The sequence below is a fragment of the Salmo salar genome, chromosome 03, assembly GCF_965601325.2.
Source record: "Salmo salar chromosome 03, fSalSal1, whole genome shotgun sequence".
Taxonomy (NCBI): Eukaryota; Metazoa; Chordata; class Actinopteri; order Salmoniformes; family Salmonidae; genus Salmo; species Salmo salar.
In genome coordinates this window covers 15,760,577-15,882,472 of record NC_138293.1, presented here as the reverse complement: position 1 = coordinate 15,882,472, position 121,896 = coordinate 15,760,577, and the positions used below count along the sequence as shown (strand labels likewise).

The 121,896-nt window shown below is 42.6% G+C and overlaps 7 protein-coding genes, 1 long non-coding RNA gene and 1 other non-coding gene across 11 annotated transcripts; 6 read left to right on the top strand and 3 right to left on the bottom strand.

Moving 5' to 3' along the window:
- The first annotated feature begins 515 nt into the window (after positions 1-515).
- LOC106598989 (calponin-2) lies at positions 516-7,386 on the top strand. Its single transcript, XM_014190023.3, has 7 exons — positions 516-778; positions 3,633-3,754; positions 4,053-4,119; positions 4,492-4,629; positions 4,931-5,047; positions 5,503-5,649; positions 5,833-7,386. Exons 1-7 carry the CDS (start codon positions 716-718, stop codon positions 6,133-6,135), a joined length of 957 nt encoding a protein of 318 aa, XP_014045498.1. The 5' UTR covers positions 516-715; the 3' UTR covers positions 6,136-7,386.
- A 1,310-nt stretch (positions 7,387-8,696) lies between these two features.
- Positions 8,697-21,123, top strand: rig (ribosomal protein S15). The gene is made up of 4 exons (NM_001123531.1): positions 8,697-8,705; positions 16,095-16,180; positions 16,622-16,856; positions 20,981-21,123. The coding sequence occupies exons 1-4, from the start codon at positions 8,703-8,705 to the stop codon at positions 21,092-21,094; spliced, it is 438 nt and encodes a 145-aa protein (NP_001117003.1). The 5' UTR covers positions 8,697-8,702; the 3' UTR covers positions 21,095-21,123.
- On the top strand, positions 16,236-16,368 carry LOC123741963 (small nucleolar RNA SNORA35). The gene has a single exon (XR_006769486.1). It is a non-coding gene; the product is annotated as a small nucleolar RNA SNORA35 (small nucleolar RNA).
- Positions 21,124-21,789: 666 nt separating the features above from the next.
- On the top strand, positions 21,790-42,579 carry LOC106598984 (dipeptidyl peptidase 9). Of its 3 annotated transcripts, none has more exons than XM_014190019.3 (21): positions 21,790-21,991; positions 24,419-24,509; positions 24,712-24,950; positions 25,109-25,221; positions 27,146-27,319; positions 27,711-27,879; positions 28,008-28,118; positions 28,368-28,496; positions 28,736-28,797; positions 28,900-29,000; positions 29,335-29,512; positions 29,945-30,104; positions 31,797-31,876; positions 32,033-32,185; positions 33,077-33,212; positions 36,921-37,066; positions 37,861-38,007; positions 39,624-39,776; positions 41,402-41,544; positions 41,945-42,056; positions 42,380-42,579. In XM_014190019.3, the coding sequence occupies exons 2-21, from the start codon at positions 24,454-24,456 to the stop codon at positions 42,470-42,472; spliced, it is 2,655 nt and encodes an 884-aa protein (XP_014045494.3). In that variant the 5' UTR covers positions 21,790-21,991; positions 24,419-24,453; the 3' UTR covers positions 42,473-42,579. The 3 variants fall into 3 exon arrangements, with proteins under 3 accessions (XP_014045494.3, XP_014045492.3, XP_082829419.1); XM_014190017.3 differs by having other exon boundaries at positions 27,708-27,879; XM_082973293.1 differs by lacking the exons at positions 39,624-39,776; positions 41,402-41,544; positions 41,945-42,056; positions 42,380-42,579 and adding an exon at positions 38,702-38,779 and having other exon boundaries at positions 27,708-27,879.
- A 3,651-nt stretch (positions 42,580-46,230) lies between these two features.
- Positions 46,231-48,341, bottom strand: LOC106598978 (angiopoietin-related protein 4). The gene is made up of 2 exons (XM_014190012.3): positions 48,043-48,341; positions 46,231-47,872 (listed from the first exon to the last, which is right to left on the bottom strand). The coding sequence occupies exons 1-2, from the start codon at positions 48,293-48,295 to the stop codon at positions 47,688-47,690; spliced, it is 438 nt and encodes a 145-aa protein (XP_014045487.2). The 5' UTR covers positions 48,296-48,341; the 3' UTR covers positions 46,231-47,687.
- A 12,523-nt stretch (positions 48,342-60,864) lies between these two features.
- On the bottom strand, positions 60,865-68,255 carry angl4 (Angiopoietin-related protein 4). The gene is given in 7 exon segments (NM_001139941.1): positions 60,865-62,239; positions 62,372-62,650; positions 63,137-63,232; positions 63,380-63,493; positions 66,337-66,427; positions 66,538-66,648; positions 67,709-68,255. Coding segments are annotated over 7 exon segments (1,398 nt in total). The 5' UTR covers positions 68,231-68,255; the 3' UTR covers positions 60,865-62,054.
- Positions 68,256-88,286: 20,031 nt separating this feature from the next.
- Positions 88,287-95,734, bottom strand: LOC106598980 (ribosomal protein S28). The gene is made up of 4 exons (XM_014190015.3): positions 95,625-95,734; positions 95,295-95,342; positions 89,411-89,533; positions 88,287-88,411 (listed from the first exon to the last, which is right to left on the bottom strand). The coding sequence occupies exons 1-3, from the start codon at positions 95,661-95,663 to the stop codon at positions 89,411-89,413; spliced, it is 210 nt and encodes a 69-aa protein (XP_014045490.1). The 5' UTR covers positions 95,664-95,734; the 3' UTR covers positions 88,287-88,411.
- Positions 95,735-105,187: 9,453 nt separating this feature from the next.
- Positions 105,188-110,752, top strand: si:rp71-39b20.4 (potassium voltage-gated channel subfamily V member 2). The gene is made up of 2 exons (XM_014190008.3): positions 105,188-106,768; positions 109,569-110,752. Exons 1-2 carry the CDS (start codon positions 105,437-105,439, stop codon positions 109,896-109,898), a joined length of 1,662 nt encoding a protein of 553 aa, XP_014045483.1. The 5' UTR covers positions 105,188-105,436; the 3' UTR covers positions 109,899-110,752.
- Positions 110,753-119,284: 8,532 nt separating this feature from the next.
- Positions 119,285-120,899, top strand: LOC106599188 (uncharacterized). Its single transcript, XR_001327372.3, has 2 exons — positions 119,285-119,558; positions 120,560-120,899. It is a non-coding gene; the product is annotated as an uncharacterized LOC106599188 (long non-coding RNA).
- The last annotated feature ends 997 nt before the right edge of the window (positions 120,900-121,896 follow it).

The window sequence follows — 121,896 nt, the reverse complement described above, 5'->3', positions numbered from 1 at the left end:
AAAACATCAGAATTGATCTGCCTTTCTGTCACTGAAGTGATATAAATGGACACTGAAATGACTTTACTTTTTTTATCAGTGTTTTTATGTTATTGTAGACAAAACTAACTGTGCTTTATAACAATGTAATAACACATGAATCATGATAATTGGTCTTATGTAGGCTAAACTAAAATATTCGGATAATTGCTTAATGCCGAAATGAATATTTTTTAACTATGTTCTCGTTTGGATGTAGCCTACTAGTGATATTAACATTCTCAGAATTCCAAAATGGATCAAATCCCTTGAACGAGCAAAGGGGGTAATTTACAAAAAATGTGTCTCAAGAGTAGTATCATTACGTCATTCAGTAGCTCGTTTTGGCATTCTTCTACTCAAACTTTTCCCGACCGTGATTCAAGACTCCCCGACTGCTGGTTGGACCATAGGATACTCCCATCATTCAGGAATGTGGGACTTTCCTTCCATATAAGGACTTTTTGATATCAATCACGAGTCACGACCTAGACTCAGAAAGGGAAAGGTGGAGCCTAAAATCGATTAACGAAGCGTACCCGTTCGTGTAAGCATTTTTATTGGTTGCAAGAAAAAAGAAAGGAAGTGTTTAGTTCACTCCGGAGTTTAACTGGAAGAGAAACGAAAATAAAAGTATTTGCACAAAGAAACTGATACAAAGTATCTATACGAAAAACAAAGTAACTCGTTTATAATAATGTCTGGCTCATCATTTAACCGAGGTCCTGCTTATGGGTTTTCTGCAGAAGTCAAAAGCAAGGTAAGTGTTCACGGAAGGGAGTAAAGTGGGAATGAATCATTTGCCTTATGGTAGTAGCCTATAGCGTTAGTGAGGTTTATTACGGAAAACTTGATTTATTTATTGAAACATGTGTTTGCCTACGTCTTTTAGGCTATGATGTTCTGCTGAGTGTAAAGATAATTACGTGGAACGGGCGAAGCTACTATATTTTGGAATGACCTAAATAAAGCGGAAAACTTTTATCAAATTACAAGTTTTACCGGCTGTGCACCAAGGCATATATGTTTGATAACACTGTTCATTAAATGACAAAATGATAAACCAGACGAAAGTTTTTTTAATTAAGTTGTTGGTTTACTTTTGGGAAGCGCTTAAAAGGGCATGGGCGTTGCCCGTGTTGGCAATGTATATTTTCTTGTGGTAAGTTAAAATCCCCATACGGTGCCATTACATAGACAAACTAGTCAGTACAACACTAGGTCTTTCATGCATCCATCCATGTCCCTGAGTTTGTCACCCATCCATAGGTCACACGGTCCTATCACGAGAACAACTGCTGCATCCTTCGCTGGGGTGGATTCGGTGAATGGCTGTTGTTGTGAGCAGTGCGCCAACGTGCGTACATTGACAATTGGCACCACAAAACAATCCAAATAGAAATATGTGCACTTTCAAAAGTAAACGTTGACAGGAGACCGTGCCAGTGTTTTCTGGTGGCAGGTAGCATAGCTGTTAGAGAGGCGAGCCAGCAAACAGATGGTTGCCAGTTCGAATCCCGGTCCGACTGGAAAAATGTCGGGAAGTGAAAAGGCAACCGGAGGTTTGCTTCTATCAAATAGGTTGGACCTTGTGTGTAATTGACCAATTAAGTGATATTAAACTTAATCTATCTGCAAGTGTCCTTCATCAATGACAGTGTGGATGGCACAACCAGGAGTTAACCTACTACTGTACCCCTTGGGCCAAATATAACTGTTTTATCACAAATTTACAGTGAAGATTTAGAGCGTTTGTTCCTGTACTTATTATTTTTTGTAATCGTGTGTTACGCTTTTACAGTGTAATAGGAGAAATGAAATTGAAACGCTTTGCAAAGTTCCCCAACCAGGCTCTTCACTTATGTAAATAGAGAATAATGACTAATATTATATTAGTTTAGTTTTTATCTTTCATATACAACAAACTTTACCCATCATGTTCCAAGTTATGTTATACAAAGCAATACTCAGGTCCCCACGTTACTACCCTGATCAGTTTAACTGCAGATTAGACATGGCAGGTACATGTGCATTATGTTCTTCTGTGTCTGAGACATAGCAATGTGTCTTTTTATACCACTGGCTGATTTATTGTTTGCATTCCTTGGCTGAGGCCTTATATTGGCGAGGGTTTTCCATTGGTCCTCAGAACACAGTGTATGGGTAGCCAAGTGGATGTAAAGCTGGTGGTTTCCTCTCATACCAATGAATGATGAACATTGTCTCTGGTATTTCCTGCCGTTAATGATGTAGCAATGTGAAGTATTGAAGTTTTGTTATTCAAGGAGTTTTTCCTCCTTGACAATATTAGATGATAGGTGAAATGATGGTTAACCCAGACGTCTAGTGGATCAGTTCCAACAAGACTACCAAATATGTTTTTTTGAGAACGTAATAGTGCTCCATGTTCAATCCATTTGATTTAAAGTCCTTCAACTCGGTGTCCTAACAGTCTCATTCCCCATGATCTAAATTGCGCCGCGGAATGAATTCCTTGAGTTCACCATGCCTCTCTAAATTACATCTTTCAAATGTCCTGTGGGCAATTAAGGCAGTCAATGTTGTTTTAATTTGGGGATAATCAAATGAAGCAAATATATAATGAGAGGACCGGTTTGCCCAGGAAGTCCTTTATTCAGTTGTACTTAAAGTTCCGCTTCACATTTTAAGTCTTGGAGGGAAATTTGTAGAGAATATTTTGACCCTATTCCTCAGTCTTTGGTATGTATTTGTAACTTCAACCTCAAAATGCATTATTTAGAGATGCTATAGAGGCCGTAAAAAAAAAATAACTTTCTGCACGAACATTGCAGTGTTTTTGCATTTCTATTTGTAGTAGCATTTTCATAGTAAGATCGACACTACAGATATGACGTTTTCTAAACGTTGCTTTTAGAGCCAGTTTCCATCTTCACACTTATTTCTTTTGAATATTTACTCAACCAAAGTATTTACAAATCAGGATAACACCCTCAACAAGGAATGCAGTGTCAAATTGCATAAAGTTTAACTCGCCCCTATACCATGCAGCTGCCTTCCTGTGCTTCAAGGAGATTTAAGTGGTTTACCAAACAGGATGTGTGCGCGTTTTGTGTTTGAGCTAATGTCAGTGTCGGCTCTGTAAGGGCTGTTAAACAGCAAGAATAACACACAAAGTTATCCCAATTGTTTGACACCGTGAATCATGGTTTTGGGGCCGCCCATAATAAACTCTTGAGAGAGAATTTCAACACGCACAAACGCATATTGTTTATTTTTTGCTGTGGTTCTGGAAATGAAAACCGCCCACTACCAAGTCATCAATTGATGATAAGTATTTCCAAAAAAACGTTAGTAGCACTTTGTTTATACGGGAAGTACCTGGTAAAATAGTAATTACACTGTAATAATCTATGAATTACTTGTTTCTTTGGGATTCATTCAAACAAGCAGCAATGGCCACCATTAGGTACCAGATAATTCTACACAATTGGTAACTATTTGAAGTACCCATTGGAAAGTTTTCTTCTAAGTACCAGTGGAAACATTACTGTAAAATAAAGTGTAACCGACATGTTGTGCAACTTTTTTCAAGATGTAAAGGTCTCCTATAATGAACTTTTGATCTTCCCCAGATTGCCGGAAAGTACGACCCTCAGAGAGAGGAGGAGCTAAAGGTCTGGATCGAGGATACGACAGGATGTGACATCGGGGAAGACTTCCAGAAAGGCCTGAAAAATGGTGTCATCTTGTGCAAGTATGTTTCTGAATGGGGCCAGGATCCGTCGTCATGTCCCAATGTGTACAATGTGGCTTTATTGACCCATTAAGCTACACATTTTATGGCACCAGCCAATGCATTCAACCAAAGACATCACTCATAAACGTTCTGCTAGCTACAACATTATACATCAAATCATACAATCCATTGCATATATCCTGTCTGTCCTCCTTGCTGTGGGTTTTACTGTAATATAGACCCTTTTCTCCTCTGATTCCTTCTGTTGCCTATGAGGTGCTGCAGTCTAAGTAAGAAAACTCTCTTCCTCCCCTAGACTGATCAACAAACTTCAACCTGGCTCTGTGAAAAAGATCAACTCATCCACCATGAACTGGCATCAGGTGAGCTGCTTGGATTGTTCTCTACGTGAACAGACTTGAACTGTACTTTACCAGCTGGTTTTACAGTTAGAGAATATATCTGAGCTGTTGTGCTGACCAAGCCTGTTTTTTTTTACTAGCTTAAAAGCAGAGTTAGATTATTATTATTAGAGGTGCAACTCTCTCGACCAGTGAGTTTACTGAAATATAATTTGGGTTAGAATATGAAATATAGTGAGACCTCTGTGTGCCAGAGATATCCTTTTAACTCAATGGCTTAATTCTTTGTGGTGATAGCCTCGTTATAGGTGTGACTTCCTAAAATCTACCTTCATGCAATTATTGAGAAGCTCTTTACTCATCTTATTTTCATATGCACTTGTCTGGTTCTAGCTGGAGAACATCACCAACTTCATCAAATCTATACAAATGTACGGCCTGAAGCCCCATGATATCTTTGAGGCCAACGACCTGTTTGAGAGTGGGAACATGACCCAGGTCCAGAGCACACTGCTGTCTCTCGCTGGCACGGTAAAAGTTTTTAAACAAATTTTTATGGTTGCATCCCTCATGAGAATCTTCTGTATTTGAACGGTGTAATTTCCACTTGCATGAATCGCTTGACCTTGCAGTAATGCTTTGTTCAACATGTCAGGTTTTGTCTTCGTAAAGATGTTCCAGAAGCTAAAATAATGGTGTCTCGTCTTCATCAACATATGGTGTCAGAAGCGGGATGTAAATACAGCCCCCTCCTGAATAAGCTCCTAGAATTGTCCAGTAAAATCTTGAGGCATCCAACAGTGACTGGATTTCTGTACACTTTCCCCTGCAGGCCAAGACCAAGGGCTGCCAGTCCCGAGTGGACATTGGGGTGAAGTACGCAGACAAACAGGAGAGGCTATTCGACGAGGAGAAGATGAAGGCCGGACAGTGTGTCATCGGACTGCAGGCAAGAGGGAATGTGTTGACAGTGATACCACTGAGGAGCATGTTGTTCTTTTTGCTGTTGCCAGCTCTGTTGCCGTCTTGCCAAACAAAACATCAGTAGCAAAGCTGACCAAGACATATTGCTAACAGCCTTTATAACAGGCTAAGGCAGAGACAGACTGGCATCCATGCTATTGTTCTTATAAAACTCATATTTCATTGAATTTTTTCATAACTTCTATTTGTTTTGGATATTTCTTATTGAAGGGTTGCATGTAGGGTTACATCAATGATTCCTAACTTTTACAAGCCCTTTGGCATGACTTCTATTTCAACCAAGAACAATATTGTTGATTTGATGATATCTACTCAGGCATTCTCGGTCTGTCTGAAGGTCTCCATCTAACTGGGGGTTGTAATTTTCCACTCATCCTTTGCTGTTTTCCTTTTATAACTGATATCTGTCTCTCTCCGCAGATGGGGACGAATAAGTGTGCCAGCCAGGCGGGCATGAATGCATACGGCACCAGGAGGCACCTCTACGATCCCAAGGCTCACATCCTGCCCCCCATGGACAACTCCACCATCAGTCTGCAAATGGGCACCAACAAGGGGGCCAGTCAGGTAAAAGTCCATGTGTAGAAAGCAAATGCAAGTTCTCTTTAATTTCACCATGTGTTAAAACTAAATCGAGTTATCAATATTGTCAATGGGGGACATAACTGCACTAGTAGACTTTGGCTTTTACTAATGGATTCTTATTTTAATTCACTGCTACATATGAATTAGTTATCTTCCTCTACTCAGGCTGGCATGACAGCTCCAGGAACCCGCCGTGCCATCTACGACCAGAAGCTGGGCACAGACAAATGTGACAACAGCACCATGTCACTGCAGATGGGCTCCAACGCAGGCGCCAATCAGAGCGGGCAGAACTTTGGCCTGGGTCGTCAGATCTACAACGCTAAGTACTGCCCCAAGAACGAGGAGGGCGAGGAGGAGCAGAATGGGGCCGGAGCCGAATATGTCCCTGACTACCAAGACGAGGGTTACCAAGAATACAAAGATGAAGCGGTGCCGGTGTACCAACAAGAGGGGACGGGTTATTAAGAGGGGACGGGTTATTAAGAGGGGACGGGTTATTAAGAGGGGACGGGTTATTAAGAGGGGACGGGTTATTAAGAGGGGACGGGTTATTAAGAGGGGACGGGTTATTAAGAGGGGACGGGTTATTAAGAGGGGAGTTGTGCTGGTTGAAAACAGAAGAAACATCAAGGAAGGCTTTTTCAAAGTTATTTGTTACATAGGATTTTCCGCCTTTTGGTTGATCTCCTTTTGGTATTGGACAATAGTGCCCTCTTGCCCTCATTTAAGCGCTGGTTAGGACCAATGTTAGACATATCTCACATGTACTATGCATTAGTAGGTTTTTATATTCCTGTTGAAATGGCTATGCTTATGTGTTTTTAAAGTGTAACCACTAAAGCCAGTACTGGTGTCTGGGCTGTGATTAGCTTTTTATATCCCAGTGATTAGCTTTTAGTAAAGTACCAAAGCCCTCTTGCCAGTTTCCCCCTCGACAACTGTTTGCCAACTAATGTAAATTGCTACATTTAAACGTTTATGCCAATAATTTTTTATCTTCAGGCAAATATTGCCTGTAATCCATCTTCGACAGGATCCAATAGAATTCAATTATTAAAAATCCTCATTTCAAAAATGGACTGTTCCATAGTTGTAATTTACCTATCCTTGTACCAAAGGTCATATTGTTAATGTAACCTATATACATTTATATTACCTTAATTGATGTGAATGTGAATTTGTGGTAATTGTTTGTGCCCATTCAGTATTTTTACTTGGTAGTATAAAAGACAACAAGATGTATCTGTTTGGACCATGGAAACGAACCACCATCCACTTTTTTATGTATGCCAACTTTCTTTGGAGGAAATATTTCCTTTGTTTGCCTAACCAGAACAACTGGAGCCAAGGTTGTTTTCTTTGGCTTAGAGTATCTTGAAAAAAAAACATTCAGGCTTTCAACATTCTGAGCTGGATACTGGATTCATTTTGTCAATTTTCTTCATTGTATAATGTTTTAATGGATTCACTGATGACTGATAAGAGGACCAAACATATTTTTTAACTCTGTCATTCAAAGTGATTATTTATATATAGTTTTGTTAAGTGTTTTGTACCGACTCTGAAGGGAAATTTGCTCTTACTACCTTTTTGGTTTTATATATATATTCCTTGGGCTTTCCTTTCGATCCATATTTTCATTATGAATAGAAACATTTATGAAAGTTGGGAAATATGTGTGAATAAAGTGTAATAAAGACGTACATTGTATACAAACCAGTCTGTGTCAATTAGTTACAATAATAGGGTGTCTCATTAGTTACATGGTTATCATACCTTCGGTTACGATCATTAGTACGTGTGGCTTTAATTAGAACATAAACAATGTCTGCATTCCATAGCCTAACATACTAATTGCATGGTATGTTAAATGCAGTGTTGAAGGCATGCAGTTTTGTAGGTGGGGGTTTTGAGTCATTTGGGTCACTGATGGAATAGAGAAGTACACTAAATTACCAAAAGTATGTGGACACCTGTTCGAACATCTCATTCCAAAATCATGGGCATTAATATGGTGTTTGTCCCACCTTTGCTGCTATAACAGCCTCCACTCTTCTGGGAAGGCTTTCCACTAGATGTTGGAACATTGCTGCGGGGACTTGCTTCCATTCAGCCACGAGCATGCTTCCAATTCATCCCAATGGGGTTGAGGTCAGGGCTCTGTGCTGGTCAGTCAAGTTCTTCCACACCAATCTCAACAAACCATTTCTGTATGGACCTCGCTTTGTGCCCTAGTGGCATTGTCATCTTGAAACAGGAAAGGGCCTTCCCCAAACTGTTGCCACAAAGTTGGAAGCACAGAATCGTCTTGATTCCAGCCATTACAATGAGCCCATCCTACTATAGCTCCTCCACCCAGCCTCCTCTGGTACCAGGTAAGGTGAGTTGATATAGAATTTCTTAGCATTTTTCATACAGACATACGGGTATTACATGTCTTGTTCTTGCACATGTTTGTTTCTAGGTTGTCCACCCACAGCAGAAGCTCTGTTGTACGGCACTTTGCAGTTTCAGAAGGCGATCACGCGGAGAAGAAAATTAAGATCTGGTACCGAAATCAGGACCTCTTTCTACATGATGTATTTATAGCTGGTGATTGACTTTATACGGCACATAATCAGGATAACATTGTACTGGGTATGAACATTATCAGGTGTGGTGGGCTGGGTGTCTTTAATAAAATGTGTTTTCTCTTACCACCTGCCTTTGTGTTATTCCATGCTAGATATATTTTTGTGTGACAGCTGTAATAAAAGATTACACAAATTGTTTAGCTGTTTGTTTTCATTTGGATATCTATAGAAGTATCCCGACTATGGTGAGTGACTTCAACTTGAATGGAAGTTGCACTGTTTGACGTTTGAGACTGATAAGATAAAAGTTAATTTTCTTGTACAATACCTCCACCTAATGGTCCAGTGAAATATACAAATATTTTGTCTGGCCGGAAATAGCCGGATGTCCCTGCGAGTCGCGCGATATTAGCACAAACGAGACTTCGGAACATTCTTTTCAACGGAACATCAGGCAAAATGGTAGGTGCCCAATTTTACAAGAATCCGAATTTGACCATCTATGTCCATCTCTGCTAAGTTATAATACCTTTTAATTATTAAACCATACAGTGCAATGTATCACTACGTATCAATCGATACATTGGTGAATTTTAGGATGAAACATTATTGACGCTACCACAAAGCTTGTGATGCATGTTAAGCTCATACGGTTGCCTGCAGTGCTAATGCTAGCTTGCTGTTTATTTACCGAGTCAGGTCTTGTCTTTTAGAGACATTTTTGTATTTTTTATTTATTTATTTAACCAGGTAGGCTAGTTGAGAACAAGTTCTCATTTACAACTGCGATCTGGCCAAGATGAAGCACAGCAGTTCGACACACAACAACACAGAGTTACACATGGAATAAATAAACATACAGTCAATAATACAGAAAAAGTCTATATACAGTGTGTGCAAGGGAGGTACGGCAATAAATAGGCCATGGTGGCGAAGTAATTACAATATACCAATTAAACACTGGAGTGATAGATGTGCAGAAGATGAATGTGGAAGTAGAGATACTGGGGTGAAAAGGAGCAAGATGCATAAATAAATACAGTATGGGATGAGGTAGTTGGATGGGCTATGTGCAGTGATCTGTGAGCTGCTCTGACAGCTGGTGCTTAAATCTAGTGAGGGAGATGGGAGGCTCCAGCTTCAGAGATTTTTGCAGTTCGTTCCAGTTATTGGCAGCAGAGAACTGTAAGGAAAGGCGGCCAAAGGAGGAATTGGCTTTGGGGGTGACCAGTGAGATATACTTGCTGGAGCGGGTGCAGCTATGGTGACCAGTGAGCTGAGATAAGGCGGAGCTTTACCTAGCAAAGACTTGTAGATGACCTGCAGCCAAAGGGTTAGGCGATGAGTATGAAGCGAGGGCCAGACAACAAGAGCATACAGGTCGCAGTGGTGGGTAGTATATGGGGTTTTGGTGACAAATCGGATGGCACTGTGATAGACTGCATCCAATTTGTTGAGTAGAGTGTTGGAGGCTATTTTGTAAATGACATCGCCGAAGTCAAGGATCGGTAGGGTGGTCAGTTTTACGAGGGTATGTTATAGAGGTCGACCGATTAATCGGAATGGCCGATTAATTAGGGCCGATTTCAAGTTTTCATAACAATCGGCCATCGGTATATTTGGACAGCGATTTGGCCGATTTATTATTTTTAATTTTTACACCTTTATTTAACTAGGCAGTTTATTTATTTAACTGTTATTTAACTAGGCAAGTCAGTTAAGAACACATTCTTATTTTCAATGACGGCCTAGGAACGGTGGGTTAACTGCCTTGTTCAGGGGCAGAACGACAGATTTTTACCTTGTCAGCTCAGGGATTCAATCTTGCAACCTTAAGTTAACTAGTCCAACGCTCTAACCACCTGCCTTACATTGCACTCCACGAGGAGCCTGCCTATTATGCGAATGCAGTAAGAAGCCAAGGTAAGTTGCTAGCTAGCATTAAACTTATCTTATAAAAATCAATCAATCATAATCACTAGTTAACTCACATGGTTGATGATATTACTAGTTTATCTAGCGTGTCCTTCGTTGCATATAATCGATGCGGTGCGCTTTTGCGAAAAAGGACTGTCGTTGCTCCAACGTATACCTAACCATAAACATCGATGCTTTTCTTAAAATCTATACACAAGTATATATTTTAAACCTGCATATTTAGTTAATATTGCCTGCTAACATGAATTTCTTTTAACTAGGAAAATTGTGTCACTTCTCTTGCAACAGAGTCAGGGTATATGCAGGGGTTTGGGCCGCCTGGCTTGTTGCGAACTGTGTGAAGACTATTTCTTCCTAACAAAGACAGCCAACTTCGCCAAATGGGGGATGATTTAACAAAAGCGCATTTGCGAAAAAAGCACAATCGTTGCACGACTGTACCTGACCATAAACATCAATGCCTTAAAATCAATACACAGAACTATATATTTTTAAACCTGCATATTTAGCAAAAATAAATCCAGGTTAGTAGGCAATATTAACCAGGTGAAATTGTGTTACTTCTCTTGCGTTCATTGCACGCAGAGTCAGGGTATATGCAACAGTTTGGGCCGCCTGGCTCGTTGCGAACTAATTTGCCAGAATTCTACATAATTATGACATAACATTGAAGGTTGTGCAATGTAACAGGAATATTTAGACTTATGGATGCCACCCATTAGATAAAATACGGAACGGTTCCGTATTTCACTGAAAGAATAAACGTTTTGTTTTCAAGATGATAGTTTCCGGATTCGACCATATTAATGACCTAAGGCTCGTATTTCTGTGTGTTATTATGTTATAATTGTCTATGATTTGATAGAGCAGTCTGACTGAGCGATGGTAGGCACCAGCAGGCTCGTAAGCATTCATTCAAACAGCACTTTTGTGGGTTTTGCTCTTCGCAATGCTTCAAACATTGCGCTGTTTATGACTTCAAACCTATCAACCCCCGAGATTAGGCTTATGTAACCGATGTGAAATGGCTAGCTAGTTAGCGGGGTGCACGCTAATAGCATTTCAAACGTCACTTGCTCTGAGACTTGGAGTAGTTGTTCCCCTTGCTCTGCATGGGTAACGCTGCTTCGAGGGTGGCTGTTGTCGATGTGTTCCTGGTTTGAGCCCAGGTAGGAGTGAGGAGAGGGACGGAAGCTATAACGTTAGCTTTCTTACAAGAAACATATTGCACTTTTACTTTCTTCTCCAACACTTTGTTTTTGCATTATTTAAACCAAATTGAAAATGTTTCATTATTTGAGGCTAAATTGATTTTATTGATTATTATATTAACCTCTATGGGCTAGGCGGGTCGAATTCGTCCCACCTACGTAACAGCCACTTGAAGCCTGTGGCGCGATTTTCAAAACCTTAAAAATCCTATTACTTCAATTTCTCAAACATATGACTATTTTACAGCTATTTAAAGACAAGACTCTCGTTAATCTAACCACACTGTCCGATTTCAAAAAGGCTTTACAACGAAAGCAAAACATTAGATTATGTCAGCAGAGTACCAAGCCAGAAATAATCAGACACCCATTTTTCAAGCTAGCATATAATGTCACAAAAACCCAGAAGACAGCTAAATGCAACACTAACCTTTGATGATCTTCGTCAGATGACAACCCTAGGACAATATGTTATACAATACATGCATGTTTTGTTCAATCAAGTTCATATTTATATCAAAAACCAGCTTTTTACATTAGCATGTGACGTTCAGAACTAGCATACCCCCCCCGCAAACTTCCGGGGAATTCGCTAACATTTTACTAAATTACTCACGATAAACGTTCACAAAAAGCATAACAATTATTTTAAGAATTATAGATACAGACCTCCTCTATGCACTCGATATGTCCGATTTTAAAATAGCTTTTTGGTGAAAGCACATTTTGCAATATTCTAAGTACATAGCCCAGGCATCACGGGCTAGCTATTTAGACACCCGGCAAGTTTAGCACTCACCATAATCATATTTACTATTATACAAGTTTGATTACCTTTTGTTGTCTTCGTCAGAATGCACTCCCAGGACTGCTACTTCAATAACAAATGTTGGTTTGGTCCAAAATAATCCATCGTTATATCCGAATAGCGGCGTTTTGTTCGTGCGTTCTAGACACTATCCGAAATGGTAAAGAAGGGTCGAGCGCATGGCGCAATTCGTGACAAAAAAATTCTAAATATTCCATTACCGTACTTCGAAGCATGTCAACCGCTGTTTAAAATCAATTTTTATGCCATTTTTCTCGTAGAAAAGCGATAATATTCCGACCGGGAATCTCCTTTTCGGCAAACAGAGGAAAAAAATCACAAAGACGGGGGCGGTCAGGTCACGCGCCTAAGCCCAGAGTCCCTTGATCGGCCACTTGAGAAAGGCGATAATGTGTTTCAGCCTGGGGCTGGGATGACGACATTCAGGTTTTTCCCAGGCTCTGAGCGCCTATGGACGACGTAGGAAGTGTCACGTTAGAGCAGAGATCCTTAGTAAAAGATAGAGATGGCAAAGAAGTTCCAGAAATGGTCAGACAGGCCACTTCCTGTAAAGGAATCTCTCAGGTTTTGACCTGCCATTTGAGTTCTGTTATACTCACAGACACCATTCAAACAGTTTTAGAAACTTTAGGGTGTTTTCTATCCATATGTAATAAGTATATGCATATTCTAGTTACTGGGTAGGAGTGGTAACCAGATTAAATCGGGTACGTTTTTTATCCAGCCGTGTCAATACTGCCCCCTAGCCCTAACAGGTTAAGTTAAAATAAGTGTTCATTCAGTATTGTTGTAATTGTCATTACAAATACATATATATATATTTTTTTAAATCAACCGATTAATCGGTATCGGCTTTTTTTGGTCCTGCAATAATCGGCGTTGAAAAGTCATAATCGGTCGACCTCTATTATTTTTGGCAGCATGAGTGAAGGATGCTTTGTTGCGAAATAGGAAGCCGATTCTAGATGTAATTTTGGATTGGAGATGCTTAACCTCTTGGGGCTAGGTGGGACGCTAGCGTGCCACCCGTGGTGCACTCCATCAACAGCAGGTGCATTTCAAGAGCGGCAAATTTGAATCCAAATAAATGTCAAAATTCAAATTTTTCAAAAATACAACTATTTTACACCATTTGAAAGATAAACATCTCCTTAATCTAACCACGTTTTACGATTTCAAAAAGGTTTTACGGCGAAAGCATAAATTTAGAGTATGTTAGGACAGTACATTTACAAGAGTTGTGTGTAATGTTTTGTCAAGTCAAAGACAGGGTCACCAAAACCATAAAACCAGCTAAAATGATGCACTAACCTTTTACAATCTCCATCAGATGACACTCCTAGGACATTATGTTAGACAATGCATGCATTTTTAGTTCTATCAAGTTCATATTTATATACAAAAACAGCGTTTTACTATGGCATTGATGTTGAGGAAATCGTTTCCCTCCAATAACCGGCAGTCAAGTCAGCGTCACAAATTAAATAATTAAAATTAGAAAACATTGGTAAAATATTATATTGTCATTTAAAGAATTATAGATTTACATCTCTTGAACTCAATCAACTTGCCAGATTTAAAAATAACCTTACTGGGAAATCACACTTTGCAATAATCTGAGCACTGCGCCCAGAAAAATACGCGTTGCGATACAGACTAGACGTCATGTTGGGGAGATCTAAAATCTAAAATACTATGTAAATAATCCATTACCTTTGATTCTCTTCATCAGATGTCACTTCCAGGTATCACAGGTCCATAACGAATGTAGTTTTGTTCAAAAAAGCTCATCATTTATGTCCAAAAATCTCCGTCTCGTTAGCACATGATGTAAGCCAGCCGGACTTCTCGTCACGAACGAGGGGAAAAAATATATTTCCGTTCGTTCAAACATGTCAAACGTTGTATAGCATAAATCATTAGGGCCTTTTTTAACCAGAACATGAATAATATTCAAGGTGGACGAATGCATACTCTTTTATAACGTATTGGAACGAGGGTACCCAACATGAACTCGCGCGCCAGGTGTCTAATGGGACATCATCGTTCCATGGCTCTTGTTCGGTCAGATCTCCCTCCAGAAGACTCAAAACACTTTGTAAAGGCTGGTGACATCTAGTGGAAGCAATAGGAAGTGCCAAAATATTCCTAAGCCCCTGTGTTTTTCAATGGGATAGGTTTAAAGTCAATACAACACATCAGGTATCCACTTCCTGTCAGAAAATGTCTCAGGGTTTTGCCTGCCAAATGAGTTCTGTTATACTCACAGACACCATTCAAACTGTTTTAGAAACTTTAGAGTGTTTTCTATCCATATATAATAAGTATATGCATATTCTAGTTACTGGGTAGGATTAGTAACCAGATTAAATCGGGTACATTTTTTTTATCCAGACGTGCAAATGCTGCCCCCTAGCCCTAACAGGTTAATATGAGTCTGGAAGGAGAGTTTACAGTCTAGCCAGACACCTAGGTATTTGTAGTTGTGCACATATTCTAAGTCAGAACCATCCAGAGTAGTGATGCTGGACGGTCGGGCAGGTGCGGGCAGCGATCGGTTGAAGAGCATGCATTTAGTTTAACTTGCATTTTAAGAGTAGTTGGAGGCCACGGAAGGAGAGTTGTATGGCATTGAAGCTCGTCTGGAGGTTAGTTAACACAGTGTCCAAAGAAGGGCCAGAGGTATACAGAATGGTGTTGTCTGCGTAGAGGTGGATCAGAGAATCACCAGCAGCAAGAGTGACGTCATTGATGTATACAGAGAAGAGAGTCGGCCCGAGAATTGAACCCTGTGGTACCCCATTAGAGACTGCCAGAGGCCCTCTGATTTGACACACTGAACTCCATCTGAGAAGTAGTTGATGAACCAGGTGAGGCAGTTATTTGCGAAACCAAGGTTGTTGAGTCTGCCGATAAGAATGTGGTGATTGACAGAGTCGAAAGCCTTGGCCAGGTCGATGAATACGGCTGCACAGTAATGTCTCTTATCGATGGCGGTTATGATATTGTTTAGGACCATGAGCTTGGCTGAGGTGTACCCATGACCAGCTCTGAAACCAGATTGCATAGCGGAGAAGGTACGGTGGGATTCGAAATGTTCGGTAATCTGTTTAACTAGGCTTTCGAAGACCTTAGAAAGTCGGGTAGGATAGATATAGGTCTGTAGCAGTTTGGGTCTAGAGTGTCTCCCCCTTTTGAAGAGGGGGATGATCGCGGCAGCTTTCCATTCTTTGGGAATTTCAGACGATACGAAGAGGTTGAACAGGCTAGTAATGGGGGTTGCAACAATTTCGGCAGATAATTTTAGAGAGGGTCCAGATTGTCTAGCCCGGCTGATTTGTAGGGGTCCAGATTTTGCAGCTTTTTCAGAACATCAGCTATCTGGATTTGGGTGAAGGAGAAATGGGGGAGGTTTGGGCGAGTTGCTGTGGGGAGTGCAGGGCAGTTGACCGGGGTAGGGGTAGCCAAGTGGAAAGCATGGCCAGCCGTAGAAAAATGCTTATTGAAATTCTCAATTGTAGTGGAATTATCAGTGGTGACAGTGTTTCCTAGCCTCAGTGCAGTGGGCAGCTGGGGGGAGGTGCTCTTATTCTCCATGGACTTTAGTGTCCCAGAAGTTTTTGGAGTTTATGCTACAGGATGCAAATTTCTGTTTGAAAAAGCTAGCCTTAGCTTTCCTAACTGCCTGTGTATATTGGTTCCTAACTTCCCTGAAAAGTTGCATATCACAGGGATTCCGAAGTAAGCACGACAGCACTCTAACACATAGTGGCTATAACTGTTATTATGTTACTAATGAACGTGTCATTTTAACACTCGCTTTCGTTGGCCCTCAATATCCACTGTGTTAAAGTAGTTTGCGTGATTTCCTAGGCGGATGTCGAGATCAAGAAGAAGCGTACCTTCAGGAAGTTCACCTACAGAGGTGTGGACCTGGACCAGCTTCTGGACATGTCCTAGTGAGTAAATCAATTCATCCAGTAAATGCGCCACTACATTTGTCAATATTGCTGTTTGCATTGTGGTATGTCGGTGAAAGCTCAGCACTTTCTGAGTGTAACCATTATACCAATGCTAGATGAACCCCATCTTGCAGAAGGGTGAGGTCTGACAGTGGCGTTCTCTCTTTCGAAAGTTGGGTACATTATTATGGCAACTGGTATGCTGTGTTCCATTTTCATTCGTTTTCTCAATTTTGCTTGTAATACAATACATATTGTTACATAATTAGTTGGACTATGACTAAATATGTAAAACTCTAAAGGCCATTTTGGTACATTCTGGATTCATTTAAATGTTTAATTAACTTCCCTGTAGAAGTCTCCAGTCTGCTATTTGGACCTGATGCTTAATGTTAATCTGAAAGTATGCCTGACTGCATCATGCCTCCTCTCCTCCAGTGAACAGCTGATGCAGCTGTACTGCGCCCGCCAGAGGAGGAGACTTAACCGTGGCCTTCGCCGCAAGCAGCAGTCCCTCCTGAAGCGCCTGCGTAAGGCCAAGAAGGAGGCTCCCCCGATGGAGAAGCCCGAGGTGGTGAAGACTCACCTTAGGGACATGGTCATCCTGCCTGAGATGGTTGGCTCCATGGTCGGAGTGTACAACGGCAAGACCTTCAACCAGGTTGAAATCAAGGTGAGGTTTTGGGAAAGATCTGTGGGTAGGCTTGGGCGGTTTCCAGATTGTCATACCTTCATAACAACCTTGTGGTGTCCTGGGATATTTGGTAATACCGACACTGAACACAAGGGGAGCTATTTTGGGGCCCCGGGTGGAGCAGCGGTCTGGCGGCGCACAATTTGGCCCAGCGTTGTCCGGATTTGGTCTGGCATTGTAATTAAGGATTTGTTCTTAACTGACTTGCCTAGTAAAAAAATTAAAATAACTTTTTTTCTAACCTCACTGAGCCTCTAATCCAAAGGTTAGCAATGCTAATAGGATCATGTAAAATTCCATATTGAATGCTAGCTAAATGCTAAAGAGCGCATTGTGAACATTTTATAGTCTCTGACATTAACTATTTACAGTACAGACATCCCAGCTCATAGTTATACAAGGAAGGCTTTTGATCCAAAAGGAGATTCTCTGCTGTTACCAAGAGAAGTTTGGTTTTGCGAGAAGCTAACCAGGTAGCACGATACCAAATGCACAACTGCATAGCAGTTAGTACATTTCAGACAGTTAATGTAATAATAATAAGACACTACATGGCCAAAAGTATGTGGACACCCCTTCAAGTTGTTGTATTCAACTATTTCAGCCACACCCGTTGCTGACAGGTGTTTAACCTCTGTGGGGTATGTGGGACGCTATTCAACAGCCAGTGAAATAGCAGGGCGGAAAATTCAAAACAACAAAAATCTCATAATTCAAATTTCTCAAACATACAACTATTATATCCCATTTTAAAGATACACTTCTCATTAATCCAACCACATTGTCCGATTTCAAAAAGGCTTTATGGCGAAAGCATAACATTAGATTATGTTAGGACAGCGCTGAGACAAGAAAAACCACACAGCCATTCTCCAAGCAAGGAGAGGCGTCACAAAAACCAGAAATACAGCTAAAATTAATCACTAACCTTTGACGATCTTCATCAGATGACACTCCCAGGACTCAATGTTACACAATACATGTATGTTTTGTTCGATAAAGTTTATATTTATATCCAAAAACCCCATTTTACATTGGCGCGTGATGTTCAGAAAATGTTTTGCCTCCAAAACATCCGGTGAATGAGCACATCAATTTACAAAAATACTCATCATAAACGTTGATAAAATTTACAACAGTTATTGAAAGAATTATACACTTCTCCTTAATGCAACCGCTATGTCAGATTTCAAAATAGCTTTACAGCGAAAGCACATTGTTCAATATTCTGAGTACAGAGCTCAGCCATCAAAGCAAGCTATACAGTTACCCGCCAGGTTCTGGAGTCAACAAAACTCAGAAATAGTATTATAAATCTTCACTTACCTTTGCTGATCTTCGTCGGAATGCACTCCCAGGACTCCCACTTCCACAAGAAATGTTAGTTTTGTTCGTTAAACTCCATATTTATGTCCAAATACCTCTGTTTTGTTCGCGTTCAGATCACTATTCCAAAGGCACTATGTGCGAGCGCAAAACCCTAGATGAAAAGTCAAAAAGTTCCATTACCGTTCGTAGAAACATGTCAAACGATGTTTACAATCAATCCTTAGGGTCTTTTTATCATAAATATTCAATAATATTCCAACCGGACAATAGCGTATTCATTACAGAGGAAAAATTAGGAACGGTGCGCCTGTGTGACAGCGCAATAAACAACTCATTCGCCTCAGGCAGTCCACTTGTTGAGTCGGCTCTTATTCTCTCCCCAGTAACAGTAGAAGCATGAAACAAGGTTCTAAAGACTGTTGACATCTAGTGGAAGCCTTAGGAAGTGCCAAATGAACCCTAAGTCACTGTGTACTGTATAGGCAATCACTTGAAAAACTACAAACCTCAGATTTCCACACTTCCTGGTTGGATTTTTCTCAGGTTTTTGCCTGCCATAGGAGTTCTGTTATACTCACAGACATCATTCAAACAGTTTTAGAAACTTCTGAGTGTTTTCTATCCAAATCTACTAATAATATGCATATCCTACCTTCTGAGCCTGAGTAGCAGGCAGTTTACTACGGGCACGCCTTACATCCGGACGTCAAAATACTTCCCCCTACCCTAGAGAAGTTCAAATCAAGCACACAGCCATGCAATCTCCATAGACAAACATTGGCAGTAGATTAGCCCGAACTGAAGAGCTCAGTGACTCAACGTGGCACCGTCAGGATGCCACCTTTCCAACAAGTCAGTTTGTCTATTTTCTCCCCTGCTAGAGCTGCCCCAGTCAACTGTAAGTGCTGTTATTATGAAGTGGAAACGTCTAGGAGCAATAACGGCTCAGCCGCGAAGTGGTAGGCCACACAAGTTTATTTATTTAACTGTTATTTAACTAGGCAAGTCAGTTAAGAACAAATTCTTATTTTCAATGACGGCCTAGGAACAGTGGGTTAACTGCCTTGTTCAGGGGCAGAAGGACAGATTTTTACCATGTCAACTCAGGGATTTGATCTTGCAACCTTTCGGTTAATAGTCCAACACTCTAACCACTAGGCTACCTGCCCCCACAAGCTCACAGAACAGGACCGCCGAGTGCTGAAACATGTAGCGCATAAATCTTGTCTGTCCTCGGTTGCAACACTCACTACCAAGTTCCAAACTGCCCCTGGAAGCAACTTCAGTACAATAACCGTTTCTTGGGAGCTTCATGAAATGGGTTTCCATGGCCGAGCAGCCGCACACAAGCCTAAGATCACCATGCGCAATGTCAAGACTCTGCTGGAGTAGTGTAAAGCTCGCTGCCATTGGACTCTAGAGCAGTGGAACCGTGTTCTCTGTGGTGATGAATCACGCTTCGCCATCTGGCAGTCCGATAGACGAATCTGGGTGGTTTGGCAGGTGCCAGGAGAACACTACCTGCCCAAATGCATAGTACCGACTGTGAAGTTTGGTGGAGAATGAATAATGATCTGTGGCTGTTTTTCATGGTTTGGGCTAAGCCCCTTAGTTCCAATGAAGGGAAGTGACCTTTTAGATTCTGTGCTTCTAACTTTGTGGCAATGGTTTGGGGAAGGCCCTTTCCTGTTTCAGCATGACAATACCCCTGTGCACAAAGCGAGGTCCATACAGAAATGGTTTGTTGAGATTGGTGTGGAAGAACTTGACTGGCCTGCACAGAGCCCTGACCTCAACCCCATCGAACAATTTTGGGGTGAATTGGAACACAGACTGCAAGCCAGGCCTAATCGCCCAACATCAGTGCCCGGCCTCACTAATGCTCTTGTGGCTCAATGGAAGCAAGTCCCTGCAGCAATGTTCTTCCTAGTGGAAAGCCTTTCCAGAAGAGTGAAGGCTGTTATATCAGCAAAGGGGGGACCATTTACAGCAAAGGAACTCCATTTTATTACCTTTATTTATACAGGTTTTTCTCATTGAGATAACATCTCTTTTCCAGGAGAGACCTAGTCCATATCAATGCCCATGATTTTGGAATGAGATTTTTGACACGTGTCCACATACTTTTGGCATTGTAGTGTATCTAGCTGGCAAACATTTAGTTGTGAATTCCATACTATAACTAGATCACCTGGTGCGTGCTGCACAACAGTGAGTGACTGAAGGCTCCGGTCTCGTCACTGTGCTTGTAAACAAACACCGTGTTACTGGGGACTACCAGTATGCTTCTTAATGAATATGTGACGGGTGAAATGACGAACTCAATCTGCTTTATCGCCTAGTTAAAAAGTAACGACGAATATGCACATTCATTAAACTTCAAATCTAGTTTTAATTGGTATGGAAAAACCTTCCCGTGGCTGTTTCCAAATTCCCCGGTATACCGCCCAAGCCTACTAGACACCACAATGGCCCCTCCCAAGATTACGATTGTAAATAACTTTTTGCTAGGGATTTCGCATCCATTGACCTGCATGTCACTTGGCTATTACTTTATTTGCCTCACTGTATTTTTGAAGCCTTCGGTAACAATCAGATTTTTGTGTGGTCCCTAAATGTTTTGGTCCTGCATCAGTTTTGGCCTTAAAAGTTTTATGTCTAAATCTGCATGCAGAGGCTGTCGGTGCACAATGTACTGTGGTAGTTGTGGAACAGGTGTATTCTAGTGACAGGATTGTCCTGCTCTGTACTAACAATTTTACTTCTCTCTCCAGCCTGAGATGTGCGGCCACTACCTGGGGGAGTTCTCTATCACCTACAAGCCAGTCAAGCACGGTCGCCCCGGTATCGGAGCTACACATTCTTCCCGTTTCATCCCACTGAAATAGAAGGGCTGCTCTCTTTGTATAAATAAAAATGAGGTCCCCACACTTTTCTGTTGGCTTTTAATTTAAACATGATTTGTTCTGTTTGCCTGAATTTGTATCCATTGAAAAGAGGTCTAATGACACTGAATTAATTTCGTTTTCAAGGTGTGGGTGCATATGTGCCAACTTTTTTGAGGGGGGTATTTAAAAGAAATAATAATCCGTTTACTGGCAGTATGCTATGTTGCATGTGTCTCAACACGTTGGCTAAATTTGCATATACATGGCTACTACAAGGGTAAGATTATGTGAGGTCATCTATCACGTTTATTCAGAGAAAATGACTGCCAAACAGTCACGTGTAATAAACGAACAAACACCCTATATTGCTTCGCCACCTGGTGAATCGTGAATGTCTACTAAACTGGGACATTATATTAAAGCAATTAAGACTCGACAGTCATTGATATTGTTAATTGAACATCGCATCTACTGTTTAAAAAAAAAAAAAGCTAATGGACGGACTGCATATTTTCCAATGCAATAATCTTGAATCATTTACAGTTTTGGCAACCTTTCCTGTCAGTACATGTTTACAGTAGAATGTGTACAGTTCTTTTATATTGATAAATTATTCCCTCGTATCAAACACTAATTTCTAGTTGGGATTAATGACTGCGCAGCCGCTAGCGCAGCATCATCCTTGCGAACACAGCCGAAGAGGAGCGGTGCGGCCCTGTAAAAGCGCCGAAGCATTATCCCCGGGTTAGAAGGTTCCTGGGTGTTCTCCTTCGTGATCTACGTTAACGTCTGCCTACATTCTGGGCCATGGACACAACCTTTAGCAGTAATATTCGTTTTTTAATACCTACCTAGTAAAGCCAAGGATCGTTTGGGAAATAAGAAGTGGCTGGATTGGTAAGTATACGTTTCTGAACTCGATTGTGATAGTCGACTCCAGTGACAGGCTTGCTAAGGAACCCGCTAGTTCATAGTTGCCAAGCTGGTATACCCGACAACTGTCACGAGAGAGCTGTCATGTTACAATGTATCCTAGCTGGCAAACGTTGCGGTAATATGCAGTTAGATTGCGGCAATGTAACACTTACGCTATATTAGATATACAATGTAGCTAATCACGACACTGTTGCCAACTTGTACTGTTAGCTAGCTAAACCATATCCAGCTACAGTTCTGACCCCTTGATGAGAACAAAGATAGCTATGTCGTACGTACCGGTCATTCAATTATTTCCCCTATCCTTGGTTTCCTTTCCCAATTCTAGCTACCAACCTATCTGATATTTATAATGGTAGAATATCAGTTCATCTTAACTTCAAAGGTTATGAATGGAAGAGAAAATGTCTGTGACTTAGATTAGTCTATAGTCAATGCAGGCAATGTGTGGATGACAAAAACGAGTTTGTCAGCTATCACTTCCTGCTTTCCAGATGCAGAAGTGATAGTTCTTCATACCTTTTTTGTATGGTGCAGCTTAGGCCTTCCCCCCCCCTCCCCCCCCCCCCCCCCCCCCAGCCAGCCAGCCAGCCAGCCAGCCCATATTTCCTCTTGTACACTGGACAAAAATAGAAATGAAACATGTAATGTGTTGGTTTCATGAGCTGAAATAAAAGATGTGAAGTGTTCCATACACACAAAAAGCTTATTTCTCTCAAATTTGGTCTACAAATTTGCTTACATCCTCTGTTTTTAGTGAATATTCCCCTGACAGGTGTGGCATATCAAGAAGCTGATTAAACAGTGTGATCATTACACAGATGGGTCTTGTGCTGGGGACAATAAAAGGCCACTCTAAAATCAGCTGTTTTATAACACAACACAATGCCACAGATGTCTCAAGTTTTGAGGGAGGGTGCAATTGGCATGCTGACTGCAGGAATGTCCACCAGAGCTGTGGCCAGAGAATTTAATGTTAATTTCTCTACCAAAGTTGTTTTAGAGAATTTGGCAGTACGTCCAACCGGCCTCACAACCGCCAACCACATGTATGGCATCGTTTGGGTGAGCGGTTTGCTAATGTCAACATTGGGAACAGAGTGCCCATGGTGGAGGTGGAGTTATGGTATAGGCAGGCATAAGCTACAGACAACAAACACAATTGCATTTTATCGTTGGCAATTTCAATGCACAGAGATACCGTGACGAGATCCTGAGGCCCATTTCTTTTAAAGTATCTGTGACCAACAGATGCATATCTGTATTCCCAGTCATGGGAAATCCATAGATGAGGGCCTAATTAATATTTTTAAATTGACAGATTTTCTCATATAAACTGTAACTCAGTAAAATATTTGAAATTGTTGCTTTTATATTTTTGTTAAGTATAGAGCTATGACCAGTTTGCATCATCACCCTAGTCTCCCAGAGGGCTGTTTTGGAGCTATTGTCATGTTTACACACACATCCACTCCTTCTGGAGCTTCAGTGTGACATTGTAAAGGCCAGGTTGAGGGGTCACGGCCCATAGGTTTGTTTGGACAATGGGCACCGAGCAGGCTATTGGTGATCAGATTCCTTTTAAATCCAATGCTTGAATGTTTTCTTCACATCATCTGAAAGCAAATGAGTTCTCTGAAATTCCATCAACACAAAGAACATCAATGGGGTCCTTAGCAACCGCCTTTACGCCTGCCCACTCCATACAGAGGGCAAACTTTGTTTTTACTATCACTATGTTGGCTAAGGTTTCATGCATTCCTGTAACATCAAACTATACAAGCACTTTGTTTTTACTATCACTATGTTGGCTAAGGTTTCATGCATTCCTGTAACATCAAACTATACAAGCACTTTGTTTTTACTATCACTATGTTGGCTAAGGTTTCATGCATTCCTGTAACATCAAACTATACAAGCACTTTGTTTTTACTATCACTATGTTGGCTAAGGTTTCATGCATTCCTGTAACATCAAACTATACAAGCACTTTGTTTTTACTATCACTATGTTGGCTAAGGTTTCATACATTCCTGTAACATCAAAGTATACAAGCAATGGTATATGGACCATTCCTTATGCCTTTGCTATCTTCTATCACACCTTAGATACATTTGAGTCATTTAGCAGACGCTCTTATCCAGAGTGACTAAGGTTAAGTGCCTTGCTCAAAGGTACATCAACAGATTTTTCTCCTAGTTGGCTCAGGGATTCAAACCAGCGAACCTTCGGTTACTGGACCAACACCCTTAACCACTAGGCTACCTGCCGACCTAAATACCAAACCTTTACTGCATGCAGGTTTGAATGAGAGAGATTTTATATGTAGGCGTTTTATTCAATGTCTATAAGATTGATTAACCCTTTTATTTGAATGTTTAACTTTAGATTGCAGACTCTGGTTGAGGTTTGTTGGCCAGTGAATGCATAGAGTGAAGAAGGTCAAACTTGGAGACAAAACAGAAGGTTACTGGAAAAGGTATGGTGTCCATGTGTGTTCAAATGACCTGTGCGTACCTTCTCTGTGGATAAGAGTGCTAGATAACCCATTGTATAGGCCAATACATGTGTCTGTCTATCTGTCTGTGTGCGTTTCCATACTAGATGCAAGTGCCATTGTTCATGAGCATGTAGATGACCAGCGGGTTGTCGCTGTGTTTTGTTTCTGTTCTCCCTCTCAGTTGTTTAGAAGGGAATATGACGGCGGTGGACGGGCTAACAGACAGCACAGAGGTGGTGGAGATGGAGGACGTTCCGTCTCAGTTCTATGTGGAGAAGCACTCGTGGGGCGGCCTGCGTGACATCATCCACAGCAGCAGGAAGTACTCAGGAATGATCGCCAACAAAGCGCCCCATGACTTCCAGTTTGTGCAGAAAAACGATGAGTCAGGCCCCCACTCCCATCGACTGTACTACCTCGGTGAGCCAAGGCCATCTGCCACTGATGATCGTCACACTTTGGCTCACTCAGTGCTTCATTGAGTTACTCACGTTTCTCAAGTTGCAACACTGTTTTGCAAGTTGTACCTTGGCCACTTAACTAATTCTTACTTCCGACCGTCTCTCTTTTTCGATCAGGAATGCCTTACGGAAGTAGAGAGAACTCACTGCTCTACTCGGAAATCCCCAAGAAGATCCGTAAAGAGGCCCTCTTGGTGTTGTCGTGGAAACAGATGCTGGATCACTTCCAGGTGAATACCCCTTGAATCCTCTGTGCGTCACTGAAACCTAATGACATCCAAACCTGGTGCCAAGGAAATCCTAATAAAATATATTATAGTTATTATCCTCATAAGATATAAAGATCTCAAGCTCTCTAAGATTTTTTTTTTACCGTGGTTTGTCAAAAAAATGCATTTGCTAATTCACTGGAAACGTTCATAACCTGAAGCCAGGAGATGCGTAATAGGAAAGTGGAACCATAATTTCTCACATATTCACAGACATTCATTCAGAGATACCCACAAAGTCTCCAGACAGCGACAATTAAATAACAGTTGAATAATCATTAAAGGTAGACTCAGCGAAAAGACGCTGCCGCGATCATCACCGCAGATATTGCGATGAGGTAGATGCAAGACTTCGCTCGCACACAGTCACACACAGTATCTTTGCATGGGTTTGCTTCACGCTCTCAGATAACAGGCACACACATGCATACTGACGCCACACATTTTAAATAATTTATTTGAATCCACCAATGAAATGTACAAAAAAATGATCCTAACATTTCAAAGGGCTTTTTGCATGGCCCTCAAGGGTACAGAAAGCACCTCCTTCTCCAAACAGAGCAGTATGTAGTCAATTGCTTCGCCCTAGTTTTTGTCAGGCCCGCAATCTGGAGGCCACGCACTGCAAGTCTGTGTATGGAGCCGTGACTGCCAAATATCAGCGCTACCAGCTTGCACCTCCACCCAAGGCTGTCCCAGCATGCCACAAGGGGCTGGTATTTAAAACGCTTCTCAGCAAAGGTTTGCTCCATGTAGCCGTCCACTGAGCAGCCTACTTCCAAAATGAGAGCCTCCCCCACAACAACAATATCTGGTGTATTTGGCCCACAGGAAATCACATCATCATCAACATCAAACCAGCTTCCTGTTACACAACAATGTTTGTGCATGTGTGCTGTTGGTGAGACCACTTGTCTCACCTCTCTGGCTATCAGATCAACAAGGCAGTCATGACTAGCAATGTACAAATCCTTGTATGAACAGCACCCATTCACAACGTGGGCAATGGACTCCATTACATTTCACTCATGTAGAATACAAAATGGGTCATGGTTTGTTGGGTACTCGAGTGCTATATTATATTTTGTTGGTACAACTTGCAGCCCCGCCTTAACAGTAAAGGTGGGAATGTCCTCGCCAATGGCAGCATGGAATGGGAGACAGAGTGGTCAGCACAGTCCAGAGCAGCGAGTTTCTCCTGCAGCCTCAGGCCAGTGCAGCGTTGCAATAGCTACATCCGTCTGATACCAAGGAGTGTCGTCATGGATGTAGGATGAGATGTTTCATCATGGGTGACAAAAGCCTCCACAACAACACTGCGATCTGCCACAACTGCATCAGAGGCAGTCACTGGCTCAGTTTGCATATTAGTCCCTGTCCACCTGAGCTCCAGTCTGGTTGCTCAGGTCGTTGAGGTCCGGCCAGTCTTACCAGTCTCCAAAGCCTGCAGCACGAGTGTCCAATTTTCCATAGGCCTTCCTCCTGAAGCCCAAGAAGTTGTCCTCGGTGTCCCTGGCCAGTGGAACCTTCCTCCTCCATAGGTCCAGAAGGCTGGAGGCTCTAGCTAACTGCCTAACTGTCACATCGTCACTGTTGAACATGTTCAACAGGTGAGTCAGTCTGGTAGCAATGTAAATGGACCAGTAAGTAAGCGTTTCACTGTTGGTCTACACCTGTTGTCTACGAAGCATGTGACAAATACAATTTCATTTGATTTCAGGTACGGGACCAAAACAGCTGTGAAGTTTAGCCTCGCGCTTCAACGTTCTTAGTTGTTGCTGAAATTGACCCACTATGCTGTTTACTTTGTGCACCTACGTCATATCGCTGAGTCTACCTTTAAATAATTATGATGACAGCAAAATGACTTCCCCCTCACTACCAGGCCACGCCGCACCAAGGGGCCTATTCCCGGGAAGAGGAGCTCCTTAGGGAGCGGAAGCGCCTGGGAGCGTTTGGGATCACTTCCTATGACTACCACGCCCAGACCGGCCTGTTCCTCTTCCAGGCCAGCAACAGCCTCTTCTATTGCCAGGACGGGGGCAACAATGGCTTCATCGTGAGTCTTACCCCCCTTTATTCATTAAATGATCTTAGAAAGCCTTTCCTACATCTGCAATTGCCACTAAGTGATTTACAGTAACTTTGATTAGTAGCTGTGTCATTGAATGTCATTTTAACATCCTGTAGTTGATATGAGCATTGGCGCATGAACTGCACAGCACCCCAACGCCACAGCAATGAATGGCTGTTGCTGTGTGTATGGTTGTGTCTTCAGGGTTGTATTCATTAAGGCACACTGGCAAAAAACCCTTTTTCAATGGAAAACAAAAACAAGCCGTTTTATTGGACAAGTTGAGTTCGTCCCTGTTTCAGTCTGTTTTGTTCAGTTTGGTGCCTAATGAATACGACCCTGTACACTAAGAGTGTGTTTCCTGGTTTAAAAGCAGTCTGCGCCAATTAAGCCGGTGGAGATTAAGACGCAGTGCTCAGGGACCCGCATGGACCCCAAGATCTCCCCAGGACAGCCCAACTTCATTGCTTTCATCAACAACAACGACCTGTGGCTGGCTAACCTCAAGTCTGGGGAGGAGAGGAGACTCACCTTCTGTCACAAAGGTCAGAAGGGTCAGGGACTTTTGGAAGTTTGTGTACTGTAGTTGTATGGAATTGTTTACACTCTCTATGGCCTGTTGCTGACACCGCATGGATTTAATGAATGAATGAATCCCCTCTCCCTGGGTCAGGTCTGGATAATGTGAAGGAGGACCCCAAGTCTGCGGGCGTGGCCACGTTTGTGATCCAGGAGGAGTTTGACCGCTTCACTGGCTACTGGTGGAGTCCCTCTGCCGTAGAGGGTGAGTAGGCACCTTCTGTCACTCCTTCCTTATGACTAGAGAAGGAACCATTTTCATGTGAGTAATTGGGCTCTTCCTTAATCAAACAGTCAGTCAGTCATGCTTTGATGAACGTCGTACAGGCTTTAACTTGCCCCAGACACTGTCATCATGAAGCTGTGTCTGTCATGAATGCTAGCTGTTTCTGTATGCATTTTCAAGAGCATGTTATCAGTTCCGTCTGTCTAACCTGCTCTTCTCCTCTGTTAGACTCAGATGGGGGCAAAACTCTGTACCTGCTGTATGAAGAGGTGGATGAGACAGAGGTAGAGATCATTCATGTTCCCTCTCCAGCCCTGGAGGAGCGGAAGGCCGACGCCTACAGATACCCCCGCACAGGTGAGCCCCCCTGACCAATCAGAACGTCAGGAATGTGTTTGCGTTCTAGAAATCGTTGGGGAGGTACTCAGGTCCAGACTCATTGTGGAGAAGAAACTAACATCCGTGGTGGTGGCGTAGCGTTTGGCCGTAGCAAAGAGTCTGGGTAGCCTGGCAAACATACAGTATTAGCAGTGACCTAATAAATTCATTTCAGGAGTAGACCACTAGAATTAACAAAAATAATTATGTTTTTGTAGGCAGTAAAAATCCTCAAACCACCCTGAAACTGGCTCAGATAAAGACTGACAAACAAGGAAAAGTAAGTGGCAGCTGCTTTTGACTGGTCTTAATTTATTCCCTTATTTTGCTCTCGCTGCTCACTGTAGTGTTTACAAGGAGACTAATGTGTGTGTGTCTCCAGATCGTGAGCGTACAAGACAAGGAGCTAGTTCTCCCCTTCACCTCCCTGTTCCCTGGGACGGAGTACATCTCCCGCGCAGGATGGACGACTGATGGCAAATAGTGAGTGTTACGACATAATGTTTCCCCAGGAAGCACTGCTTTTGACCTCTCTCTGATGCTATTTGGCTTACATTGGTGATGGTTAGGGCTGGGGGACGGGAAAAGTCATCCTACAATTCCGCAGAAATCTTGGTTTATTAGTAGTTAGTTGATTAATTGATCAGTTGTGCCAGTGTTGAGCTCCAACACAGGCCTGCATACTCTGTAGCGCTCCAGGGTTGGTGTCCTCTGAGCTTGTGGAAAGGACAAGGCATTAGTGATGTTGGACCAGTCATTATTGTACTGTACGTATGATCCAGTCAGTGAGGGAATGTGTGTTTCTGTCTCCCCCAAGTGGTTGGGCAGTGCTGCTGGACCGCAGTCAGAGGAGGCTCCAGCTGGTGCTGCTGCCCCCAGCCCTCTTCATCCCCGTCACAGGCGACCCGGCCCAGAGGCAGAAGAACCTGGAGGCCGTGCCCCATGACGTCCAGCCCTACATCTTCTACGAGGAGACCACCGACATCTGGATCAATGTGAGATGGGGGGGGCAGGGTGGGGATAATATGGAAAATGACTAGGGCTTAGGGAAAGGAGGGGCACTGACTTGTCATTCCTCATTTGAAGCTCTGAAACCTCGGTCTTTCATCCATCTGTACTATATGAGAGAATTGTAGTTACCAGATATGTGCTTAGTATTATGTAGAATGAATCATCAGACTGTAGATTTGGCTATCAGTGCCCTCTCAAAAATAGAAGATTTAATGCTTCTTGGGAATTACTCTTGGAATATTTAACTGCATGTACAGTTTGGTTGTTGAATTCACACTCATCTGACAGTCACTGTAGTGTAATAGTGACTTGAAGGGCTATATGTGTGAGGATGTATGTATGTTGACATATGTATTTGCATGGAAGAATCAGGCCACAACAAACTAACAACCACCATGTTTTTCTGTTGTCCACAGGTTCATGATATTTTCTATCCTTTCGTTCAAACGTCAGAGGATGAGTTCTCTTTCATATGGGTGAATGAATCCAAAACGGGCTTCAGCCATCTGTACAAAATCACGTCAACATTGCAACCAGGCTGCTACCAGTGGTCAGGAAGCTACGAATACACAGAGGGTAATTCCGTTGCTGTCATTAACCAGGTTGTGCATAATAAAACCCACGTCAGGCCTGATGGAAAAAGCAAGTTTGCTAAATCTTGGTCCCTCAAATAATACGCTTCACAAGGCGGGATAAGTTTATTGGTTAAATAGATTGTGACAATTGCGGTTGAGACACAGTTATGAGCAACTTTTGATCTAATAACCAGTAAGAGTCACGTGATGATATGCCTACTACCACCACCATAGACACATGAAAGCAGTTATGATGAACTTTATGCAAATGTACAATAAATATAGAGCAGAGGTACAAAAGAAAAATGCATGAAATGAAATGTATGCATTCACTACTGTAAGTCGCTCTGGATAAGAGCGTCTGCTAAATGACTAAAATGTAAATGTAACTCTTAACCTATGAGGTCCGGAGCCTGATGGTTTTCTGTTCTACCTGATAATTCATTGCACATATCTGGTGTCCCAGGTCTAAATCAGTCCCTGATTAGAGGGGAACAATGAAACACAGCAGTGGATCTGGCTTCCAGGTCCAGAGTTGCGTTTGAGGGATATAGAGGGTATTATTTGAATTCTGGTGACATGCCATTATCAAATAAAAATGATCTTGCTGTTGTCTATAATCTCATATAACCTACCCTGTCCACTGCATCAGTGAACTGTTGTCTGGAGCACGTGCGCCAAAACCAGATGGAGAAAGTTTGCTATTTATCGCAACAGTTTTAGTGAAAAAAACATCGTTAGACTTGAAAATGCGATGGAAACCCATTGAACTTTATTTATGCTTTTTTGTGTGTAATTTCTACCCCCTTTTCTCCCCAATTTCTTGACTACGATCTTGTCTCATCGCTGCAACTCCCGTACGGACTCGGGAAAGGCGAAGGTCGAGAGCTGCGCGTCCTCCGAAACACGACCCAGCCAAGTCGCACTGATTCTTGACACAATGCCAACTCAACCCAGAAGCCAGCCGCACCAATGTGTAGGAGAAAACACCATACACCTGGTGACCGTGTCAGTGTGCACTGCACTCGACCCACCACAGGAGTCGCTAGTGCACGATGGGACAAGGACATCCCTGCCGGCCAAACCCTCCCCTAACCCGGATGACGCTGGGCCAATTGTGCACCGCCCCATGGGTCTCCCGTTCGCGTCCGGCTGCGACAGAGCCTGGACTCGAACCTAGAATCTCGAGTGACATAGCTAGCACTGCGATGCAATGCCTTAGACCACTGCGCCACCCGGGAGGCCCAAGCCGCGCTTCTTAACACTCTCTCGATTAACCCGGAAGCCAGCTGCACCAATGTGTCGGAGGAAACACCGTTCAACTGACGACCGAAGTCAGCCTTCAGGCGCCCGGCCCGTCGAAAGGAGTCGCCCTATGGGACTCCTGGTCACGAACGGTTATGGGGATCTTTAGAATATTCACATGAAATTCTGTCGCAAATTGGATGGAAACCTGGCTATCGTCATGTTTTGTGTGACGGCACAAACAGATCTGGGACTCAGGCTTTGTCCTTCCTTCCTTGAGCTAATCACTGATCTGTATGTGTCGTGAGATATTGATTGCATTATTGATTTAACTTTGAACAATCTGTGGTCGCCATCCGGGCGTCACATTACTGCACTGTAAGTCTGGCCAATGTAATAAAAGTTGTCAAAATATCATCTCTAATCTCTATGGTGTTTTCCTCTGCAGGAGACTTTAAATGTGCAGTCAAGGAGGAGGTGACTCTGACCAGTGGGGAGTGGGAGGTTTTGGCCAGGCATGGCTCCAAGGTAAGGACCTTCAGTCAGTCAGATTAAAACCCTTATTGTCACAGTGCATTATAAAATATCTTTATAATAGACTTTTGTGTGTGTGCCCACGCTATTGTACGTTTATAAAGTACGTTCTGCCATCAATATAAATATCATCTGTGATTCTCTCTGTAGATCTGGGTGAATGAGGCCTCTAAGCTGGTGTACTTCCAGGGCACGAGAGACACTCCCCTGGAGCACCACCTCTATGTGGTCAGCTATCAGTCCCCAGGAGAAGTGGTCAGACTCAGCAAGCCTGGCTTCTCCCACAGCTGCTCTGTAAGCAAGGTATGGACTCACTCAACCAATAGGATTGAACTAACCTTAAACAGGGTAGGAAGTATATTGACTCTTTGGGATGTCCTAACAGTAGTTGGCTAGATCAGCATTTTGATTTTGTAACACTTATGGGGGGGTGCCTGGCTGCCAAGCCCCCCCTCTGGCACCCCTGTAATACCAACTCTTACCCCAAAAATGTATTCTTGTAATCGGGCTACAGGGATTGATTGAATATAGCCCTCTGTCACCTGTCATTGCATTCACAAGCTCTTCTGTGGCCATCTTGCCAAACAACATGACTGCAGTAGGTAGTACCAACGAACACTGTAACATCCTGGCACTCTGATCTCAGTTAGACACACCGCCCTCAATCATCCTCTCCCCATGAGACCACACCACATAAGTACCTTAGTACAGCTGATCTCTTCCCTATGAGAAGCCTGGTTACATCAGGCAGCGTTGTGGAACTCTGCCCATGTCATGCTGTGTAACCATCTGGTCATTCAGCGTCACTGTGTGCCTGTGTGAGAGGATATTGATGGATGTTACTACAATGTTACAGGGATTTGCCTTAGCTGTTAACAGATTGGGCAGCGTAGACATGGCCTGTTGTGTGGGCATCTGGGCCCTCTGTGATGTGGAGTTATCCAGGGAGGTGGTTCTAAACCTGATGGTCTCAGATCTGTTGTGATCTTTCAGGTATACCTCTAACATTGTAAGGTGAGACAAAGCTGGCTTGAAATCAGGGCCCAGTGACATTCTGTCTCCCATGTGAAGATTAATTAACAGCTGTTCATCTCTCTTTGTCTTCTTCTCTCACTCCTTATCATTGTATCTCCCCTTTCTATCCCTCTTTCTCTCTCTCTATTCTTTACTCTCCCTCTTTTTCTCTCTCCACAGAACTTTGATATGTTTGTCAGCCACTACAGTAATGTGAGCACTCCCCCCTGTCTCCACATCTACAAGCTGACTGGCCCAGAGGGAGACCCTCTCCACATGGTGCCTGAGTTCTGGGCCAGCATGATGGAAGCCCCAGGTAAGGAAGAGAGGAGGCTTTATATATTACTTTAAATGTCCCAAAAATGTATGTGGCAATCACAGATTACCCTTTTAAAGACGTATCCTTTCTTCCTTGAGGCAATCGCTGTATAGGTGTAAACTGTACCATGGGACTCTCAATTACTCATTCCAGGGCCGGGTTTCCTGATGGCAATGGGATTTAGGCTTCCGAGTGTTTTAACCGTGCGTCTTTCCTACAACGGCTGAAGATGTAACATGTTTTTCCAGTGGTGTAAAGTACTTAAGTAAAATACTTTAAAGTACTACTAAAGTAGTTTTGTTTATTAATTATTTAACCTTTATTTAACTAGGCAAGTCAGTTAAGAACAAATTCTTATTTGCAATGACAGCCTACCAAAAGGCAAAAGGTATCCTGCGGGGACTGGGGCTGGGATTACAAATAAGGACAAAACACACATCACGACAAGAGAGACACTACATGAAGAGAGACATAAGACAACAACATAGCATGACAGCAACACATGAAAACACAGCATGATGGCAACACAAGATGGCAGCAGCACAACATGGTAGAAGCACAAAACATGGTACAAACATTATTGGGCACAGACCAGTGTCTTTAACAGAATGTGACTGGCAGAACGGGTGTTGTACTGTATGTGGAGGATGAGGGCTGCAGTAGATATCTCAGATGGGGGGGAGTGAGGCCTAAGAGGGTTTTCTAAATAAGCATCAACCGGTGGGACTTGCGATGGGTATACAGAGATGACCAGTTTACAGGGAGTATAGAGTGCAGTGATGTGTCCTATAAGGAGCATTGGTGGAAAATCTGATGTCTGAATGGTAAAGAACATCTAGCCGCTCTAGAGTACCCTTACCTGCCGATCTATAAATGACGTCTCCGTAGTCTAGCATGGGTAGGATGGTCATCTGAATCAGGATTAGTTTGGCAGCTGGGTATCTGTACTGGGTTTCCACTTTACTATTTATATTTTTGACATCTTTTACTTCACTACGTTCCTAAAAGAAATAATGTACTTTTGACTCCATACTTTTTCCATGACACCCAAAAGTACTTGTAACATTTTGAATGCTTAGCAGGACAAGGAAATTGTCCAATTCACACACTTATCAAGAGAACAACCCTGGTCATTCCTACTGGCTCAGGCAGACTCACTAAACACAAATGCTTCGTTTGTAAATTATGTCTGAGTGTTGGAGGGGCACAACTTTCACTGGGGATGGGGGACTTGCAACATTTTGAAATTGCATTTTTGCACTACAGACCCTGGTTCGATTTCAGGCTGTATCTCAACCGGCCGTGGGAGTCCCATAGGGCGGCGCACCATTGGCCCAGCGTCGTTAGGGTTTGGCCGGGGTATAAGAATTTCTTCTTAACTGACTTGCCTGGTTAAATAAAATGTCAAAGCAGACGTTACACATCAGGAAATATATTGAGGCAAAAATGACAGACAGTAGCGTACAAATAGCTAATTAAAACCCACTTGAATTAAGTAACGTGAAATGTATTTCAATATCATTCAGATATATAGGTCTATGTAGCCTATACTGTATTGTATCTTTTTAATACATTTTTCATTGGAAGCGTCTTTATATCCTTCGCTTGTTATGCAAAGAAAAGAGCAAGTTTGTAGTCACTGTTAATATCGACGCCACAGAAAAGACAGATAATTCATCTTGATTTTGTGTTTAGCAGAGATCTTCTGTGTATAAATTGATGCTGGAGGGCAAAAAAGCAGCTAACGACGTACTTAGCTGTTCTGCGAGTGGTCTGAGACAGTCGTTAGATAACAAACTACGCTCTTATGAAGATTCTAATGATGAACGTAGCTTTTGAGATGCTTTTGAGAATCGGGTCCCTGTTGTGTAAGATCCGGGATTACTTCCGAGGAGGAATGGAGTGAATCAATGCTGCCGTAAAAACACACAGTAGGACAATATAACGCTTTGATTTTAGACTGCCCTTTACTTAGTCACTTCTCTGAGTTACCCATCCCAAATGACTCTATTGAATTGCTTTATAAGCCAGATATCTAACAACATCAGGTCATTGGCCAGTGTGTTTCATAGTGATTGTTGCACCATAGGTAAACCAAGCTAAATCCAGAACTTATTAAATAATCACATTGATCTCTTTTGGAGTACGAGTTTGTACATGTTGCATAGTTAATTAAGAGATTTGTATTGGCTAAGTGAAAAGTCACGGCAAATGTGAAGGCCGGCTATCTTTAGTATTTTATGAACAAAACGATCAATCTAGAGAGCTACCCTCCTGTAGGTTTTCACTCCAACCCTGTTCCTGGAGAGCTTCCCTCCTGTAGGTTTTCACTCCAACCCTGTTCCTGGAGAGCTACCCTCCTGTAGGTTTTCACTCCAACCCTGTTCCTGGAGAGCTACCCTCCTGTAGGTTTTCACTCCAACCCTGTTCCTGGAGAGCTACCACCCTGTAGGTTTTCACTCCAACCCTGTTCCTGGAGAGCTACCCTCCTGTAGGTTTTCACTCCAACCCTGTTCCTGGAGAGCTACCCTCCTGTAGGTTTTCACTCCAACCCTGTTCCTGGAGAGCTACCCTCCTGTAGGTTTTCACTCCAACCCTGTTCCTGGAGAGCTACCCTCCTGTAGGTTTTCACTCCAACCCTGTTCCTGGAGAGCTACCCTCCTGTAGGTTTTCACTCCAACCCTGTTCCTGGAGCGCTACCCTCCTGTAGGTTTTCACTCCAACCCTGTTCCTGGAGAGCTACCCTCCTGTAGGTTTTCACTCCAACCCTGTTCCTGGAGAGCTACCCTCCTGTAGGTTTTCACTCCAACCCTGTTCCTGGAGAGCTACCCTCCTGTAGGTTTTCACTCCAACCCTGTTCCTGGAGAGCTACCCTCCTGTAGGTTTTCACTCCAACCCTGTTCCTGGAGAGCTACCCTCCTGTAGGTTTTCACTCCAACCCTGTTCCTGGAGCGCTACCCTCCTGTAGGTTTTCACTCCAACCCTGTTCCTGGAGAGCTACCCTCCTGTAGGTTTTCACTCCAACCCTGTTCCTGGAGAGCTACCCTCCTGTAGGTTTTCACTCCAACCCTGTTCCTGGAGAGCTACCCTCCTGTAGGTTTTCACTCCAACCCTGTTCCTGGAGAGCTACCCTCCTGTAGGTTTTCACTCCAACCCTGTTCCTGGAGAGCTACCCTCCTGTAGGTTTTCACTCCAACCCTGTTCCTGGAGAGCTACCCTCCTGTAGGTTTTCACTCCAACCCTGTTCCTGGAGAGCTACCCTCCTGTAGGTTTTCACTCCAACCCTGTTCCTGGAGCGCTACCCTCCTGTAGGTTTTCACTCCAACCCTGTTCCTGGAGAGCTACCCTCCTGTAGGTTTTCACTCCAACCCTGTTCCTGGAGAGCTACGCTCCTGTAGGTTTTCACTCCAACCCTGTTCCTGGAGAGCTACCCTCCTGTAGGTTTTCACTCCAACCCTGTTCCTGGAGAGCTACCCTCCTGTAGGTTTTCACTCCAACCCTGTTCCTGGAGAGCTACCCTCCTGTAGGTTTTCACTCCAACCCTCATGTAGTGCACTGGACTGTAATAATTAGCTGGTTGTTAAGCTGAATAAGGTCAGTTACATCTGGGGTTAGAGGGAAAAGATACAGGGCGATAGCTCAACAGGAACACGGTTGGAGAGCCCTGATCTTGTTTTTCTGTGTGTATCTTTGTGTGTACTCCAGGTTGCCCAGGAGACTACAAATCTCCGGAGATCTTTGACTTCCCGGGAAAGTCAGGCTTCCAGCTCTATGGAATGGTGTACAAGCCTCACAACCTCCAGCCTGGCAGGAAGCATCCCACAGTCCTCTTTGTCTACGGTGGCCCGCAGGTTTGTGGCTTCTCTCAGACATTACAATTTTGTTATTCGATCGGGAATTCTTTATAGAAATCAGATCTGTGAGCACCAAAGGGGTAGGAACTAAGGGGAAGGAGTCTGGGTTTTGTCTTGAAGGGATACAGCATTTGTCAAAATTGACTTTTCATAGCAGGTTAGGAGAACTTATGCTGCAGGTTATGATAACCTAATGCTCTTAACTTGCTACTTTAATTAAGGTAGGAAAAGGGTTAGGGTTAGCTAAAATGTAGACGGGGCTGAAATGGAATTGGTCCTGTATGACCTGTTTGTAACTAGCAATCATAGCCAATACTTTCCCTAGAAATAGCCATACCAAGTTCTGTCACCTTGTTGTTTTTCACGTACAGTAGCAAGATGTGTACAATGCTGAAGTCCTGTAGTCTCTATAGGGCTGACCCAAACCGTACTGTGATATCTAAAATGTATATATAGTTTTTTTTAAATGATCCTTTCCAGGATTGTTCCAACAACTGTGGTGTATGCGTAATCAGGCTAGCCCAGTACGGCTCGGCTCGGCCCTGCCCTGCTCGGCCCTGCCCTGCCCTGCTCGGCTCGGCCCTGCCCGGCTCGGCCCTGCCCGGCTCGGCCCTGCCCTGCCCTGCCCGGCTCGGCCCTGCCCTGCCCGGCTCGGCCCTGCCCTGCCCTGCCCGGCTCGGCTCGGCCCTGCCCTGCCCGGCTCGGCCCTGCCCTGCCCTGCCCTGCTCGGCCCTGCTCGGCTCGGCCCTGCTAGGCTCAGTGGTGTGAAAAGGGTATGTGTCTCCCCACAGGTCCAGTTGGTGAATAACACCTTCAAGGGGATGAAGTACCTGCGTCTCAACACCCTGGCCTCTCTGGGATACGCTGTGGTGGTCATCGACGGGAGGGGCTCCTGTCAGAGGGGCCTGAAGTTTGAAGGGGCTCTAAAAAACAAAATGGTAGGATTGGTCAAAAGCCACTATTTCCCTTCCAACCCATATCTTGCTTTTTTTTAAAGAAATGGTTCCGATATAAATTGTTCCATCTTTTTGTGTATAAGCATTAAAGCTGTAATCGTTAATGGTGAAACTGCAATGTACGTTTATGATATTACAGCAACAAAAAAGTTAGTGTCAACAACCATCGGATGTCATTGCACGCATGATAGAGAGCACAATATGTACTGCCGTTTTTTTTTTACCCTGCTGCACGACGCTCCTCAGCTCGGCAACAAAAACAATAAGGATGGTAGGGTGGCCAGTGGCGCTGTTTCCCCATGCTGCGGATTCAATCTCTAAGGTACCCGTGTTCTACTGTACACACAGCCATGGCAAATTGTACTTTGCAGGTTCATTAAAACACATTGGATCACCATATACCGTGTGCAGGCACCCCTTTACCCGTTAATAATACTTTCTGGTATTTATTCATGGAACAGCACCTGTGTGACTCTCACGCATCTTTCATCTAGACCAGGTGTTCTTGAACTTTTTCAGCTTGAGACCCAAATGAGAAATTGATCGTCCTCCCGTGCCCCAAATTAAGAAGAAAATGTGTGATTAAAGATGTATTCTCATAAAAATGTTGTGAATTTGACCCAACTGGGTGTGTCACTGTGACTAATGTCCTCTCTCTCTCTCTGTGTGTTACCAGGGCCAGGTGGAGACTAATGCCCTCCTCTCTCTCTGTGTGTTACCAGGGCCAGGTAGAGACTAATGCCCTCCTCTCTCTCTCTCTGTGTGTTACCAGGGCCAGGTGGAGACTAATGCCCTCCTCTCTCTCTCTCTCTCTCTCTCTCTCTCTCTCTCTCTCTCTCTCTCTCTCTTTCTCTCTCTGTGTTACCAAGGCCAGGTGGAGACTAATGTCCTCCTCTCTCTCTGTGTTACCAGGGCCACGTGGAGACTAATGTCCTCCTCTCTCTCTGTGTGTGTGTTGCCAGGGCCAGGTGGAGACTAATGTTCTCCTCTCTCTGTGTGTGTTACCAGGGCCAGGTGGAGACTAATGTCCTCCTCTCTCTCTCTCTGTGTGTGTTACCAGGGCCAGGTGGAGACTAATGTCCTCCTCTCTCTCTCTCTGTGTGTGTTACCAGGGCCACGTGGAGACTAATGCCCTCCTCTCTCTCTGTGTGTTACCAGGGCCACGTGGAGACTAATGCCCTCCTCTCTCTCTGTGTGTTACCAGGGCCATGTGGAGACTAATGCCCTCCTCTCTCTCTGTGTGTTACCAGGGCCACGTGGAGACTAATGCCCTCCTCTCTCTCTGTGTGTTACCAGGGCCACGTGGAGACTAATGTCCTCCTCTCTCTCTGTGTGTTACCAGGGCCAGGTGGAGAGTAATGTCCTCCTCTCTCTCTGTGTGTTACCAGGGCCAGGTGGAGACTAATGCCCTTCTGTCTGTGTGTGTGTGTGTGTGTTACCAGGGCCAGGTGGAGACTAATGCCCTTCTGTCTGTGTGTGTGTGCTACCAGGGCCAGGTGGAGACTAATGCCCTTCTGTCTGTGTGTGTGTGTTACCAGGGCCAGGTGGAGACTAATGCCCTCCTCTCTCTCTCTCTGTGTGTGTGTGTGTGTTACCAGGGCCAGGTGGAGATCGAGGACCAGGTGGAGGGGCTTCAGTACGTGTCAGAGAGGTTCAACTTTGTGGACCTGAGTCGCGTGGCCATCCACGGCTGGTCCTACGGAGGCTTCCTCTCCCTCATGGGCATCATCCAGAGACCCAACGTCTTCAAGGTGAGAGGCACTACACTAAAATACACAATTCCAATCCCAAATCACTTGATGATCTGGGTAGATTAGATACCACATTGCCCTCTGATTGGCTAGGGGAGATTTTCCCATATTGCTTAGACCTATTTAAACACTTTAGATCTCCAGGAGTGGGTAGGGATCTGAAGAGACTTCATTGGACTAGAACTATCTTGGATTGTGTTTTATTCTAGAAACTTGTAATCACATCTCATTTACAATGCAGATTAGACTGCATTTAGTTGATTCTAGGTTGGCCTATTGGTGAGGATAGGTTTTATGACATTCTGTATGGATGTAGTTTTCCCATTAGGCCTCATGGTGTTGATGTTGGGTCACACGTCATTCCACACTGCAGTTCTCAAAGTGCCTGTCCTTAGTTGTATCTCTCACCATCATATATACCGTCGTATCTCTCACCATCATATATACCGTCGTATCTCTCACCATCATATATACCGTCGTATCTCTCACCATCATATATACCGTCGTATCTCTCACCATCATATATACCGTCGTATCTCTCACCATCATATATACCGTCGTATCTCTCACCATCATATATACCGTCGTATCTCTCACCATCATATATACCGTCGTATCTCTCACCATCATATATACCGTCGTATCTCTCACCATCATATATACCGTCGTATCTCTCACCATCATATATACCGTCGTATCTCTCACCATCATATATACCGTCGTATCTCTCACCATCATATATACCGTCGTATCTCTCACCATCATATATACCGTCGTATCTCTCACCATCATATATACCGTCGTATCTCTCACCATCATATATACCGTCGTATCTCTCACCATCATATATACCGTCGTATCTCTCACCATCATATATACCGTCGTATCTCTCACCATCATATATACCGTCGTATCTCTCACCATCATATATACCGTCGTATCTCTCACCATCATATATACCGTCGTATCTCTCACCATCGTATCTCTCACCATCGTATCTCTCACCATCATATATACCAGTATATCTCTCACCATCATATCTCTCACCATCGTATCTCTCACCATCGTATCTCTCACCATCGTATCTCTCACCATCGTATCTCTCACCATCGTATCTCTCACCATCATATATACCAGTATATCTCTCACCATCATATCTCTCACCATCATATATACCAGTGTATCTCTCACCATCATATATACCAGTGTATCTCTCACCATCATATATACCAGTGTGTCTCTCACCATCATATATACCAGTGTATCTCTCACCAGCAGCAGAGGTACCGGGGGCGTATTCAGACTCTTGTCAATATGTACAGTACTGCTCGACAGATAGGGCTTCATTGAACCATTAAATAGCAGAAGTTTAGACATGTCACACAATCACTGTGTGCCACCACCCTGCTATACTGAACTAATTCCCACAGGCATCCATCTTCTGAAAAGCAGTTTGACCTGTCATGTTGAGCTAAAATGTAGAAAATGAACCCCAGCTGAAGTGTGATGGTACAATGCATCTGAAATGTCTTAGTTGTCCGTCCCAGTGGAGGCTGGTGGAGGGACAAATGGCAGGACAGGCTGATTTTAATGCTATCCTTACTGAAAATGTTGTTCCTTTTCAGGTGGCCATAGCAGGCGCTCCCGTGACGGTGTGGATGGCGTACGACACGGGTTACACAGAGCGCTACATGGATACGCCTGATAACAACCAACAGGGCTACGAGGAGGGCTCCGTAGCACTGCATGTGGACAAGCTGCCCAGCGAGTCAGTCCCATACTGTTTACTGTACTCTATACACTTGAACCAATCTAACAAATAAGAATGGCCAACTTCTATATTTCTATATTGTACTGTAGATGAAGGTAACAATGTTGTGGTCAGTTCTATTCCATTTTATTGATCATTGTTGAATAAAAACAGGCATTGGTTTTGAGCAACAAAAATACTACTTATTTGTATTTTGGATGTTTCTCAGCTCAAATTTCAAGGACAGATGGAATGTTATTGAGTTTCACCATAAACATTTCTGTGTATAATAAATAAACAGGATATACTTACTGTAGTGTAGTATAATAAAAAAAGGAAGAACATGAAAATTGAACCTGTTTTATTTTCATGTGGTTTCTATGTCTGTTTCCATCCCTTTGAAACCCTCTCCTCCCAGGCCAAACCGTTTGCTGATTTTACATGGATTCCTTGATGAGAATGTTCACTTTTTCCACACCAACTTCCTGGTGTCACAAATAATCCGCGCTGGGAAGCCATATCAGCTACAGGCTAGTATTATTAATGTGTTGTTGACATTTCTAAATCTGTGTTAAAGGCATGTTATGGGTAACATCCCACCTATTGATATACGTTTCCCCAACATGGACATTGTTGCACAGAGAGAAGTACTGCTACAGTCTGTCCCATGTGCTGTCTGTGGGACCCAGAAGGGGGCTGCTATCTTAGCCAAGACTTTAATAGACAACTCTTTCATTTCAATGGGTTTCAGGGAATATTGCGTTTACAGAAAATTGCAAATTGTAGTCACATGTACCATATAGTGTATACTGAAGCAGGAATTAGTGTTTGATTTTCCTCTGTTGTTTTGCAGGTCTACCCCAACGAGCGACACAGTATTCGCTGCCCAGAGTCAGGAGAACACTATGAGATCATGCTGCTGCACTTTCTACAACAATACCTCTGAAAGTCTCCCCCTTCCCCCTCTACCCCATACTGAAACCAACTGCACACCTCCCCCGAAACCTCCTCAACCCAGGCTTAAAGACCTCTCTGCAGCCACACCCAACTACTCCACATTTTACCATCAACTGGTGATCTCACTCAATTATACCTCCACCTGTCTCGGTCGCTTGCTATCTCTCTCTCTCTCTGTGTTCTATTCTTCCGTTCTCTCGTCCCTGCACCTAAGGAGATCCCAGGCAGGGTTGTCAAGTTTCACCTCGGACTGTGGAATGAAAGGGGGATATACATTATCTGGAGGCTGTCACAATCCCTCTTTGTCTTCCCTTTCTCTGGATTGTTTTGCCAAATGGTTTTCTTTTTCCTCCATTTTATTCACTCAAGTCAGTGGTAGGATTGGGGTTCCTCGAATACGAAATGGAAGCTATACACACACACACACACACACACACACACACACACACACACACACACACGGAGCATATTGGAATTGGTGTAATGGCTAGAGGAAGAAACCCTGCCTTTACTTGCATTCATTAACTATTTTAAGTGTGTATTGTTAAAAAAAAAAGAAAATATTTTTATGGATTCTTATTCTTTTATAATGAGTGTCAAATGAAGTCGCTCATTGACATAATACAGTCACTTTCTCTCCTCACATTGCAGTGCTCAAGGTGTCGGCTTGCCTTCTGAAGACATACCATGTATGCCAAAGTACTTCTTGACTTGATCGTGCTGGTATTTCCTTTTTTACGGCAATTACGATACGAGTATGAGCAGCCAAGTCTTAAACAGCTTTGTACCACCTGAATAAAATGTATACATGATGATGAAGAATAAATACATGTATGATAATCTCTTTAATTTTATAATTTATCACAGAATACCATGAACAAGGATGGATGGATCTATGCATATATGGATAGACCATAATGATGAACCAAGATGTTGAGACGGTTTCTATGTCTCAAATTGTACATGATGTACAAGATCAGTGTCATGGTTAACTACAATGTGATTCATATGTTAACACAGGGAATATCCTATGTGTGTAATCTCAGGGCTAGTAATCTTTCCATGTGAATTGATATTCCTCTATGACCCTCCGGGTTCTTTGGAGATGGGGAGACATCTCCTGTCCCTTTTGACCAATCACATCAGATCTTTTCACATCAGATCTTTTTCAAAGCTGATCTGACCAATTTGTGAGAAGAAAAAAAAGATCAGAATTGTCTACCTGTCTAAACGAGGCCTCTGTGCCTCTAATCATTGAGTCCTTCAGCAGGTGCAGAGGGTTGATATGCTATCCACCATAGAATTGAATAGGGTCTTTGCCAGAGCCATATGTTAAGATATGACGTCAATACATTACTCTGCTCTATGCTATCCACCTTCCCTTTGGGGGAACGGTTGCCATGGATACTAACGATGTGATGCTGCCATTTCATAGACGAGCTCGCTGGAGGCAAGGGTGCTTGGAAGTGATTGATGTTACAGATGCCTTGATGTTACTGAGCGGCCTCTGTTGGCTCTGCTGCATGAAGCTTTAGTGGCCATTTTGAGCACATGTTGGTGATGCAGCTGGAAATGGGAACTCAACCTTTATTAGTGAAGTTGAATTGTATTATTATTTTAATATCAAATGGATAATCAAAGTAACCGTTTACCCTTTGGCTACCTTTTATTGATAAAAACCACATATTTCATTTGATATCCTCTATGAAAAATGCACCTCACTGTCTTTCCGTGTGTGTGTGTGTGTGTGTGTGTGTGTGTAGACCCTACAGAAAGTGAGTTATGACCCTTCAAAGTCAACATAATAGCCTGAGTCACAGGAAGATAATGACCAATTGGCTCAAATCACACAGGCACCCAGGCAGTATGTCCTTCGCTCTGCCCCTGAGGCAGAGCTGCCCTCAGAACAAGATTGAATAAGGAAAACTGAGCATTTGATATACGCCGATCACGAACAGTAAGACATTGGGCATTGGATGTTCCTTCCTGTCCCTCACTCTCTCTGAAGGTGTTATAAAGCACATTAGCAGTAAGCCTGACACCTGACCAGATGTCTTGGTGTGAGTAATTTAAGGTGATGGAAGTAAGCCACTGGACCTAGCTCGCTGTAAGGTGACTTACCTTCTCATTTTGTGGAATATGAGAGGTCCACGTGCATGGTGCCTCCAAGAAACTACTGCTATACTTTTAAAAGTTGGCTCAGTCTCAACCCTGGCCTGCCTAGGGAGAGTTTGCGTCCCTCAGGTATTCCATCCAGGTTTTATGAGGGCCAGAATGTAAAGTGAATTGGTGAAATATTATGTTTCCTCGCTGTGGTGGAAAAATGGGGAATGCAAATTAAGAGCCAGGGCGTCACTACTTTTCACGATGATGGATTGGCTTCAGTAGTGAAGGCTTGATAACATGAAAAATTATCAAACTTGGTAATATGCAAATAATTGAAATGGGGGCAAATAGCACACATTGATTTGATAATCATGTTTGAACTCCGTTGTATCAGCAAATGTTCAGTCAATACAACTAAATGGAAGAACCCTTACTCAGCCTTACTATGCAACGTCAAACAGAAACAGTGGCTTCAGAAAGTATTCATACCCCTTGACTTATATCAACAAAATTATGTTACAGCCTGAATTCAAAATGGATTAAAAATATATATATAATTCTCAGACATCTACACATTAAAAATATGTTCTGTGTTCTAGAAAGACCTAGAAAAGCTGCAGCTGGCTCGAAACAAAGCAGAACGCCTTGCCCTTAACTGCACACACATAACTAACATCAACAACATGCATGATAGTCTTTCATCAAATCTAATTTTATAGGTCGCATACACATATTTAGCAGATGTTATTGTGGGTGTAGCGAAATGCTTGTGTTCCTAGCTCCAACAGTGCAGTAATATCTAACAATACACAACAATACACACATCTAAAAAGTAAAAGAAGGGAATTAAGAAATATAGAAATATTAGGATGAGCAATGCTGTAGTCCGGAGTGTTAAATCAGATTGTATTTGTTACATGCGCCGAATACAACAGGTATAACCTTACAGTGAAATGTTTACTTACAAGCCCTTAACCAACAATGCAGGTCAAGAAATAGATTTAAGAAAATATTTTCTAAATAAAATAAAAGTAACACAATAAAATTACATAACAATAACGAGGCTATATACAGGGGTACCGGTACAGAGTCAATGTGCGGGGGTACAGGTTAGTCGAGGTCATTTATACATGAAGGTAGAGGTAAAGGGACTATGCATAGATCATAAACAGAGAGCAGCAGCAGTGTAAAAACAAAGGGTGCGGGGGGGGTCAACGCAAATAGTCTGGGTGGCCATTTGATTAATTGATCAGCAGTCTTATGGCTTAGGGGTAGAAGCTGTTAAGGAGCCTTTTGGTCCTAGAGTTGGTGCTCCGGTACCGCTTGCCGTGCGCTAGCAGAGGGAACAGTCCATGACTTGGGTGACTGGAGTCTTTGACTATTTTTTGGGCTTTCCTCTGACCCCGCCTAGTATATAGGTCCTGGATGGCAGGAAGCTTGGCCCCAGTGTGTGTATATACAGTGCCTTGCGAAAGTATTCGGCCCCCTTGAACTTTTCGACCTTTTGCCACATTTCAGGCTTCAAACATAAAGATATAAAACTGTAATTTTTTGTGAAGAATCAACAACAAGTGGGACACAATCATGAAGTGGAACGAAATTTATTGGATATTTCAAACTTTTTTAACAAATAAAAAACTGAAAAATTGGGCGTGCAAAATTATTCAGCCCCTTTACTTTCAGTGCAGCAAACTCTCTCCAGAAGTTCAGTGAGGATCTCTGAATGATCCAATGTTGACCTAAATGACTAATGATGATAAATAGAATCCACCTGTGTGTAATCAAGTCTCCGTATAAATGCACCTGCATGGAACTATCCAAGCAGAAGATACATATACTTCAAATGTTGATATTTGGTTGCGTTCACAAACAAACTCAACTCAGCATTGATGAATTTGCAAATCCTAAATATATATGAGTGATAAAGTATGGTCACATTTCATTTGCTCGGTTAAACCTACCCTTTGGAATGACTTCGATAGCAACAGTGACTCTATTTCATTTTTAAGTGGAGATTTTAACAGTTATTCTCACAATAGCACATTGGTAATAGTCAGTGATATCATAGTTAGGCAGGGCTTGGATAAAACCCTGGATGGGAGACCAAAGGGTAGCTATAGATCAATCACCCAGTAGGAGGTGCTGCCCAGCCTATAGTTTTTCTTTTTGATTAGTGGATATAACATTAAAGTTCTGAGGATCTGTTTTAAAGGTACAAATTCAACATATTTTCTACAAGGTTTGGCTTGGTTTAAATTTGGTTACCGTGAAGAGATAATACTGTCGTTGAAATTTCATCCTCAAAACAACAGTTGATGACTTTTTCAAATCCAATGTATTTTCCACGTAGATTCCATGTCACAATACGTTGAGAATTAAGTTGAAACAACGTTGATTCAACCAGTTTGTGTCCACTGGGTTGTTAATTGTACTGTTTTTGAGTTGAATACTATGTTCATTTTACAGGTTTTGTTTCTTCGAGTTGGCTGCTATGTTCATTTGAACGTTACTCCATTTTGGCCTTTGGCTGACTTCTGAATTGTTTCTCTCGCTGCATCAGTGTGTTACATCAGACAGCGAAAGGATTTTTCTTTAAATAATTCTTATTGGCTGGTTCGAGCCAAAGAGTGCAGTATTCAACCTCTGGTAGAGCTCTTGCATTCAGAAACCTCCGTCAGATGGGTCTTAACATGTGGAATATGCTTGGTTTCTTGCAACACAAAACATGTTGGAACTCACCTCATTCTGTTCCATTCATTAGTCCCAAGGCTGAGCGTTGCTTTTAAACAGTGATTAAGAGTGAGCTCATACCACAGCTTTGGTGAAACACTCTTGCTAACTTTCCACTACTAGACTTACATGTTCATGTACTTCTTAACTTTTTAAACATTGTTCGGTTTTGTCTCTAGCTGAGAGACTTGAAGACTTTTGAAAAGTACGAGTTATTTTGGCTTTTATGATGGCCTTGGCTCTGTTGGAAGTCTCACTGGGTGAAGCCAGGACTGACTGTGTAGCTTACCCAATTCATCAGCTAACCACCTCTAACAGTGTTTCAGTTCAAGAGGAGAACATTTGCCAGAATGCTGAGTGTCTCTCCTCTATGACTTGTTCTCGATCACAGCGGGGGCGATCATCATGATGGTGGTCTTCAGGGGATAGTAGTGGCCACGCCAGGTCTTCCAGAAGACCCCCTGCTTCCTCTGATGCCTCTGCTTGGGAGGAGGGCTCATGAAGTAGCGGCCGTTCAGGTTGGAACGTCCACAGTTGCTGAACCACCAGCCACCTGGAGAAAGAGAGCAAACATCTGGTTAGATTGGCATTGGTGCTACATTCCCAATTTGAGTTATTGAGAGATAAACCTTAGACTAAAAAATCTTAAATCTTAGAATAAATACATCTTAGATAGAATTCAACCAAATAGTAACTTTGAACTTTGAAAAAGAGGAGACGTACCAGAGAGGTGTTTGGCGCAGTTGGTGTCGCTCTTCTGGTCATTGTCTTGGTCGCGGGTGGAGAAGGGCAGGCCGGAGGCCTCGGTAGCCAGGGCGCTCTCCAGGTTGCCGTTGGAGGTCTCTTGGATGTGGAGGGCGTAGTGGCTCTCCTCCCCGCCCAGACGGATGGGGTACTGGATGGTCTCAGAATCACCCCTCCAGTCGGTGAACTTAACCTTGAGGATGTAGTCTGTGTCTTTAGCCACGGCGCTCATCTTCTCAAGACCAAGCCAGAACTCACCTAGAGAGAGAGAGTGCTCAAAACAAAAACACAACAAGGTTCACAAACTCTTTTGTCAAGACTTCGTACCTCAGACAGTCAGTATCAGTACATGTCATCAAGGTCTGTGTTCTAACAGTGCTTTGGCCTTTCCCCTTCGCTGGCACAAATATCCTATTTATAAATGACTCATTCAACTAGAATAAGAGCCTCTAGTTTCATATCTCCAAAGCCTTGAACTTCAAACTGTTATGTCGGCCAGCAGCCAACATGGAACTTGTTTGTGAGCTATTTACATTTACATTTTTAGTCATTTAGCAGACGCTCTTATCCAGAGCGACTTACAGTAGTGAATGCATACATTTCATACAATTTCATAAATTTTTTTGTTTTTTGTTTTTTCTGTGCTGGCCCCCCGTGGGAATCGAACCCACAACCCTGGTGTTGCAAACACCATGCTCTACCAACTGAGCTACAGGGAAGGCTGTGGTGCAAAACTCCACTTGTTTTCTACTGAGGGAATTCACACTTGTGTGTATGGAAGTGGGAGTTGGGTGGGTCCAAGCAGAAGTAGTCAAATATTACTGTTTTTAAAATATTATTTTGTAGGGACATTATTACATAACATGTTTACCTTTCACTTAATAACTAGGTCAGATGTTCAGGAATCAGAATACATCTGGTATCCCTATCATTGGCTTCTTCATTGTAGCTGGGTAATTATGCAACTATGGGAACTTCTATGTCCTCAGGGTAAATTTTGGGGATTTTCAAAAAATATATATATGTTTTTATTTTTTATATGTTAAGTTCACACTACATTCACCCCATATTTTTTTCAACACCTCTCTATCAAGTATTTTAGCTACCTTTCAGATGCATTTTATAACTCAATTTCACTGTTTTGCCCTTGTCCCTGATTCAGACTTTTGAGCTTCTACTATGTTTTTCTATGAGAAAACATGAATGATCACACATTATGTAATGTTATCTCCTAGAGAAAGAGTCAATCTATATCAATATTTATTGTGAGTATGCCCTTTATATTGTTATTTACACAAAATATACCTGTCCTTTGGTAGTGGTGTCATTTCCACCACTAAGGGCAAATGTTATTGTCAGTCATTTCCAAACAGGCCACAATTTCTTTAATTTGTGGTAGAATTTTGATTTTTTAAATATATTTGATGTATTTAGTGTAAACCATATGCTAGCTGTAATACTGGCCAAAGCATTCTAAGCAGTCTGTCATTTGTCTCCAAAAACAGCAGAAGCGTCATTTCAACCATAGTCATTTCCATCACAAACTTAACTGTGATGGAAATGACAGAACGTGGTGGAAATGACAAGAATCCATTGTTATTACTTTTTACTTTGTTTTTTAAATGTAGGCTTATTTAATCATGTTTTAAATTACTTTAATCTAGGAAATGCTCCAAGGTGTGCACAATTGGAAAACTTAAGTAGTATTTTTCTTTGTTTTTAGAAGATGCCACATAAAACAGCACAGAGGTCACAGACAGAAACAAAATAAAAAATGATCCTATGCGATACCAGGAACTAAAAGACAGGGAGAGATACTGGAAGAAAAAAGAGAAGGGAGAAGTGAAATCTATGAACTTACAAAGTGAGAACAAAGAAACAAGAGATGGCAGTGGAAATGTAACCAACGGAATAAAAGACAGACTTTAAAGACAACAGTGGAGACCTACCTATCAGGCAACACAACACCTCAGTCACCAGATGACCTGCAGCCTGAACATGAGGATATCATACCTGCCACTAACTTACCTGCCCTTATGCACACCCTGATACCCCTTCCTCATCGTCTGCAACAGGAATGAGAAGTCGAATACTTGCTGGAAGGAAAAAGGTTCGAAGTGGTCGCTCAAAAACATAGAGATCTTTGCATGACAAATGTCAAACTTGATAACTTGACGGAAAACTGAGAAATACAAAAAAAGATATGATCAACTGATGAAGAAAATGGAGAGACAAGATTTCCCAAAGACAAAACAGAAAATGAAGGGAACGCCAAAGAACCTAAGAAGGATTTTATTGTTTCAAAATGTCATCATTGCAGAGTTAAAGCAAAAGTATAAAACAATGCGCAGTGCCAAGGACAAACAAGTGGCTTCAAAAATGCTCAGAGGCAACATCCTGAGAAAGTATGGCCTGGTCAAAGCTGCAAACAGAGAATTTGGATTTTCAGCAAAAGCATTGAGGGCAAATGAAAACAGGCCAACTAGTCTTCAATACTCCAGGAAAAAGCAGTGTAACATAATTAGCACAGCCACAGAAGAGAAAATCACTAGATTCTATGAACGTGATGATCGCTGCCTGCACCTGCCCACCCGTCCAGCATCACTACTCTGGACGGTTCTGACTTAGAATATGTGGACAACTACAAATACCTAGGTGTCTGGTTAGACTGTAAACTCTCCTTCCAGACTCACATTAAGCATCTCCAATCCAAAATTAAATCTAGAATTGGCTTCCTATTTCGCAACAAAGCATCCTTCACTCATGCTGCCAAACATACCCTCGTAAAACTGACCATCCTACCGATCCTCGACTTCGGCGATGTCATTTACAAAATAGCCTCCAATACCCTACTCAATAAACTGAATGCAGTCTATCACAGTGCCATCCGTTTTGACACCAAAACCCCATATACTACCCACCACTGCGACCTGTACGCTCTCGTTGGCTGGCCCTCGCTTCATACTCGTCGCCAAACCCACTGGCTCCAGGTCATCTACAAGACCCTGCTAGGTAAAGTCCCCCCTTATCTCCGCTCACTGGTCACCATAGCAGCACCCACCTGTAGCACGCGCTCCAGCAGGTATATCTCTCTGGTCACCCCCAAAGCCAATTCCTCCTTTGGCCGTCTCTCCTTCCAGTTCTCTGCTGCCAATGACTGGAACGAACTACAAAAATCTCTGAAACTGGAAACACTTATCTCCCTCACTAGCTAGCACCAGCTGTCAGAGCAGCTCACAGATCACTGCACCTGTACATAGCCCATCTATAATTTAGCCCATACAACTACCTCTTCCCCTACTGTATTTATTTATTTTGCTCCTTTACACCCCATTATTTCTATTTCTACTTTGCACTTTCTTCCACTGCAAATCTACCATTCCAGTGTTTTACTTGCTATATTGTATTTACTTTGCCACCATGGCCTTTTTTGCCTTTACCTCCCTTATCTCACCTCATTTGCTCACATTGTATATAGACTTATTTTTCTACTGTATTATTGACTGTATGTTTGTTTTACTCCATGTGTAACTCTGTGTTGTTGTATGTGTCGAACTGCTTTGCTTTATCTTGGCCAGGTCGCAATTGTAAATGAGAACTTGTTCTCAACTTGCCTACCTGGTTAAATAAAGGTGAAATATATATATATATATATATATTTAAACAGTAGAGCAACAACAGGGAAAAAGGACACGCTAATGAGGAACAAGAAGAAAAAAAAAGCAGAATCGCTTCTTGAATGGCACAATTAAGAACCTTTATCAGGATTTTAAGAGGGAATATTCAGAAATGAAAATGTCCTACTATGAATTCTTTAAAATACGCATTTTTGGGTTGTCAAGCCAACAGTCCAGGATAGGGACACATGCCTCGGCAAAACCCACGCCAACCTCCAGTACATGGTGGATAAACTACAGTATCACAAAGTGATCCGCTGCAGCAACAATGACAACCTTATTGAGTGTTTGTGCTGTGAGAACCTGAAGAAAGAGTGCATGTATAAAGAGTTCTCCCTTTGCCAAGCCAAAGAGCTTAAACATCTGACTTTGATGCTGGTGAGCAGACATGGTGGTTTGAGTGGAAAAACTAAGCTGAAGAGAGAGAGAGAGAAGGAAAAACAAAGAGGGAAACATGGAGAAGTTCACTATACATTTGACAGTAAAAGAAAAGCTATGTGGCACACTGCATATTCAACTGGAGGACTTCTCCAAAGGATTGAAAGAGAAGTTGTGGAAACACATGTACAATATTCGACACCAATACTCCAAACTGAGAGAATTAAAAGAGAATCTGCGGAAAGAGGAGATCATCGTGCATATTGACGTTGCAGAGAACTCAGGGGCGCAACTTTCACTGGGGACTGGGGGGACATGTCCCCCTCACATTCTGAAATTGCATTTTTGTCCCCTCCAGTTTTATAATTTGAATGTGATACAAAATGAGGCAACGGTGTGCTTTAGGACCATGCAGACACCTCCGAGCGGTCGGGTAGGCTGTTTAGAGTGTTTATCCGACTGGATAAAACAAATTATAATAATTATTTCCCCCCCACTTCTAAAACCAAAGTTGTGCCACTGAGAAAAGTACCTGTGTAAATACACCAGTGAAATCCAGGCAGTTCACTATGGTGATTCTCACATGCAGGTGACCCTCCACACCTGTGTTGGACATACCACAAATGATACCGATTCACTTTGCTCACCGAGCTCTTCTATGCGGATGACCCCTCTGCAATCTGGGCTCATCTCTCAAAAACACTGGCCTACTTCCTTGAACTCTGGCCAATTTTGGAATCTTACTTTTTCTTAAATGAATTAAATGTTCTTCAATGGTTGTTGTTGAAAATGTTTGCAATAAAATATTGTTTTCATACGTTTTTTTTTTACATAGATGTCATTTCCACCACACCTTGTCATTTCCACCACACCCATATTTTTAGGTAAATTAGTATAGTATGTATAATTTACATTGATTGATTTGTTTTAGATAGGGAAATCATATGGTTGTTATCATAATCTCACAAAAAGGTTGGATGGAAATATCTTATTTTTTATGATAAATCCATTTTTTCAGCTGTCACAAAGGCAAGTTGATACATTCAGGCATTGTGTTAATTATTTATTTTAGGAAAACCTTAAAAAGCACTTCAAATAATATTCAATGCAAGTCAATGTACAAATATATAAGAAATGTGTTATAAAATAATTGTATGATAATTTCATTTTCAACAAAAATGTATGTTTAATGATGTGATGGAAATGTCTATGGCTGTCTCAGAAAAATGCCGAAAATATATCAATTCCTGAATAGTATGATCGCAGCCATTATCAGATATTATTTCTAGACAAATCAAAGACGATTATAATACTGGTAAAATGGTGTTTCAATAGATTTTAATTTCTGAAAGCTTGCCGGGCCAAAGTGCCCGAAGTTGCAGAATCACCCAGCTCTCCAGGTCTGTGAATGCTGAATGTTTGCAAATAAAGGGGCCTTATTGTGAAATAGGTTTATCAGTAATTGTAAACCTAAGAAAGATAAAGAGTTCATGTTGTGCCCTAGTCTGACCTGCCCGGAACAAAAGAGAGCTCCTTGCTTAGTAGTAAACATGACCTTTCTCCCAGTTCCCAAGCAGACTTCCCCCTCAGCTGCCTGGTCTACTGATTACATGTGCCTCTCCTCACATTCCACTACCCCCTCCACTCCTGCCTTCAATTTTCTCTCTCCTCCTTCTCCCCTCCTGTTTGACATACCTCCCACACGTGCATAGCAGCCAGTCAGTGACGTAGGAATGCATGGCCACTGCATGCACAGGGAATGCTCAGAGAGTACTATAGGGACAGCAGGCTCATTAAAAAAAATAACATATGTAAAATAGCTGTTTACACATGTGGAGCTTCAATTTCACACATGAAACCATATTTTCACATGTATTAAAGAATAATATGTTTTCACCTCACGTGAATTGCAGTTTCACATGTAAAATTTGAGGTTTCACAAGTTAAAAACGTTCACGTGAACATCGGATATGCAATTCCCCATGTGAAAGTGAGATTTTCACATGTGAAACTGCAAATTAGATGTTTGTACATGTATTTCACATGTGAAAATCTAATTTGCAATTTCCCATGTAGCAAAACTCCACATGTGAAAATCTCACTTTCACATTTAGAATTGCAGATTAACATGTGGGGTTGAAATAATGTTATTTTCCTCACGTGAAAAGATGTTAACATGTTGCAGTAGAAATGTTTCCAAATGTGGAATTAGGGTGACCACAACACTTGAGGGTGCTGTTTCTGACCAACTCTCTCGCTATCTCTCTCAGAACGATCTTATTGACCCTAACCAGACAGACTTGAAGACATCCCAACCCAAGCACTCTGTTCCACTACCTCTGGTCTCTTGGCCCTCCCAACCCTGCGGGAGGGCAGCTACCGCTCAGCCCAGTCAAAGCTCTTCTCTGTCCTTGCACCCAAATGGTGGAACAAATTTCCCCTAACCTCTTTGAAGAGTACACTGCATGGTATGTACACTATGTACACATGGTAAGTATGTGGACACCCCTTCAAATTAGTGGATTTGGCTATTCCTGCCACACCGTTACTGACAGGTGTATAAAATCAAGCACACAGCCATGCAATCTCAATAGACAAACATTGGCAGCAGAATGGCCCGAACTGAAGAGCTCAGTGACTTTCAATGTGGCACCGTCATAGGATCCCACCTTTTCAACAAGCCAGTTCATCAAATTTCTGCCCTGCTAGAGCTGCCCCGGTAAACTATAAGTGCTGTTGTGAAGTGGAAATGTCTAGGAGCAGCAACGGCTTTACCGCAAAGTGGTAGGCAACACAAGGTCACAGAACGGGACTGGCGATTGCTGAAGCGCGAAGTGCATACAAATTCTGTCCGTCCTCGGTTGCAACACTCACTACCAGGTTCCAAACTGCCTCTGGAAGCAACGTCAGCACAAGAAGTGTTTGTTGTGAGCTTCATGAAATGGGTTTCAATGGTCAAGCAGCTGCACACAATTGTAAGATCAACATGCGCAATGCCAAGCGTCGTCTGGAATGGTGTAAAGCTCGCCACCATTGTACTCTGGAGAAGTGGTGAATCACTATGGTGTGATGAATCACACTTCATCATCTGGCAGTCCGACAGATTAATCTGGGTTTGGCAGATGCCAGGATAACGCTATCTGCCCGAATGCATAGTGCCAACTGTAAAGTTTGGTGGAGGAGGAATAATGGTCTCAGGCTGTTTTTCATGGTTCGGGCTAGGCCCCTTAGTTCCAGTAAAGGAAAATCTTAATGCTACAGCATACAATTATATTCTAGATGATTCTGTGCTTCCAACTTTTTGGCAACAGTTTGGGGAAGGCCCTTACCTGTTTCAGCATAACAATGCCCCCGTGCACAAAGCGAGGTCCATACATAAATGGTTTGTCGAGATCGGTGTGGAAGAACTTGACTGGCCTGCAGAGCCCTGACCTCAACCCCATCGAACACCTTTGGGATGAGTTGGAACGCCGACTGCGAGCCAGGCCTAATCACCCAATATCAATGCCTGACTTCACTAGTGCTCTTGTGGCTGAATGGAAGTAAGTCCCCGCAGCAATGTTCCAACATCTAGTGGAAAAACTTCAGAGAAGAGTGGAGGCTGTTATAGCAGCAAAGGGAGGACCAACTCCATATTAATGCCCATGATTTTGGAATGAGATGTTTGACTTTTGGCCATGTAGTGTATCTTAAATAACTCTCATCCTTCTCTGCACCCTCTCAGGGCTGGGTGTCTCAGGCTCTGCACACTCTTGGATTGTATCCTGCCTGGCAGACCGCACCTACTAGGTGACGAGGAGAGGATCTGTGTCTGCACCACCTACTCTCACTAATTGTGTCCCCTAGGGCTCGGTTTTAGGCCCTCTCCTCTTCTCTCTATACACGAAGTCACTCGGCGTGGTCATATCCTCACATGGTCTCTCCTATCACTGCTATGCGGATGACACTCAGCTCCTTTTCTCCTTCCTCCCTTCTGACACCCAGTTGGTGACACACATCTCTGCGTGCCTGGCAGATATCTCAGCTTGGATGTCGGCCCATCACCTCAAGCTCAACCTCGTCAAGACGGAGCTGCTCTTCCTCCCACTCCAAGACCTCTCCATCACGGTTGACAACTCCACAGTGTCCCCCTCCCAGAGTGAAAATAACCTTGGCGTAACCCTGGACAACACCCTTCTCTGCAAACTTTCTCTGCAAACATCAAAGCAGTGACTTGCTCCTGCAGGGTCATCCTCTACAACATCCATCCCTACCTCACACAGGAAGCGGAGCAGGTCCTAATCCAGGCACTTGTCTTCTCCCGTCTGGAATTGGCTGGGCTCCCTACTTGTGCCATCAAACCCCTGCAACTTATCCAGAACGCCGCAGCCTGCCTGGTGTTCAACTTTCCGAAGTTTCCCATATCACTCCGTTCCGCCGCACACTCCACTGGCTTCGAGTTGAAGCTCGCATCCACTACAAGACCATGGTACTTGCCTATGGATCAGCAAGAAGAACTGCCCCTCCCTACCTTCAGGCTATGGTCAAACTCTACAGCCCAAACCGAACTCCAGCTCTGCCCAGTCATATCTCTTCTCTGTCCTGACACCCCAATGGAAAATTCCCCCCACTTTCAAAATACAGAAATACAGCCGGTATGATGCATTTTACGCCATATGATGCAAAGTGCATCATACCGGCTGTGTTTCTGTTTTTTGAAAGTTATATATCTTGAAACGTGATTGCTGACATGCAAAACATTTTGGGACTATATCAACAATGGACTAATGAAGCAAATACCAAAGGATAGTTTTAGGGTGGAGTTTTCCTTTAAATGATTTCACATATTTAAGGTGTTAAATATGTGTAAAAAAAATGACTACTGTCTTTTTGACTGTCTTTTTTGCCATTTATGAATGTGTTATTCAATGCGTTTCTCTAGGCTTTAGTAGTAAAGGCCAAATTCAATATCTATCAAATCATATTTTTTTTATCAATGTTTTTTTACCTAAAGGGGTCCTAAAATGTAAAATCAGATAGCTAAATGATCCGAAGTATGACAGGGGATAAAGAGGCAAACTTAAGGTGCTACATCCATTCTTGGACTTCTAAATGAATGATACGTACTGTCAGGCTCTGACCTAGGAGAGCTGTGTTTTCTCTGTTTAGCTAGGCCAGGGTGTGATAGGTGGGTGGGCATTCTATGTTTTGTTTTCTATGATTTGGCCGGGTATGGTTTACAAACAGAGGCAGGTGTCTATCGTTGTCTCTGATTGGAAGCCATACTTAGGCAGCCTGTTTTTCCTTTGTTTTTTGTGGGTAGTTGTTTTTCGTTTTGTTGTAAGTACCTGACGGAACTGTCTGCTGTCATTTTTTGGTTTAATTTGTAAGTGTTCATTTCTTTCATTAAAACTCAAGATGAACATATTCCATGCTGCACCTTGGTCTACGCATTCTGACACTTGTGACAGAACTACCCACCACAAGAAGTCCAAGCCACGTGCACTCTCCAGGAGGAGGAGCGGGACCAAGCAGTATGGCTCAGAGGAGTGGACCTGGGAGGAGATCCTAGATGGGGCAGGACCCTGGACAAGGCCTGGGGAGTATCGCCGTCCGCAATGGGAGATAGAGGCAGTGAAGGCGGAACGGCAATACTGGGAGGAACGGCTAGGCAAGCAACAGGAGGCCGAGAGGCAGCGGCAAAAACAAATTGGGGGGGGGCACACGGGTAGATTGGCGAAGGCGAGGTTAAGACCTGAGCCAACTCCCCGTGCTTACCGCAGGGAGCGAGTGACCGAGCAAGCATCGTGTTATGCGGTGATACGCACTGTGTCGCCAGTGCGTACTCACAGCCCGGTGCGCTCGGTGCAAGCTCCTCACGTTGCCGTGCTAGAGTTGGCCGGCAGCCAGGGAGAAGTGCACCGGCTCAACGTATCTGGTCTCCAGTGCGTCTCTTCGGCCCAGGTTATCCTGCACCTGCTCTACGCACGGTACCCCTCATTCACCAGCACAGCCCAGTTCGTCCTGTACCAGCGCTCCGCCCTTGCCGGGCTATAGTCAACATCGAGCCAGGACGGGTTGTGCCAGCCCTCAGCGCCAGACCTCCAGTAAGCCTCCAAGGCCCAGTATACCCTGTGCCTGCTCCGCTCACTCTCCCTCCAGTGCGCCACCATAGCCCAGTACGGCCGGTGCCTGCTTTGAGCACGCGGTCCTCTGCGTCTCCCCAGTCTGGTGAGACCGGTTCCAGCTCCCCGTAGGAAGCCTCCAGTGATAATCAATGGTCCGAAGCCTCCAGTGATAATCCATGGCACGAAGCCTCCAGTGATGATCCATGGCCCGGAGCCTGTAGTGATAATCCATGGCACGAAGCCTCCAGGGATAATCCATGGCACGAAGCCTGTAGGGATGATCCATGGCACAAAGCATCCAGTGGTAATCCATGGCACAAAGCCTCCAGTGATGATCCATGGCGCGGAACCAGTAGTGATGATCCATGGCACGGAGCCTGCAGCGAAGGTCCCCAGTCCGGAACCTACAGAGACGCTCCCCAGCCCGGAGCCTCCAGCGACGCTCCCCAGTCCGGAGCCTCCAGCGACGCTCCCCAGTCCGGAGCCTCCAGCGACGCCCCTCAGCCCGGAGCCTCCAGCGACGCCCCTCAGCCCGGAGCCTCCAGCGACGCTCCCCAGCCCGGAGCCTCCAGCGACGCCCCTCAGCCCGGAGCCTCCAGCGACGCTCCCCTGTCCAGAGCCTCCAGCGACGCTCCGCAGCCCGGAGTCTTCAGCGACGGTCCGCAGCCCGGAGTCTTCAGCGGCGGTCCGCAGCCCCGAGTCTTCAGCGGCGGTCTGCAGCCCAGAGTCTTCAGCGGCAGTCGGCAGTTCAGAGCCTCCGGCGCTGATCCACGGTCTGGTTCCTCCGGCGACACAGAAGCGGGGGGATCAGCGGGCGGTGTGGGGGCTACACCCCGAACCAGAGCCGCCGCCAATTATAGATGCCCACCCGGACCGTCCCCAATAGGTTCAGGTTTGCGGCCGGGAGTCCGCACCTTTGGGGGGGTGTACTGTCAGGCTCTGACCTAGGAGAGCTGTGTTTTCTCTGTTTAGCTAGGCCAGGGTGTGATAGGTGGGTGGGCATTCTATGTTTTGTTTTCTATGATTTGGCCGGATATGGTTTCCAATCAAAGGCAGGTGTCTATCGTTGTCTCTGATTGGAAGCCATACTTAGGCAGCCTGTTTTTCCTTTGTTTTTTGTGGGTAGTTGTTTTCCGTTTTGTTGTAAGTACCTGACGGAACTGTCTGCTGTCATTTTTCTTTAATTTGTATGTGTTCATTTCTTTCATTAAAACTCAAGATGAACATATTCCACGCTGCACCTTGGTCTAGTCATTCTGATGCTTGTGACACGTACCCATTAATCAAATCAAATGTATTTATATAGCCCTTCTTACATCAGCTGATATCTCAAAGTGCTGTACAGAAACCCTGTCTAAAACCCCAAACAGCAAGCAATGCAGGTGTAGAAGCACGGTGGCTAGGAAAAACCAAAACCTAGGAAGAAACCTAGAGAGGAACCAGGCTATGAGGGGTGGCCAGTCCTCTTCTGGCTGTGCCGGGTGGAGAATATAACAGAACATGGCCAAGATGTTCAAATGTTCATAAATGACCAGCATGGTCAAATAATAATAATCACAGTAGTTGTCGAGGGTGCAACAAGTCAGCACCTCAAGACTAAATGTCAGTTGGCTTTTCATAGCCGATCATTGAGAGTATCTCTACCACTCCTGCTGCCTCGTGCTTAGTTCAACTGTCGTATTCCATCAGAAGCGACAATATAAGCTTGTTTTACTCCAATGTTTGTAAACAAAGTAAATTTAAACAACCACTGTATTGCCTAAAAACATGATTAAAAGTATAATTTCTATATCATGCATGGTCAGTGTTAGCATCCATAGTTCTGTCGATGAATGAGAAATGTAACCTCTCTCAGATGAATAGACAGAGCTATGGATGTAACGACTGACCATCCATTATATCACAGTTATAGTTGTAACCATGTTTTGAGGCATGATAGTGTTTGTTTACATTTACTTTGTTTACAAACGTTGGAATAAAACAAGCTTATATTCTGGGTTCTGATGGGATACGAGCTCATGAGGCATTTGTTTTATAAGTTATATTCTTCAAGAATCAATGGGTACAAATCATTAGTTTATGAGTCCAAAAATTGATGTAGCAACTCCTTATTGCCCCATGAATAGAGTAATAGTGTTATTATATCGTGCAATCCTTTAGTGAGTGAGCTACTTTTGTTGCATTAATATCAAGCAAAACTTCTGCAGTCAAGAACAAAATTCTTATAGCAAACAAAAATAATGATATTAAAAGCAAAACACAAACTCAAAAGTAACATATTGCAAGGTCGGTCCCAGGATGGGGGACTAGATGTAGCTGGAAGTGGTGATAGATAAACATGTGAAAAGGGGAGGGGAAAAAAAATTCACGAGGGAAAAACACTACATGTGAATCTTCACACATGTCCGTTAAAAAAAATATATATTTATATATTTCACGTGTCCGACAACCACGTGATTTCTTCATGTGGTCTTTTTGTAAGGGATTTGATACTCAATTCTGGTCATTGGCTCACTTCTGGATTGTATTTCCAGTTGCATCAGTGTGTTTGATCAGAGATCAGACAGAGAATTGTCTGTTTCATGCCAAAGATAATTTTCATTGGCTGGTTCACGCCAAAGATCATTTTCATTGGCTGGTTCATGCCAAAGATCAGTTTATTTTCTCTTAAAAAAACAGCAATTTTACACAACTGGAAAACATGAAACAGACAATATAAATTACAAACAGGCGATAGCAGAAATATATAACGATTCTTTACAACTTATAAATAAAAAAACTCAAGTCATCAACAAGAACACTATAGAATTTTACAACAAGTTACAGTCAAGGTTCTGAAGAGACAGTCGACATTCATTCATCATACACTAGACAGAAATAGATGACTCTGGTCATTTTAAGGACAGTCAATGTGACTGAAGGGTAAAAGATCTCCACGAGAACACAACAGTGGAGCGTGAGCTTACTTTGATTCAAAATAAAACTGCAGGAAATGTAGTGTTACATTGTACAGAAGCTGGATTGATGTTTGCTACATAGAATAACTTTAAATTTAGACAATGAAACCACCATTGTTGAAAAATACTTCACACACGTTCTATCTCATTACATCCTGTAATTCTGTAATTATAGTTTACAGTGATTATTTCTTTACATAATGCCTTTGGATAGCTAATGGCATTACTTTCATGTGGAAAAACAACAAATTGTTTCAGTCACCATTTGGTCCATACAATCGGATTAAGAAACTCTCTAGAGCAGCCCCACTGGTACAACTACAGTGTTCATTCTGACAAAACTTTGCTCTAGCTAGAAATCCTGTTAAAACTCTGGGAGAGCTCTTGCATTCAGAAACCACTGTCAGATAGGTCTTAACGTGGAAAATGCTTGGTTTCTTGCAACACAAAACACGTTGGAACTCGCCTCATTCTGTTCCATTCATTGATGCCGTCTGAGAGGCCCAGCGTTGCTTTAAACAGTGATTAAGAGTGAGCTCATACCACAGCTGTGGTGAAACACCCTTGCTAACTTTCCACTGCTAGATTCACATGTACATGTACTTCTTAACATCTTAAAGATACATTTATTCATTGTTCGGTTGTGTATCTAGCTGAGAGACTGTAAGACTTTTGAAAAACAGAGAATTGGAAACATGGAGCCCATTCAAGTACGAGTTATTTTGGTTTTGATAATGGCCTTGGCTCTGTTGAAGTCTCACTGGGTGAAGCCAGGACTGACTGTGTAGCTTACCCAATTCATCAGCTAACCACCTCTAACAGTGTTTCAGTTCAAGAGGAGAAAATTTGCCAGAATGCTGAGTGTCTCTCCTCTATGACTTGTTCTCGATCACAGCGGGGGCGATCATCATGATGGTGGTCTTCAGGGGATAGTAGTGGCCACGCCAGGTCTTCCAGAAGACCCCCTGCTTCCTCTGATGCCTCTGCTTGGGAGGAGGGCTCATGAAGTAGCGGCCGTTCAGGTTGGAACGTCCACAGTTGCTGAACCACCAGCCACCTGGAGAAAGAGAGCAAACATCTGGTTAGATTGGCATTGGTGCTACATTCCCAATTTGAGTTATTGAGAGATAAATCTTAGATAGAATTCAACCAAATAGTAACTTTGAACTTTGAAAAAGAGGAGACGTACCAGAGAGGTGTTTGGCGCAGTTGGTGTCGCTCTTCTGGTCATTGTCTTGGTCGCGGGTGGAGAAGGGCAGGCCGGAGGCCTCGGTAGCCAGGGCGCTCTCCAGGTTGCCGTTGGAGGTCTCTTGGATGTGGAGGGCGTAGTGGCTCTCCTCCCCGCCCAGACGGATGGGGTACTGGATGGTCTCAGAATCACCTCTCCAGTCGGAGAACTTAACCTTGAGGATGTAGTCTGTGTCTTTAGCCACGGCGCTCATCTTCTCAAGACCAAGCCAGAACTCACCTAGAGAGAGAGAGAGAGAGATCAAAGGAGTTAAAACCTGATCAGTGACTGTGGTAGCATGTGCAAAGTCTGCATACATGTGTCCAGATATCTCAGTGTCTTCGTTAATTTAAAGGATCTGATCGTAACAGGGCTGGTAATCACTTAATCTAATTTAACAGGAATAGACCATGCGATTTGGTCACTTCTGGCACCTAAAGCCACCAGGGACATTAAAGCTGGAGATTAGATGGTTGTTTATGCCAAACCTGCCATATCAAGATCCATCTGATCCCTCGATCTTGATATCTACAATCCTGTTTTAGTGTTAGTATCACTGCTTGTTAATCAAACTGAACTGGGAGGTTTCGGGTCAAGAGCTCTGCGCTGTACTGTTCTATGCTGTGGATGTGGGTGGTACTGTCCGAACCTCGGTGTGACCACGCTAGCTAGCTCCAGAGGAATTTATTGAGGGAGATGATAAAAGACAACAGAGGATATATTTACCATTCAGACTGCCAAAGCCGCTCTGGTAGGCCTGCCATAGCTGGTCAAAGTCAACTGAGCCATCCTGGCGCCTCTGGATCACAGTCCAGCCACCTTCTGTAGAGAGGAAAGAGAAAGAGCAGTGGGATTAGTCTTTTTTTTACTACCGCCAACTGTCATACATGTATGGATACAATATGTTCATAAACTAAGCTATAGGGTAACCTTATACAGTGAGCCAAAATCCTGGCTAACTCCACTTACCGGTTGTCATTTCGCAGAAGACTTCAAAGGATTGGGAGTTTAATGGCTGAATGGTGTACACTCCGCTGGCCGTCTCGCCTCTCAGGAACAGCTCATGGCATTCTGAGGCCATCTCTGAAAAAAACAAAGACAAAAACACAACACGGTTCACAAACTGTTCTCCCACACGTCGTATCTCAAGACAGTATCAGTATACGTCGTCAAGGTCTGTGTTCTAACAGTGCCTTGGCCTTTCCCCTTCGCTGGCACAAATATTCTATTTATAAATGACTCATTCAACTAGAAAACAAAAACTCTGGTTTCTTATCTCAAGCGCCTTGAACAGCAGCCAACATAGAGCTTGTTTGTGAGCTATGGGGCAAAAGTCCACCCTGCCTCTGACAACTCTACTTGTTTTCTACTGAGGGAATTCACACTTGTGTGTATGGAAGTGGGGGTTGGGTGGGTCCAAGCAGAAGTAGTCAAATATGACTGTTTTTAAAATATTATTTTGTAGGGACATTATTGCATAACATGTTTACCTTTCACTTAATAACTAGGTCAGATGTTCAGGAATCAGGATACATCTGGTTTCCCTATCTGGGATCCCTATCATTGGCTTCTTCATTGTAGCTCTCCAGGTCTGTGAATGCTGAATGTTTGCACATAAAGAGGCCTTATCTTGAAGTGGGTTTATTAGTAATTGTAAACCTAGCAAAGCTTAAGAGTTAGTGTTGTCTAGTCTGACCTGCCCGGAACAAAAGAGAGCTTAGTAGCGATTGGTTGCTGTGCTCATGAGGTAGAATGAGATAGAAACAGCATTAACAAAAGGTATGGGGGGCCCAGTGGCTGTCATGTGCCTGATGAGGCATGAGATGGTGCACACCCTTAATGTTTTCCAGAAAAGGGTTCAAGTTTATATGATGCCGACTTGATAGATACTGCATACGTTCATCGGCTATGATGCTCTTTATCAGCACCAATCGCCTAAATAAATATTTTAATTGAATTGGAGCCAATCAATCGATATTGGTTTTGGTTTGATTGATATTGATTTGACTTGGTTGATATTGAACAAACATAAGAGCAGACCACGGGACCCCAATGCATCACTCTTCTGAAATAACCCTTTCGGGGCGAAGCATGAACTCTATTGATTAGCGGTGCGTGGTTGTGGTCGCAGTTTGCCTTGGGGTCAGGGGTTCCTCTCAACTTTGGCACACTTCTCATTTATCTACGGCCGGAGAAGCAGGGGTCTACAGGGATGGGGAGCGGGGAAGGAGGGATGGAGGAGGGGAGAAGAGAGACTTTTGACTACTCTGATAGATCTGGGGGAAAGGTTGCACATTCTTGAGGGATGTACCACTGTTTTATGACGAGAGGGAAAAATGGGAGGGCTGGAAGGAGCAAGGAGGTATGCAGTCAGTGCCTTCAAAACAACAAAGGATGTGTGTACAAAGTTCACCAGACTAAATTAAACCGCCTCCTTTTCCTTGAATTCTTTCATGACTTTTTCTGGCTCTGGGCCAAATGACCTAATCTGAGGAACATACACTCTTAATAAAAAGGGTTCCAAAAGGGTTCTTCGGCTGTCCCTATAGAAAAACCTTTAATGTTCCAGGTAGAACTCTTTTGGGTTCTATGTAGAACCCTCTGTGTAAAGGGTTCTACATGGAACTCAAAAGGGTTCTACCTGGAATCAAAAGGGTTCTCCCTGGAACCAAAAAGGTTCTCCTGGAACCAAAAAGGGTTCTTCAGAGGGTTCTCCTATGGGGACAGCCGAACAACCCTTTTAGGTTCTAAATTTGCCAAAATTCCCCCTCCTCCGCCCCAAGCTCCATCAGATTTGTGAGTTATCCCCCTGTGCTGGGCTGTGACCCTGAGTTAACACAGTCCGAGACAGCTGAACTATTACCCAATTGGAGTTCAGCCAGATAACTTGTTTCTTTTACAGAATTTCTGAAATCCTGCTGACGTCAGAATTTGCTGTGAGACGACTCATTGTGTTCTGCTGGGTGACTGCATCTCACAATTCTGGGCCTGTAGGTTCACCTTTCACCTACTCCCTCAGTGGCTATCAGACAGTGGGAAATAGTGTAAAACCCAGTATTTAGATAGAACCACAAGTCATGTTGCTTTTGATTGAGAGAGCGATAATTTACTTGTTTAACAGGAAATATACTGAAATGGTATGTATAACAATGTTACTTTCTTTTTCAATCAACTCTGAGTAGGTCAATCACATATCTGACCAACTTCCATAAAGTGACATGGTTCGCATAGGTCACATTCAGAGTTAAAACATGACTCACATATCCTGTAAAGGCCAATTGATTCATTCATATCCCTCAATGTTGACTTTTTAGTGAGACCATACCCTAGCTAAAGCACTAAACAGGAACTTGCCATGAGTTAATCATTGTTCCATTGCCAGAAATCCTTTTCCCTACTTGGCCATGATCAAGCTCCATACAGCACTGATGAAAACCCACATTATGAGCTGGCCACAGTAGTACAGTTCAGATGTTAACAGCTGTCTGGTTTGGGTGTAGGTTGAGGACATCATGATCACTTTTACAATTACTGTACTACTGCATTACGTAAGACAGTGTGTAACCTAACTTCATTGCCACTTCCCACTGTGATCTTTTTCTTTATACTGTGAATATATTATATTTTCTGTGAACCCAATGAAACCGTTCCTTCAGACAAGTAATGTACATGTTCAGTCATTGGTAAGTGCATTAATTGGCATGGCCAATCACATGTGCGTCATGTTTCGCGGGCCTTGGCGGATAGATGCGCGCGGGCAATTAACTGATAATTACAGTCAATTCTTCACGTCATTTAGAGGGAAGTCCAGTTAAACTTGATGTTTTAAGCCTCTTACTGTCTCAAAGGAGATGGCATGGGAGATCAGTATTTGTCTGGGCGTCAATTTAAACAGCGGATTTGACATGAAGCTTGGCTTTACTTACCGATGGGTGAGTCGCGCTGCTCAATGCTGCCATTTTGAACGGCCTCTTCTGGTTTCCGCCTGAATGCTGGTCTCTCTTTTTTCAGCTGAATCTGAGTGAGCAAGGAAAACGACGTTTTAAATAATTCATAATACATAATAGCCTCATGAATTGTTTACATAATTATACATGGGTCAGTGATATTCACAGAATGTTTCATACCTGGTGTTGCAGGGTCCTGATGCGCACGTTCTGCTTTTCAAGTTTATCTTGCTGGAGTTGGATTCTGTTGACCAGGTCATCAATACGTTTATTCTGAGCTTCCAGCATCCACTGAAAGAAAACAGACAGGTACCCTGTTAGTCTTTCTCCTGTGACATCATTTTAAGTAGCCTAGGTTTCTTATAACTTAGGAATAGCCCACCACCAAAGCCGATATTGTGATCTGTGTTTTTAGACTATAACATATAACGTAACGTTAGACCACTATGTGCTTGTACTTTGAATGGGGCCGCATTTCACATAGCCTATCCGAGCACATTCAACAGCTTTTGTCATGTCCAACCCGGTAGTTTGGTTACATAATAACGCGGGGGTTTCCATCCCACAAAAAAGTCAATGTCAGAACAAGAAATTATATGTTTTACTTTTCAGGTGCTATAGCAGCTCCACGTGATCTTTAAATCAAGAGTGACATTTTCCTCAACTGGGCTATGTTCAAAATATCATGGTTTAAAAATCATTCACACATTCTGAAACGAATGCGTGCAGTTCCTTTGTCTGGCCAACGTTTAGCACGTAGTCCACGCACTCCAGCACAATAAACACACCTACTGGCATGCCTTCAGACAGTGCTTTAGGCTGAATATCTTTAAATCCCTTTGAGTCAATGTAAATAATCCCAGACCAACTGTTCTTGTCCATCAAAGTGCATCTATTGTCCCCCTCCAGTTGTTCCTCTGAACATCAGCTAATGGGCCATTTGCTAAACTATTATGCATGACTAATGTAGGAGAAAGTATAATACTAGTAGCCTACTGTATTACACATTACTTAATGTTAATCAATTAATCTATTTGCTGTGGTGTTTTGTCATGTTATCGCAGTAAATTAATAGTAAATGAGTATGCCAGGCTGCTCACTAAAAAAGCATTATTTGGTAATGCCTTCATACAACTGAAGCAATCAGAATTGTAGTGATCAGAAATTAATGGATACAATGGCAACTGCAGAGAAGTAAACTCACAAAGGGGGAGACATGCATCAGTTAGCTTAATCACTTTCTAGCTCAAGTCATTTGCTTCCCTTCCTTCACACCAAATGCACAATTGTATCATAGCTTATTTTCCAAACACAATGAATGACCAAATAGAGTCATGGATTCCCTCCTTACCTGAATGATGCGTGCATCGCTGTAGTTGCCTGCGTTGCCCATGTTCATGTCGGGCAGCCCCTCTCCCTGCAGCATGCCATCCATCTTCTCCTCCAGCTTGTTCATCCTCTCATCCACCCTCTTCCTCTCCTGCTGCATCTCCTCTGTCTTCTCCCTCAGCTCGGCCGTCTCGTTGAGCACCTGGACCTCCATGTCCTCCAGCCCCCGGGCCTTGGCCTTCAACACCTCGCCCTCCGCCTGCAGCCTCTGGCTCTCCTTGCCCAGGTCCGCTGCAGTGCCGTTGAAGACCTTCAGCTTGGCAGTGATGTCCCTCATCTGGCCCTTGGTTTTGTCCACATGCTCCTTGAGGCCTTGGCCTAGCTGGAGCAGGCCATGGGCGATCACATTCACGTCGTCCCACGCTGCATACTGCATCCTCTTCTCCTTCCTGCTGGTGGCCGAGCCTCCTCTCCTCTCGAAGGGGTTGCCGGTGGCCATCAGAATGACCAGGCACAGAGTCAGGGTTGCTAGTGTTGTCTTCATTGTTGCCTGCTTTCCTTTGTTTGTTCGTTGGCTCGGGTTCTTTGGTCGTTTTTTTGTCAGGTGGTTTGCAGAAGCACCCTTCTCTTCCCAGTTCGTTGCTTGAGCTCAAGATCCTACCTCTCTGTGCTGAGCACTTTGGTTTTATACTTTCAGAGCCCTTCAACTGGCTGATCTGATTGGCTGGCCGAGCAGAGGGGGGAGAGCTGCTCTCAGGTTTCTCCCCCGCTCAGTTAACTCTTTATGTCAAGCAAAGGCAAGAGAGGGGAGCATGTGATGTAACAATGAAGCCAATTTCATCACTACCTGTAAAATACAGTAAACAAAGAGATTTCAGTCAAATTATTGCACATTGACATGCACAGCTGTACAATAAAAGACAGCTTTATGTGCAAACAGATCTTTCTACTGTCACCATAATGTTTCTACTATCACTATACTGTTTCTATCATTCAGTACCCATTGAGAATCACACAGCTGTATGGTAAAGGATGGATTAACACACTTTGTGTGATAAACATGATGACGTAACAAAGAAATGGTTGATATCACTTCAAACAAGAGAGGAAAGCCTATGCTGATTGATACCTGTTACTTTGCTGTTGATAATATTATTGTTATGGTGTGATAATGCTATGATAACATTACGGTGTGACAATGCTGTGATAACGGCATGGCGCGATAATGCTGCGGCAACGCCACAGCGCGATAATGTTGTGATAATGTTATGACAACGCTATGACGCGACAACGTTGCGATAATGATAGGATAACGGCGCAGAGGGATAATATTACGATAACGTTAGTGTGAAAATGCTGCGATAATGTTATGGTGTGATAATATTATGACAATGTTATGGTGTGACTTGAACATAATATACAAATGACACAAGTTACCATTACTTTCTATAAAGAGGTTAGGTAGTTATTACAGGTAAAGCTAAGTGTATGTTATTTTCCGAAACGCTTAAAAATCAGATTATTTATGTGTATGTACATTGGATGGTGCCCACATTGATCGTGCCCCTGCTTATAAATATTTTGGCATCTGGATTGACGAAAAGCTATGTTTCAAAAAGAATATTGATGAGTTAGTTAAGAATTAAAATGGGCTTCCTTTAAGGATTGGCCCCTTTTAATCAAATTTCGCCTAAAATGACATACCCAAATCTAACTGCCTGTAGCTCAGGCCCTGTAGCAAGGATATGCATATTCTAGGTACCGTTTGTGGAAATGTGAAAGGAATGTAGGAGAATATAGCACATTAGATCTGGTAAAAGATAATACAAAGAAAAAAACTAATGTTTTTTTGTATTTTTTGTACCATCATCTTTGAAATGCAAGAGAAAGACCATAATGTATTATTCCAGCCCATGTGCAATTTAGATTTTGGCTACTAGATGGCAGCAGTGTATGTGCCACGTTTCAGACTTATCCAATGAACCATTGCATTTCTGTTCAAAATGTTGTATCAAGACCGCCCAAATGTGCCTAATTTGTTTATTAATAACTTTTCATGTTCAAAACTGTGCACTTTTCTCAAACAATAGAATGGTATTCTTTCACTGTAACAGCTACTGTAAACTGGACAGTGCAGTTAGATTAGCAAGAATTTAAGCTTTCTGCCAATATCAGATATGTCTATGTCCTGGGAAATGTTCTTGTTACTTACAACCTCATGCTAATCGCATTAGCCTACGTTAGCTCAACTGTCCCACAGGGGACCCACCAATCCCGAAGAAGATAACTCTATAGAGATCCCTTCGATCTCCACTGAGTCAGGGAAGGATAACTCTGGAGATCCCTTCGATCTCCACTGAGTCAGGGAAGGACTACTCTGGAGATCCTTTCGATCTCCACTGAGTCAGGGAAAGAGAACTCTGGAGATACCTTCGATCTCCACTGAGTCAGGGAAGGATAACTCTGGAGATCCCTTCGATCTCCACTGAGTCAGGGATGTTTAACTCTGGAGATCCCTTCAATCTCCACTGAGTCAGGGAAGGATAACTCTGGAGATCCCTTCGATCTCCACTGAGTCAGGGAAGGATAACTCTGGAGATCCCTTCGATCTCCACTGAGTCAGGGAAGGACTACTCTGGAGATCCTTTCGATCTCCACTGAGTCAGGGATAGATAACTTTGGAGATCCCTTCAATCTCCACTGAGTCAGGGAAGGACAACTCTGGAGATCCCTTCGATCTCCACTGAGTCAGGGTTGGCTGACTCTGGAGATCCCTTCGATCTCCACTGAGTCAGGGAAGGATAACTCTGGAGATCCCTTCGATCTCCACTGAGTCAGGGATGCTTAACTCTGGAGATCCCTTCGATCTCCACTGAGTCAGGGATGCTTAACTCTGGAGATCCCTTCAATCTCCACTGAGTCAGGGATAGATAACTCTGGAGATCCCTTCGATCTCCACTGAGTCAGGGAAGGACAACTCTGGAGATCCCTTCGATCTCCACTGAGTCAGGGATGGCTGACTCTGGAGATCCCTTCGATCTCCACTGAGTCAGGGAAGGATAACTCTGGAGATCCCTTTGATCTCCACTGAGTCAGGGATGGATGACTCTGGAGATCCCTTCGATCTCCACTGAGTCAGGGATGGATGACTCTGGAGATCCCTTCGATCTCCACTGAGTCAGGGATGGATGACTCTGGAGATCCCTTCGATCTCCACTGAGTCAGGGATGGCTGACTCTGGAGATCCCTTCGATCTCCACTGAGTCAGGGAAGGATGACTCTGGAGATCCCTTCGATCTCCACTGAGTCAGGGAAGGATAACTCCGGAGATCCCTTCGATCTCCACTGAGTCAGGGATGTTTAACTCTGGAGATCCCTTCAATCTCCACTGAGTCAGGGAAGGATAACTCTGGAGATCCCTTCAATCTCCACTGAGTCAGGGAAGGATAACTCTGGAGATCCCTTCGATCTCCACTGAGTCAGGGAAAGAGAACTCTGGAGATACCTTCGATCTCCACTGAGTCAGGGAAGGATAACTCTGGAGATCCCTTCGATCTCCACTGAGTCAGGGATGCTTAACTCTGGAGTTCCCTTCGATCTCCACTGAGTCAGGGATGGATGACTCTGGAGATCCCTTCGATCTCCACTGAGTCAGGGATGCTTAACTCTGGAGATCCCTTCAATCTCCACTGAGTCAGGGATAGATAACTTTGGAGATCCCTTCAATCTCCACTGAGTCAGGGAAGGACAACTCTGGAGATCCCTTCGATCTCCACTGAGTCAGGGTTGGCTGACTCTGGAGATCCCTTCGATCTCCACTGAGTCAGGGAAGGATAACTCTGGAGATCCCTTCGATCTCCACTGAGTCAGGGATGCTTAACTCTGGAGATCCCTTCGATCTCCACTGAGTCAGGGATGCTTATCTCTGGAGATCCCTTCAATCTCCACTGAGTCAGGGAAGGATAACTCTGGAGATCCCTTCGATCTCCACTGAGTCAGGGAAAGAGAACTCTGGAGATACCTTCGATCTCCACTGAGTCAGGGAAGGATAACTCTGGAGATCCCTTCGATCTCCACTGAGTCAGGGATGCTTAACTCTGGAGATCCCTTCGATCTCCACTGAGTCAGGGATGGATGACTCTGGAGATCCCTTCGATCTCCACTGAGTCAGGGATGCTTAACTCTGGAGATCCCTTCAATCTCCACTGAGTCAGGGATAGATAACTTTGGAGATCCCTTCAATCTCCACTGAGTCAGGGAAGGACAACTCTGGAGATCCCTTCGATCTCCACTGAGTCAGGGTTGGCTGACTCTGGAGATCCCTTCGATCTCCACTGAGTCAGGGAAGGATAACTCTGGAGATCCCTTCGATCTCCACTGAGTCAGGGATGCTTAACTCTGGAGATCCCTTCGATCTCCACTGAGTCAGGGATGCTTAACTCTGGAGATCCCTTCGATCTCCACTGAGTCAGGGATGCTTATCTCTGGAGATCCCTTCAATCTCCACTGAGTCAGGGATAGATAACTCTGGAGATCCCTTCGATCTCCACTGAGTCAGGGAAGGACAACTCTGGAGATCCCTTCGATCTCCACTGAGTCAGGGATGGCTGACTCTGGAGATCCCTTCGATCTCCACTGAGTCAGGGAAGGATAACTCTGGAGATCCCTTTGATCTCCACTGAGTCAGGGATGGATGACTCTGGAGATCCCTTCGATTTCCACTGAGTCAGGGATGGATGACTCTGGAGATCCCTTCGATCTCCACTGAGTCAGGGATGGATGACTCTGGAGATCCCTTCGATCTCCACTGAGTCAGGGATGGATGACTCTGGAGATCCCTTTAATCTCCACTGAGTCAGGGATGTTTAACTCTGGAGATCCCTTCAATCTCCACTGAGTCAGGGAAGGATAACTCTGGAGATCCCTTCGATCTCCACTGAGTCAGGGAAGGATAACTCTGGAGATCCCTTCGAACTCCACTGAGTCAGGGAAGGACTACTCTGGAGATCCTTTCGATCTCCACTGAGTCAGGGAAAGAGAAGTCTGGAGATACCTTCGATCTCCACTGAGTCAGGGAAGGATAACTCTGGAGATCCCTTCGATCTCCACTGAGTCAGGGATGCTTAACTCTGGAGATCCCTTCAATCTCCACTGAGTCAGGGATAGATAACTCTGGAGATCCCTTCGATCTCCACTGAGTCAGGGAAGGACAACTCTGGAGATCCCTTCGATCTCCACTGAGTCAGGGATGGCTGACTCTGGAGATCCCTTCGATCTCCACTGAGTCAGGGAAGGATAACTCTGGAGATCCCTTTGATCTCCACTGAGTCAGGGATGGATGACTCTGGAGATCCCTTCGATCTCCACTGAGTCAGGGATGGATGACTCTGGAGATCCCTTCGATCTCCACTGAGTCAGGGATGGATGACTCTGGAGATCCCTTCGATCTCCACTGAGTCAGGGATGGATGACTCTGGAGATCCCTTCAATCTCCACTGAGTCAGGGATAGATAACTCTGGAGATCCCTTCGATCTCCACTGAGTCAGGGAAGGACAACTCTGGAGATCCCTTCGATCTCCACTGAGTCAGGGATGGCTGACTCTGGAGATCCCTTCGATCTCCACTGAGTCAGGGATGGACGACTCTGGAGATCCCTTCAATCTCCACTGAGTCAGGGATGGCTGACTCTGGAGATCCCTTCGATCTCCACTGAGTCAGGGAAGGATGACTCTGGAGATCCCTTCGATCTCCACTGAGTCAGGGAAGGATAACTCCGGAGATCCCTTCGATCTCCACTGAGTCAGGGAAGGATAACTCCGGAGATCCCTTTGATCTCCACTGAGTCAGGGAAGGATAACTCTGGAGATCCCTTCGATCTCCACTGAGTCAGGGATGCTTAACTCTGGAGATCCCTTCGATCTCCACTGAGTTAGTTAATTCTGCTTTTAGTTTTTTAGCACCTTAGTTTTTTAGCACCTAGTTTTTTAGCACAATTCATAACATGAAAATTAACTTTTTGTCAATCCAGATGCCCAAATATTTATTATGACTTATTGAGGACCTTTTTACTGAAGAATGTGTTTGTTTTCTATGATTGTGTTTTGTAGCTCTGTTTTGCTTTTTGTAGCGCATTGATGTGTATATTTTGGTGAATATTTATTTAATTACAGCGCTCTTCTGTAAAAGAGACCTTGGTCTCAGCATGATAAAGGGTTTTTGATAAATCAGTGGGCCGCATTCATTTACACAAGGCTTTAATAGCTCAAAATGTTACATTGCATATAAATGTGCATAGCTAATAATTTGACAAAATATGTCCAGTGTGTGAATAAACATTCTGTATTGCGTCCTCCATAAAGAAAAATAACTGATTGTACTTAGTTAAATGAAGTCCAGTCAGGTCTATAATTATTGGCACCCTTGATAAAGATGAGAAAAACATGTATAATACAAATACTGAGCTATATTGTATGCTAAAAAATATATATTTTCATGTAATCTGACCATAGTACCGGTTCCAATCCAAGTGCCAATGCCGCTTATCAAACTCCAGGCAGTGCTGTGGTCAAATGACATGAAAATAGATATCTTTGGCCACAGACACCAGTGGAGGGTTTGGCGTTGAAAAACAGAAGCATATGCAGCATACCTCATATGGTAAAATATGGTGGTGGATCTTTGATGTTATGGGGCTACTTTGCTTCCACTGGTACTGGGGCCTTTGTAAAGGTTTTGCCAATAATTATGTACCTGACTGAACTTCTTAATAAACTGAATATCATTTCAAGTCTAGATTTGTATTGAAGCCAGTACAGAGAAAACACAATCGGAGAAAAAGCTATTTGAGCCAGCCTAATTGTATGGCTGGGATAAATGAAAGCCGGTTGCGGTTGTGTGAAGTCACTGGCACTGTGTTGGACGTCAGGAGGAACGTGCTGTATGATTTGGCCTGAGGTGCTCCTCTGTTAGACTTGCTGTGAGGTAGGAGCAGTGTGAGAATTAGGGGAAAGTTCATGCATAGAAAATGCCCAAGTTAAGGCAATTCCCAACATTCAGATGTAACACCCGTGCTGGGAAGCACGGAGAGCACGGGGAGCACGTAGGCGATTCATGACCTGGGGCAAGACCACAAAGAAAAGGAGTTAACCCTCTCTGGTCTGCACCGGAGGCTAAGTAGGTGAAAGGTAACCAGCAGACTTCTTACTGTGCTTGGCTGGGAAAATCACTGCAGTTGAACTATAAATCATTACTAACGCTGCTGAAATGTAACAAACACCCATTAGTTTGATTAAGGATCAGGGAGTTTATGAAGTCAGCCAAAGAACAATCATTTTTATACAAAAACAGTATTTTGTTGCCCAGTCTTAGGAAGGATATAGATTTACTCTAAATTAGAACCTTTGTAAAACAGTTTGCTTTTGTACGACTTGCCTAAGCCAAATTACTTATCAAATAACATGTATAAGGTCAGAGTAACTGACAGAGACTAGTTGAATGGAAACAGATGTGTTGCTGAAGGCTTTTGAAGAGCTGGAAAAGCTGACAATTATTTGTCTGTGGCAGGAACATGTAAGAAAGAACATTGAAGCCTATCCACAAATGTGCAGTCATACTGTATCTCAGGACCAGTAATATTGAATAATGTTAACACAAATTGAACTAAAATACTCACTGGTTACTGATTTTAAATGGAAGGAATGTGCATGTGCTTCTGGGACATTACCGATGGAGTGAGGAGGGGCCCTTGGAATTTGGGGGTGTAAAAGACAGCGTTGCTTTAGGGGACTGGAAGGGTCCCCAAGCCTTCCACTCTCTTCCTGCTGGAGCATGCAAACCAAGCCATGACTGGGCCTGCTGATGTCTGAGAAACGGCAGGTTTTCTGGAAGCCAGATGGGAGAGGAAGGTGCCCACTACTTACTGTTTGAACATGTAGTTATGCTAGTGTTTCACTGAAAGTGTGACTGACGGACTGTGTCATGAACCACAGAATGTTCTAATCACATAAGGGTTATTCAGTCAATGTTAAATGTTGGCTTTAAATATGTTTTACAGATGTTACTATATTGCCTATATTTAGAGTTTCTTATTTGGGGATGTTTAATCCCCATGGGTACAATATATTTTTGGCAGTGATTGAGAGAGGAATGACACAAAAGACAGCTGCAATAAGTCAACCTTTCTTGTCTTGGAAATGTCAGTATGTTACTACAGTGTAATTACCATTCCACAATGAAACATGTACTTTGAATTAATACCTCAAGCCCTGTTTTTATCATAAGTGACTCAGAGTGTAATGATTAAGTTGTTTCCATGAAGAATCACCATACTCTTTAACATTGTTGTCCCTAACCAAACAAGATTATTTTTATTTCAGTGTTATTTACATTATGGAAGAGAACCAGCATACAAAATATAAACCAAGGAAGGAAGGACTCAGTATTCTCTGTCAATAGTTATATGCAGGACATTCCTAGGAGACTGGCTAAACAGGGGTTTTAACTAAGAAAAGTCAATGATGCTGGAGGCTATGGGAATCTGGCGCCTTCCAGCCGTCTGTGACTGATCATCACCGGAACCACACCTACAGCTGCTTATTCAATTCCAAAATGGCCGCTCTCTCAGCATGCCGACCTTTTACCTAGATTCTAAATGCAGAACATCTGTATGGCCCACTGAAGTCCAACAGTCATTCACATATAGGGAAGGATGGAAACCACATGCTCACAATGAATGTTGAAATGGTGGAACCCGGTTTCCATGGATATGAGATTGTCTTTATTTGTTTCTACATTTTTACACATATGTCTTTTTTTCCCTTATAATGTACACTGGACAAACTGTTCAAAAATAACATCTTATATTAGAATTGAGTAACTAAAGAAATGAATTGATATTCAATGGATGGAATCACTCCATTGGATTCATCCTCCTAATTTCTGTCAGATGACTAATGCTGTATTGTCAGGAAGTGTCCTACCTAGGTATGTAGCTAAATATACAGAAAGCTCCAAAAAATAAAGGAAACACCAACATAAAGTGTCTTAATAGGGCATTGGGCCACCACAAGCCGCCAGAACAGCTTCCATTTTTTATTTAACCAGTATTTAACTAGGGAAGTCAGTTAAGAACAAATACTTATTTACAATGACGGCCTACCCCGGCCAAACCCTATGGGACTCCCAATCACGGCCGGTTGTGATACAGCCTGGAATCGAACCAGGGTCTGTAGTGACACCTCAAGCACTGAGATGCAGTGCCTTAGACCGCTGCACCACTTCAATGCGCCTTGGCATAGATTCTACTAGTGTCTCTATCGAAGAGATGCGACAACATTCTTCCATAAGAAATTCCATCATTTGTTGTTTTGTTGATGGTGTTGGAAAACACTGTCTCAGGTGCCACTCCAGAATCTCAAATAAGTGTTCAATTGGTTTGAGATCTGGTGACTGAGACATACATACCCTTTAAACCCCTATGCTCCTTTGAGACCCCTGTTTCAGAGTCAGTCTCTTCTAGCCATGGTAGCCAAAATAATGGGCCACTGGGCATTTATATACATTATCCAAAGCATGATGGGATGTTAATTGCTTAATTAACTCAGGAACCATACCTATGTGGAAGTACCTGCTTTCAATATACTTTGTATCCCTCATTTACTCATATGTTTACTTTAATTTGGCAGTAACCCGTATGTTTGTCTCGTGACTGTGACGCTCGTTGTCGAAAGGAGTAGAACAAGGTGCAGTATGGTAAGTGCTCATATTAATCTTTATTGTAACTCAGAACACTAAATCAAAATAATAAACAACGAAAAACAAACTTCACACTCTGCAGGCTTACTGAGCTGTACAAAAACAAGATCCCACACAGAAGGAGGGGGAAAAGGGCTGCCTAAGTATGATTCCTAATCAGAGACAACGATAGACAGCTGCTTCTGATTAGGAACCATACTCGGCTCAACACAAATAAATAAAAAACATAGAAATATAACACATAGAATGCCCACCCCATGTCACACCCTGACCTAACCAAACAGAGAAAAACGTCTCTCTCAGGTCAGGACGTGACAGTGACGACAAGACGTAACATCTTCCTCAGTACTTGCAGTGGCTCTGCATTCAATGATGTTAGAGGCAGTTTATGGTAGATAAATTAACATAAAATTATCTGGCAACTGCTCTGGTGGACATTCCTGCAGTCAGCGTGCCAATTGCACACTCCTTCAAAACCTGAGACATCTGTGGCATTGTGTTGTGTGACAGAACTGCACAATTTAAAGTGGCCTTTTATTGGCCTTGTGCACCTGTGTAATGATCATGCTGTTTAACCAGCTTCTTGATATGTCACACCTGTCAGGTGGATGGATTATCTTGGCAAAGGAGAAATGCTCACTAACAGGGATATAAACAAATTTGTGAACCAAATTTTAGAGAAATAAGCTTTTTGTGCGAACGGAAAATGTCTACACATAATTGTTGATGGGATAACTACCCAATCATTTTATTATTTTGTTGTCTAGTATAGGATCGATGGATGATCTCATTTGTTCATTTTGTAAATGAAAAACATCCTAAGATTACAAAACTGTTGTTCAGGTTCAAATGGCACATGACGTTCTGGTGAGTCAGTGCTCATTTTGTGGTGCTGGGAATACAAAAACATTTACACAGGCAGCCCAATTCTGATCATTTCCCCCCTAATTGGTCTTTTGACCAAGCACATCAGATATTTTCACATAAGTTATTTTTCAGAGCTGATCTGATTGGTCAAAATACCAATTAGTGAAAGAAAAGATCAGAATTGGGCTGCCTGTGTAAACGCAGCCTTAGTCATTGGCGTATATCACTCCTCTCCTCTCCACCTTGATAGCTGATGTGTGGTGAGTGTTATGGCACAAAATGGTTGCCGTGCATCACCCAAATGGGTGCTAGACATTGGTGGTGGAAGAGGTGAGTTTCCTACCTTACTTTGCAAACCGCTTTGAGAACCTACTGTAGGTGGAAAGGAGCTATATAAATGCAATCAATTATTATTACTGATACAAACGTGCAGAGCTAATTGGGGATATTTTAGTACCGGCAGAAATCCAGACAGAAAATATTTACACAAGAAGCAACCTATTATCACACAGTCAAACTCTCATTTCATTTAGTAAGTTCACCATTCTGCCGTTCTCACTGTTAAACATCGCAGTGTTCAATACACAGGACACAACCCCCCCATCCTGGGAAAAATATGATTTGTCCCCCCCAATATATCACTGAAACATAACTATGTAATTTAAATAATATTAATAATACGCAATGAAAGCAATTGTGCTGATTATAGACACTTAATAGCGCGTTTTTAAGTTTCAAACGATTGCGACCCCCCCACCCTTTGCCTCACAATGGTTTGATCCACTGCCAGGTCCTTAGTTGGCAAGGTAACAGAGGGGTCGTGTCTACTGTCTGAAAGGCACTCAATGAACGTAACTGACGTGAGGTTAATCCAGTCAATCGCGCACACACACTAGCTGAATATGCAGAGCTAGCACGCAATATTAACTATTAAGCTAGCTAGTACCTATTCCATTTATGTGGCCTGGTCAAAGATGGAATCTTTGCTATTGTCAATTTATTCCAAGATCAGCATGCAGATGATGTAAATTAGTGCTTCAAAGTCCCTGTGATAAGGTTAGCGATAAACTGAAGTCCAAACTGAACAGAACTACACTCTCTTCTACCATTGTTTTAAATATATTTAATGGTCTCGTTGCAAAAGCTAAATTGTCGCAAGTGAACTTTTATTTATTTATTTTATTTCACCTTTATTTAACCCGGGTAGCAAAGATTATAGTAAACACCACTGAAACGGAATTGGTGCTCGCTAGCTTTGCAAATTCAGCTATTGTTGGAAGCCAGCCAATATGAAACAAACTATTAAAATTACAAAAGGTTGCAGCATATGTTGTGTAAATGGTGAACTCATACAGCTGTCAACTCTTGTCATTTTAATCCGTTTCACATTTGCTAGCTACCTTTTAGACCGAAGCCCAAATAGAATGATAAAAGATAAGATGATAGAAGCCCATCTCCTACTGTAAATAACCTACACACTGTGTGTGTGTGTAGCCAGCCAGGTAGAAAAATTGCAGAAAAATAAAAGACGGACATCAGAGTATTTTTCAGTACACCAAAACGCAAAGTAAGAACCCTAGTAGCCTAATATCTCAAAGACTAGTTGATAAAATGTTCATAAGAAAGAAATGAAATTCTAATGGAAATGTTTCACAATGATGTCATTAGGCAGAGCAGGCAACAGATGGCACACAGACAGCAGAGTTGGGGACAGATATGCAGGGACAGACTGGCAGAGACAGGGAGTCTCAGGTAAGTTTGTTGAGTCTTTGTTTGGCAACATTATGAAAGGTTCTCAATTTTTTTTACTTGTAAAATAGGAACATAATTGGAAAATGCCATGGATACCCCCACTCTCAACTTAAACTGGTGACTGAACTAAGATTTGTTAAAGGCAATGGTATTGCTGTTGTGATTAGTTGTGTAGTTTTGGTACCGGTAGTTAGGAGTATGGCAAACACCTTATTTCTTTGGTTCCTCAATATACATTTACCATATTACAATGTAGGCTGTGTTACAGCACTACTTTTGGTGTCCCCCTCAGGAATTGCTCTTGAGAAAATTTAATGTAATTGTCCCCTCCAAAGTTGATATCAGATTTTCGCCCCTGAGTACCGGTAAATTGATTATTTGCATAGTGTAAATTGGAGGGTCATGCATGGAAAAACACACTTCTGCCCTCTTGTAGCAGTAATCCATGCCAATGTTTACAAAAATTCGGAAGAGGCCGAGGGGCTGCATCCGTGGTTGTCCCACTGCTCTATCCTCAGTCTAAATACCACATCACATTCAAGCCAGGACTGGTTTTCCCTTCATCCCGAGAGACGAGAAATATTTAATACGACTGCTGCGTATTCGGCACCTCCCAAGCAGCAGTGGATAGAGAAAGGATTTCCTGTGAGGGCTCAGCAGATGCTGTCTATCTTGGACGGGAACGGTCCCCGGTGTATAGGAACCCACCTCAGAGGCACGCTCTTCAACGTTTGACCGCTGCTTCTTTATGAGTTCATTGTGCCAAACTTCCTCTCAGATTTGCTTTTGTAACCTCTTATGCACCTCCTACTAAAGTCCATATGTGAGGCATGTAACATGCTCCGTTCTTTAAAGATGTAACCTAGGTCACAGAATATGTACAGTACATACAGAGTGTACAAAACATTAAGAACACCTGCTCTTTCCATGACATAGACTGACCAGGTGGATTCAGGTGAAAGCTATGATTCCTTATTGATGTCACTTGTTATATCTACTTCAATAATTGTAGATGAAGGGGAGGAGACACGTTAAAGAAGGATTTTTAAGCTTTGAGACATGGATTGTGTATGTGTGCCATTCAGAGGGTGAATGGGTAAGACAAAATATCTAAGTGCCTTTGAACGGGGCATGGTAGTAGGTGACAGGCGTACCGGTTTGTGTTAAGAATTGCAACGCTGCTGAGTGTTTCACGCTCAACAGTTTCCTGTGTGTATCAAGAATGGTCCACCACCCAAAGGACGTCCATACAACTTGACACAACTGTGGGAAGCATTGGAGTCAACATGGGCCAGCATCCTTGTCGAACACTTTCGACACCTTGTAGAGGTGAAAAGAATAATCCAAATTTAACCGTATAGGATATCTTTTCAGTTTTTAACATAGGAAATGTGAGGATTAGAGTGAATTCATATTCGCAATACTTGTCAAAACTCTGGGAGTACTGACATGACGTTGCATACAATTATGTAAAAAGAAACACAACGATACTTATAACGTTGCAAAATACCAAAACGGTGCAACATCTTAATATGAATAATATAGTACCATACCACCCTTCTTTCACACAGCTTACTATGCCATGTGCCTCAGCAGAACGTGCATGTCAGCCTGCCCTTCTCTGTCCTTACATGCCATCACCTCATACACCTTAGCTAAGAATAATTATGATTCATAATAGTGATTACAACTTTTTGTATAAAAGCCATACAAAGTCTGAAATCATTACAGAAAGTGCATGTGCATTTTGAGTGACCTCTTGTCTTTTTGATGCTCAACGGTTAAAGAAATGTTGACCCAATGCATCTATGGAGGGTTTTGAAAAAAGACATAACGCGTTTCCTGGTAAGATGGCACAAAGTAATTTTTTCTCTCCCCAATTTCGTGGTATCCAATTGGTAGTTACAGTCTTGTCCCATCGCTGCAACTCCTGTACGGACCCTGGAGAGGCAAAGGTCAAAAGCAGTGCTTCCTCTAAAACAGAACCCAACCGCACTGCTTCTTGACACAATGCCCGCTTAACCCGGAAGTTAGACGCACCAATGTGTCAGAGGAAACACTGTACACCTGGCAACCGTGTCAGCATGCACTGCACCCGGCCCTCCACAGGAATTCGCGAGAGCGCGATGGGACAAGGACATCCCCACCGGCCAAACCCTGCCCTAACCCGGACAACACTGGGTCAATTTTGCGCCAGTCTCCCGGTAACAGCAACAGAGCCTGGACTCAAACCAGGATCTCTAGTAGCATAACTAGCACTGCGAGGCAATGCCTTAGACCACTGCGCCACTCAGGAGGCCACAAAGTAATTATTAGGAAATATGCATTTGACCAATTCATTTCTAAGTATAGACCAGCTAAATAGCAAAATATAAAAAAAAGGCATTTCTGAAACTAATCTGGCGCCCCTTTTGGATCCCACACCACCTCTGATCAAACATACCACGTAGCTGGATGTCGACCCTGTGACCCTCTTGGTGGTATTTGCACAGGTCATGTTTGACTGCCAAATGGATGCAATGGCTGTGTGTGCACAGCAGCGATGCTCTGTCCCAGGGTCACCTCCAATGTCACTGGCTGATTCATTAAGGGATGGCACAGGTTTGGTATGCCTGAACATGGCATGGGCCAATTCAGCATGCACGCTGCATGCTCAGAGGTACCCCCAGTAAGCACGGGCAACAGCTGTTCTTCAGCTCGGTTGTGTCAAGTGCCAGGATGCCCAGGGTTTACTGGCATGCTTACTGGAAAACATGGTTACAAGACAAAGTGAGGGTAGATAGTGTGTGGGTGTTTTAACTCAAGTTTAACACAAGCAGGTAGTCTAACGGTTAACCGCTTTGGGCCAGTAACTGAAAGGCTGCTGGTTCGAATCCCTGAGTTTACTAAATTAAAAATCTGTTGATGTACCGTTGAGCAAGGCACTTAACCCTAGTTGCTCTGGGTAAGAGTGTTGGCCAAATCAGGGTTTCCCAAACTTGGTCCTGGGGCCCCCCTGGGTGCATATTTATTTTCCTCCCCTAACACTACACGGCTGATTCAAATAACCAACTCATCATCAAGCCTTTGATTATTTGAATCAACTGTGAAGTGCTAGGGCAAAAACCCCAAATCTCTGCTAAATTACAAAAATGTACTGTAAAATGTAAATGTTGGTGTCTTTTCATGTTTCAGCTTCTTAGAAATAAGAGAGATTAAGATTCTGCTGGTTGCATACATACACATAGACAGCACAGAAGGTTGGTGGCACCTTAATTGGGGAGAACGGGCTTGTGGTAATGGCTGGAGCGGAATCAGTGGAACGATATCAAATACATCAAACACATGGTTTCCATGTGGTTGATGCCATTCCATTTGCGCTGTTCCGAACATTATTATAGACAGGAATATGATCTAGGGAGTTTTTCCTAACCACTGTGCTTCTACATCTGCATTGCTTGCTGTTTGGGGTTTTAGGCTTCAGGCAGCGCAGAAGACACAGTTCATCAGCTTCATCACAGCAGTGTTTACTAAAGAAGAGAGGCTCTTTTTTCCACTCCCCATAGCACAAAAACAGGTCTAACAATAACAGCAACATGTCTGACCCTGCCTTGTGGCTCCAACAGGCAGTCGCTCTTTGCACCTGCTATTTGCACTGCCACTTTGTTGCCACTTTGTTGAGTAGTGGGAATTGTGGGAAACTGATCCAACATATGCGACGTGGGGGACTGCACCTTTGAAAATAAATGGTTCTAGATTTCATTGACCTATCCACGTGCTATTTGTATGAGCTAGTGAAAAGTGAAAAGTCTGAGTGCTATGAGGAAATTATTTGTTTCTGTGGCTGGTGTTGTAGTCCTAAAGCACTCTTTCTCATTCCAACTGTCTGTTATGGTCACAGTAATCTCGGTTAACCCAGATCTAAAGTCTTGCGTAATTGGTCAGACACTCTATTAATATCTGGGTCCATACTTGTTAAGAGAAGAGAGAACCAGAACGAAGTGCTTCAGCCTCTCTCTTTGCAAGTTAGGGACAAGTCTATGGGCAAAATGTCCCCTCCCCTTCCGAAATTCGAAAGATACTAACACCTGCGAAATCGTGATTTGTCCAAAGTAACGGAACTAATGGTGCTAGTTGTCTCATGCATCACATTGTGTCATGACAGATCTACGGTAACATTTATGTTTACGTAGTCTGTCCACTAGAGATTAGGGTCACATATGTTGAGGACATACACACTTTCTCTAGCCCCATTGTTAATGTCCTTCTCATGCACACAGGATCGAAGTTGGTAGCTTTAGGCTGAAGTTATTTTCAGGTTATTGGGATAGTAAAATTTCACCACATCCTAATTTGGAATTTCCTGTGCATGACATGGCGTCAATGGAAATTAGTGTTCCTGCCCCTGTTTTTGTTTCTTTTTGTCTTTCAACTTAATTCATTTGCTTTGCTTATGCCCCCAATCTGTGTGAACTTGGACTCCATCTTGGAGCTTAATTTAAACAGGTTGTGCTGCAATTAGTGGCAGGAAATGGATGCTCTGTGCTTAAGGGTGCACTGCAGTTTAGAGAAGCAATGAATGTCCGCTAGTTACCTCGGAGGTGATTGTCTGAAGGCCTTTCTCTGTGGTCCCAAGGGCCCCATTAGTAAATGTGAGCACCTTGACCGGGGTCACTGTCAGGGCAGTAAATCAGAGGCCCCTCTTCCCCACGAGGTCCCCTGACCTGACCACAGCACGTCCTGCTACACAGCATGAGGGGTGGCTATCCTTAAGCCAACCTAGCATAGTGGCCATCTATTGGTTGGATGAAGCTAGTCTTACATAAATGTATCTCCATTTGACAATCTTCATTTTAGTCATTTTCATTGTACATCATGACTTTTAATTAAGTCTCCAAGGTCTGCGATACAATAGTTAGATATAGCATAGGGTGTACAACATTGGTTAATCTAGGGCCAGAGTATGGGCCTATGCTGTTTTTGTTTGCTATTGCCTTATAATTACATTGAAGCTTGGGCAACCAGTTTTGTGGACTGCTATTAAATCGAATGAATTGCCAAGGACAAAAGAACAGGAGTTGTACCTCTGAATGTACAAACCTCATATGCAGAGAGCACAGTAAACATTACTTCACGAGATAACTTGTCTCAACAAGTACATCAGCCCCAGCGGTCGGCATTGTATTGTTGACTATGACATACCCTGCAGACAAGTCACCCAGCTGTTTTTTCCCCTGCTCTGTACAAGTAGATGCCTTGAAGGCCTGTAGACAGAGGGAGTGGCCTTGGTATGGAGCTGTTAGGGGGGTGGGGAGATAGAGGGAGGTAGAAGGAGAGAAAAAAACACCTGCCACCCACTGATCGAGATGGTTCACTTAGGAGTGGTGTGGTGTGATGAAGTTAGCTGAAACCTTTTTGTTTTCACCCCTTTTTGAAATGATGTCGTTGACTGAATCCCAAATCACACCGGAAAACGTCGGTCAAAAGCATGAAATTTGCCTGCGAGAGTAGCAAGCGTTAATTCACATACACTGTTTCACGTATGCCAGCATAATTGTCTTGAAAAGCCATGATAAACAGTTGTATTTTCTCTCAAAATCTGAATTCCTTAAATTTTCCAGCCATAGCTATATAGTGCATTCTGAAAGTATTCAGACCCTTCGACTTTTTCCACATTTTGTTACGTTACAGCTGTCCACGTATACTCCCTCTCTGGCCTCTAGGTCATCAGGCTGCTGATTATCCTGCACACCTGTCACCATCGTCTCGCGCACCTCATGACACTCACCTGGATCCATCACCTCCTTGATTATCTTCCCTATATCTGTCACTCCCCTTGGTTCTTTCATCAGGTGTTATTGACTCTGTTTTCATGTCGGTGCATTGTTTGTGTTTCGTGTTCATTGTTTCTTTTATATGTTGTCAAGGCAAAGGGTGGCTATTTGAAGAATCTCAGATGTAAAATATATTTTGATTTGTTTAACACTTTTTCGTTAGTACATTATTCCATATGTTTTATTTCATAGTTTTGATGTCTTCACTATTATTCTACAATGTAGAAAATAGTAAAAATAAAGAAAAACCCTTGAATGAGTAGGTGTTCTAAAACTTTTGACCGGTAGTGTAGGTCATTGTTACGCGTCGAGCTGTTGATCCACAGAACAGGTACATTGCTGTACTAGTCTAGACAAGTCCTTTCTGTCATACTTTTCAAAATGGTTTCCACATTCGCCAAATGCCCTCTCTTGAACAAGACACAGCATTGTGATCAAGTTACATAAGAGCTCACATTATGAAAGTAATGAATCAGATAATCATTATTTACCAGAAGACAACAAAAATCACATTTGATCGGATAAGAAGAATGAGACATTCAAAAGCATGAAAGGCAATGATAGACAACGGAGTTCAGACAAATGATTTAAAGGAATATGTGACATTTGTCACAGTATCAGGAAGCATAATAATGTCACTGAAGATTAATTTAGATGGCATTCATAAATTACCATTTTGGTCTCAAAAGACAATAGATAGCACAAACAGTACGTCCATCTACAGTAGTTGTTGGAAGTAGGTCAGACGTAAGTGTTAGGCTACAGAATAGAAAGCATTTTCACCAACAACCAACCAGAGGTGTTAAGGTACAGAGCAAAACAATTACACAGTAACAAATGTGTAAAAATAACCCTGTGGCAGTCAACAAAATTCCATCTGGAGACCAAACTGAAAATAGTCTAGGAACGATGCTTCCCTCTACTGGACATGAGCTAACTCAACATGAACTTGATATTTCATCATTATGAATAACTCCAACAGCACCAACAGTGTAGTTTCCTGACATGTTAGAACTATTTGGAAACTCATGTTGCTAAAACAACCTGCAGACAGAAAATAAATGGTTTAAACTTCTGCAATGATAGTTTGTCAATAAACATTCATTAATAAAAGGGTAGGCTAAATGTTTACAGAAATTATAGTAAATAAGATTTGAGCATAATTTGATTTAAGATTCTGGAGCACTGAAACTCTACATTTGGGTATAGCTAAAAAAATAATAGAACACCTCTACCCTGAAGAAAGCTAGTCAACACATTAGGGCAGGGTTTACCAAACTGTCCTGGTGCCACCCCTGGGTGCACGTTTTGGTTTTTACCTTACCACTACTTCAAATAATCAGGGCGTGATGAGTTTGTTATTTGAAACAGCTGTGTAGTGCTAGGGCAAAAACCAAAACATGCACCCAGGGAGGGGGCCCAGGACAGTTTGGAAAACCCTGAACAAGGGAATTGAGGAAATGTTTGGCACTTGCCATTAACTCTGATACAATTGATAAACAGCATGAGGATAGTCTGTTTAACAAAATTGGATACATCAATGTCAGCACTATACTGTAGTATGGTGTCAGGAATAGCCCCTTTCATAGGCCAATACCCTATGTTACCACAGCATCATACAGCCTTCCTTACCTGAAGTAACCCTGATCTGACGTAAAAGGATAGGTGAAGTCTATCATGTGGAACGCTTGCAAGCCACCCTGATCTCACGAGCTTACATGAATGGTTTGCTGCACGAGTCCAGTGAAACATTTGTGTAAGCTCGTGAGATCATGGTGGCTTGCGAGGCTACCCTTTCTCTACAATCATTCTAGATATTGGAGCACTAAGGACATTAGGCTGTGTTTTGTAGCCTGACCGAATCCTAACTAAAACAGCAAAGTGTTCCATGATGTACAAACTGATATCATATTCCACTTCATAAATATTTCAATCCAATGACCATACAATATTTGTAGTGGCACTGGTCCACTGTGTACTCCTATAGTCCAAGTACAGGCTGAAGTTCACCCATGCCCCACCTACCCAGCCCTGTAGATCTGAAACTATTAAATAGGTGTAAGCAACATGAAGATTTCATCCAATCCAATTCTTTCAAATCTACAGAACTACCCAGGGGGCAAAGTTCAGTTTGAAATTCAAAAGCAGCAGAACATTCCAGAGACAATGTAAAGAACATCACATGGTTCCAGTGATGACAGCTGCTACTTCATCCCCTGTACTTCAAATTCAGCACCTGTATTTTTTTTTGCAGTACTAGGTGTGAATTGTATGTTGTAATAGGATCATCCAAATCACAAGAGTTGGCATTAATACCATATCCTAGAACAGAGAGTACATTAAAATAAACTACCAAGTACAGATCTCAGAACACGTCTACACATGTTGGCCATTGAACAGAAAAATGACAAATCTTCGCCTTGAACAACATTTTATTTCATTAACTTTGCACAAGTGAGATGTGGGGCCATTTTCAGGTGTACTGATGGGGTGTCATCTCCACAGGCTTTCATTTGGCATCTCACATCTTCCCCGGCCACTGCAAGGAAAGAGGTGGGAATTCATTCATTTATGCACATATTTAGCTTTTTCAAAATGGTAGCTAACAGACCCAAGGACACAATACTAACATGACCTCAACTTGTCCCTGGGATGATACACATGGAAGTAGAGCTGAATGATTTCCCAGTCCAGCTACACCATTATTTACATACTATGAAGCAGTAATTTTAGTGGTTGTAGTGAGTCGTTCTGAGTTCCCTCAAGGGCCATGGCCAGCAGCCTTGGTTTTTAGTTTCCTTAGCTTCTGGTGCCAAGAACATTACATCAGTGAGTGTACTTGCACTGGTGGCAGTCTAAAAGCTGACCAAAAATATTACACTTACGGAATGGAAACCACTCCTGCAGGATTGTTCCAGCCCTACTTGGACTCCCGAGTGACGCAGTGGTCTAAGGCACTGCATCCGTGTTAGAGGCGTCACTAGACACCCTGGTTCGATTCCAGGCTATATCACAACCGGCCGTGATTGGGAGTCCCATAGGGTCTAAATCTAAGCACAATTGTCCGGGTTTGGCTGGTGTAGGCCGCCATTGTAAATAAGAATTTGCTCTTAACTGACTTGCATAGTTAAATAAAAATAAACACAACTGCGCCTCAGGACCATGATTAACTGAATCAGGTGTGATAAGGTTAAAGCAAAACCATGTGCAAACAACTGCTTTCTAGGAGTACATGTGAAGGCCCTTACTATACTTAATCTAAGTTCAGGTTAAAAGGAAAAAAATTCAGCTGAACATATTTTGCTATATTTTTCAAGTATTCCCCCATATTTTTGTATTTAAAAAAAAACTTCATGCGGTTGTTTCTAAGGTATGAAATTATTTTAAATACAATTTCGTTTTGGGCCTACTTGAGGTCAATTTGCAGTGTAAAAATTATTATAATTATGTTTAGGCCATCTGACCATCTGCTCTGACAAATTGGCCCATGGCTTAGTCTAGTTGCCTGCTCAAGCTTTGTATGGACAACAGTACACACCTATCGTAGCCTCCTGGCTTCCCTTTCAGACTCCAGAAGTGTCAACACATCGCCTTCTCTGACTGGCCCCTTCACATTCCTGATGATGGACCGGTTGCTGTCATCCATGAACTCCACACGGACCTGAAAGAGAAAGGCAGGATACAATAGAAGAGGGTTTCCCACACTAGGGATTGCAAGAGATTGCGCTTGGTTCATAGAACCGAGGTTAAGTCAGTAACCTCCAGTAGCTGCTAGATGTGGTCGTAATAAACAGTTGTTTTAGTTTTACTCCTACAAATGTGGCTCCATCTTTTGAACGGTTTAAGCTCCAAAATATGCCCCATCAATGAAAGACTTGAGCGAGTGCGTAATGTTTCCCTTTACAATGCCCACAAGACCTTAGAACCGAGTGGACAAGACTAGGCACTAAATCAGACTGGGGGGGGGGGAAATATGTTATTTTCTACACAGAAGAGCATACAACATTGCCTGATACCAATACCTTCGATGCATTTCAGTCACTTCACACCATACTGTCGCCAGACTGAAATAATGTCAGACTGATTTATAATACTCATAGCTCACATTAAAAAGTAAACAGGACTGTTGATTACTTTTAAATCAAATTAACATGTGGGGTCATGATTTACAGTTAAAACCATAACTAGGGTGTTAGTGTCCATTGTCGCGTCACCTGTGGTAACTCATTTAGATGTTTTCAAATTTACGTTTCGTCACCCCCATTTCCACGACGAGTGCCTGACACCATTTGCCGAGGCTGTGTGTGAGTGTGAAGCCACGGTGCCGTGTATGAAGTATCTAATTTGCATTGTAATTCACAAATTGTTACAAACTAACGCATGAACAGGACCGTACCTTACTGGGCTTAAATTACTGTAATGTATTTGTACTGCCTAATTTGCATAATATAATTTTAATTGAATTTTTACTTTCATAAAGACCTGTCCGCAACCTTTGACTTTTCCCAATAACTTGAAAATAAGATCAAATCGGATGTCACATGCACCGAATACAACAGGTGTAGACTTTACCGTGTAATGCTTACTTTTTGAGCCTTTTCCCAACAATGCAGAGTTAAGTATGAAAAAATAGCATGAAATAAAGTTGTTCCAGAGAAGCTTCTCTAACATGGAATACAAAGTACAAGAAACATAGTTTAAATGTGTCCCCCCAACACCCTACCATAAGACTGTTGTTACTGTTTATCTATCCTGTTGCGTAGTCACTTTATTCCTAGTCATATGTACATATCTACCTCATACCACTGCACATAGGACTTGCCACCCCATGTATATAGCAAAGTTACCGTTGCGCAATGAATTTATTCATACGTGTCATTACTTTTCCATTTTCTGCATTATTGGGAAGAGCCCATAAGCATTTCACTGTTACGTCTACAACTGTGGTTTACTAAGCATGTGACTAATAAAATGTGATTTAACACGCAGAACCAAGACAGGGACCTAAATACTATTTAAAATCAGATCCCACCTGAAAAGTGTTTAGTGAACTGGTGCATTTGTATCAATCCGTTGACAGTTGCTAACTACACAAACAAATATATAAAAACGCAACAATTGCAAATATTTAAAACTGTTAGAGTTCATAAGGAAATCAGTCATTTAAAATAAATGAGGCCCTAATCTATGGATTTCACGTCACTGGGAATACAGACATGCATCTGTTGTTCACAGATACCGAGAGAGAGAGAGAGAAGAAAAAAAAAGGTAGGGGTGTGGATCAGAACCAGTCACTATCTGGTGTTACCACCACTTTACTCACGCAGTGCGACATCGCCTTCGCATAGAATTGATCATGCTGTTGATTGTGGCCTGTGGAATGTTGTCCCACTCCTCTTCAACGGCTGTTTGAAGTTTCTGGATATTGGCGGGAACTGAACGCTCTGTCGTACAAGTCGATCCAGAGTAAAGGTCGACCGATTAATCGGTAGAGCCGATTCAAAGTTTTCACAATCGGTATTTTTGGGCGTCATTCATGGCCGATTACATTGCACTCCACGAGGAGACTGCATGGCAGGCTGACCGACCGTTTACACGAGTGCAGCAAGGAGCCAAGGTAAGTTGCTAGCTAGCATTAAACTTATCTTATAAAAAACAAACAATCACTAGATAACTACACATGGTTGATATTATTAGTTTAACTAGCTTGTCCTGCGTTGCAAATAATCAATGCAGTGCCTGTTCATTTATCATCGAATCACAGCCTACTTCGCCAAATGGGTAATGATTTAACAAGCGCATTCGCAAAAAAAGCACTGTTGTTGCACCAATGTACCTAACCATAAACATCAATGCCTTTCTTAAAATCAATACACAAGTATCTATTTTTAAACCTGCATATTTAGTTAAGAAATTCATGTTAGCAGGCAATATTAACTAGGGAAATTGTATCACTTCTCTTGCATTCTGTGCAAGCAGAGTCAGGGTATATGCAACAGTTTGGGCCACCAGGCTTGTTGCGAACTGTGTGACAAAGACCGTAATTAAATTTACCAGAATTTTACATAATTATGACATAACATTGAAGGTTGTGCAATGTAGCAGCAATATTTAGACTTGATGCCACCTGTTCAATAAAATACGAAACATTTTATTTTCGAAATGATAGGTCATTAACCTGTTAGGGCTAGGGGGCAGTATTGACACGGCTGGATAAAAAAACATACCCGATTTAATCTGGTTACCACTCCTACCCAGTAACTAGAATATGCATATACTTATTACATATGGATAGAAAACACCCTACATTTTCTAAAACTGTTTGAATGGTGTCTGTGAGTATAACAGAACTCATTTGGCAGGCAAAACCCTGAGACATTTTCTGACAGGAAGTGGATACCTGATGTGTTGTATTACCTTTAAACCTATCCCATTGAAAAACACAGGGGCTGAGGAATATTTTGGCACTTCCTATTGCTTCCACTAGATGTCACCAGCCTTTACAAAGTGTTTTGAGTCTTCTGGAGGGAGATCTGACCGAACAAGAGCCATGGAACGATGATGGCCCATTAGACACCTGGCACACGAGTTCATGTTGGGTACCCTCGTTCCAATACGTTATAAAAGAGTATGCATTCGTCCACCTTGAATATTATTCATGTTCTGGTTAAAAAAGGCCCTAATGATTTATGGTATACAACGTTTGACATGTTTGAACGAACGTAAATATATTTTTTCCCCTCGTTCATGACGAGAAGTCCGGCTGGCTTAGATCATGTGCTAACAAGACGGAGATTTTTGGACATAAATGATGAGCTTTTTTGAACAAAACTACATTCGTTATGGACCTGTGATACCTGGAAGTGACATCTGATGAAGAGAATCAAAGGTAATGGATTATTTACATAGTATTTTCGATTTTAGATCTCCCCAACATGACGTCTAGTCTGTATCGCAACGCGTATTTTTCTGGGCGCAGTGCTCAGATTATTGCAAAGTGTGATTTCCCAGTAAGGTTATTTTTAAATCTGGCAAGTTGATTGGGTTCAAGAGATGTAAATCTATAATTCTTTAAATGACAATATAATATTTTACCAATGTTTACTAATTTTAATTATTTAATTTGTGATGCTGACTTGACTGCCGGTTATTGGAGGGAACGATTTCCTCAACATCAATGCCATAGTAAAACGCTGTTTTTGGATATAAATATGAACTTGATAGACAATGCATGCATTTTTAGTTCTAACATAATGTCCTAGGAGTGTCATCTGATGGAGATTGTAAAAGGTTAGTGCATCATTTTAGCTGGTTTTATGGTTTTGGTGACCCTGTCTTTGAATTGACAAAACATTACACACAACTCTTGTAAATGTACTGTCCTAACATACTCTAAATTTATGCTTTCGCCGTAAAACCTTTTTGAAATCGTAAAACGTGGTTAGATTAAGGAGATGTTTATCTTTCAAAGGGTGTAAAATAGTTGTATGTTTGAAAAATTTGAATTTTGACATTTATTTGGATTCAAATTTGCCGCTCTTGAAATGCACCTGCTGTTGATGGAGTGCACCACGGGTGGGACGCTAGCGTCCCACCTAGCCCATAGATGTTAATATGGTCAAATCTGGAAACTAAGGATCGTATTTGTGTGTTTATTATAATTAAGTCTTATTTGATAGAGCAGTCTGAGCGGTGGTAGGCAGCAGCAGGCTCGTAAGCATTCATTCAAACGCACTTTCCTGCGTTTGCCAGCAGCTCTTCGCAATGCTTGAAGCACAGTAATGTTTATGACTTCAAGCCTATCAACTCCCGAGATTAGGCTGGCAATACTATAGTGCCTATAAGAACATCCAATAGTCAAAGGTATATGAAATACAAATGGTATAGAGAGAAATAGTCCTATAATAACTACAACCTAAAACTTCTTAACTGGGAATATTGAAGACTCATGTTAAAAGGAAGCACCAGCTTTCATATGTTCTCATGTTCTGAGCAAGGAACTTAACGTTAGCTTTTTTTTTTTACATGGCACATATTGCACTTTCACTTTCTTCCACAACACTGTTTCCACATTATTTAAACCAAATAGACTTATGTATTAAGTTAGTGTTTCTTCAGTATTGTTGTAATTGTCATTATTACAAATATATATACAAAAATTGTTTGATTAATCGGTATCGGCTTTTTTCGGTCCTCCAATAAATCGGCGATGAAAAAGCTAAAATCAGTCAACCTCTAATCCAGAGCATCCCAAACGTGCTCAACAGGTGACATTGCCTGGTGAGTATGGTACCTTTTCAGCTTCCAGAAATTGCGTACAGATCCTTGCGACACAGGGCCGTGCATTATGATGGCGGCGGATGAATGGCACGACAACCGGCCTCAGGATCTCGTCACGGTTTCTCTGTGCATTCAAAATTGCCATCGATAAAATGCAATTGTGTTAGTTGTCTGTAGCTTATGCCTGCCCATACCATAACCCCACCATGGAGGACTCTGTTCACATCAGCAAACCACTCGCCCACACAACACCATACACAGCGTCTGCCATCTGCTCGGTACAGTTGAAACCAAGACTCATCTGTGAAGAACACACTTTTCCACAGCGTGCTATTGGACATCGAAGGTGATCATTTGCCCACTACAGTCGGTTACGACGCAAACTGCAGTGAGGTCAAGATCCTGGTGAGCTCAAGGAGCATGCAGATGACCTTCCCTGAGACGGTTTGACAGTTCTCCGGTTGTGCAAACCCAGTTTCACCAGCTGTCCGGGTGACCGTTCTCAGACCATGCCGCAGGTGAAGAAGCCAGATGTGGAGGTCCTGGGCTGTCGTGGTTACACGTGGTCTGCGGTTGTGAGGCCGTTTTAGTGGCTTTTTGTCCCCAGTACAAAGTGCACCTGTGTAATTATGCTGTTTAATCAGCTTCTTGATATGCCACACCTGTGAGGTGGATGGATTATCTTGACAATGGAGAAATGACAGTGGGATGTAAACAAATGTGTGCTCGACATTTGAGAGTAGTAAGCTTTTTGTGCATATGGAATATTTCTGGGATATTTTATTTCAGTTCATGAAACATGGGACCAACACTTTACATGTTACGTTTATATTTTTGTTCAGTGTAGTTTCTCAGGGATGAGATGCACATCTGTCATTACTTTGGATTTTCCATGAAATGCTACATAGCTAGCTGGCCGACTAGTTACCTCAAATGCCACCAACGGTCTACCTATACATGACAATCTTAGACATTAGCATGTGGCATAGCCAGAAGAATTACAGAATTCGAGCGCTCAATGACTAGTTTTCTGCACAAGGAGTCACCATTAGCTAACTTGCCATTGACATTCTTCTCAACTGGTTGGGTTGGCTCGAAAGCCAAAACTTTAACGTTCGCTTTTTCAGAATGTAGTAACATACCTGGGTACACTGTCCCTGGGAACCCGTTCTCCCGAGCACCTTGGTGACCTGGAGAAGAAATTGAAACAGACAATTACACAACCGAGGTAACGGGAGGGGGGAAATAAAGAGCCTGTTCTTTAGCTATCGACTGTTAGCTACAGTAGCTAGCAAATGGCTGCTGTAGCACTCCCAGCACGCGCAGGCCACCGAGCAATGAGGACCAATGCTCCGTTCAAGTATAAACGTGGTAGTAACTTACCAAAAACGAGCTCAAATGAAACGACGAGTATTTACGAATTTACATATTCATTTATTTAAGATATTTCACAAAGGATTGGGTTTTCTTACTCTAGCAAGCTTGATCGGCTGCACGCGGCTGGCATCCATATTGTCAGGTTAGACCGGAAAGGAAGTCACGTGGTGCGCAGTACAGTATATATTCAAACTGTAATACAAAATATTTGAACCTCTTAATAAATCTACACACTTTATATTTTATTTCTATTGTACATGACCTGCGTTTAAAAATAAATCTCCCTGAATTAAAAACAATGCCTATTTAAAAGAAGTGTACATTTCCAGTTCCGGTAAACTGGTTCATTCATGCCGCATTCACATGCTCTACTATGAAACTGAACTAGGAAACGCTGACATTTTCTACGTGCTAAATGTTTATAGTAATACATGTGCTGCGTTCAACCAGTTAGCATGTCGGACATTTCCGAGTTTTGACTAACACTTGAAAGCGGCAACATAAATATTGTATTATCTCTGTTTCATTCCACTCTGTAAAATAGGGGGTGGGGGAACTGACATGCACCATCTCTGATTATATGAATAATAAATGTGCTGCCTTTGATTTCTAAGGATAGTTGTATAATAAAAATGTTATATTATAGGTATATTTTAAAATAGCAAAGACAAAGCCTGATAAACTAATTAAAGCATTGTGTGGAGTATTTGACTTCGATAGAAAGAAGAATTTCAAAGGACTAGACATAACAAATGCATTTGAAATGACACAAATATACACTATATCAATAAAAATGTTTAGGCTACTGTAGTAGACTATATTGACTTGTTATGCTAATTTGTGTTTGTTGTCCATAGCTTATGCCTACCCATACCATAACCCCACCATGGGGAACCCTGTTCACAACGTTGACATCAACAAACCACTTGCCCACACGATGCCATCTGCCTGGTACAGTTGAAACTGGGATTAATCACACTTCTCCAGTGTGCCGTGGCCATCGAAGGTGACCATTTGCCCACTAAAGTCAGTTACAATGCCGAACTGCAGTCAGGTCAAGTCCCTGGTGAGGACGACGAGCATGCAGATGAGCTTCCCTGAGATGGTTCTTCGGTTATGCAAACCCACAGTTTCATCACCTGTCCTGGTGGCTCGTCTCAGACCATCCCTCAGGTGAAAAAGCCGGATGTGGAGGTCCTGGGCTGGCGTGGTGACACCTGGTCTGCGGTTGTGAGTCCGGTTGGATGTACTGCCAAATTCTCTAAAATAACATTGGAGGCGGCTTATGGTAGAGAAATGAACATAAAATTCTCTGGCAACAGCAATAGTGGACATTCCTGCAGTCAGCATGCCAGTTGCACGCTCCCTCAAAACTTGAGACTACTGTGGAATTGTGTTGTGTGACAAAACTGCACATTTTAGAATGGCCTTTTATTGCCCCCAGCACAAGGTGCACCTGTGTAATGATCATGCTGTTTAATCAAATTCTTGAAATCAGGTGGATGGATTACCTTGGCAAAGGAGAAATGCTCACTAACAGGGATGTAAACAAATTGAGACATTTGAGAGAAGTAAGCTTTGTGCGTATGGGACATTTCTGGGTTATTTTATTTCAGCTCATGAAACATGGGACCAACACTTTACATGTTGTGTTATATATATATATATATATATATATATATATATATATACAGTTAAAGTCAGAAGTTTACATACACCTTAGCCAAATACATTTAAACTCAGTTTTTCACAATTTCTGACATTTAATCCTAGTGAAAATTCCCTGTCTTAGGTCAGTTAGGATCACCACTTTATTTTAAGAATGTGAAATGTCAGAATAATAGTAGAGAGAATGGTTTATTTCAGCTTTTATTTCTTTCATCACATTCCCAGTGGGTCAGAAGTGTACATACATTCAATTAGTATTTGGTAGCATTGCTTTTGAATTGGTTAACTTTGGTCAAACGTTTCGGGTAGCCTTCCACAAGCTTCCCACAATAATTTGGGTGAGTTTTGGCCCATTCCTCCTGACAGAGCTGGTGTAACGAAGTCAGGTTTGTAGGCCTCCTTGCTCGCACACGCTTTTTCAGTTCTGCCCACAAATTTTCTATAGGATTGAGGTGAGGGCTTTGTGATGGCAACTCCAATACCTTGACTTCGTTGTCCTTGAGCCATTTTGCCACAACTTTGGAAGTATGCTTGGGGTCATTGTCCATTAGGAAGACCCAATTGCGACCAAGCTTTAACTTCCTGACTGATGTCTTGAGATGTTGCTGCAAGATATCCACATAATTTTCCTCCCTCATGATGCCATCTATTTTATGAAGTGCACCAGTCCCTCCTGCAGCAAAGCACCCCCACAACATGATGATGCCACCCCCATGCTTCACGATTGAAAGCCTTGCAAGCCTCCCCCTTTTTCCTCCAAACATAACGATGGTCATTATGGCCAAAGAGTTTCATCAGACCAGAGGACATTTCTCCAAAAAGCACGATCTTTGTTCCCATGTGCAGTTGCAAACCGTAGTCTGGCATTTTTATGGCGGTTTTGGAGAAGTGGCTTCTTCCTTGCTGAGCGGCCTTTCAGGTTATGTCGATATAAGACTAGTTTTACTGTGGATATAAATACTTTTGTACCTGTTTCCTCCAGCATCTTCACAAGGTCCTTTGCTGTAGTTCTGGGATTAATTTGCACTTTTCTCACTAAAGTACGTTCATCTCTAGGAGACAGAACGCATCTCCTTCCTGAGCCGTATGACGGCTGTGTGGTCCCATGGTATTTATACTGGCATACTATTGTTTGTACAGATGAACGTGGTACCTTCAGGTGTTTGGAAATTGCTCCCAAAGATGAACTAGACTTGTGGAGGTCTACAATTTTTTTCTGTGGTCTTGGCTGATTTCTTTTGATTTTCCTATGATGTCAAGCAAAGAGGCCCTAAGTTTGAAGGTAGGCCTTGAAATACATCCACAGGTACACCTCCAATTGACTCAAATGATGTCAATTAGCCTGTCAGAAGCTTTTAAAGCCATAACATAATTTTCTGAAATTTTCCAAGCTGTTTAAAGGCACAGTCAACTTAGTGTATGTAAACTTTTGACCTACTGGAATTGTGATACAGTGAATTATAAGTGAAATAATCTGTCTGTAAACAATTGTTGGAAAAATTACTTGTGTAATCACAAAGTAGATGTCCTAACCGACTTGGCAAAACTGTTGTTTGGTTAACATGAAATTTGTGGAGTGGTTGAATTAATGACTCCAACCTAAGTGTATGTATACTTCCGACTTCATATATATATATATATAAATACATGTATATAGATGTGTGTGTGTGTGTGTGTGTGTGTGTGTGTGTGTGTGTGGGTGTGTATATAAAGATGTGTGTATACAGTGAGGGAAAAAAGTATTTGATCCCCTGCTGATTTTGTCCGTTTGCCCACTGACAAAGAAATGATCAGTCAATAATTTTAATGATAGGGTTATTGTGAGAGACAGAATAGCAACCAAAAAATCCAGAAAAACGCATGTCAAAAATGTTATAAATTGATTTGCATTTTAATGAGGGAAATAAGTATTTGACCCCCTCTCAATCAGAAAGATTTCTGGCTCCCAGGTGTTTTTTATACAGGTAATGAGCTGAGATTAGGAGCACACTCTTAAAGGGAGTGCTCGTAATCTCAGTTTGCTACCTGTATAAAAGACACCTGTCCACAGAAGCAATCAATCAATCAGATTCCAAACTCTCCACCATGGCCAAGACCCAAGAGCTCTCCAAGGATGTCAGGGACAAGATTGTAGACCTACACAAGGCTGGAATGGGCTACAAAACCCTCGCCAAGCAGCTTGGTGAGAAGGTGACAACAGTTGGTGCGATTATTCGCAAATGGAAGAAACACAAAAGAACTGTCAATCTCCCTCGGCCTGGGGCTCCATGCAAGATCTCACCTCGTGGAGTTGCAATGATCATGAGAACGGTGAGGAATCAGCCCAGAACTACACAGGAGGATCTTGTCAATGATCAAGGCAGCTGGGACCATAGTCACCAAGAAAACAATTGGTAACACACTACGCCGTGAAGGACTGAAATCCTGCAGCACCCGCAAGGTCCCCCTGCTCAAGAAAGCACATATACATGCCCGTCTGAAGTTTGAATGATTCAGAGGACAACTGGGTGAAAGTGTTGTGGTCATATGAGACCAAAATGGAGCTCTTTGGCATCAACTAAACTCGCCGTGTTTGGAGGAGGAGGAATGCTGCCTATGACCCCAAGAACACCATCCCCACCGTCAAACATGGAGGTGGAAACATTATGCTTTGGGGGTGTTTTTCTGCTAAGGGGACTGCATCAAAGGGATGATGGACGGGGCCATGTACCGTCAAATCTTGGGTGAGAACCTCCTTCCCTCAGCCAGGGCATTGAAAATGGGTCGTGGATGGGTATTCCAGCATGACAATGACCCAAAACACACGGCCAAGGCAACAAAGGAGTGGCTCAAGAAGAAGCACATTAAGGTCCTGGAGTGGCCTAGACAGTCTCCAGACCTTAATCCCATAGAAAATCGTTGGAGGGAGCTGTAGGTTCGAGTTGCCAAACGTCAGCCTCGAAATCTTAATGACTTGGAGAAGATCTGCAAAGAGGAGTGGGACAAAATCCCTCCTGAGATGTGTGCAAACCTGGTGGCCACCTACAAGAAACGTCTGACCTCTGTGATTGCCAAGAAGGGTTTTGCCACCAAGTACTAAGTCATGTTTTGCAGAGGGGTCAAGTACTTATTTCCCTCATTAAAATGCAAATCAATTTATACAATTTTTGACATGCATTTTTCTGGATTTTTGTTGTTGTTATTCTGTCTCTCGCTGTTCAAATAAACCTACCATTAAAATTATAGACTGATCATTTCTTTGTCAGTGGGCAAACATACAAAATCAGCAGGGGATCTATATATATACACACACACACACACACACACACACAGCTCCTTGACTTTTTCCACATTTTGTTACAGCCTTATTCTAAAATGTATTAAATTATTATTTTTTCCATCAATCTACACACAATACCCCATAATGACAAAGCAAAAACTGTTTTTTAGAAATCTTTGCTAATTTCTAAACAATAAAAAGCTGAAATATCACATTTATGTAAGTATTCAGACCCTTTACTCAGTACTTCGTTGAAGCACCTTTGGCGGAAATTACAGCCTTGAGTCTTCTTCGGTATGACGCTACAAGCTTGGCACATCTGTATTTAGGGAGTTTGTCCCATTCTTCTCTGCAGATCCTGTCAAGTTCTGTGAGGTTGGATAGGGAGCATTGCTGAACAGCTATTTTCAGGTCTCTCCAGAGACATTAGATCGGGTTCAAGTCCGGGCTCTGGCTGGGCCACTCAAGGACATTGTCCCGTAGCCGCTCCTGCGTTGTCTTGGCTGTGTGCTTAGGGTTGTTGTCCTGTTGGAAGGTGTAACTTCGCCCCAGTCTGAGGTCCTGAGCGCTCTGGAGCAGGTTTTCATCTAGGATCTCTCTGTAATTTTCTCCATTCATAGTTGCCTCGATCCTGACTAGTCTCCCAGTCCCTACCACTGAAAAAAATCCCCACAGCATGATGCTGCCACCACCATGCTTCATTGTAGGGATGATGCCAGGTTTCCTCCAGACGTGACGCTTGGCAATCAGGCCAAAGATCTGAGGTCTGAGAGTCTTTAGGTGCCTTTTGGCAAACTCCAAGCGGGCTGTCGTGTGACTTTTACTGAGGAGTGGCTTCCGTCTGGTCACTCTACGATAAAGGCCTACAGTGCCTTGCAAAAGTATTCACCCCCTTGGAGTTTTTCCTATTTTGTTGCATTACAACCTGTAATTTAAATAGATTTTTATTTGGATTTCATGTAATTGACATACACAAAATAGTCCAAATTGGTGAAGTAATATGAAAAAAATGAAAAAATGTACTTGTTTTACAAATTAAAAAAGAAATAAAAATAAACTGAAAAGTGGTGTATGGGGGCGTGAATAGTTATGCGTGCTCAAGGTTTCTGTTTCTTTGTCTTATTTCATAATATTAAATATTTTGCAACTTCAAAGTGGTAGGCATGTTGTGTAAAGCAAATGATACAAACCCCCAAAAATCAATTTTAATTCCAGGTTGTAAGGCAACAAAATAGGAAAAATGCCAAGGGGGGTGAATACTTTTGCAAGCCACTGTAATTGGTGGAGTGCTGCAGAGATGGTTGTCCTTCTGGAGGGTTCTCCCATCTCCACAGGGGAACCCTGGCGCTCTGTCAGAGTGACCATCGGGTTCTTGGTCACCTCCCTGACCAAGGCCCTTCTTCCCAGATTGCTCTGTTTGGCCGGGCGGCCAGCTCTAGGAAGAGTCTTGGTGGTTCCAAACGTCTTGCATTTAAGAATGATGGAGGCCACTGTGTTCTTGAGGACCTTCAATTTTTGGTACCCTTCCCCAGATCTGTGGCTGGACACAATCCTGTCGTCTCGGAGCACTTCGGACAGTTCCTTACGACCTCATGGCTTGGCTTTTGCTCTGACATGCACTGTCAACTGTGAGACCTTATATAGACAGGTGTGTGCCTTTCCAAATCATGTCCAATCAATTGAATTTACCACAGGTGGACTCCAATCAAGTTGTAGAAACATCTCAAGGATGATCAATTTACTTATGTAAATAAGGTATTTCTGTTTTTAAAACATTTGCAAACATTTCTAAAAACCTGTTTTCACTTTGTCATTATTGAGTATTGTGTGTAGATTGCGGATGAAATTGTTTAATTCTATCCATTTTAGAATAAGGCTGTAACGTAACAAAGTGGAAAAAGTCAAAGGGTCTGAATACTTTACGAATGGAATTGTGATACAGTGAATTATAAGTGAAATAATCTGTCTGTAAACAATTGTTGGAAAAATTACTTGTGTCATGCACAAAGTAGATGTCCTAACGGTTAGGACATCTACTTTGTGCATGACACAATACATTTTTCCAACAATTGTTTACAGACAGATTATTTCACTTATAATTCACTGTATCACAATTCCAGTGGGTCAGAAGTTTACATACACTAAGTTGACTGTGCCTTTAAACAGCTTGGAAAAATCCAGAAAAGTATGTCATGGCTTTAGAAGCTTCTGATAGGCTAATTGACATCATTTGAGTCAATTGGAGGTGTACCTGTGGATGCAATTCAAGGCCTACCTTCAAACTCACTGCCTCTTTACTTGACATCATAGGAAAATCTAAAGAAATCAGCCAAGACCTCAGAAAAAAATTGTAGACCACAAGTCTGGTTTATCCTTGGGAGCAATTTCCAAACACCTGAAGGTACCATGTTCATCTGTACAAACAATAATACGCAAGTATAAATACCATGGGACCACACAGCCGTCATACGGCTCAGGAAGGAGATGCGTTCTGTCTCCTAGAGATGAACGTACTTTAGTGCGAAATGTGTAAATCAATCCCAGAACTACAGCAAAGGACCTTGTGAAGATGCTGGAGGAAACAAGTACAAAATCCCAACCAAAATCCCACCATCCCAACCATGATGCATGGGGGTGGCAGCATCATGTTGTGGGGGTGCTTTGCTGCAGGAGGTACTGGTGTACTTCACAAAATAGCTGGCATCATGAGGATGGAAAATGATGTGGATATATTGAAGCAACATCTCAAGACATCAGTCAGGAAGTTAAAGCTTGGTTGCAAATGGGTCTTCCAAATGGACAATGACCCCAAGCATACTTCCAAAGTTGTGGCAAAATGGCTTAAGGACAACAAAGTCAAAGTATTGGAGTGGCCATCACAAAGCCCTGACCTCAATCCTATAGAAAATTTGAGGGCAGAACTGAAAAAGCGTGTGCGAGCAAGGAGGCCTACAAACCTGACTCAGTTACACCAGCTCTGTCAGGAGGAATGGGCCAAAATTCACCCAACTTATTGTGGGAAGCTTGTAGAAGGCTACCTGAAATGTTTGACCCAAGTTAAACAATTTATAGGCAATGCTACCAAATACTAATTGGGTGCATGTAAACTTCTGACTCACTGGGAATGTGATGAAAGAAATAAAAGCTGAAATAAATCACTCTACTTTTATTCTGACATTTCACATTCTTAAAATAAAGTGGTGATCCTAACTGACCTAAGACAGGGAATTTTTACTAGGATTAGATGTCAGCAATTGTGAAAAAATGACTTTAAATGTTTTCTTTAAGGTGTATGTAAACCTCCGACTTCAACTGTATGTGATCGTATACAAATGTAAGCAAGGTTTGAAATGATTGTTTTAGTCAAATATTATATATGTTTGGGCTTGTTGTGGTCAATTTGCAGTCTACAAATTATTTATAATTATGTTCCGACCCTCTGACCATCCACTCATGAAAGAAATTGTCCCACAGCTGAATCTAGTTGATTTTCCTTGTCCTAAACTTTTGGTCTTTCTGGGTCTGCCTCTACCTGACTGTTTGTCTCGCTCTGCTGTGGTGGATAAAATATTTATAACTTTTACCAACTTTGTCATTTTCTTACAGTAGCCAATCAAGTTTTGAATGTTTGGACATTTTGAATTATAAAACCATTGAAATATTCTGCCCTAGAGTACATTTAAAATGTGTTCCTTCATGTGGTAATCAACACAGATGACTGTCAGCTAGATGTCAGAGTGGAGCTTGCAGACTGTGCCGGACTATAATGAACATACATGTAGGCTTACACGACTATAACTCTATTTTTAAACTGTGTGCTTCTTGCAATTCAGTCATGACCAAAGTTCTGAGAAATAATATTCTCCACTATGTTTTTATATGGGCAATCTGCAGTTAAGCGTGATATTCTAGTTTACTTTTTTATTTTTATATTGCCACACTATTAGGTCGAAAAAACACTCTGAAATTGTGAAAATTATCATAATGTCATTTTTTGTGTAAGAGCTGTGTAAGAAAAACAAAATGAAGGAATTTCAGTCTGTTTAGCCAAGATGGAACTTTTGGCCCACATCATGACTTCACAATGTGATCTGATTATAATAGACCAATGACTGTTCATTTGGGTAAGGGGGTGGGCTCTAGACCATCCTATTAGCCAATCAGGGCTGTGTATGTAAATCCTATCACCATTAGACTGACCAAACAAGGCTTAGGGAAATAAATGATTGAAAAAATACATACAGTATGTGGAGTTATTTTCATTAAATAAACACAGTGATTTATTAGACATACAGTGAGGATTTAAAAATACAGTTAAACACTGCATGGGGCTTTAAGTCCAAAAATGGATGTAGCAACTGCAGCTTGCTGCTTTAAGGTATAAATACTGTCTAGGCTAGTGTAATTAGGGGGGAATAAGTGATCTGCATGATAAAACTGCAACCAAATTTGGTTTCCCGTGTGATTCACATGAAAAAAGTGGAGGTTAGAGAAGGCATAGATTTGAAGTTATACAAAGGTTGTCGTTTACTGGGATTCCTTTTCAGTTTGAACTGCATGTACCTGTAAGCCTTTAATAGCCTTGTCACAAATGGGTGACTGCTGTCTCTGCTCTGCCTTTCCCTCCTCCCAGCACCAAATCCTTAAATCACAACACTAATCCTCCCGGACAGTATTTTTAACTTCTGTTAGGACAGAAAGAACAGCAATGGGATTAGAGAATCAGTGAGGAGGATGAATCCCCAACTCATGCTCTTGATCTTCTTGCACGTTGAATCAAACATGGTGTAGCTTTTTCTCTCCCTGCTGAATTTGTAAGGAAAGGAAAAGGAAGAAGGTCTTGCCGTTGTTGTTCTTTGTGTCGAGGAATGTGAAACGTGTGACATATTGGATTTGTTGGTAAGGTCTTTACTGATTTAACTTTCACTAGGTGAGCAGGATTGATTATTCTCAATTTCCTACCCTCTGAGGGGTCGTACAATGGAACAACATTCAAAAACCACTCATCACCTTAAAAAGCTGAAAAAACGGCGCTCCAGTTTGTTTGCCAGCGTGAAACTGAACACCAGCTTATCCAAGAACATTGAAGAACCAGACGCTACCTTCCCATTTGCACAGGAGAGCTCTGTGAAAGCATGGACGTCCATGGATAACCTGGACAACCCTGCTACTCAGACAGTGGTCTCGAAGGAGAACGGGCCCGAGAAGAAAAGGGAGGAGAAAGAAAAACGTGTCGCCAGACAATCCAACATAGTCACCATCAATGTCGGTGGGAGAGTCTTTCACATACCAATCCATCTGGTTCTCCGCTACCCCAAAACCAGGATTGGCTCTCTGGCCCTCTGTACCGATCCTGTGAAGAGGATGACACTCTGCGACGACTACTCCGTCCGCAAAAATGAGTTCTTCTTTGACCGGGACCCCACTTTCTTCCACTACATCTTCCACTTTTACTGCAGCAACGTCATGTGGGTGATGGAGAGTCTGTGTCCGCTCAATTTCGAGGAGGAGATGAACTTCTGGGGTCTCCGCATGAGGGACACTCCGAGGTGTTGCCGCATGCTGTTTGAGGAGAAGGTGGATGAGATCAAAGATGGCCTGAAGGTCAACCAGGAGCTGATCGACGAAATCAAGCCGGCCCACAGGGATGAAGAGGCCATGTTCAAAACCATGTTCCTGGGAGGGTTACGCAAGGCCCTTTGGGACCTGATGGAGAACCCCTACTCCTCTTTAGCGGCCAAGGGCTTCGCCGTGTTCTCCAGCCTCTTCGTCCTCATCTCCATCGTTGCCATGACCCTCAACACGGTGAAGGAGCTGAGGAAGTACACTATCTATGGCAAGACCTACATGGAGTGTGTGGAGATCGTCTCCATCGTCTTCTTCACCTTTGAGTACTTCCTGCGGCTACTCACCACCTGCGACATCAAACACTTTGTGAAAAGCGGCCTCAACTTTGTGGACCTGTTGGCCGTCATGCCCTACTTCATCCAGATCATCTTTGAGATTTTCACAGATGTTGATGATGCTGGTGCCCAGGAGGACCTGAAGACCATGGCCAGGGTCAGCAAAGTCAGCAAGGTGCTCAAGGTGGTCAAGCTCATGCGCATCTTTCGCATCCTCAAGCTGGCCAAACATTCCACGGGAATGCGGGCGTTTGGCTTCACCATCCGGCAGTGCAGAGAGCAGGTGTGCTGCTTATTCCTGTTCATTATCATGGGCATCTTCACCTTCTCGGCCCTCATGCACTCTGTGGAGCTGGACCAGCCAGGCACCCCCTTCAGCAGCATCCCTGATGCCTGGTGGTGGGCCGCAGTGAGTAAACAACTCCAAACTCCATATCAGGGGTATTCAACTCTAAACCTACGAGGTCCGGATGCTGTTGGTTTTCTGTTTAATTAATTACACCCACCGGGTGTCCCAGGTTTAAATCAGTGCTTGATTAGAGGGGAACAATGGAAAAAAAAGCAGTGGAATTGTCTTCAAAGTGCAGAGTTGAGTTTGAGGGCTCTATATGTTTTGTGTTCTGTATAATATGCCCTAAATTTCAGTAATTTTTCTATGGTATGATAATGCATTCCTGTTCATTGACACTTCTATTAGATTTTTCATCCTTTTAACTCTTATTTGAACTCTCTCAATTGATGTTGCCAGTGGCAGTATACATAAAGGATCCATTTCCTGTTTGTGGTTCACTTTAATCATGAGGAAACAGGCCCAACAAGGCTTTTCATGACCAACGGGGAAGGATGACAAAAATACTTCCCTGACTTTTGTTTTTAATTTCTGAGTTGGATAATGTACAGTGCCTTCAGAAAGTATTCACACCCATTTACTTTTTTCAAATTTTGTTGTGTTACCGCCTGAATTTAAAATTGAAATGCATTTGTCACCGGCCTACACCCCATAATGTCAAAGTAGAATTCTGTTTTCAAAATGTTCACAAATAAATGTTAAACCTAAGTCAATAAGTATTCAAACCCTTTGTTATGGCAAGCCTAAATAAGTGCAGTAGTAAAAATGTGCTTAACAAGTCACATAAGTTGCATCGACTCACACTGTGTGCAATAATAGTGTTTAAGATGATTTTTGAATGACCACCTCATCTCTGTACCCCACACATACAATTATCTGTAAGGTCCCTCAGTCGAGCAGTGAATTTCAAAACACAGATTCAACCACAAAGACCAAGGAGGTTGCCTCGCAAAGAAGAGCACCTATTGGTAGATTGGTAAAAATAAAATAGCAGACATTGAATCTCTTTGAGCATGGTGAAGTTATTAATTACACTGTTGATTGTGTATCAATACACCCAGTCACTACAAAGATATAGGCACCCTTACTAACTCAGTTGCAGGCAAATGGTGACTTTAAAACTGTTATAGTTTAATGGCTGTGATTGAAGAAAACTGAGGATGGATCAACATTGTAGTTACTCCACAATACTAACCTAATTGACAGAGTGAAAAGAAGGAAGCGAGAGAATACAAATATTCAAAAACATGCATCCTCTTTGCAACAACGGACTAAAGTAATACTGCAAAAAAATGTGACAAAGCAATTAACTTTCTGTCCTGAATACAAAGTGTTATGTTTGGAGAAAATCTAATACAACACATTACTGAGTACCACTCTCCATATTTTCAAGAATAGTGGTAGCTGCATCATGTTATGGGTATGCTTTCCAGATGTGGAAAGATCTTAGAGATTTACCCAGAAAGACTCACAGCTGTAATCGCTGCCAAAGGTAATTCTACAAAGTAAATTAGATATTTCTGTATTTCATTTTCAATAAATTTGCAAAAATGTATAAAAACATGTTTTCACTTTGTCATTACGGGGTATTGTGTGTAGATGAATGAGAGAAAATCTAGGCTGTAACAAAACAAAATGTGGAATAAGTCAAAGGGTATGAATACTTTCTAAAGGCACTGTATTTGCGTATTGGTTTTTCAGCCTTTTACCTCATATTTTATATCATGAGGAACAAGGGTCAACAAGGCTTTTCATGACAAACTGCGAGTGATGACAAAAATACTTTGCTGACTTTAGTTTGAATTTCAGAGTATGATAATGTAATCTGCCACATTTCATTGGATTTCTTTGCTACTCCAAACATGGGGCATGACGTGTGTTCATGCATCATAGTCTGTGTGTCTTCCTCTTTGGTGGAGGACATTATAGGCTTTATCTCCCGGCAGCTGTTAACTTTTACGTGTCTAATCTCGTCTAATGCCATGTAATGCCTTTCGTTTCAAGCCATGGTTTACAGACTGATTAGAAAAGTTGGATTGGTTCCTGGATCCCTGGAGGTTGAAGTGGTCCTTGTTATTCCCAGAAGTATTTCCGGACCTGACATAGTGTACATGACTAGTGCTGTAACTAACATCATGATCAACTACCATAATTACCTAGATTAGTATCAGGCTTATTCTCAAGGTCTGTCTCCTTCACTTGGTTGGATTCTGATTCAAGTGAAATATACAGTATGTTCTGTTTTTTCGTTGTCAGCAAAAGAAACCAGGCTGTAGCGCAGCCATACTCACCTGGCAGACCTGACTAAAACAGGGTCAATAAGGACAGCGGGTCCTGACTTATATATATGGTAGTGCATGGGAATTTTTCCTCTTGTAATGTTATTCACTGACAGATCTTAGAGTGCTATTTATAACCTGTCAAAAATGTCCATTTGGCCATGTTAGCTAAATGGGTATAGTTAGGCTATCCAGCTATCAAAATCTTAGTTATCATGGCCAGATTACGTGACCAGGGGCCTCGACCCCCAGGGGGCTACATTGATTTAGTTGAGTAATTTAGGTATCACATGAACACACATAAGACATGAAAATATGTGTTGAATTGCCGGGATTTTTTTTCTCTCTGCCAACAAGAGGGGTGTGAACAGTTTAAACAGCAAGGGTCACGATGTGGGGGTTTGTTACGATGATGATAAATGACAATATCCATCCGGACCTTTGCCATCTCAGAAATCTGTGTGACCAGACCTACTCTAATAGTAGTTGAGTACCCCTGGTGTTCTGTATAGTATGTGGCTTTGACTAAAATGTTCTTTGAGATGAACACAACAAGACCCATTTCCTTCTTCGTCCTACAGGTGAGCATCTCCACTGTGGGCTATGGTGACGTGGTGCCCATCTCCTATCTGGGTCGCTGCGTGGCTTTTGGCTGCATCTCCTTTGGCATTATCCTCAACGGCATGCCCATCTCAATCCTCTTCAACAAGTTCTCCGACTACTACGCCAAGCTCAAGGCCCAGGAATACACCCAGACTATAGGCCCGGGTGTACGCACCTTCCAGCTCAAGAAACGTCTGCGGCGCAAGTTCGATGGCTGCTTTGAACCACAGCCTTCGGACGACTCTGATGACGATTATGACACCGCATACCATCCATACAGGAGTCAGAGCTGTGCGGGCGCCGAGTGAGACCCTAATGCCAACGCCCCTTAAATGCCTTTCTCGCCTTCACGCTGGAGACTGACACCCCATCTGCCTCTGACTATATTCTAAGCCGGGATGTAGGAAAGTAAACATTGGGCAAAGGGGGTGGTGGGGGTGGGGGATTGAGGCTGAGCCAAGGGGAGATAAACCGTAAGCTACAGCTTTAGACGTGGCACGCTAAGGGTGACTCCTCAGTCAAATGGACAGGAATTACCCACCATCGGGATCGGTTTCTAAGAATAGCACCTGATGCAGTTAAGTTGAGTGGAACTACCTTTTTACCAGGCATTCATGCCTATAACAGAGTAACGGCCAACGTTTATTAGACTATATTGCACAAACCACTTGAGAAGCTGAGGGATGGTAGCCAGTAGGCCTATGACTGCTCCATTGGATGAAGTGCTAATATACATTTTTTTGGAGGGGGCCTCAGATCTATAAAATGTGCAGGCTGTAAATTTTCATATCAACACATGCAATTAGGCCTAATTAGTTTATTATAACATGATAAAAGACACTATTGCAGTTGGATGATACTTCCAGTAGGCAATTACTTCTCAGTTTTTGTCAGAAAATTAACATTCAACTAATTCATTGAAAAAATTATTATAAAACAACAGTTTTAACGGTATCTTTAATTCATTAGCAGAACTGAACCCAACTCTGACATGGTACTCAGTTTCTACCCAAATGTCCATGTTATGGGCAATAGTCAGTTCAAGTCACACTATATACTTAAAATGTATACAGTTAGACAGTACTATATAGTACTGTATACAGGACTCATTTGAAATAGACCATGCGATGGGTGTCAAAGAATAAAAGTTATTTCATCTGAAGTGTTTTATTTCTTGTTTTGTTGAATGTCTCATGTCCTATTAACCATAACATGTTACCACAACCAGTAAGTCAGTGAAAGGGAAGGATGAAGCCAAATACATTGAACTAAAGTCAACTGCAAAGCTTTCTGGGAAATAATAATAAGTGTTTGATATAAATAACAAACAAAAACATTTCTGCTCTCCATTGATAAAAAATATTTGATTGTAAGAAAATCTATTTTCAAGGTTGAAATGTGTGGCTTGCACTCAAATAACTACAGATAGAGTATTGAAACAGAAATCAAGATCACAAGCAACCAGACATTGCAGTAGTTTGATACGGCACAGATAAGCTGACTGTCTAACAGTATTTAGGGATAAGGCGACTGAAAGGATAGCAGCAGTGGCTTTTGACAGTCGCCTGGCAGTGACTTCTAGAGTTAACCTGGGGCCATGGGACTGTATTACGACAGTAACAGTAAGGAGTGAGAGGGGACAGAGAGGAAACGGAACCAAGGCTATCCACACACACATTCATGCTGTGAAAAGAGATTGTGTGACGCTGTGATGTCACAATGGGACTCCTTGGTAATGCTATTCTCGCTATAATGCACTTTGAATTTTATTGTCTGCATATTTTCTTTAAACGCAAACAAAACAAGATGTTACTGAAGCCCAATAGCCCAATGCCAAGTACTGCGTAATGTCTGTGGCATGAATCTGTGGTATGAATGCTCATGGTGAAGTCATTATCCTTGACTCTGTTTTGAACTTACATCCTAATTTTATTGGCTTTCTGAGTCTAGTGCCATGCTTTTTGGATGTTGGCACTTTGCTTTTACCGGTATTTCCAGCATGATCCACTAGGTTTGCTGCAGATAGAAAATCATACAGTAGGAAAGCTCTCTCCAATCAATCATTGTCTGGTTGTGCGTGTCTGTTTGGTGGGGGAATTGCCTAAACCAGTGGGATGCATAGCTCTGCAAATCTTAAAATCACACAAAGCCTATTGGGCAGGGATTACTATCTGTAGATCAGTGATTCTACATCTCACTTTGCGCAAGCTGATCCTCTCCAACGGACTCAGAAGTTGTAGCTGTTGGCGTAAGACATCTGGGCTGTATGATGCATCATACGGGACAGATTTCTGTATTTTGAAAGTTGCATCTCTTAAACTTGATTGCTGACATGCAAAACATTTTGGGACTATATCAACAATGGACTAATGAAAGAAATACCAAAAGATGGTTTTTGGGTGGAGTTTTCCTTTAAGGTGTTGGCTTGACAGTCCAATAAACTTCCATGGTTGGTTTCATTGACTCTCCCCTTTAACTGCCCCTAATTGACCCATTTTTAGCAACAACTTCTGAGTCTGTTGAAGAGGATCAGCTAGAGCAAAGTGAGATGTAGAATCACTGATATACAAATAGTATTCCCTGACAAATAATAGGCTTTGTGCGATTAAGATTCACAGAGCTACGCTTTCCCTGGCTTAGGCCAGGGTTTCCCAAACTCGGTCCTGGTGCACATTTTGGCTTTTGACCTAGCACGACACAGCTGATTCAAATAACCAACTCATCATCAAGCTTTGATTATTTGAATCAGCTGTGTAGTGCTAGGGCAAAAACCTAACCACAACAGAGTTTGGGAAACCCTGGCTTAGGCGATCCCCCCCACCAAACACACACAACCAGACGATTGATTCAGTTAAATAACATTTCCTAGGATTTTCAACCTGCAACAATCTGGTGGATCATGCTGGAAGCAAAATGCCCCAAAAAGCATGGCCCTAGTCCTGACACATTGCCACAATTGGTAAATAACACCTCCAAGAAAGTATGCCAACTAATTACAGAGAATACGTATCACATTTTCAAATAATTTTAAATGGAAAGTCCATAAATGTGGAGATTTCTGAAGCGATGTGTCATATTTTCATAGTAGAAGTATCATTTTGCCTATACTTGCACCACTAACTTAGTTCGTAAACACCATGCCTGGGCGGCAGGTAGCCTAGCGGTTAAGAGCGTTGGGCCAGTAATCGAAAGGTTGCTGGTTTGAATCCCTGAGCCGACTATGTGAAAAATCTGTTGATGTGCTCTTGAGCAAGGCACTTAACCCTAATTGCTCCTGTAAGTCCCTCTGGATAAGTCTACTAAATTACTAAAATGTAAAAAACAACATTTAAATCACTAGTTGACATGTATTTATCTCATACGAGAGTTCCAGCCTTGATGGGAACTCTTTTTGACACCACAGTGGTGATCTCAAGATCAGGACATCCTTTTCCTTGGCCAAGGTCGAATGGCTCCTTATGATAATCCCCACCTGGCATAGACAGTAGAGCATTATATAAAACCCTAGGAAGCTCTCACAAGTAGCCACACATCCTCACCTCATCATACAATACCTGCTCCGTCTATTGGCTGTTTGTGTCATTGACTTGGGAGCAATCATCAACATCATGGATGCTAAGTGTCTCGTGTCTCTCATGGTGGTTCCCCATGGTTGTGATGTATGGGACCCAGGGGCAGGACGCCAGGGTGAAGCTGTGTGGGAGAGAGTTTATCCGTATGGTGGTCACATCGTGTGGGAGCTCCAGACCTTGGACAACACCACAGTGAGTACAACTCTCAAGGATCTAATACAGGGCTCTCCAACCCTGTTCCTGGAGCACTACCCTCCTGTAGGTTTTCACACCAACCCTGTTCCTGGACCACTACCCTCCTGTAGGTTTTCACACCAACCCTGTTCCTGGAGCACTACCCTCCTGTAGGTTTTCACTCCAACCCTGTTCCTGGAGCACTACCCTCCTGTAGGTATTCACTCCAACCCTGTTCCTGGAGCACTACCCTCCTGTAGGTTTTCACTCCAACCCTGTTCCTGGAGCACTACCCTCCTGTAGGTATTCACTCCAACCCTGTTCCTGGAGCACTACCCTCCTGCAGGTTTTCACTCCAACCCTGTTCCTGGAGCACTACCCTCCTGTAGGTTTTCACTCCAACCCTGTTCCTGGAGCGCTACCCTCCTCAAATAAAATGTATTTATATAGCCCTTCTTACATCAGCTGATATGTCAAAGTGCTGTACAGAAACCCAGCCTAAAACCCCAAACAGCAAGCAATGCAGGTGTAGAAGCACGGTGGCTAGGAAAAACTCCCTAGAAAGACCAAAACCTAGGAAGAAACCTAGAGAGGAACCAGGCTATGAGGGGTGGCCAGTCCTCTTCTGGCTGTGCCGGGTGGAGATTATAATAGCACATGGCCAAGATGTTCATATGTTCATAAATGAACAGCATGGTCAAATAATAATAATCATAGTAGTTGTCGAGGGTGCAACAAGTCAGTAACACAAGAGTAAGTGTCAGTTGGCTTTTTCATAGCCGATCTTTGAGAGTATCTCTACCGCTCCTGCTGTCTCTAGAGAGTTGAAAACAGCAGGTCTGGGACAGGTAGCACGTCCGGTGAATAGGTCAGGGTTCCAGCAGGTCTGGGACAGCAGGTCTGGGACAGGTGGCACGTCCGGTGAACAGGTCAGGGTTCCATAGCTGCAGGCAGAACAGTTGGAACTGGAGCAGCAGCACGGCCAGGTGAACTGGGGACAGCAAGGAGTCATCAAGCCAGGTAGTCCTGAGGCATGGTCCTAGGGCTCAGGTCCTCCGAGAGAGAGAAAGAAAGAAAGAGAAAATTAGAGAGAGCATATTTAAATTCACACAGGACACCGGAAAAGACAAGAGAAATACTCCAGATGTGACAGACTGACCCTAGCCCCCGACACATAAACTACTGCAGCATAAATACTGGAGGCTGAGACAGGAGGGGTCAGGAGACACTGTGGCCCCATCCGATGAAACCCCCGGACAGGGCCAAACAGGTAGGATATAACCCCACCCACTTTGCCAAAGCACAGCCTCCACACCACTGGAGGGATATCTCCAACCACTAACATACCATCCCGGGACAAGGCCGAGTATAGCCCACAAAGATCTCCGCCACGGCACAGCCCAAGGGGGGGCGCCAACCCAGACAGGAAGACCATGTCAGTGACTCAACCCACTCAAGTGATAAACCCCTCCCAGGGACGGCATGGAAGAACACCAGTAAGCCAGTGACTCAGCCCCCGTAATAGGGGTAGAGGCAGAGAATCCCAGTGGAAAGAGGGGAAACCAGCCAGGCAGAGACAGCAAGGGCGGTTCGTTGCTCCAGGCTTTCCGTTCACCTTCACACCCCTGGGCCAGACTACACTTAATCATAGGACCTACTGAAGAGATGTGTCTTCAGTAAAGACTTAAAGGTTGAGACTGAGTCTGCGTCTCTCACATGGGTAGGCAGACTATTCCATAAAAATTGAGCTCTATAGGAGAAAGCCCTGCCTCCAGCTGTTTGCTTAGAAATTCTAGGAACAATTAGGAGGCCCGCGTCTTGTGACCGTAGCGTACGTGTAGGTATGTACGGCAGGACCAAATCGGAAAGATAGGTAGGAGCAAGCCCATGTAATGCTTTGTAGGTTAGCAGTAAAACCTTGAAATCAGCCCTTACCTTAACAGGAAGCCAGTGTAGGGAGGCTAGCACTGGAGTAATATGATCAAATTTTTTGGTTCTAGTCAGGATTCTATCAGCCGTATTTAGCACTAACTGAAGTTTATTTAGTGCTTTATCCGGGTAGCCGGAAAGTAGAGCATTGCAGTAGTCCAACCTAGAAGTAACAAAGGCATGGATGAATGTTTCTGCATCATTTTTGGACAGAAAGTTTCTGATTTTTGCAATGTTACGTAGATGGAAAAAAGCTGTCCTTGAAACAGTCTTGATATCTTCTTCAAAAGAGAGATCAGGGTCCAGAGTAATGCCGAGGTCCTTCACAGTTTTATTTGAGACGACTGTACAACCATCCAGATCAATTGTCAGATTCAACAGAAGATCTCTTTGTTTCTTGGGACCTAGAACAAGCATCTCTGTTTTGTCCGAGTTTAAGAGTAGAAAGTTTGCAGCCATCCACTTCATTATGTCTGAGACACAGGCTTCTAGCGAGGGCAATTTTGGCGCTTCACCATGTTTCATTGAAATGTACAGCTGTGTGTCATCCGCATAGCAGTGAAATTTAACATTATGTTTTCAAATGACATCCCCAAGAGGTAAAATATATAGTGAAAACAATAGTGGTCCTAAAACGGAACCTTGAGGAACACCGAAATTTACAGTTGATTTGTCAGAGGACAAACCATTCACAGAGACAAACTGATATCTTTCTGATAGATAAGACCTAAACCACGCCAGAACTTGTCCATGTAGACCAATTTGGGTTTCCAATCTCTCCAAAAGAATGTGGTGATCGATGGTATCAAAAGCAGCACTAAGATCTAGGAGCACAAGGACAGACGCAGAACCTCGGTCTGACGTCATTAAAAGGTCATTTACCACCTTCACAAGTGCAGTCTCAGTGCTATGATGGGGTCTAAAACCAGACTGAAGCGTTTCGTATACATTGTTTGTCTTCAGGAAGGCAGTGAGTTGCTGCGCAACAGCTGTTTCTAATTATTTTGAGAGGAATGGAAGATTCGATATAGGCCGATAGTTTTTTTTATAATTTCTGGGTCAAGATTTGGCTTTTTCAAGAGAGGCTTTATTACTGCCACTTTTAGTGAGTTTGGTACACATCCGGTGGATAGAGAGCCGTAGGTTTTCCTGTAGGTTTTCACTCCAACCCTGTTCCTGGAGCACTACCCTCCTGTAGGTTCACTCCAACCCCTGTTGTAAGTAACCTGATTCAGCTTATCAACCAGCTAATCATTAGAGTCAGGTGCGCTAGATTGGGGTTGGAGTGAAAACCTCCCGGATGGTAGCTCTCCAGGAACAGGGTTGGAGTGAAAACCTCCCGGATGGTAGCTCTCCAGGAACAGGGTTGGAATGAAAACCTCCCGGATGGTAGCTCTCCAGGAACAGGGTTGGAGTGAAAGTGAAAACCTCCCGGATGGTAGCTCTCCAGGAACAGGGTTGGACAGCCCTGCTCTAATAGCTTGTTTCACATGTTTTATGATGTTGTTGTTTGTGCATTCACAATGTACATTTGTGAGTTCAATTTAGTTGAATCCAAAAGGCATACATGTATTTTTATACTGAAAAGCACGAGAATGGAGGTTACGGTGAATGTAATCCTTTTCTCAACCAAGCTAACTGACATTTGCCTAAACTGTAAATTATGCCTTATTCAGTTCTCCTCCTACAAGGGCAATTCTGAATTGGCTGAACAGCGACTAGTTTGCCATCCTAAAGACTTCAGAGACAGAGACTGGCAGAGATGTGGTGAGGCAGAGAGACGACCAGGAATCCACAGAGTGTAACAGAAGACCAGCAGAACCATCTAGGGTTCACCAGCACACCTCCACAGGTCCAGGGGGAGATGTAGCTTTCCATTGTCCCTCTGGGGTACGTGTCCACCCGTACCACTGTGACGTGGGGCCTGCTGGGGTGTGCTGCCGGTCTGGCTGCAACATGAGCGAGCTGCTCCTGTATTGCTGACCTAAAGCTAATGCTAGGCTAGAGATACATTTCACAAAGAATTGTTGGTTAGCCATTGGAATGATGGAATAGGGTATAATCTGTTATATTTACATTTGTTGGCATGTTTGAGCACCATTTTGCAGTTGCTAAACCTTTGCATTAGAGCTAATGCAGTTGTAAAAAGAATGTTAACTGAAATGTTAGGGTCGTTTTTCTTGTCATGAATTGTGTGTTAATTTAAATCACCAGATTATTGTTGTTGAATGACTTGTGTAATGACAAAATCAAGACAAAAACAAGTTGTTGAAAGATGCTTTATTTATAATAATAATCTATCGTTTATTATATTCATTTTATACTTGATTCTCACCTGCACAATGAAGGACAACAAAGAATGCCAAATGTGAGTTGTCAAGAAATCTTCCTGCTTTTGAAGATCATTGAGTGGTGGTTACTTAATAGATCTTATGTATACCACCATGCTTTTGGACTTCAAGCTTCAAATAGGGACAATTACCCCTCACTTCTCTGAAAGTCTTGCGAGCTTTCTGGAACAAAATTCCTCCAAATTATGTTAAAGGAGTACTTCACCCAAATTACAAAATAATATATTGGTTAAAAAGGTACTATTGGTTATATAGGTACTGTTGACATTGGATTTGTGCCACACATGCTGAAAAGTTAGCATTTGCTATACAGTATAAAGGCAATTGATCCATGTATCACAGACAAAACTACACCCCCGATAGCATCCCTTTCTATTAAAGATCAAATTATCAGCCTGTCATCTCACTCCACTCTTAACAATGTCCATTCTCATTACAATCTTCATCATTGTACTTATTTAAAAAAATGCAGAGAAAATCCTTTCAAAAGTCTGTATGGCAGTAGCCAGATTACAACTCCCAATACACACTTGGTCTGAATAGACACTGAATCCAGTTGAATCTCTCCAATAGGGAATAAGCAGATTGAGGGCATGGGCCAAGTGCTCCAACTATAACATAAAGAGGGGGGTCCAGCTAATATCCTGTGAAATATGATACACACTACAGATGCCCCTGAATAGCGGAACATTTAGCTACAGTAAGATGCTATATGTGGAATAGGGGCTAATGTATGGTTCCTGTAGTGTTATGTCAGATAGGATGGTGTTAGAGCCATTTTGATTTAAAAAAATGGTTTGTGGTTAAGTCATTGAAATGTGGAGCTCTTGACATTTTAAATATTGTCCCATGTACATTGTGTAATTTACGGATGGTCCCTAACTAGCCTATAAGGAATATCGAATGTCAAACCAAATTGACCATGGGCATTACGATCTGATCAGGTCGCATGCTTCTGCGCTCCAAATGTATGATTACTTGGGTTCTGCCAGCTGTGGGCAGGATTGACATAAACCCAACCCAGGGAAAACTGTTGCGATACCCTTCATTCTGTGACATAACATGTTTTCCTAATTATCTCGCAAATCTCTGTTTTGGACGAGACTGACTTTATGACCAAAATTATCGTATTTACACTTTGTAGTAAATTTTGACACTAGAATAAATGTTTCTGACTCATATCGATGACACATAAGCAACTTCTTCTTTTGAAAAAACGGCCTATTATTGTAGATAGAGACCCAGTGTGAAAGGCAAAAACCATACGCATCGCGTCAATAGGGTTAACCCAGTTGGTTATAATTGGAACGTGGCTCATATAGTGAGGATCCCTTAATTCAGAAACTAAAGTAGGGAGATTGGTCGGGGTGGACGTATACCGCGACATTCTAGCAATACCAAAGGGTACAAGTCGCATCGGGACAACTGTAGCATTTTAACCTTTCCCTAACCTTAAACGAAGCATCAAGCAGCCTGTTCTCAGAGCAAGACGTTTATTGCAATACGTTCTCCAATATGTACAGTACGACACATTACTTCATATAATTTATATGATATTGTATGGCCGCTATTCCATTCGTAACGTAACATATAGTGGGTGTGCGCAATTGACGTACGACGCCTCCTGGCGGCCAGATTGGAAGACCACTGCATTAATTATTCTGACCACAGCCGAGTGGCTACCGCAAACTGCATGATAACACTGCCTAAAACTAGTCGATTCATGACCACGGTCACCTTCTGTATAGTATTTGGCTGTTCGAAGGCAGGAAAGACAAGGAATATATATATATATATATATATTACAGATTCCCCCCAATCGTGAAACACCATTAGTGACACCAAGATAAGACTCAAGAACTGTCTGAAAAGCAAATAAGTATTTTTGCCCGTCAAGACCTGAACCCAGACAGCTGTCAAGTAACCGGTCATTTCATCACTGGTAAGTTAAGTTTGATCGATTTCGAGTTTAGCTGTTAAGCTAACCAAATATTAACACTAAGTTAGACAAAATTAGCTAGCAACAGGAGGTAGCTTGTAGTCTAGCATTTAGCAAGTGTAGCGTGAGTTTAAAGTTTTGGGGAAGCTATTTTTCACCACAAAAATTCACCTTTATAACAAAGGATTGCATGCCTCTATCATCGCATTTGCAGACTAATTTAAACCTACTATTCCTAATGTGATGAGTAGATTGGATAGTCATAATTTAGGCTATTAGTAAGCGTGTAGTGGCATTTACACAGGAAAAACGTGGCCTTTGATAAACATTTAATTAAATTCTACAACACGTTATATTACTGGAGAAATTAGCAGAAATTAAAAAAAATAAGATGGTAGCCTAGGGCTACTCTACTGACACCAGATCAATAAAAAACACATTACATGATTGCATTCAAGACAATCCAGGCCTATGAAAAAGGGGTCCTGGTTAAAAGGGATCCAGCTTTTGTCAAATTGTCAAAAGTATTTTTTTGTGCATTTTAGCTAAACCTTTTCCTAACCTTAACCTAATTCTCCTAACCTGCTGTTTAAATTATCCTAATCTGCTACAAAATGTCAAGTCTTTAATTTGACAAAAGCTGGATCCCTTTTAGCCATGACCATGAAAAGGGGAGAAGCAAATTATACAATATGACATCCACATAGCCTGGAGGACATTATAGTCCAAAAAAAAACATTAATATGATAATCCAAAGATAATTTGAGAACTTTATAAGAGGGAACATTTATGGGCATTACAGCATAGGACAAAGGCCTCGAGGGGATAGGACAACCTGCTGTGTTGACTATGGGTTCAAACCCAACAATATATTTAATCTTTATGACAAACACCTGAAGGAGTTAAACACAACCAAATAATTAAGAGCACTGATGGTATAGGTGACCTGAAGAAGTGATATTTAACATCAGGTGTGCTTTTCATTTGTTTATGTACTACTGTAGGTTCACCAGCTGACCTCTATCAAGACACCCATGTCAACTGGATTCCCACTGTGAAGATGAGCAATGCTGCAGCGGCATCAGTTTGTACTTCGTCCTTTTCCAGTTATAAAAGGAGACATCCCTCAGTTATACGAGATGGTCATATGCTGTGCTTTGGTCAATCTGAACGATTCTGTTGTGCACATAGTCACCTTGTCATGATGACAAAAGTGCCCCCTTAAACCATATGAATATATACAATTTAATTTGGAATGTGTAAAAGACTATTGCTTATGATAACATACTGTGCTTTAATAGACTATTGTTTATATGGGTGAAATTAAAAGTATTGTCATCTCTGCTTTGCCTAGCCCCATTAAATGTTTTAGCCTCACTATTTTCTTTCTTTACCATTTAAAACACAATTAGTATAGACAATGGCAATTTTGGTAGTCTTAGGCAAACAATCTTCATTATCACAGTGGCACCTCGAAGTGCCTCTCAGACCTTCTTGGAGAAAAGTACCTGGCCTTGAACTTGGTAGTAGTGATTTCACACATTTCATAACCTAGTTTACAACAGTTGGATTTGCACCAAAAAAAAGTCAGCACAAGGCATGTACAAAATGTAGTATAATGTTTGCCTCATACATTGTCTACTGGTATCATTTAAAAACAAATTGAGAATGTATAGCTGAACATTATGTAAACTGTGTGAGTTATGCTATTCTCTGCTTCAGATGCACAATGTCAAAGGGTGCATTGCAAATGCTCATAAGGCTAATACTGTATGCCAGTGGTTCCCAACTCCGGTCCTCAAGTACCCCCAACAGTACAGTTTATTGCAGCCGCAGACACACACACCTGATTCAACTTGTTAACTAATCATCAGGCCCTCTGAGTTGAATCAAGTATGTTTGTCCAGGGCTACAAAATGTGTGCTGTTGGGGGAACTCAAGGACCGGAGATGGGAACCACTGCTGTTGACCTATGGCTACATTGGCATTGCATGCCATTATCAGCTGCAAAACGGGTTCACATGGCTGATATCCTAAAACAATTTGGACAATCAAATAAGACTAATTGGAGAGCTTATGACTGAACAGAAATGTAATGTTCATTTAAGAATACAACACAGACCAATTAGAGACAGATTCCCTTCCTCTTTATTGCACGATTGATCTGTGATTAATCAACACAAGTTAATCTTGAATAATAGTTAACATAACATTTCAAACAAGTTTAAATGCTTAACTTCAAACCAACAGTTTCATATAATTTCAGTGTTTACAAGTAAGCTAACTCATGTAAAGGTTAGACATTTATGTAACAAAGTAGGCCATTATTACTAAAACAATT

What these genes read in the sequence shown, in the direction of transcription:
- rig (NM_001123531.1), top strand. An exon ending in CAGCTTCTGGACATGTCCTA is followed by an intron (nt 16,181 to 16,621) that starts GTGAGTAAATCA and finishes CCTCTCCTCCAG; the next exon opens with TGAACAGCTGATGCAGCTGT. An exon ending in TCAACCAGGTTGAAATCAAG is followed by an intron (nt 16,857 to 20,980) that starts GTGAGGTTTTGG and finishes TTCTCTCTCCAG; the next exon opens with CCTGAGATGTGCGGCCACTA.
- si:rp71-39b20.4 (XM_014190008.3), top strand. Translation starts at nt 105,437, where the DNA reads ATGGAACAACATTCAAAAACCACTCATCACCTTAAAAAGCTGAAAAAA. An exon ending in ATGCCTGGTGGTGGGCCGCA is followed by an intron (nt 106,769 to 109,568) that starts GTGAGTAAACAA and finishes TTCGTCCTACAG; the next exon opens with GTGAGCATCTCCACTGTGGG.
- LOC106598989 (XM_014190023.3), top strand. Translation starts at nt 716, where the DNA reads ATGTCTGGCTCATCATTTAACCGAGGTCCTGCTTATGGGTTTTCTGCA. An exon ending in TGCTGTCTCTCGCTGGCACG is followed by an intron (nt 4,630 to 4,930) that starts GTAAAAGTTTTT and finishes TTTCCCCTGCAG; the next exon opens with GCCAAGACCAAGGGCTGCCA. An exon ending in AGTGTGTCATCGGACTGCAG is followed by an intron (nt 5,048 to 5,502) that starts GCAAGAGGGAAT and finishes CTCTCTCCGCAG; the next exon opens with ATGGGGACGAATAAGTGTGC.
- LOC106598980 (XM_014190015.3), bottom strand. Translation starts at nt 95,663, where the DNA reads ATGGATGCCAGCCGCGTGCAGCCGATCAAGCTTGCTAGA. An exon ending in AGCCGATCAAGCTTGCTAGA is followed by an intron (nt 95,343 to 95,624) that starts GTAAGAAAACCC and finishes TTTCTTCTCCAG; the next exon opens with GTCACCAAGGTGCTCGGGAG. An exon ending in CCCAGGGACAGTGTACCCAG is followed by an intron (nt 89,534 to 95,294) that starts GTATGTTACTAC and finishes TTTCTCTTTCAG; the next exon opens with GTCCGTGTGGAGTTCATGGA.
- LOC106598978 (XM_014190012.3), bottom strand. Translation starts at nt 48,295, where the DNA reads ATGAGCGCCGTGGCTAAAGACACAGACTACATCCTCAAGGTTAAGTTC. An exon ending in CTGCGCCAAACACCTCTCTG is followed by an intron (nt 47,873 to 48,042) that starts GTACGTCTCCTC and finishes CTCTTTCTCCAG; the next exon opens with GTGGCTGGTGGTTCAGCAAC.
- LOC106598984 (XM_014190017.3), top strand. Translation starts at nt 24,454, where the DNA reads ATGCATAGAGTGAAGAAGGTCAAACTTGGAGACAAAACAGAAGGTTAC. An exon ending in AGATGCTGGATCACTTCCAG is followed by an intron (nt 25,222 to 27,145) that starts GTGAATACCCCT and finishes CCTCACTACCAG; the next exon opens with GCCACGCCGCACCAAGGGGC. An exon ending in AAGCTACGAATACACAGAGG is followed by an intron (nt 30,105 to 31,796) that starts GTAATTCCGTTG and finishes TTTCCTCTGCAG; the next exon opens with GAGACTTTAAATGTGCAGTC.